Raw genomic sequence first — 144,179 nt, 5'->3', positions numbered from 1 at the left:
CCTAAAGTTTTCATCATTACTGCAGTAGCTGATAGTTGACATTAAATACATATCGCCACCACTCACTGTACAGGAGTGTGGTGTACTTAGCAATACTGTCATTCCTGTCTTAAACAAATTAATAAAGTAAAATATGTTCTTGTTATTAACCCAGATTCTCTAAGATAAACAGTGCCACAATATTATTTCTTTCCATTCCTTGTCCACCATCCTTCCATCCTTTCTAATTTGAATCCTTTGAAACACCTGTATTTTCAGCATTGTTGTGGAGTGTGTATCAAAAAGACCACTTTACATTCTGTGTAGGACTTACATTGCTTGTTTTGGAAATACATCTGAAAAAATGGGCTCATTTTATATTGAGGGTCTAGACTTTTACATGTCAATACATCAGCAACAGTAGGTGTCGCCAGATACCCATGACAGTGCTTGCTTCTTTTTTTTTTTTGCCAGGAAATAAATGCTATATAAACACAGGACCAGCACAACTGGGAGGTTTTGGTGGAGTGTTTAAGCTCTCATGGTGCAATAAACAACAGACATCAAACACCTCTCAAGCAGCCATGAAATAAGTGTAGCAGAATGCAATGTTAGAAGATAATAAACACAAACATTTTAACCATGAGAAAAGATTACTCTAGCCCTAAAAGCAGCCCACTTTCAAGACACTGACAAGAAAATGTGTCATTATCAGTTTGAAAAAAATATGGCGCTGCCCATTAAATGTGCTTTTATGACCATTATTTTCAAATGAAAACATTTTCTTTATATCAAATGTTTGGTCTTCAGAAAATCTTTTTCCCAAAATTTGTCTTGAACACAGGGGTCATCTTATATTTGGAACAGTACGGTAATATTTTCTTATACTGTGTGGTGTGATGACTCTAATCTCACTGTCTTTAGTTGACCAGGGAGTATTTCACCAAGGAGCTAAAGAGACACTATCAGGGCTACAACAACACTGATGTCTTCACCTCCACATGGAATGCCATTATGACCACAGTATGTCCAAGCCGAAGAACTCGCATCAATTATCAACTTATTAGTTTGCAACCTGGTGTCATTAACCTGCACTTTATAGACAAAACTGCAGCTTTTTAGTTTAGTATTCCTGCATGTACAGAATAAACCACAGGCTGATGAACAAGTTGGCACTCAAGAATAAGGACCTTGTCTCCCTCCTCTCTTCAGTTTGACTGCTGTGGGGTGAACAGCCCAGAGGATTTTAAGGACAGTCTGTTCAGGGTGCTCAACCAAAAACACATGGTGCCAGAAGCCTGCTGCCAGCGTGCCAGTCAAACCGGTGACATGGCCTATCTGAGTCAAGAACAGTGCTTATCAGGCAATATGATGTTCCGCAATAACAAGGTAACTAGTGACACGTGCCTGGCACCCTCCCACTCTCTCTTCCTGCCTGTCCCTCTGTCTCCAAACCACCTGCAGGCCTAATTAGAGCAGAAGACAGTTGAAGGGTGACATCTAGGGACTAGCCGAGTCCTCCACGGCTGATTAGTGCTTTTCCATGTTTGGGGTGCTGTGACATTCCATCATACTGCACGGTGTAGTGTGGAGACAGCAGGGAGGTGAAAGTGCATAGATGGCACAGAATTTGCCTGCTATGCACACACACGATACATAATAGAGGATTATGAGTATTTGAATATGTGAATATTGTGAGTGCTTCACAGCGATGCGCTCACATCTGTTTGTGTAAAGAATGCCTTCAAGTGAAATGTAATTACATCGAGGCTGCCAGAACAATGTGAGGTGTCCACGCGTCTGCATCTCTTTATTCACACAAAGAACCCTCATTAAAAGGCAGCGAGGCTGTAGGCACTGCTTCCCATCCCATTCTGCAAGGCCCCTTTGTTCAAAGCCTCAGTCAATTAAAGCTTGATTATTCTAATTGCCTGTTTTCCTACAGGTTTATAGATTATTGATTCTCTTGGTGTTACATCTTTGTGTGCTCCACAGGGATGCTACTCTGCGGTTGTTGACTACTTTGAACTCTACATCTATGTGGCCGGAGCATTGGCTATTGTGGTGCTAACTATTGAGGTATGAAGGTTTTTGTCATTTTATTAAAATGTACTCTCAGGCTTTTTATTGTGGTGTAAAATTAGAAAGCTACTTTAAAGTGAAGATAAGTGCTTCAATGAGCTCAGCATGTGGCAGCTGTATTGCAACACCTCCATCTAGTGGCGAAGCTTGTTTTTGCACCCTCTTCAGTTTTCTGTGACGAGGTAATACTGTAGTTCCCATGTGGAGAAAGGCAGGAATGGCTAAAGCAGTCTGACATTTGACAGCACTGACCTTGACTTGCACCCAAACAATTGACATCTGACTGAATTTTCCAGGTTAAGTTCTGGAATACACCCAAGTGTTTGCCACATTGAGTCTACGTTTGGTTGTAAATCACATTCCTTGACCTTGACCTTTGCCAAAATAAATTATTTAACGGCATTTTTGGAGTCAACCTTCATTTATATACCAAGATTGAGTGAAATCAGCAAAATAACCTGGGACGAGTAGGCCAAAAAACAGACAGGCAAACATGACCTCGCTTGGCAATCTGGAACAGATCTTCATATGTTTACTCCAAATCAAATAGAAAATGTAACCTTTCATCTTTGACCCCAATGATTGCCCTTCCAGAACCCACCTACATATTTTTGCCCAGTTTCATGAGCATCGGAGTGACCCCAGTGGCCTTGTGCTTTGTTGAAGCAAACCATTTCAGGACAATTCTGGGCTGAACCATCATTCCAGTATTAGATTTGGTAGAAATCAGCAGAAGAACCTGGAAGGAGTATGACAACAGACAGACAGACATCATCTTGATGGGCAATTGTAGAATCAAGTTTGGTGAAGATCATGACCCCAGTTATTTGACCTTTGCCACAACTATTTCAGGACATTTCTGGGGTTGACTGTCCCCCACATATCAGTTATGTTGGAAAACAGCCAAAGGACCTATACTGGAGTAGAGGAACAAAAAGACACATGCTGCTAAAATTATAGTGTGATCATTTGAATTTTGTTAATGGAATAACCTGTGCTTTTTATGTGTGCTCACTATTTCTTTTCTACTTTTTTCTGCTTCTCCGTAGCTCTTCGCCATGGTGTTTGCAATGTGTCTGTTCAGGGGGATCCAGTAGACCTGATCCATGTGTGAACTTTTTTATTCTTAAAAAGAAAAAAAAGGGAATCTGGAAGAAAACAACAAAAAGGACACTTGTTGATCTTGGTTTTTAAAATATATATATTATTGGATAATTTGTGCAAATTCAAACAAGCTCACGTACTTCGCAGCTGGACTTTTGAGGTACTGGGTATCAAAACAATACAAACCAAGCATAAAGAAGGTGGGCAAATCAGGAAAAAAACAAAGGTGATGTAAATACATTTGTGTGTAAAGTGGAGATTTGTGGACCAGGTCTGTCACGGACTGGCTAACAAGAGAAGCCTGAGCAGAAGGCACTGCACTGACTTTTGGATGAAGAATATTTATATTAAGTGAAGATGGCGTTTAAAAAATAAAATAAAATAAAAAGCGGGGTGGGTGTGGGGAAGGAGATGGTGTAAAAAATGTGTTTTCTGTACACTTTGGCTATTTCTGTTTCCTACTGTAAACTGTAGCACACCTCATTCATCCACCTGCCTTTTTTAGGACCACTTTTCTTTAATGCTGTATTATATAAGCTGTGTGTGTGTGTGTGTGTGTGTGTGTGTGTGTGTGTGTGTGTGTGTGTGTGTGTGTGTGTGTGTGTGTGTGTGTGTGTGTGTGTGTGTGTGTGTGTGTGTGTGTGTGTGTGTGTGTGTGTGTGTGTCTGTGTGGAATTATGTGTGTGCGTGTGTGTGACATTCTTCACGATTCCCTCCCCGAGCCCGAAGGCCAGCCTTGTTTTTCTGTTTTTTGTGTGGTGACGTTTCTTGCAGTAGTGGTTATACTGTATGTGGTTTTAGGCAGTGAAATGTGTGTGTATGCATTTGTATTAGTTTCTTGATGACTTGATAACATAAATGGCATTCTTTAAATAACGTGTCCTTGTGTTTTCCTTAAAACTGATACCATTGATCATATTTCTGTGGTGATTCTGAGCAAGGCCCCATTAAAAAAAAAATCATCCTTGACATCAGAAAAAGTGATGGGAGCAGGCAGATTATTTATTTATTTTAATTAGGAAGAGAGAACAAACAATACAGTAAAATTTTGAGGCAGGTGCTGGCTTCATCCTTAAATAGGGGACACCTGATTCACACCTGTTTGTTCCACAAAATTGACAAACTCACTGACTGAATGCCACACTACTACTATTATTGTGAACACCCCCTTTTCTACTTTTTTAACTAATAGCCCAATTTCATAGTCTTAAGTGTGTGCATATCATGAATGCTTGGTCTTGTTGGATTTGTGAGAATCTACTGAATCTACTGGTACCTTGTTTCCCATGAAACAATAAGAAATATACTCAAAACCTGGATTAATGAAAATGTTTTCACTATTTGTTTTTTTTGTTTTTTTGAGCAACTGACATCATTATTCAAGCATTCAAAAGGCTATTCCTACCTCCACACAACTCCAACCACACATGAAAATGTTTCTTGACAGTTCTTGTTGTTGAATGAAACCGCGTCTCCCTAAATGGACAGAGTTGTGACGTCATCACGCATAGCTCAAGTATTTCTGTGTAGGCTCTCAGTTGTCCAGGTGGTTTCCATAGTAGAGAAGTTTGAATCTTCGACTGGACTGGGTTGTTTGACACGAGGACGTTTCGCTTCAAATCACAGAAGCTTCCTCAGCTAAAATTCTTGCTCTGGTGCTCTGACTTCTGTCTTGACTCTTGTAGAGAAGAATAATCAAGAAGTCACCAAAGCTGGAGTTTTAAACCTAACCAGACCCCTCCTACCGAGAGGCGGACTGCTATAGGCTAGTGACTAAACAATAGCACCTAATTAGCACCTATTGTGCTAATTAGGTGCTAGGTGCTAATTAGAGCTATTGTTTAGTCACTAGCCTATAGCAGTCCGCCTCTCGGTAGGAGGGGTCTGGTTAGGTTTAAAACTCCAGCTTTGGTGACTTCTTGATTATTCTTCTCTACAAGAGTCAAGACAGAAGTCAGAGCACCAGAGCAAGAATTTTAGCTGAGGAAGCTTCTGTGATTTGAAGCGAAACGTCCTCGTGTCAAACAACCCAGTCCAGTCGAAGATTCAAACTTCTCTACTATAGCTCAAGTACTGTCGACACCCATTGGATTCTATGACATGTGACATATGTTACCCCATAACATTATAACTAAGCATGACACATGGTGCAAACATTTAACCTAACCAATAATTTGCATCACTTTTTTTTACCAAAATTAGACCAACTTAGCTATTTGTGTTAACAAGCTATTGAACCAGTGTACCTAATAAAGTGGCTGGTGAGTGTATGCATTAATGTTCTTTGGCCTCGGCAGAGGTATGTGCTGTGTGAGAGCCCTTATTCAGGTATTTGGTTTGAATTTAACTTGTAAAAGTTGTAATAATACCAATACAATACATGCATAAGAAAGCTAAGATTTTCCTGCACTTTTACTCTAGCATACGAAGAAATGTTGGATTCTCACATCCCACAGTGGCCTGGTTGTTTCTTTTTTCAGCAAATTTAAGCATATTTCATTTTTGCACAAATCCTGCACAAAGCAATCTAAGCAATAAATAAGGTGTGCAATGTATTACAGGAACATCTTCAAAGAGCACAACATAAAAAATTAAATAAATGATGGTTAATAAACTCACATGTTCACTGTGTCAACACACAGTGTACCACATGAGGGCAGTAGCATGCTTATAATGCATCTACTGCATGTAAATGTGGATGTACTTATTTTATTTTTAGTATTTTAAAAGCCCTCCATATGCAGTCTTTATCAAGTCAGTATTGAAGTTACTTATTTTTATCAATTGCTGTGTTGTAGGTCTTTTACAATGAAGATGATCAGATTAATCTTTTCATTTTTTTAAATTAACAAAACACTGCTTGTTGTTTGTACACTGTAAAACCTTTATTATGGTGCATGCAGATGTGACTTGGTGCCCTTTCATTGACTTTCTTGAAGTTACTCTCAACATAGCCCCACTGTATCTTACAATCTCTAAGGTCCTATCTTGAGAATCTATGCCCAAGTGCATTTGGGATGTGTCCAACTCCACTTTCACACCATTCTGAATTAGTCATGGTTGTGTTATGGGCCGAGCTTGAATGACACCCATCAGAGTCATCTGTCATTCTCTTTAAAGTGTACTGAAATTTTCTGACAGGTTTTCGGATGAGGAAACAGATCTACAAATTTACCCCTCACGGATCACCTGTGGCTAACCCCACCTTGGTGCACTCCACCTGCCAAGCCAGGGAAGAAGAAAACCAGCATAAAAATATAGTACAAGCCAAGATTTTAAAAGTTTTAAAAATGTTGGTTTTATATTGGCTTTTAATTTTTGTTTTTATATATTATTATGAGATACTGCATCAAACGTTAAATTTTCGAAGTAATAATTATGACAGAGTTTACAAAAAAAGTAATATGCATATGTCACAGACATGAACATCAGCATCTCATCATGTCATTTAGGTCCTTCAGGCTTTATTTTGAGTAAATGCTTCAGGGGAGCATTAGCATGTCAAAAACCTTTCAGCTTCTGGGAGGGCGGGGGGCTCTGCCCCCATAACCCCCCTCCACCACCTTTTTAAGCATTGTTCTTTTTTTTGCCTTTCAGCTGACCCCCCTCATTACAGCCCTCTTAACCCCCTGCCACTTTAAGCATTTTTTTAATGTAGATGTAAATTAATATTCAAGGTTCTCAGCTAGTTGACACTAGGGCTGTACAATATGGCCAAATGATCATATCTCAATATTATCATATAAATTGTCATATAAATGTCACTTATATACATGATGTCCAATTTCTTAAGCCGCTTGGGTGGGTAGGGAAAGTTCCTATGGGATAAAAAAAAGCTTTTCAACCTACCATCCCTGGTTCTCAAGACCAGGCACCGAAGTCGCTCGATACTCTTTTTTTGTTGTTGTTGTTTTTTTAATAAAGATATTTAGATGTACCTTAGTAGACACTAGTAGAGCTCCACCTTAGATTTGGAATGTATAATAGAAGATATACCTTACTGAATTTTCATACCAATATGATAAACAATATGATTATGATTTGACACAAAGTGCAGCAACAGTGAAAATTAAACATTCTTAAAACAGTAATAATACCACACTCATTTTGCACTCATCATAAGGTTAGGATACTGTGCCCTCCAAAAGCATTGGAACACTTGGAATTTCACACATTTTAATTTGTTTATGTCATTTTAAATACAAGAAATACAAAAAACAAAAACAAAGAATTAAAATTTAGTAAATTATCTTACTCAAACTGAAAGCAAATCTCTAAAACTTGATAAAACCTATAAATAATAATCAGTTTTATTGCCAGTTTTCTTTAGACAAGTCAGGGGATGGAAACATGAACATTTCCAAGTCACTGAATATGTCTTGGACTTCATTTACATCAATTATGAAGAAATACAAAAGTTTCTTTCACCAAAACATCAAATGTAGTCTTTCATCTCAAATGTACTTTCTGTCAAATTGTAGCTGAACTTTCAGGTCGTCTTTTAAGAAAATCCTCCTCGACACCACTTCATCAGGAAGCTGGATATTATATTTTTAATTCATTTATATCAAGTTGTAGAGGTTTGCTTTCAGTTTGAGTTAAGGAAGATAATTTAAAAAATGTATTTGAAATGGAATAAACAAATTAAAATGTGTGAAATACCAAGTGTTCCAATACTTTTGAGGGCAATTGAGAAACATTGAGGAGCAGCATCTTACGTCTCATATATAGTGCAGCAGATAAGAGAATATTTAGAGTGGAATCCAGCAAATTGTGATACAAACATCAAATTTGGCACAAATAATCCATAGACATGAACTCTTTTGAAAAAAACTGATTGGCCACTTGAATTTTCAAGAGGCAGCCAGGTAAGGGTCAATTGAAGAATTCCACAGGGGTCAAAATTAAAAGATGCTCCAATCATATAGAAAACTACACCATTATTTGCCTGATCATAAAGATTCCAAAAAGGTATCATTTGGACAATCTGTGACTGAATGTTATGGAGTTATGAGGTAAAAGCAGCAAGAATGGTGACAAAGGTCAGTTTCAGTTTGTACAGGGTCAAAAGTTAAAGTTGCTCCATTAATTTTGCTCCAGCTGTATTTGTGCTGAATTTGATGCTTGTATCACCATTTGAAGGACTGTTTCAGTTATCTGCTGCACTAATAAGCCCACAGAGCATGAACCAGCTGCTGTCTGTTAGCTTAAACATGTGTAGATAAGGCAATCTGAATTAAAGGAGAAATGCTGCTTTTATCAGCCTGCACCTCATTTCTGGCGTAAAATACGGTCGTTTACTCACCAGTATAAGCTTGGTGTGATTAGAAGTCCATAGTTCAAACGACTTGTTCAGTTCAAATCTGAAGCAAACATTTTTCTTCTTCTACTAAGGTGGATTAGAACTTTTTGTGGTACACAGCACAATCTACTGGACAGGAGGAACCTAGCAGTCAATGTGACTCACTAATTTCAAAATGCAGATCTTTCAACCAGACGTGTGGTGCCATGGCATGTCAATCATCTGCATCCAATCAGATTTCAGGTGAGTCCAGTGAAACCCCGGCCTCCGCTCTAGCTCCACCCATGTCAGGAAGTATTCAACATTTGACATTTTCTGTTTCACTGTGACTGAAAATTTGACACTTCCTGTTTGAGTGTGAGCTTGCCACTGAGTTCCTGCAAGATTCCATGGGATCTCGTCTGTCAATCCAGGAAGTGTTTGACATTTGAACATTTCCTGTATATGTACTTTCTCAATAAAAAAAGAAAAAAATTCCTGTTTTACTGTGGATTTGAAATTTGGCACTTACTGTTTAGCACGCCCTGTACCATGAGTGAGCTTCGCGATGCTTTGCTCGTATAAATGTAAGTACTTATTTTGGATTTTCACATTCCATAATTGTCAACTTTTTGAATGCGGAAGAAACAGACCTCCATTATTTAAAGCCTCCCATGTAGTATTTCCAAAATAAGAGCAATCGGAGATTTATGACGTCTGCCAATCCGGATCTGGATCACCTCCAAAATACAGTGGAGTCTTCCATGCCCTAATATGTATGTGTGGTGCAAATTTGGTGAGAATTTGCGAAGTAGTTTTGACATAATCCTTCAAACCCTATATAAAGTGAAACTTGATCCAGAATCTGGAGCCACATCACCTCCAAAAGAATAAATCATGCTGGAGAAGCATCACACTCACACACACACACACACACACACACACACGCACGCCTAAAGACAGAATGAAGAAACATGTCCAATAGCGAATTCCCCTGGCTTTTTTTTTTTTTGGTGCCTTGTTCCATGACCTCCTACAGGAAGAACAACATGACCCCATTGGCAAATGAAAGCTGACATTAGCAATATTTGGGTTTTCCCATAGCCGATTACTATGTATCTGTGGTGAAAATTTTGTCAAAATCTGTGCAGTAGTTTTAACATAATCCTGCTAACAGACTGACAGACAGACAGACAAAAAAATAAACGCTGATGATTTTACTACGTCCTTGGCGGATGTAATAATAATAATAGTAATAGTAATAATAATAACAGTAATAGTAATAACCCATTATCAAGTATGCAACAGAGCCTATTGCTTCCAGTTTTTCAGCAAGTAAAAGAGGAAGACATTTACTGTATTACATGAATCTGGACTGTAGAATTTGCCTTTTTCACAATGATTTATATGTTAGAAAACCTCATTGACCAACTGAAGGTTTTGAATGTAAATTATGTATAATGCTGATTACTGTGTCTGACCATGAGATAAAGGTGTACAGTTAGCTATATAGCCTTTGTCATCCTCTCACATTTATGATTGAGAAACTTTTTGCTCATTTTGTTTTTGTGTGTGTGTGTGTGTGTGTGTGTGTGTGTGTGTGTGTGTGTGTGTGTGTGTGTGTGTGTGTGTGTGTGTGTGTGTGTGTGTGTGTGTGTGTGTGTGTGTGTGTGTGTGCAAAATTAATTTTGTTATGCATGCAACATATTAGAGATAAATTGTGACATTTTGCTATCTCAGACTGAAATTTGCTCAGCGATTAAGAAAAATGGTAAAGTGCTGGAATGGAAAGATAGTTCCTGCCGTTTGGACAACTTCTCTATGAGTAAAGAGGTTAAAATAGATTCAGCCCTCAGTGCAACAACTGCGCCTTACATGTTTGATAGCAGTTCATGCAAATGAATTATTTGTGATTGAGTGTTTTGATAATATAAGGTTCTGTGTGGCTTTGTTCTTTCATCATCTCTCTCCAAAATTGCATCACATTGTTCTTGGTTAATACACAGCCCTTTCAAAAATTTTAATCCGTATTAGCTCCAAACTGTTTGAGTTATAGTTATGAGGTTGAGTGTGACCTTTTGAGGTCGCCCAAGGCCAAAGAGTATTTGACTGAAAAAAAGTCAATGCATGACTTCATGTTAATGTTTAATAGCAACTGTAAATTTATCTTTAACCAATTCTGTGCTGTAGCCATTCTAAATAAAACCTATGGACCTGGACCTCAGTTCTGACATTGACCTGTGAGTTTAAAACCAGTTTATTTAAAGATCCAATCACTGACCCTCAGTTTCCCAAATCAGATCAAAACTATTTGGGTTATTTTGTTCACATATAGACAGACACACACACTTGATAGAAAACAATACCGCTGCATGCGCCACCACTGCACACAGGTCCAATAAAGTCTCCAACCGTCCACTACATGCAGACTGATGATGCAGACTGGGGTGTAACCAGAAGGGGGCAGCTTGGTGCTCACACAGGCAAAGCTCCAAGTGTAAAGATTTTTTTATATATTTTTTTTCTTTAACATTCTGAAATAACTGTATCATACAAAAATAATACATATGTAGTACTGTTCACATGTTCAAGTTATATTTAAAATGAGTTCAATATTTAAAATAATGAACAGCTGCTGAATATCTGATATTTATAAATAAAGTATTAAGATGTATACATTTTTCCATTTGAATAAAGTTAATTCCATTTGGGTTTTGGCAATGTATGCAAGGGCGCAATTTAGGACTAGAAATTGAGGGGGACAAAGTGTGAGGCCCGCAGGGCAGAAGCCTGTAGGCTGGGGGTCTGGGGGCCGCTTTAGGCCCCCAGAAGCCAATGGTTTCTAGATAATCTAAGATGCATTCTGAGCATCCAGAACAGTAATTTTAATGTTTTGAGAAGACCATAAAGTGGACACCATTTGACTTATGCAGTTTGAAAGTGTGGATATAAGTACTTTATTCTGAGAATAGCCAGCATTGATTTTATTAACATCCTGGTGTAAATAAGGTATCACCACATGTGTAGAACTCAAAAAGAATGACAGGTTGAGTTTTCATTAAAAAAAACAAATGCAATGTGGTAAAATGTATTCATAACTATGAAAGAACAGGCTCTTAATAATTATTAACTATCGCATACTGTATTTTTTTTTTCTCAAGATTTGTTTTTGCATAAGTTTGAATAAACAACAGATCATAAGTTTAGGATAAATTACTTATCATGAATTTAATTTTTGAAGTGGCACTAATGACAACACTCATACTGAACATAATTTTGCTTGCATAGACTGATTTTGGAGATCAAACAATAATTGCAGATGGGCTTTCTGAGGTCCCAGATAGCTTTTCTGATCTCCTTTTCTAACTTTCAGAATTTAGTAAATAGTAAAAGTAAAAAGCATATGGTCCATTGATGCTTATGTGTAGACATTAGTCCCTAGAGGCAACTATTTTTGGTTTCAAATCTGGGCAAATGCAGTCCCAGAAAATTCCGAATGTGACAAACAAGAAACTTGTAAACAAGTCAATGCTGCTAAAAATACAAACTTGCAGAAACATGTTTGCACATAAGACTGACATGGTTTTGCACATAAGACTGGCATAGCATGTTTCAAGTACACACATACGTATATGTCAGAAGGTGGGGGGGACATACCATATTCTGTGCCCCCAAGGTGGGGGGGACATGTTCCCCCATCCCCCACCAAATTGCACCCATGAGTGTATGCTGTCACATCAAGGTGCAGTTTTTTTTTTTTTTTAATAGCTTTCTAAAAAATCTGGGCTGGGAAAATTTGGCAAATTTCACAAAAATGATGTTCTGTATACAAGCAAAGAGATTGTGTGTTATAAATGGCTTTAATGTGTCATGTCAAATAAGCAATTCCTGGGCTGCTTTTTTTCCATATCTTCCTATGGATAATACCCCTGGCAAAAATTATGGAATCACCGGCCTCGGAGGATGTTCATTCAGTTGTTTAATTTTGTAGAAAAAAGAAGATCACAGACATGACACAAAACTAAAATTTCAAATGGCAACTTTCTGGCTTTAAGAAACACTATAAGAAATCAGGAAAAATAATTGTGGCAGTCAGTAACGGTTACTTTTTTAGACCAAGCAGAGGGAAAAAAAAATATGGAATCACTCAATTCTGAGGAAAAAATTATGGAATCATGAAAAACAAAAGAATGCTCCAACACATCACTAGTATTTTGTTGCACCACCTCTGGCTTTTATAACAGCTTGCAGTCTCTGAGGCATGGACTTAATGAGTGACAGACAGTACTCTTCATCAATCTGGCTCCAACTTTCTCTGATTGCTGTTGCCAGATCAGCTTTGCAGGTTGGAGCCTTGTCATGGACCATTTTCTTCAACTTCCACCAAAGATTTTCAATTGGATTAAGATCCGGACTATTTGCAGGCCATGACATTGACCCTATGTGTCTTTTTGCAAGGAATGTTTTCACAGTTTTTGCTCTATGGCAAGATGCATTATCATCTTGAAAAATGATTTCATCATCCCCAAACATCCTTTCAATTGATGGGATAAGAAAAGTGTCCAAAATATCAACGTAAACTTGTGCATTTATTGATGATGTAATGACACGCAGCCCCATATCATCAATGACTGTGGAAATTTACATGTTCTCTTCAGGCAGTCATCTTTATAAATCTCATTGGAACGGCACCAAACAAAAGTTCCAGCATCATCACCTTGCCCAATGCAGATTCGAGATTCATCACTGAATATGACTTTCATCCAGTCATCCACAGTCCACGATTGCTTTTCCTTAGCCCATTGTAACCTTGTTTTTTTCTGTTTAGGTGTTAATGATGGCTTTCGTTTAGCTTTTCTGTATGTAAATCCCATTTCCTTTAGGCGGTTTCTTACAGTTCGGTCACAGACGTTGACTCCAGTTTCCTCACATTCGTTCATTTGTTTTGTTGTGCATTTTCGATTTTTGAGACATATTGCTTTAAGTTTTCTGTATTGACACTTTGATGTCTTCCTTGGTCTACCAGTATGTTTGCCTTTAACAACCTTCCCATGTTGTTTGTATTTGGTCCAGAGTTTAGACACAGCTGACTGTGAACAACCAACATCTTTTGCAACATTGGGTGATGATTTACCCTCTTTTAAGAGTTTGATAATCCTCTCCTTTGTTTCAATTGACATCTCTCGTGTTGGAGCCATGATTCATGTCAGTCCACTTGGTGCAACAGCTCTCCAAGGTGTGATCACTCCTTTTTAGATGCAGACTAATGAGCAGATCTGATTTGATGTAGGTGTTAGTTTTGGGGATGAAAATTTACAGGGTGATTCCATAATTTATTCCTCAGAATTGAGTGATTCCATATTTTTTTCCCTCTGCTTGGTCTAAAAAAGTAACCGTTACTGACTGCCACAATTATTTTTCCTGATTTCTTATAGTGTTTCTTAAAGCCAGAAAGTTGCCATTTGAAATTACTTTAGTTTTGTGTCATGTCTGTGATCTGCTTTTTTTCTACAAAATTAAACAACTGAATGAACATCCTCCAAGGCCGGTGATTCCATAATTTTTGCCAGGGGTTACTGCTTGGGCATTTTAACAAATACAAGGATTTGCAAAGTTTTACAAAGCTGAAGAAACAGAAAATAGAAAAACAAACAACATAATAATGTAAAGAAGATGAAAAGTCCACACAGGCATCAGCACCACAGGCAGGGGTCACTCACACCATCAGAGGACCTGTCCCCATGACAGTGTCACTTTCAAATGCAGACTGCAGCATCCATCTGTAGTTCATACCTTGGACAGAGAGAAAAAGAGTCAGCCAAAAAAACAACTACACGTAAGGTCTAATTCATCAGCAGTAAATCAACAGGAAAACAGTGAAATTACTAAGGTGATCGCCGGCCTCTAGCCCTAAGCTTCACACACGTTTGGAGGAAACCAGCCACCATCCCTCCAGTGAAGCATGGTGGTGGCAGCATCATGCTGTGGGGATGTTTTTCAGCGGCAGGAACTGGGAGACTAGTAAGGATGGGGGAAAGATGAATGCAGCAAAGTACAGAGAGATCCTGGATGAAAACCTGCTCCAGAGCGCTCTTGACCTCAGACGGGAGTGAATCTTTCAGCAGGACAGTGACCCTAAACACACAGCCAAGATATCAAAGGAGTGGCTTCAGGACAACTCTGTGAATGACCTTGAGTGGCCCAGCCAGAGGCCGCACCTGAATCCAATTGAACATCTCTGGAGAGATCTGAAAATGGCGAAAATGGTTGTGCACAGACGCTCCCCATCCAACCTCATGGAGCTTGAGAGGTGCTGCAAAGAGGAAAGGGCAAAACTGCCCAAAGATAGGTGCACCAAGCTTGTGACATCATATTCAAGAAGACTTGTGGTTGTAATTGCTGCCAAAGGTGCATTTTTAATAGATTTCCAAAAACTTCCCAAAAAATATTATTATGGGGTGTTATGAGTAAAAAAAAAAAAAAAAAAACATTGAGGGAAAAAAAAATTCATCCATTTTGTAATAAGGCTGTAACATAACAAAATGTAGAAAAAGTGAAGCGCTGTGAATACTTTCCAGATTCACTGTAAACATCTTGAAGTCTTAGTATAGTATGTGGCTAGTAAGCTAGTAAGCTAGTATGTGGCACTTAAGCAATAATGTCCAGTCATCAAAAACTAGCATCTAACACCCAAAAGCTACTATTCGACATTCACTGACTGTTACCTGAACATAACAGATAGCATACAGTGCTCAGCAAGTGGTATTTGGTATTCAACAGATAATGTCTTGTAGAAACCAGATACCTTCTAAAGATAAATAAATTTTTCTAATGTCACCCCCGTGACCCGACCCCGGATAAGCTGTTGAAAATGAGTGAGTGCAATCGTCACTGTACAGACATTGTGTATAATATGACAGCATGGATATCAATGTATTTTAAAACTTCTTTCAAGACATTCGTATTTACACCATAATCGTTTTCTTGTTTTGCCTCCACATTAGAGATATTACTAGGACTGCTTTCTTCCACCTGCGAAATATAGCGAAGATTCAGCCCATCTTGTCTATGGCTGATGCTGAGACCCTGATTCATGTGTTTGTCTTTTCTAGATTGGTCTACTACAATGTTCTTTTTTCTGGTTTACCGCAGTCCAGCATTAGGGGTCTCCAATTGGTTCAAAATGCTGCTGCCAGAGTTTTGACACAAAGCAGAAAGTTTGACCACATTACACCCATTTTGGCATCTCTTCACTGGCTTCCTGTCCCAGTGAGATCAGATTTTAAGGTTCTGCTACTAGCCTATAAAATTGTTCATGGACTGGCACCTCTCTACCTAGCTGACCTAATTAAACCTTACATACCGGCCCGGGCTTTGCGTTCTCAAGGTGCAGGACTACTTTGTGTTCCTAGAGTGAATAAGAAGTCTGCGGGTCACTGAGCTTTCTCTTATCGTGTCCCTGTTCTGTGGAACGATCTCCCTGCGTCAATAAAACAGTCAGATTCTGTAGAGACTTAAGGCACACTTATTTTCCCTTTTGTATGCTAGCATACTGGCATAGTATCTTACTATGCTTTTTACTCTTTTAATTCATTTTATCAGGAAATTGAGCAGGTTGTGGCCTTAACTTTAACTCTGTTTTTCTTTTTGCTTAATGCTGACAAATGACACTGTATTTGATGTCTTTCTGCTGCTTAATTCTGCTTTTTTCTTTTCTCTCTGTTTGAGGTGCGGCTCCATCCTGAGATGGGTGTGTTATTTGTTCCGGAAACCGTCCTGTGCACCGGCAACATTTCCTGTATGTTCATTTTGTGAATTGTTTTGTAATTTGTGTCTGTAGCATGGCCCAAGGATAGGGTCACCCCTTTGAGTCTGGTCTGCTTGAGGTTTCTTCCTCAGAGGGAGTTGTTCCTTACCACTGTTGCTCTGGGGGTTGGTACGGTTAGACTTTACTTATGTGAAGTGCCTTGAGGCAACTCTGTTGTGATTTGGCGCTAAATAAATGAAAATAAATTGAAATAAATTGAAATTGTTGCCAGTGGATTTTAGTGGATGCTGACAGCCGTAACAAATGCTGACGTAAGCATACACGTTTAATATTTGACCTTCTGTATTCATTTTAATTGACTCTATGTAGTGTTTTGGCTGGAAAAGCTGTTTTTAATGTGCTATATAAATAACTAGCCTTAACACTGAATATGACTGTTTCAAGCATAGGCTGTGGTATTTTTAGTGTTCCTAAAGCAGTTTGAGGAGTTTGTGTAAAAAGCCTTTAAAATAATGTTTGATTTTTTTTTTCTTTTCTTTTCTTTTCTTTTTTTGCATTGGGTCATTGAAATAGATTGATGCTGTAGCATTTACCCCTTTGTTCTAGTATAATCTTGCACACACCAGCATGTCTCTTCTTTCCTCATAAAAATTCCTAGCAGGAAAAAGAGGAGAAAAGAGCACGCAATTGGGGGTGGGGCCGAGGGTCTCCTTGTTCAGATTGTTTTAGCCCTGTTTTGGAGAGGAAACTTTCATTGCTTGATGATTTATGAGTGGTTAGACTCCCTGGGGAATTAACGAGTCCATTTTCCTGCATGTAATCACCCAACCTCTAACATAAAACGTGCGTTTCTCTTTTGTGTTGTGTTTATCCAGCGTGAAAGGTGTTAGGCCCGCTGGACACTTGAAGGGCTCGGAGAAGCTGTTGAGGATCGCTGAACAGAAACCAAACCACGGCGGACGATTCATATCTGCTGCTATGAGACAGCAAGACCCATTTTGAGAATGTGCGATTCTGAAAATATGCACAACAACAGAGTTCGATATACAGGGTACGCAGCGGTGTTGTAGTACTTGAGATCTGTCTTGTTCTTGAGACTGCACTTCATAAAACATACGGTTTCATCTCTGAAATCAACCATGTTTTTACTCTTGTTGGTTTTACCATTGGCTTTTATTTCAAGACCGGTGTCACAGACCAAATGGTCCCCTAAAAATCGCTCCCCCCCATGACGCAGTTCATGGATTATCACCTCGTTTCTGCTTCAAACTGCACTCCAGTCATCATCTATCTCAGCGACAGATATCTGAAGGTTTTGTACAACAATCATTTCCACATAAATTCAGCATTATTTCATCATAAAAGGTGGTGGAAGCGATCGGAGCGCCACGGCTAAACGAGCTACTAGGTGATGCATTCACTGCGCATCGGACATTTCAAAGTGTCACGGAATTTCACCTCGTTTCTGCTTAAAACGGCCTCGCTTCTAGTTAAAACTGACTTTGGAATGATTTAAGAGGTTTTACCTTCATCATCTGATGGTTAATAATCCCATTAATCCATCTGATCACTTTGGGTGAAGCAACTCCGTCAGATGTAAAAGGCGGACCAATTGTTAGGGGCGGACCGTTTGATCTACTACACCAGTCAACACCACAACAGCAGGAATATAACTAAATTACCTGCAGTTACACCACTGACTTCTTTTAGATTCTGTATTTTATATTGCTTTGGAAACAGTTTAGTTTGTCGGACCACTTAAGAAGCTGACACAGTAATTCAAAATTCAAAACATTAAATCTGTAAAGTTGTCTGTAGTTCACATTCTGGGTGATTGTTCCAATAGTTTACATGTGATTACTATATGTTGCTTCTTATATTGTTTTATACTTGCAGAAATAGTCCACACACTCCAATATATCTTGGGTATTTACAGTTTGTTCTATTTTTTAGTTAGCTACATAGGTACATGGCAAATTGCATACATTTATACTTGGGTTGTTGTTGGTGTAAAAACAACAAATAACTTACTGTACTGTTTAAGACAGTCAAATCAAATAATTACACTTTGGGTTACCCTAACCCTAACCCTTGGTGGTTTCTAGGGGAATAGAAGAGTCACCTATCATATGTGATGCTTGCACAAAACTTATTGTGTTTGGTCTAGGTAAAGCATAGAAAAGCAGGGGTGCAGAGTTGAATAAAGATGGTTTAGTTGGTTTCAGCTGTTAGTGTTTGTTTATATGTAGGCGTTTTTATAGGAATGTGAAACTTTCAGTACTGTCTGTGGTTCACATTTTATTGCAAATGTTTCGTGCAGTGTGGGACACTGGTACAGTCCTCATCTTAAGTCTGTCTGGTCCTGCCTCTGTCTTGTCTTAAGTTAGTCTTAACTCCCCACCCTGCGGTCACATTAGCTACAAATGAGAAAGAAAAGCACTTGGCGTTTGTTGGTTGATGGGAGTTCCCAGGGCGTGGCCAGCTCTTGATTACTTAGCATTAATGTACACAATGTTTAATGATAGATTATATGGATGGAAAAGCCTGACCACTGTCACTATGATGTTTCCCTCCATGCTTGACTGCTTAACGGAACCAAAGTTTGCTTGATTTGATTCAGTCCAACGTCTTTCAGAGTGACATTTTTATATTGCGAGTTAGCATGCTAACATCTCTGTATGATGTCTTGTAAATTACTTCAGCGGTATCATGTGGTTACAAAAACAGCATTTTTAGATTTAGAACTGTTTATTTTTCGCTAACCTTGACAAACTAAAGGAAAAAATGGAAAAGAAATACAGCTGTTTCAGAGCATATTCTGCCATCTTGATTTGCTTTGTTTGAGCAAGCAACTAGCTGACGTCACCCTGCCTTCTTTCACTGTGAGTGACGAGTCACCATGACTCATCACAACATGTGCAGTATATAGACGTCTCGTGTATTTTGGCCCCGCTTAGCTGGCAGTATAGTGACTACTGTCTCTTGTTGTTACAAAACGCCCATTATGATGGAAAATGAATGGGAGGTCATCGTTGTAGGTCTGTCACCTGTCGCAAATGTGACCATAGGGCCAAGGACTTGGTGTTATCTTGGTTTCTATACACTGTGATCTTGGTCATGACTTGGTCTTGGTTTAAGTGGTCTTTACTATGATGGTAAAATGCAGTGAACCAAATAATGATGCAGAATGTTGTGGCAGCACGGTGGCTTAGTGGTTAGCACTGTTGTCTCACAGCAAGAAGGTAATGGGTTTGATTCCCACCTGTGGCCTTTCTGTGTGGAGTTTGCATGTTCTCCCCGTGTTTGCGTGGGTTTCCTCCCGGTGCTCCGGTTTCCTCCCACATTTAAAGACATGCAGGTTAGATGAATTGGAAACTTTATAAATGCCCAGGTCTCCGTTGCAAAAGAGGTTTCAATCTCAATGGGACTAACCTGGTTAAATAAAATAAATGAATAAATCAGCCTGCATGCAACCTTTGCTTTTATGGTGTCTTATAACTTAACTGTTTCACAGTTAGCACCACAGAACCAGTGTCTTTGGATTCAGTGGTACAGTCTCTGTGATACACATGTGGTACCCATGAAACATGAAGTGAGCTGAACAGGCCAGGAAATTAGACTGCTGGGATGGGTCATTTCTCAGGCCTAACGTCACCATAGTCCTGACAGATCTCTTGGACTCTGACTCACTTCTGAACTGTGTTTTCCGGTCCACAAGTATCAGTGACTACGAGAGCACGTCATTTTTCTTCATTAGTTATCTCTCTGTTCAGTTTCGCTTTCTCTCCTTGAGGGTTTCCTTACAGCTTCAGACTAATGCAGTCTTTAGCTCCTCATTACGCACCAGATTTTCTCACCCTGTAGCCTCCCCTCTTGACTCATCATCTCTGCTTCAGTGAGGTCGAGAGTGACCGGGTGCACGAGCCTGCAAGAGGTCAGCTGTTGTGTATTTCTGACCTTTGAGCCTTGCAACAGGAGGGCGTCTTGTGCAAATGCACCAAACAGGGCGCGGACATGAGTGCACCATAAATCAGAAAGATGCCTTGTGGCTTCCTTATTGAGAAGGTGCTTAATTGGAATCATATTGCTGCAAGGAGAGAGAGAGCAAAGGCTGCTTTTGACAGTTAGGGAGCGGGGAGGTTGATGGGGTTAAAAACACAGCTTGATAACAAATTTTAAAGAGTGTTGGAAAGGAATCAGTGGGTCGGGCTCTTTCATTTTTAAGAGCTGCACATGGAGAATTGTAAAAGGTTGAAAATATCAGTGGGATAGAACAGTTCATTGCTGCAGTGCCTGTTGATAGTTGAAACATGTTTTAGTAGTCATACTATTTACATTGCACCACGGGTAGCGATAATTACAAATGTTGCTTTTATAACCTTGTTCAATCTCTTCTTATGTGTGCTGCTTTACGTTTGTTACTCGTGCTGTTTCTATAAAACAATGCATGTAAACATTAATGGCTAATTTAACTCGTGTGGTTAAATTTGGGCCGTTCCCTTCTTTGAGCATGCCCTGACTGATAACCATGTGTCAGAACCACTTTACATCCTTTCCCTCTCTGTTTATGTTGGCATGTAAAAAAGCCACACGAGACATTTGCACACTCTAATAAACTGGGGTTTTATTAGTGGGGCTTAGTGAGTGATGTGAGCAGTCGTGAGGCTGTCTCCATGGTTACATACCACAGAGATGCCTGTCAAGCAGCTGGTTCGCCGTCGACTGTTTGATGCTTAGTGTCAGCTGATGTGAAACTAGACTAGAAAACAACCACAAATTACGAAAACACGTTAATATCCTCTGACGTTAGAAGGCTCTCACTCAAGTTGACTCACTTACAGCTTGAGATTTGATGGTGTGCAGGCACCAGTATTTTTGGTTATATTTCAATCTAACCATGCTTAACACACCCAAGTATTGAGGAGAGTTAGCCACTTTTGATCATTATCTCCATGAAGTTGCTGATGGTTTCACTGCCGCCTAAAAAAGAAAGAAACCTCCAGAATGTCAATGGTACTTGGTGAAGAGGTACACCTTGGGTCAAGGAAGAGCTCATTATATTTTGGTGCAGATCCAGATCAAGGGGCAGCTCTTGCCTTCAATCATTGATCAAAGGTCAGTTCTTGTGTGGGACCATGCCATTAGCAGGCCAGCCACCCAGGCAGACCACCGGTCCCTCCATACCTCCCGCAAGTAACCACCTATCTGCCAGAGTGATTTATGGGGACTCTCTTGGCCTTTTGTAAGTTGCTAGGGTCCACAGTACTGAGGCACCTCTCATGTGCCCGTAGTGTCATAGCTAATGTCACTCACACTGCAAGTAGTACACCTCATCTAAGTCTCCTCAAGTAACTATTTGTTTGACACAGAGTCCAGCAGATCCAGGCTTTGACTGGCCTCTTGGACTCGGCCATCAGAAGTGTATGTATGTGGTGAAAGTGTCAAACTTTAAGAGATATTCACTTATCTCTGCAGTGACATTCCTATCTCATTCATCTCTTGATCTCAGGCTGATTAAGAGATACCTGGGAAAAAAAACTTGAGGCATCATGACGTTGCTGTATAGAGGTGTTTAGCTGGAGAAGAATGAAGGTTCAAGTCTTTACAGTCCTGGTGTTTCCTGTCTTACTGTAGGGTTGTGTGACTGGGACACTAACCGGTGACCTAAGGCAATGACTAGATGACTATGGTGCTCAGTCTCTTTGGAGTATCCCTCTTGGGTACAGCTGAAAGAACTTTGTGTCAAACAAACTGTGACTAAGGAAGACTAAAATAAGGAGTATCACTTGCATTGCAAATGAACAGCAGCTAAGACATTTTGGCCATTTGTTGTGTTTTTCTGGGCATGATCCAAGTGCCTTAATGTTGAGGGCCCCAGCAGCTGGAGAAGGCCAGCTGGCTACAGTAGATAGATGGTTACGTTCGAGAAGTAGAGACAGACCATTTATCTGCCTGGGTGGCTGTGATCCAGTACGGTGGGAGTTTCTGTGGTGTGGTGGATGCAACAAAATGAGGTACCAGAACATGCTTCCAGATCTGATCTGACCAAAACAGGGCACAGTCACCATATAAGAGCTAGAAACACCAATAATGTAAGTCAATTTGCATACACACAGGGCCACAGCACATGATGCCTTCAATTTAATATAGACTCCAGAGCAATATTACAAAACACACGTATTGCAAAGATTTCAAAATGTTCCAGAACATTGTTTCAAGTTTGCTATGACAAATTTGCATTGAGCTTTAACTTTGTGAATAAGGTGGTGGCCTCCCAATCTGTTGATCTGGATTTGAATCCTGCTCATTCTACCTGTTTGCGTCCTTGGCCAAGGCACTAAATCTGCACTGTCTCAGTCCCCCCACTGTAAATTGGTAACTACCTTGCTTTTAGCCTCTCAGCTTATAAAGGACTGACTTTTTAATCACTAATTTGCAGTACTGACAAAAAGGTTTTAGTATCATACTCAGCTACAGGTACACTGGTTTTACTTCACTGTTATGTTGTATACATTGTTCTTTATTATTCTCCCACATATTGGACATTAAGTATCTCACTGCAGTTGCTACATTAACTCGTTAGCTATCGCTCACGTGAAGACAGGTGCTTCCGCACACCATCCAGTGTGGACACTTCTTTGGGATATTACATAGGCAAAACAAAGTTGGAATTTGATAGATCTGGTGCCTCATAGTTAACCACCATCTAATTAGTTTGTCATTATTATGTGCTCTTCTAATCTGGTGAGTTACAAGATGGCAATATTCATGGTTTTGAAGTTGTTGCTTCGACAAAGCTGGCTAAAATGGAAATTTTTGCGGTACAAGCCCTGCATCAGTTATGACAGTATAGTTTTAGTTTTATTATGCTGCAGAAGTGTGTCACATTATCTACACCAAAAGACAAGAACATAATCTCACTGATACACCAGGGCTGTAGATAAGATGATGTAGAAAACTGGCCACAAGCCAGAGATCCCATTAAGAAGAACTCTGATATTTCTCTCCTGAGGCCTCCTCTTCTTGCTTCCTATCACAGACATTGTGACCTGTCCGATCTTCTATATCAACACCATGGCAATATACGAATAGATGTTTTAGAGTGCGGACAATGAATGAAAATCATTAGTCCATTAGTCTGGTACACTTAGTCGTTGACGCTTCAAAAATCACTTAATTAGTAGGCCACCATTTATCTTGAACATAAATGAATCAGGACAATTTTAAGCAGAGAAACTCGAAAGTGACTTTAATTGAAAAATACTTGTAGAACTGCAAGTTGAAAACACAGCATTGTGAACTACATAGAAACAGTGTTTGGGGTACTACTAGATGTGAAAAATTTATTGAAAATTCTTCTGTGAAGGGAGTATGGCCTGCTGGTGGATGTTGGCCTGTGTTGGTTCCTGCTTGAAATAATTCTCCAGAGATACTCTGTCTCTGTAGTTGATAGCTGTGCAGAAACGTTTATCCACTGTATCTTGATAGAGACATGCCCAGTACTTGGAAGGAGTCTTACCACCACCAGAAAATAGTCTCTCTTTAAAAATGAATATTCGAGCAACACGTGTGACTTAAACAGTTATTTTAAACAGATTATTTTTTTGGTCATGATTTAACTTTAGACCCCTTTTCAGATTGGGGTTGGTAATCTGACTCAAGTTGTATTCAATCTGGATTGCTTTCTAGTGAGATAGTATTCGGACTTGTTTTCCGTTTCTGACTCATCCTACCTACGCTTCCAAACTCAGTCTGCCTCAGACCAAACTATAACGCTTCTTGCATTGTGACCCTTCACCTTTTTGTACTTGGCCTTGAGGTTCTTTATCTTGCTACAGCATTGGCTTGTGGTACTCGTGCAGCAGTCAAATACGTTGTGACTCCAGTACACCCTGCCCAATTTGCTTTGCATTACCTGGTCTTCATCACCAGCTACTACCAGAAATAAACAAGACGCTATACAAAATTTGGGCAAAGTTAACTTCAGAATTTGGCGGGAGTTTGGACACGGCTTTTATACAAAACCCAAATGCTGACCCCACAAACATGGAAGTATGTCTTCATGGTCCCCAAGCTAACTGAATTCAAGCCACATTTACATTCAGACATAAATCCAAATAGTGCTGTTGAGATTCAGAAAAAAAACTATCTGGCTTAAGCTGGATTTGGGTAGAATCCAACTCCTGTTAGATTGTCAACCTCATTCTAAGGGGGGTCTAAAATTATAGGAAAATATTGCTATCTGAATTACTCTGCTAGTCAACAAGAAGAAAATTAGTCGACTAGTCAGGTGTTAACTAGTCATATGCAAATATTCCATCTATCCATCCCATCCCTAATTACGCTTGTCCTAAGTCCTGTCTCATCCTATCAAATATTACTTAAAATCATTGTCTCATGTACTTTGTTCATTCTGTTTGCTTCTTCACTTATAAATCTTGCTTAGAACACACATCATTACTTTGTTCTCAATTTGTGGTGTTTCGAATTTGAGTTTTCGTCTGCATGTCTGAAGGCACAGCTAAATATGAGCTTCTTAGTGGCATTCTTAGTTTGTAATTCGGGATGTTTTACAGGACAACATGATGTATGTCGTGTTTCTTCCTCTCCAGCCTCCCACTCTCCACGTAGCCTTGCTGAAGGGCCGTGGCACTGACTTACGACTGCAGCAGGAGACTGCTGCTGTGCCTTGCACCTCCCTCATGACAGCATCAATACATCAAATGTCTGCTGGCTCTTTAGATTTATGACATTGAAGTTTTTTGAACCAGGAAGTTTTTCATTCCATAGAAGTAAACGTAGCCTTGAGAATTTACAGTTCTGAGTTTCTCAGAAGAGGGGTGGGGGGGGGTTTGTTTGTTTTTTAACCAGTTGGTGTACATGACATTTTCTTTTGGCTGTATTCCTTTATATATTATAGAGAGTGAAAATTCCTTCAAACTTAAACATAAGTAGCAAGGGCACATTTTAGAACTAGAAATTGGGGGGAGGGACAAAGTGCGAGGCCCGCAGGGCCGAAGCCCATAGGTTGCGGGTCTGGGGGTCGCTTTAGGCCCCCAGAAGCCAACAGTTTCTAGATAAGCTCAGATGCATTCTGAGCATCCAGAACAGTAATTTTAATGTTTTGAGAAGACCATAAAGTGGACACCATTTGACTTATACAATTTGAAACTGTGGATATAAGTACTTTATTCTGAGAATAGCCAGCATTGATTTTATTAACATCCTGGTGTAAATAAGGTATCACCACATGTGTAGAACTCAGAAAGAATGACAGGTTGAGTTTTCATTTAAAAAAAAAACTGCAATGTGGTAAAATGTATTCATAAATATGAAAGAACGGGCTCTTAATAATTATTAGCTATCGCATACTGTATTTTTTCTCAAGATTTGTTTTTGCATAAGTTTGAAAAAACAACAGATCATAAGTTTAGGATAAATTACTTATGAATTTAATTTTCGAAGTGGCACTAATGACAACACTCATACTGAACATAATTTCGCTTGCATAGACTGATTTTGGAGATCAAGCAATAATTGCAGATGGGCTTTCTGAGGTCCCAGATAGCTTTTCTGATTTCCTTTTCTAACTTTCAGAATTTAATAAATTAGCATATGGTCCATTGATACTTATGTGTAGACACTAGTCCCTAGAGGCAACTATTTTTGGTTTCAAATCTGGGCAAATGCAGTCCCAGAAAATTCAGAATGTGACAAACAAGAAACAGGTGTTGTAAACAAGTCAATGCTGCTAAAAATACAAACTTGCAGAAACAAAGATACTATTCTGACATGGTTTTGCACATAAGACTGGCATAGCATGTTTCAAGTACACACATATATGTCAGAATGTGGGGGGACATACCGTATTCTGTCCCCCCTGGTTGAAAAGGTGGGGGAGCGCATGTCCCCCCTATCCCCACCAAATTGCGCCCATGATGAGTAGTGTAATTGGCTTTACTGTGCCCTATTTTTAAACCAAATCAGTTATTTTACAGCGCAAACTGACGTTTGAGCTCTAAGTAACTGTATAAGCTATAACACATTTTTTTCTGAAAGCTGATATAAGCAGTGTTTTTGAGCCTTGGTCTGGCTAATGATGGACTTTAATGAGCAGCTCAAACACCCACTTGTTTATTGAGCAGGTTGACTGACAGGCCAACTGATGGGAAAATAAAGTTGTGAATGAGGAATTGGATCTGTCTCCTCTCTGCTGTATCAGCAGGGCCCTGTAGTGGGGTGAACTTTGAAGTGCCCTAATGGTCTTCATGGTCCCTTAACCGTGCAGGATTCTATTAAGGATGTCAGTGGAGCCTGGCTGGAGCAGTGTGACCCATTAGGTTTAATGAATGCTGTTTAGAGCACAGTGGACTGCTCTTCTTCTACTCTGATAGTGTTTATTTATCTCATCCCCGGGTTTGAGGCAAGGAGGATGTGGTTTTAACTGGCATATTCTTTACTCATTGATATCTGAGATTGTTACAGGTCACTCAGTCCTGTGGGAAACTGTTTAAATTGGCTTTCTATTTATCATAAGTGTTCTCTATGCCCCTGATGCCCTTCCAGACAGCCCAGTTCTGCTCTTTCTCTCCACTCAGCCCCTTTTCCTTAAATTCTCACTATCCATAACTCCACTTTGGTCTTTTACCAACATATTCATCGTCTCTCCTTATCACATATCTGTCCAGTTTTTACTTTTATTCTTTAATTTCTTATTCTGTTTAGCTTTGTGTTATCTACTCTTCTCCTTCATGCCAGATCAATTTCTTCTCCTCCACTCCCTTCACTGCCCGTGTCTCAGTGCCATGCATCTTTACTGGTCCTTTCTCTATCTTACAGTATATACCTGACCTTTAACGGTTGTTTTAATTCTTCATTGTCACAACACTCCTGATAACCTCTTCCATTTGTTCCTTCCACACTGACTGCACTCTGAGTTATTTGTTTTTAGTTATTGCATTTGCTGAATTATTTGCACATGTTCTGTCTTCAGCTCTCACAGATCCTCATTATTTAAAGTTATTGTACAACCCCACAAATAAAAGTTTGGGGAGTACATACAAATCACCCTGTCTGTGCATCCCCTGTCCATGAGCCTTGTAACTGCAAATTTTCCAAACAGGTTGGTGGATTTCAGTGAAACATCACACCGTTGGGGACAAGAGGAGATCATTTAATTTTTTAAAACATGTACATTATATTTGTCAGTTGCAGCCAGTCTGTTCTGTGTAAGCCTGATCCTGTCAGATCTCAGAATCTAAGCAGAGTGGGTTCTGGTTAGTACTTGGATGGGAAGCCTCTTTGGAAGACCAGGAGGTTGTGTGTTTGTTTCTTCCAGTAAAACTGGAGTTGTGTCAGGAAGGGCATCCAGCCAAATCCCAATGCGTATATGTGCTGGATCTGCTGTGGCAACTCTGAACAACACGAGAGCAGCCACAAGGCCATCACCAAACTTATGTTTGTTAGTTACATTTAGAAACAGAGCTGTTGGGCTCTACAATACAAATATTGTACCGGTTTATTAATTCAGGTTTTTCATCATAAAATATTTACTTCCATCGATACAGGCAATACATGCAAGCAGTTACTATGGCATAGCAAAGGGTATCATTTTCTGACCTTGCTCACAGATTTCCAGTTCACTGTTTTCAATATCTGTACTTTTTAACCTGTATAATATTGTGGAAAAGACTGGCAATGATCTAAGCACCCTCCTTCAGCCAACACAGCACAGAGACAGCTGATGAAAACTGTGCAAGTGAGTGGCAACATCAGTGCCCCAAGAACCAACCCACGGAACCAACCCCAATAGATAGATAGATAGATAGATAGATAGATAGATAGATAGATAGATAGATAGATAGATAGATAGATAGATAGATAGATAGATAGATAGATAGATAGATAGATAGATAGATAGATAGATAGATAGATAGATAGATAGATAGATAGATAGATAGATAGATAGATAGATAGATAGATAGATAGATAGATAGATAGATAGATAGATAGATAGATAGATACATTTGCAAGATAATTTCTGAATCTTGATTTCAATTTCAATTTATTTTCCTTTATATAGTGCCAAATCACGACAGAGTTGCCTCAAGGGGCTTCACACAGGTAAGATCTAACCTTACCAACCCCCAGAGCAACAATGGTAAGGAAAAACTCCCTCTGAGGAAGAGACCTCAAGCAGACCAGACTCAAGGGGGTGACCCTCTGCTTGGGCCATGCTACAAACATAAATTACAGAAACAATTCACAGAACAATTCACGCATGAATATACAAGAATTGCTGTTGGTGCACAGGACAGGAGGGTCACCAACACAAATACAACTCCCATCTCTGGATGGAGCTGCACCTTAAACAGAGAAAAAACAGAATCAGGCATCAGAATGACAAAAAATACTGTATCATTTGCCAGCATTAATAAACAAGAAAAACAGAAGAAGTACTAAGGTGATCTTTTTCAAACCTCAATTGTTCTACGTATTCTTATTAATCTTCAATCATCTGTCTTTCAAAACCTTTCTCAGCTATTTTGTTTTGCTGCAAAACACAATGTCATTGCCAAAATCATGCAACGGTGGGACTTGTTTTTAATCCCAAACATCAATGCATCTGTTGCTATATGAAAAGATAATAGGTATAAGAAGATTTCTGGTGCTGACAAACACTACCTGGACATTGTCTGTTAAGTCAGTGCTGCTGAGTCTATCTAAAGCTCCTGCACAGTCTTTATACCCCCGTCCTTTTCGTGACAATATCACGAACCAGTAGATTAATGTTTCGTGCTGCTGAATGACAACATGCCGTGAGACTGGGTTACCCCCGTCACACTAGATTACTAGGCCAAATGAGCCCGAATCCCCTCGAATGAAAACTCGTCCCTCATTCTGGAAGTGTCAAGGTGCATTCAGAAGTGTTGGACAGCATTCTCAGAGCAGTCTAAACAGTAGGGCAGGGTCATGCAGCCACTCTGATTGTTTTGTCCGTGTTCAAAACATTCGTAGCTCAGTCGCAGTGGAAAAATATCAAACAGCAGTCGATGTGCAGTCTGACCCCAATCTGACTATGTTCTGAATGTTCTGATGGTGTCAAGCCAGCATTCGAAACAGTCTGATCGCGTTCGAGGGAAATTTGCTGTGGTCAGGCACGTCAAATCCTGCCAGCATGTGCTGAATGTGGTACGGAGCTGCCGGTCAGCACCACCAGTGCAGTCCGATTGGGGTGCATGGACTTGCCCAGACTGAGACAGGCTGACCCACACTGCCTTTGGTTGTGTGTACTGTATATTACGTACTGTACATATGTCATGGTGCTGCTAGTGGCATCCTGGTCATGCGGACTCCCACCAGACTGGCACATGAGAAGCAGATCGCACTCGCCTCTCTAGCCGAACAGCAGGACCACACCACAGCCCCGTGGAGCTGTGAGATCCGATCGTGTGCAGCCCTGTGCTTTTGTGGAGTTTGATTGCATGCAGCCCTGTGGAGCTGTGAGGTCCAATCGCAGTGCTGCCCTGTGGGGGATCTCCTAAACTCCGATCACACAGAGGGTGCGTTATGTGTGGGAAGACAATGTTCATTCTGAGTGGTCACAGTGTCCTCTTGGCAGACAGTGTGAGTGAGTGAGAGAAAGAGAGAGTGAACGAGTTTGGGAGAGGGTGCGAGAGAATGACAGATAACACATATGACACAAGACACATTTGTGGGCTCTTGGACAACAGCAACTGTATACATGTGGGGTGTCGACACATTCCGCATCACGGCTACATCACGGACTGCTTGTTATAACAGGTGTATGCAGTCGTTATAACGGCTGTGCACGTCAGTGATCTGATGGCCGTAATAATCTGCTCACACGTGAATACATGCACTATACCAATGCAATAGTCAGTGGACCTTGGGTTACATTTCATCAATCCGTACGTTGGATGCATTTCAAAATCCAGTATCGGCAGACAGCGCTGGCTCACACCGTGCTCTCTTAGACATCAGGTGGCAATCAACCACATCCGTCCAGCACTGGGAGTGCATTATTTCTATTGTTAATGCATTGCAGCAGCATTATATGTATTTGGATTGTTGTCCAAGTACGTCTGGACTGTTATCATGTACATATGCTCAGGTGTGCATGAATCAGTCGAGGCAGGATTCGCCCACATTCTAAGTGGTCGTATGTACATGGCCGTCCAAATGTCTGTCCCTCCTGACCGCGCCTCTAAGTTTGGCTTTTTTTTCCCCATTCGGCCTGATTTAGCTTCATTCATGCTGATTCTTGCTAAGTGTGACGGGGCCCTTACACTCCCCTCTGGTAGTCCTGTCTCTCATACACCTCCAGACCTCTTGATGCAACAGCCTTTATGTTTTTTCTATGTTCCTCAGTAAACAGTCTTAACGCTGTTTTTTTCTTTGCTACCATTGCACATCTGCTTCCCTTCTGATAAATGCAAAGAAAAGAATCGTGGGTAATCAGTTTCATGCTTTTTCATGCATTGTTGTGCACCCCCACAAAATTGCCGCAAAAATATTGATCCATGATATAGTTCAGGGTTTACATCATACAGCAAGAAACAGATCAATTTCAAGATGCAGAATATCCAGATAATAAGGCAGGCTGATGGTGGAGGTGATGGTCTAGTGGTTAAGTGTTGGGCTTGAGACCAGAGGATCCTCAGTTCAAATCCCAGCCTGACCGGAAAATCACTAAGGGCCCTTGGGCAAGGTCTTTAATCCCCTAGTTGCTCCCGGTGTGTTGTGGGCGCCTTGCATGACAGCAGCCTCACATCGGTGTGAATGTGAGGCATTGGTATGTAAAGCACTTTGAGCATCTGATGCAGTTGGAAAAGCGCTATATAAATGCAGTCCATTTGCTGATAACTTTTACCTTCTTTTTCTCGGTTTGTTCAAGGCAGCTCTTTCTGTTACTATATGTGGTACTGCCCCCAGTGACTAAATATAAAGTGAACATACATGGACAGTCTGTCATCACGGTGCCATCGTGCAGCAGTGCTAAAGTAGAATGCAGTGTTTTACTGTGATTGTTGCTCTACCTGGCATAAATCCAAAGTGCTTCTCCCCTGTGGTGGTCTTCTCCTGATGCCTGTTCTCCACTGTCATTTGGCAGATCTTCATGGTTTGTGACACTTTGATGCCTTTATAATTTTCACAATCTTGGACATCTCCCCTCTTCTTATGGATGGTACAGTTTTTCCATTCCTCATGACATCTGACATTCCATCCTCCTTATAGATCTTCTGGATCAGATCTCAACATATCCACTCTCATGACTTGTAAACTCTTCCACATTTCCAATGGTATTTCATCCATCTCCAGACTGCATCCTGTTCAATGTCCTATTGGCTTCCCAATGTTTCTACTGTGTTTCTAATATTAACAATGTAAAACTGAAGGACTCTGAATGCTATTTTCCAATGTAATTCAATTTGATATGTTCAAACAGTAAATCTTCGGCCTCATCAATTAATTATTGTTAATGACCTTGCCTAATCAATTAGAGCTGGAGAATTTAGTGGAGGACAGAAGGCATCTGACGTCTCTCACGCTCATGTGATCAGTGCTTCAGTTAAACTGTTGCACAACTGTGGACAAAACAGCAATTACTGTGCAGAGCGAACAGAAATGGAAGAGTTCCAGCATTATTTGCATTTTTTGCTTTTCTATTTATTTATGTGTTTGTTTGTTTTCTGGGAAACATTTACTGTGACATGCAAGAGTTGTTCGGTGTGGTTGATTCATTGCGCCCATTTATGTTTTTTTCTGTATGAGAGACATTTTGAGGCGTATGCAAAAAGGTATTTCTGGAGACTGTATGGTTACACCATAGAGCTTGTTTTGAAGAAACCAAGAACATATGTGCAAAAAATGTTTCATGCTGTCATTGCATGAAAGCTTTCTTGTGCCCTGACCATAGCTAGATGATGAGCCAAGACCACCTGCAGGCATTTGAGGTACATTCAAACCACTAGACTTAACTTTTGGCCAAATAGCTTGGACACAGCTGCTGTTGTGGAAAAAGGAACTGGATCGCATATCTTTCAACTTTGCACAACACATAGTCACATACAAATATTCACATATTAACCTTGAGTTGGTGAAATAAGAAATATATTATTAGGTTGTGAAATAACCGTGAATGCAGACATATAGTAGTTGGCAGCAGAGCTGATCTTTACCTTGTATTGCAAACAGTATTTACTTCAATCTGGGATACAAGTATCATTTCTATGGACTGGAAGAAAAGATATATTGTCCAGTTCCAGAACAAAAAGAGTGCTTACTTAGATTAAAACTACAGCAGTATTATACCACTCTCTGTGCTGGAAAAGGTGCTTGCAGGGATTTTTCTGAACAAGATTCAGATCCAGGTACTTTTGAGCGGAGCCATCTGGCTTCACATCCAAGAAGTCAACCATCAACTACACCCTAGTTCTGTGAGTACTCACTGAATACAAACAAGACTTTTGGCACTCCTTCTTTGCAGCCTATGTTGATTTTATTGAATTGTTTGATTCTCTTGACTGAGCTGCTTTGTGGGGCATCCTAAGAATTCCCAGCATCCCCAGCAAGTTGCTGGATATCATAGTCAGCCTGTACTGTAAAATGAGTCCTGTGCAGAGCCGAAGCAGAAGTTTGGGCCTTGTTCAGATTTCCAGTAAAAATCAGATTTATGTGCATATCTAATTTGAATCTGATTTCATGCTGCAAGTCTGAACAGTCAAATGATTTCAAACAGTCAGCATGAAATCATTCCTTTCCAAATCCATTTTAAACCTCATTTGTAGGTAGTTTGAAATGCAATTCACATTGCATTTTTTAAATACATTTTGTCTGAACACTCTTAACACACTTACATCTGGGACTTTTCATGCCACATAAAGCTGAGAGGCTACACAGTGAGATCTGTGATAACATATACAAGCCCAAAATAACTTATCACCTCCAAAAATTAATGTTTCGATGTCATGTGTATCACACACATGCTTTTTTTTCTAATGGCCCATTTGGCTGATCAAACTGCCACCCCACAGCACACCATATGTAATTTTATAATATAGAAATTTAAAAATATGTATATAAATATAGATAAAATATAATCCACAAGGGCACAATTTCGAACTAGATATTTTGGGGGGGGGACAAAGTGCGAGGCCCGCAGGCCAGGCCGCTTTAGGTCCCCAGAAGCCAACGGTTTCTAGATAAGCTCAGATGCATTCTGAGTATCCAGAACAGTAATTTTAATGTTTTGAGAAGACCATAAAGTGGACACCATTTGACTTATGCAATTTGAAACTGTGGATGTAAGTACTTTATTCTGAGAATAGCCAGCATTTATTTTATTAACATCCTGGTGTAAATAAGGTATCGCCAATCCATATTCCTTGAGTCTGTGCTCTGTAGCTAGTGTTTGGACAAAGCAGTCATGTGACTGTTTACATGTTTGTGACTTTCATTACTTCAGCAACTAATGTGGATTAGCCAGCAGATGAAGATGTCAATATGGACACTGAATGGGATGAACAAGATTCAGTCTTGTGAGACCATTTTTGCTTGTTAGCATGATATCTCAAGAGCCAGCTGACCAGTTTCATTCATATTTAGCATAAAGGTGTACTTGGATGATTCCCCCAACACTAGTCGATTATGGTGACCTTGGAGTCAATTTCAATGTCACAGCGAAATATTCAAGATATTGTCATTGCCACCCTTGTTATCTCAAGAACCAGTCGAACAATTCATATTCATTCATATTTAGCATAAGAATATATGTGGATGATTCCCGACACTTTGTATTACTGATTTGTGGGGACTGGAGGGATATGTCATCACCTGATGACTGTTAGGTTCTTTTATCACGGTGAGTGATCTCCAAAAGAACTGGACAGGAAATGGACTTCAAAGTTTAGATGTTGTATTGTAAAAGTTCTTACACTGATACAGAGAGTCATCTCAGCGCTGGGATCTTGACCAGGTCACATGCAAACACCTGGAACAAAGAACCTCAACTTCCTTTGTCCTGCAACTTTTATTCCTGTGCCTAAGCCACTCCCATGTGGGTGGTCTTTAGCCTGTCTTGAATCGGTGTCTATGTGAGATGGCTGCAAAGTGAGGTGAAGTAGGCAGGCGTCTGTTCACATTGCAGTCAACGTTGTTATGTAAAAATCTGTGTGTGTATGTCTGCAATATAGTGTAGCGTCACGCAAGAAAACAGTGTTCTATCATGCTGATTCTTTTCGAAATAGACATGAATACTTTGGTTTTATCAATTAAACATCTATAAAAAAGATCAGATAGTTTTACCAAATACAAGGACATTTTGTGCATCAGCCATTTTGAAAAGCAGTTAGATTAAGATCAGATAGTTACAAGGACATTTTGGATGTGCATCAGCCATTTTTTTGTTATGCATCATGGAACACTCTTACATGACTCTTGTTATATTTAATGTAACAATCAACCACTGAGATCATTTTAAACCTGGTGTGCCCAACCAGTCAATCACAATCGACTGTTGTGTGGGCCGCCTGAAGAGGAGGTACTGCTGGCCCACCACCAGAGGGCGCCCTACCTGAAGTGCGGGCTTCAGACACGAGAGGGCGCCGCCGCCACGGACACAGCCGGGGGTGACAGCTGTCACTCATTATCTCTTGACAGCTGTCACCCATCTACTCTACATCATCTCACTCCATAAAGACCGGACATCATCTCCACCTCGTTGCCGAGATATCATCTACCTGTGAAGGTAATATCCTCAGCCAGAAACTAACTGTGTCCTAGTCTGAATTCATTTTGCAGCTGCTTTCCTGTGGAGTGCCTTATCAGTGAGGTTGGCGTAATCCGCGACGGCTTCGCTTCACACCCCAATCAGATAAGTGTTTGACAGGAGCTGCACGAGTGTGTGTGTTAGAGGTGGAGGTGACCTTCCACCTTCTGACTGTTTTTGTTACTGGGTGTGCACACACCCACGTCTCATTGTTTGTGCTCCTCGCCAGCAGTACCAGATCCGACAGTCGGGGATGGTGATCACCTGGGAATTCGGGACTTGGCGGCTCCAGTATTCACCGGGTTCTGTGGCGGTGGAAATCGTGTGGTTCCGGCTCTTCTCAGGACAGATGTCTTCTATCCTCGAGCCTGCCCACACGTCACTTTTGTGGATTGACTGCTATTAGATTCTGTGATTGTCTGTATATTCGTTGTGCACATTCACAACATTAAATTGTTACCTTTTGGCTCATCTATTGACCGTTCATTTGCGCCCCCTGTTGTGGGTCCGTGTCACTACACTTTCCCCAACAGGATATCTCGGCCAACGTCATGGATCCCGAGGGGCGTCAACCATCTGTTGGACAGCCAATGTAAGAGCAGGGTGCACAGGCGTCGGCTGGAGGCGTGATTGGTGAGTTGCAGCACATCCTCACCGCCTTTACCGCTCGGATGGACCTGATGACCGAGCAACACATCATCCTTAATCGCAGGATGGAGGCTCTCACCGCACAGGTGGAAGCGCGCGCTCAGGGCGCTGCTGCAGCTCCTCCTCCTGCCGACCCGGTGCCGAATACAGACATTCCACTGGTCATTCAACGACCCCCCCCCACCATCCCCTGAAGCATACATAAGCCCCCCAGAGCCATACGGAGGTTGTGTGGAGACATGCGCGGACTTTCTTATGCAGTGTTTGCTCGTCTTTGTACAACGTCCCGTGATGTACGCATCTGACGCCAGCAAGGTGGCTTACATGATTAATTTGCTTCGAGGTGAGGCACACGCTTGGGTTACAGCGCTTTGGGAACAAAGATCAAGGCTCCTTGCCTCTTATACTGGGTTTGTGAGGGAGCTCAGAACTGTTTTTGATCACCCTAACAGAGGCGAAACCGCGTCTACCGTGCTGCTGTCAATGAGACAGGGGCGCTGGAGCGCAGCCGCATATGCACTCGACTTCCGCATCACGGCTGCGAGATCCGGCTGGAATATGACTGCGCTCCGCGCCGCCTTCATAAACGGACTGTCGTCGGTCCCGAAGGAGCACCTAGTGGCTAAGGAGGAACCGCGGGATTTGGCGGAGCTTATTGATTTGGTTATACGGTTGGACAATCGGTTAGAAGAACGCCGACGGGAGCGAGGTGAAAGGCGCGGTCAGGCACAAGCCGTCCCTCTTCCTCCCGGGTCCGAAAGGGAGCCATCTTCCCCACGCTCCACAGCCACAGCGCTCCGTGTGGCTACAGCTCTCCCTGCTGATGATGCTAGGGACACAAGCAGGGCACATTCAGACAAAGGAGGCTGGTCTGCGGGGAGTGCTTTGTCTGCGGCTCGAGTGAGCATCAGCAGAGAGACTGCCCCAAACGGTCAAAACACGAACGCCCACCCTTAGAGACTGGGCTGAGGGAGGGGTCAAAACATTCACGTGGGTCATACTCATCTTTCAACACAACTCCCAGTTACAATCCTGAGCGGGGATTTAACCCTTCAAGCCCCAGCACTGGTGGACACGGGGTCAGAAGGGAATCTGCTGGATAGCAGATGGGCAAGGGAGGTAGGGCTCCCGCTAGTGGCGCTTTCTTCCCCAGTGAGGGTGCGAGCACTAGATGGCACTCTTCTCCCTTTTATCACACATAAGACACTACCTGTAACCCTGGTAGTGTCTGGGAATCACCGGGAGGAGATTGAGTTTTTTGTAACTCCTTCTACCTCCTGCGTGATTTTGGGCTTCCCATGGATGATTAAACACAATCCCCGGATTGATTGGCCGTCTGGGGTTGTGGCTCAGTGGAGCGAAACCTGCCACCGGAATTGTTTAGGATCCTCGGTTCCTCCCGGTGTAAACGCTAAGGAGGACGTTAAAGTCCCTCCCAATCTGACGGCGGTGCTGGTTGAATACCACAATCTTGCTGACGTCTTCAGCAAAGATCTGGCGCTCACCCTTCCCCCGCACCTTCCGTACGATTGTGCCATTGATTTGGTCCCGGGCGTTGAGTTCCCGTCCAGCAGGCTGTACAATCTCTCACGTCCCGAGCGCGAATCAATGGAGACCTACATCCGGGACTCATTAACTGCCGGGTTGATCTGGAATTCCACCTCCCCAATGGGTGCAGGTTTCTTTTTTGTGGGCAAGAAAGATGGCGGACTCCGTCCATGCATTGATTACAGGGGGCTGAACGACATAACGGTTCGTAATCGATACCCTTTACCCCTGTTGGATTCAGTGTTCACACCCCTGCATGGAGCCCAAATTTTTACCAAACTGGACCTTAGGAATGCGTACCACCTGGTTCGGATCCGGAAGGGAGACGAATGCAAGACGGCATTCAACACCCCATTAGGTCATTTTGAGTACCTGGTCATGCCGTTCGGCCTCACTAACGCCCCCGCGACGTTCCAAGCATTAGTAAACGATGTCTTGCGGGACTTCCTGCACCGATTCGTCTTCGTATATCTGGATGACATACTCATCTTTTCCCCGGACCCTGAGACTCATGTCCAGCATGTACGTCAGGTCCTGCAGCGGTTGTTGGAGAACCGGCTGTTTGTGAAGGGCGAGAAGTGTGAGTTCCACCGCACCTCTTTGTCCTTCCTGGGGTTCATCATCTCCTCCAACTCCGTCGCCCCTGATCCGGCCAAGGTTGCGGCGGTAAGAGATTGGCCCCAACCAACAAGCCGTAGAAAGCTGCAACAGTTCCTCGGCTTTGCGAATTTCTACAACAGGAGGTTCATTAAGGGCTACAGTCAGGTAGTTAGCCCCCTGACATTCCTGACCTCTCCAAAAGTCCCCTTCACCTGGTCGGATCGGTGCGAAGCCGCGTTCAAGGAGTTGAAATGCCGGTTCTCGTCTGCACCAGTTCTGGTGCAGCCCGACCCTAGCCGCCAGTTTGTGATTGAAGTGGACGCCTCAGGGATAGGAGCCGTGCTATCCCAGAGTGGAGAGACCGATAAGGTTCTTCACCCGTGTGCCTACGTTTCCCGCAGGTTGACCCCAGCTGAACGGAACTATGACATCGGCAATCGAGAACTCCTTGCAGTGAAAGAGGCTCTTGAGGAGTGGAGACACCTGTTGGAGGGAGCGTCTGTGCCGTTCACGGTTTTCACTGACCATCGGAACCTGGAGTATATCAGGACCGCCAAGCGGCTGAACCCCAGGCAAGCCCGCTGGTCACTGTTCTTCAGGCGTTTTGACTTCCGAATCACCTACCGCCCCGGGACCAAGAACCAGAGATCGGATGCCTTGTCCCGGGTGCATGAAGATGAGGTCAAGACTGAGCTGTCGGATCCACCGGAGCCCATCATTCCGGAGTCCACTGTCGTGGCCACCCTCACCTGGGACGTGGAGAAGCCCGGACCCCGGAACTGGGCCGAAGCACAAACTCTACATCCCACCAGAGGCCAGGGCTGCTGTCTTGGATTTCTGTCACGGTTCTAAGCTCTCCTGTCATCCGGGGGTGCGAAGGACCGTGGCAGTGGTCCGGCAGCGCTTCTGGTGGGCATCCCTGGAGGCCGATGTCCGGGAATATATCCAGGCCTGCACCACCTGTGCCAGGGGCAAGGCAGACCACCAGAAGGCACAGGGACTTCTTCAGCCACTTCCCGTGCCTCATCGCCCCTGGTCCCACATCGGTCTGGATTTTGTCACGGGCCTCCCGCCGTCCCAGGGCAACACCACCATCCTCACGATAGTGGACCGATTCTCCAAGGTGGCCCACTTCGTGGCCCTCCCGAAGCTCCCAAGGTCCACCATGTCGTCCGTCTGCATGGGATACCCACCGACATCGTCTCTGATCGTGGTCCCCAGTTTTCCTCACATGTCTGGAGGAGCTTCTGCCGGGAACTGGGGGCCACCGTGAGCTTGTCCGGGTATCACCCACAGACCAATGGACAGGCGGAACGGCCTAATCAGGAACTGGAGCAAGCTCTGCGCTGTGTGACGTCCGCACACCCGACGGCCTGGAGTGAACATCTGGCCTGGATTGAGTATGCGCATAACAGCCAGGTGTCCTCTGCCACCGGCCTCTCCCCATTTGAGGTGTGTTTGGGGTATCAGCCCCCATTGTTCCCCATGGTGGAGGGAGAGGTCGGTGTGCCCTCGGTCCAGGCCCACCTGCGGAGGTGCCGTCGGGTGTGGCGCTTCGCCCGTTCTGCCTTGTTGAAGGCCCGGATGAGGGTGAAGACCCATGCAGACCGACGGCGGTCTCCGGCCCCTGCTTACCGGCCCGGGCAGGAGGTGTGGCTATCCACAAAGGACATCCCCCTCCAGGTGGACTCCCCGAAGCTCAAGGACAGGTACATCGGACCTTACAAAATCCTCAAAATCCTCAGTCCTGCCGCAGTGAAGCTCCGACTCCCAGCTTCACTGCGGATCCACCCGGTTTTTCACGTGTCATGAATCAAACCTCACCACACCTCACCCCTCTGTGCTCCCGGACCGGCGCCGCCTCCTGCCCGGATCATCGACGGGGAGCCGGCTTGGACGGTGCGCCGGCTCCTGGACGTCCGTCGGATGGGCCGGGGGTTCCAGTATTTGGTGGACTGGGAGGGGTATGGCCCCGAGGAACGCTCCTGGGTGAAGAGGAGCTTCATCCTGGATCCGGCCCTCCTGGTCGATTTCTACCGCCGCCACCCGGACAAGCCTGGAGGCGCCCGTTGGGGGGGGGGGGGGGGGCGGGGAGTCCTGTTGTGTGGGCCACCTGAAGAGGAGGTATTGCTGGCCCACCACCAGAGGGCGCCCTATCTGAAGTGCGGGCTTCAGGCACGAGAGGGCGCCGCCGCCACGGACACAGCCGGGGGTGACAGCTGTCAAGAGATAATGAGTGACAGCTTCCACCTTCTGACTGTTTTTGTTACTGGGTGTGCACACACCCACGTCTCATTGTTTGTGCTCCTCGCCAGCAGTACCAGATCCGACAGTCGGGGACGGTGATCACCTGGGAATTCGGGACTTGGCGGCTCCAGTATTCACCGGGTTCTGTGGCGGTGGAAATCGTGTGGTTCCGGCTCTTCTCAGGACAGACGTCTTCTATCCTCGAGCCTGCCCACACGTCACTTTTGTGGATTGACTGCTATTAGATTCTGTGATTGTCTGTATATTCGTTATGCACATTCACAACATTAAATTGTTACCTTTTGGCTCATCTATTGACCGTTCATTTGCGCCCCCTGTTGTGGGTCCGTGTCACTACACTTTCCCCAACATCGACGTGTCGATCGCGGGCTGAGTCGATCGAATAAAAAAAAAAAAATCTGGACTGATTGAGAGAATTTATTGCTGCTATAACAGACTGATGCAGCAGGTGGCAGCAATGCACCAATAAGGATGCTGGATGCCGTTTAACGCCAAAGAAGAAGAAGAAGAAACACCATAGCAGAATAAGAAGAGTGACTTTTTTGCTAAATTTAGCAATTATTCAGACCCTTCCAGTGACTTTTGTTTTTCTTGAAAAAGTGAGAAATCTAGCGACTTTTCCTGGTGTTATTGGAGACTTTTGAAGACTGATGTGAAAGCATATTTCTCCTCAATCAGCCTGATTCAGACCAGCCGCCTCCTCCACTCGCACAGAAAAGGAGGCACACAGCCAGCAGTGGATTAACAAAAGTTAAAACGAAAAAACAGAAGCAAAACACAAAACAAAAAACAACAAAAAACAAGTAACTCCGCTAGAGTGTCTCTTTTTGGTCATTTTTGTCAGTTCAAAGTCCAAGAATCAACAGAAGAAAGTTCATTTTTAGGGTGGTTTTTACTCATTTTGTCCCTCCCACAATGTTATATCTCTCTCCTACAGCGTCAATAACAATTGCATGGACATACAGAGTCTTTATTGTCATTCTAACCAGTACAACGAAAGTCAAGGTACAAGTCTTGCAGTGCAAATTTAAAGAAATGTAAACCTGAGTAAACCACGTGCTGACTTGAAAGGTCTGGAGAAGAAAAGAAAAAATAACATAAAATTTAACCGAATGAAAGACGTATGTCCAGAGGCCAAATTAAGGAAAATAAAAGCCAATTATGCAAATTAGGTGATTACATTATTTGTTACCAGTCCTAGGCCTACTTGTGCTTATTCTTTGCACCATGCACACTTTCTTTGTACCATGCACATTTACTTCAATAATGTATTATTGTTATCTTTCTGCCAAAAATTGTGTTATTATATTGGTACAAAATATATTGTGGCGACGCTATGGCTTTCGATATAGTTGGTAGATCTCGATACACTTTCAACTTTAAAAGTAGATCTTGGTTCAAAAAAGGTTGTGTTGTGAAAGTGTAGGAACACGGACCCACAACAGGGGGCGCAAATGAACGGACAATGGAGAAAGTCAAATAACAAAGCTTTACTGTTGTGAATACGCACAACAAACACAACAGATTACAATTGTGGTTATAACCAATTCTAATGGTGTCGTGTGGGCAGGCTCGACGATAGGAGACGTCTGTCCGAGTCGAACCGGAACCACCCGATTTCCTCCGCCACCGGACCCCTGGAATACTGGAGCCGCCAAGTCCCGAACTCCCAGGTGGCCACTGCCTCCGCTCGTCGGATCCGGTACTGCTGGCGAGGAACAGAAACAGTCAGATGTGGGTGCGGCTGCACCCAGCAACACGTAGGGTGGAAACACCACCTCCACCTCTAATCAACAACAACACTGTAGTGCAGGAATGCGAGTACTTATCCCAAAATACAGTCTCCTGCTGTTCTTCTCTCTTTCTGTGCAAAGCAACAAAGTATTACTGTCAAGAAAACAACACAATAGGCTGAGTACGTTACCTCCTTGGTAGAGCGATATCTCTGCAATGAGGTGGAGATGCCGTCCAGCTGATATACCCTTCAGCTGATGGATGTCAGCTGTTTTGGTTGATGGGTGACAGCTGTCACCTTGGCTGCTCCTGTGAGGCGGCAGCACCCTCTGGTGCCTGGAGCCCGCACTCCAGGCAGGGCGCCCTCTGGTGGTGGTGGGCCAGCAGTACCTCCTCTTCAGCGGCCCACACAACAGGACCCCCCCCTCAACGGGCGCCTCCTGGCGCCCGACCAGGCTTGTCCGGGTGGCGGCGGTAGAAATCGGCCAGGAGGGCCGGGTCCAGGATGAAGCTCCTCTTCACCCAGGAGCGTTCTTCAGGGCCGTACCCCTCCCAGTCCACCAGGTATTGAAAACCCCGGCCCATCCGTCGAACATCCAGAAGCCGGCGCACAGTCCAGGCCGGCTCGCCATCGATGATCCGGGCAGGAGGTGGTGCCGGACCCGGAGTACAGAGGGGTGAGGTGTGATGTGGTTTGATCCTTGAGACATGGAACACGGGATGGATCCGCAGTGAGGCCGGAAGCTGAAGCCTCACTGCGGCGGGATTGATGACTTTGAGGATTCTGTATGGTCCTATGTATCGGTCCTTTAGCTTCGGGGAGGTTACTTGCAGTGGGATGTCCTTGGTGGACAACTACACTTCCTGCCCGGGACGATACGTAGGAGCCGGGGTCCGCTGCCGGTCTGCATGGGTCTTCGCCCTCATCCGGGCCTTCAACAAAGCAGAACGGGCGGCACGCCACACCCGACGGCACTTCCGCAGGTGGGCCTGGACCGAGGGCACACCGACCTCTCCCTCAACCACCGGAAACAATGGGGGCTGATACCCCAAACACACCTCAAAAGGGGAGAGGCCGGTGGCTGATGACACTTGACTGTTGTGGGCGTACTCGATCCAGGCCAGATGAGTACTCCAGGCCGCCGGGTGCGCGGCTGTCACACAACGTAGGATCTGTTCCATCTCCTGATTGGCCCGTTCTTCTTGCCCGTTGGTTTGGGGGTGATACCCGGACGAGAGACTGACCGTGGCCCCCAGTTCCCGGCAGAAGCTCCTCCAGACGTGCGAGGAGAACTGGGGACCGCGATCGGAGACGATGTCTGATGGTATCCCATGCAGTCGGATGACGTGGTGGACCAGGAGGTCCGCTGTCTCCTGGGCCGTTGGGAGCTTCGGGAGGGCCACGAAGTGGGCCGCCTTGGAGAATCGGTCCACTATCGTGAGGATGACGGTGTTTCCCTGGGACGGCGGGAGGCCCGTGACGAAATCCAGGCCGATGTGAGACCAGGGGCGATGAGGTACGGGCAGGGGCTGTAGCAATCCCGATGTTTTGCGGTGGTCGGCTTTGCCCCTGGCGCAGGTGGTACTGGCCTGGATATAATCCCGGACATCGGTCTCCAGGGACGCCCACCAGAAGCGCTGCCGGATGACTGCCACGGTTCTTTTCACCCCAGGATGACAGGAGAATTTAGAACCGTGACAGAAGTCCAGGACCGCAGCCCTTGCCTCTGGTGGGACATAGAGTTTATTCTTCGGCCCGGTTCCGGGGTCCGGGTCTCGTGCCAGGGCCTCCCGGACGGTCTTCTCCACGTCCCAGGTGAGGGTGGCCACGATAGTGGACTCCGGGATGATGGGATCCGGGGGATCCGACGGCTCCGTTCTGACTTCGTCTTCATGCACCCGGGACAAAGCGTCCGATCTCTGGTTTTTGTTCCCGGGACGGTAGGTGATCCGGAAGTCAAAACGGCCGAAGAACAGTGACCAGCGGGCTTGCCTGGGATTCAGCCGCTTGGCGGTCCTGATATACTCCAGGTTCCGGTGGTCAGTGAAAACCGTGAATGGCACGGACGTTCCCTCCAACAGATGTCTCCACTCCTCAAGAGCCTCTTTCACCGCAAGGAGTTCTCGATTGCCGACGTCATAGTTTCGTTCGGCCGGGGTCAACCTGCGGGAAAAATAGGCACACGGGTGAAGGACCTTATCGGTCTTTCCGCTCTGGGACAGCACGGCTCCTATCCCTGAGTCCGAGGCGTCCACTTCAACCACTAACTGGCGACTAGGATCGGGCTGCACCAGAACGGGTGCAGACGAGAAGCGCCGTTTCAACTCCTTGAACGCGGCATCACAACGATCCGACCAGGTGAAGGGAACTTTTGGCGAGGTCAGGGCTGTCAGGGGGCTAACTACCTGACTGTAGCCCTTAATGAACCTCCTGTAGAAATTAGCAAAGCCGAGGAACTGTTGCAGCTTCCTACGGCTTGTGGGTTGGGGCCAGTCTCTCACCGCCGCAACCTTGGCCGGATCGGGAGCGACGGAGTTGGAGGAGGTGATGAACCCCAGGAAGGACAAAGAAGTGCGGTGGAACTCACACTTCTCGCCCTTCACAAACAGCCGGTTCTCCAACAACCGCTGTAGGACCTGACGTACATGTCGAACATGGGTCTCAGGATCCGGAGAAAAGATGAGTATATCGTCTAGATATACGAAGACGAATCGGTGCAGGAAGTCCCGCAAGACGTCATTAACTAATGCTTGGAACGTCGCGGGAGCGTTTGTAAGACCGAACGGCATGACCAGGTACTCAAAATGACCTAACGGGGTGTTAAATGCCGTCTTCCACTCGTCTCCCTTCCGGATCCGAACCAGGTGATATGCATTCCTAAGATCAAGCTTGGTGAATATCTTGGCTCCATGCAGGGGCGTGAACACCGAATCCAACAAGGGTAAGGGGTATCGGTTACGAACCGTGATTTCGTTCAGCCCCCTGTAATCGATGCATGGACGTAATCCGCCATCCTTTTTCCCCACAAAAAAGAAACCCGCCCCCATCGGGGAGGTGGAATTCCGGATCAACCCGGCAGCCAAAGAGTCCCGGATGTAGGTCTCCAATGATTCGCGCTCAGGTCGTGAAAGGTTGTACAGCCTACTGGACGGGAACTCAACGCCTGGAACCAAATCAATGGCACAATCATACGGGCGGTGCGGGGGAAGGGTGAGCGCTAGATCCTTGCTGAACACCTCTGCAAGGTCATGGTACTGCACCGGCACCGTCCCTAGATTGGGCGGGGCTCTGACCTCCTCCCTGGCTTGAGAACCGGGAGGAACCGAGGAACCTAAACATACCCGATGGCAGGTTTCGCTCCACTGAACCACTACCCCGGACGGCCAATCGATCCGGGGATTGTGTTTCAACATCCAGGGGAACCCTAAAATCACACGGGAGGTGGTCGGACTCACAAAAAACTCGATCTCCTCCCGGTGATTTCCTGACACCACCAGGGTTACTGGTGGTGTCTTGTGAGTGATTGGAGGGAGTGGGGAGCCATCTAGTGCCCGTACCTGCACAGGCGAGGTAAGCGCCACCAGAGGGAGCCCCACCTCCCTGGCCCATTTGCTGTCTAGCAAATTCCCTTCTGAGCCCGTGTCCACCAGTGCTGGGGCCTTCAGGATTAAATCCTCATACAGGATTGCCACTGGGAGACGTGTGGCGATGTGGGTGTGTCCCACGTGAATGTCTTGGCCCACCCCTAGCCCAGTTTCTAGGGGCGGGCGTTGTGTGTTTAACCGCTCGGGGCAGTCTCTTGATTGATGCTCTATCGAGCCACAAACAAAACACGCTCCGTGGGCCAGTCTCCTTTGTGTAACTGGTGCCCTAAATGTTGCCCTACTCGTGTCCATAGCTTCGTCAGCAGGGGGGGCTGTAACCGCACGGAGCGCAGGGGCCGTGGAGCGTGGGGAGGGCGGAACGCGGTCGGAACCGGAAGGGAGAGGGACGACGCGTGCCCGGCCATGCCCTTGGTCTCGTTCCCGACAGCGCTCTTCTAACCGATTGTCTAATCGTATGACAAGATCGATGAGCCCATCTAGATCCCGCGGTTCGTCCTTAGCCACCAGGTGCTCCTTGAGGACCATCGACAGTCCGTTTACAAAGGCGGCGCGGAGGGCAGTGCTATTCCAGCCGGACCTCGCAGCCGCGATGCGGAAGTCGACTGCATAGGCAGCTGCGCTCCGGCGCCCCTGTCTCATTGACAGCAGCACGGCTGAAGCGGTCTCTCCTCTGTTAGGGTGATCGAACACTGTTCTGAACTCCCTCACAAACCCATCATATGTCTGAAGGAGCTGTGAATTCTGCTCCCAGAGCACTGTAGCCCAAGCGCGTGCCTCACCACGATGCAGATTTATCACATAAGCTACTTTGCTAGCGTCGGTCGCGTACATGACGGGACGCTGTGCGAAGACGAGCGAACACTGCATAAGGAAATCCGCGCACGTCTCCACACAGCCTCCGTACGGCTCTGGGGGGCTTATGTATGCTTCAGGGGAAGGAGGGAGGGGTCGTTGAACGACCAGCGGAACGTCACTATTACGCACAGGGTCGACGGGAGGGAGAGCCGCAGCGGCGCCCGGAGGGCGCGCTTCCACCTGCGCGGCGAGAGCCTCCACCCTGCGGTTCAGGAGGACGTTCTGCTCGGTCATCAAATCCAACCGAGTCGTGAAAGCGGTGAGGATCCGCTGCAACTCACCGATCACCCCTCCTGCGGACGCCTGTGCGCCCTGTTCTTCCATTGGCCGTTCAACAGCTGGTTGACGCCCCTCGGGATCCATGACGCTGGCCGAGATATCCTGTTGTGAAAGTGTAGGAACACGGACCCACAACAGGGGGCGCAAATGAACGGACAATGGAGAAAGTCAAATAACAAAGCTTTACTGTTGTGAATACGCACAACAAACACAACAGATTACAATTGTGGTTATAACCAATTCTAATGGTGTCGTGTGGGCAGGCTCGACGATAGGAGACGTCTGTCCGAGTCGAACCGGAACCACCCGATTTCCTCCGCCACCGGACCCCTGGAATACTGGAGCCGCCAAGTCCCGAACTCCCAGGTGGCCACTGCCTCCGCTCGTCGGATCCGGTACTGCTGGCGAGGAACAGAAACAGTCAGATGTGGGTGCGGCTGCACCCAGCAACACGTAGGGTGGAAACACCACCTCCACCTCTAATCAACAACAACACTGTAGTGCAGGAATGCGAGTACTTATCCCAAAATACAGTCTCCTGCTGTTCTTCTCTCTTTCTGTGCAAAGCAACAAAGTATTACTGTCAAGAAAACAACACAATAGGCTGAGTACGTTACCTCCTTGGTAGAGCGATATCTCGGCAATGAGGTGGAGATGCCGTCCAGCTGATATACCCTTCAGCTGATGGATGTCAGCTGTTTTGGTTGATGGGTGATAGCTGTCACCTTGGCTGCTCCTGTGAGGCGGCAGCGCCCTCTGGTGCCTGGAGCCCGCACTCCAGGCAGGGCGCCCTCTGGTGGTGGTGGGCCAGCAGTACCTCCTCTTCAGCGGCCCACACAACAGGTTGGGCACCCCTGGTTTAAACTGTTAGTCTGAACAAAGCCTTCAGGTTTTGCTCAGTGAATCCTGGCATTTGTTAGGGATGTATTTTTGTTCCTACATTATTCAGTGCTTGCATTGACTGGGTGTTGTATTGGGTTGTGGAAACCAGGAAAAAAAAAGGTTACTGACCTTGCCTTTGCAGATGATACTATGACTAGCACAAAATCAATGAATATCTTGATTGCAGCCCTTGACAAGCTGAGGGATGAGTGTCTGGGTTTGTGATTATCCTGGATCGAGAGCCTGTCAATGCCTTCTTGGACTCAGCCACCAGAAGTACATCTGTGGTGAAGCTGTTGAACTTGTAGAGACATTCACTTATCTTGGGATTGAGATTCATGTCTCTCTGCCCTTTGCCTTTGAGATCAAAGATGCCTGGGAAGAGGTTATGAAATAATGAGATTGCTGGACAGAGGTGTTTGATGTCTTTGCAGCTTAATGAAGATCCACATTTTGGGGTTCTAGTGCTTTCTGCTTTACTGTGAGACTTCGACACTAACAAGTGACCTAAGGCGACGACTGGATGGGTTTGTAATTGGTCTCTTTGAAGTATCCTTGGGTACCAGGGGAATGAATTTGTGTCAAATGAATGCTTATTTGGAAGACTAAGATAAGGATTCCCACTTGCATTGTGAGGGAATGTGAGCTACAACATTTTGGCAATGTTCCACATTTCTCTGGGTGTGATTCAGCACAGAAGTGTCCCAGTGTGGAAGACCCCAGTTGCTGGGGAAGGCCAAGAAGATGCTCCCATTTAACCTGGCTGCAGCAGATGGATGGCTACATTTGACAGGTAGGAATGGACCAGTTGTCTATCTGAGTGGCTGTCATCCAGGACCCGAGGTAGTTGCATAATGTGGTGGTTGCGCAACACTCAGCACTATTTTATGCTCCCAGACCTAACCTGTAGATGTAGGGAGTTCTTTATTATCATTATGTTCCATCGGCACATTACACAGTCAATATTTAGTTTGTAGTTTATATTCATAGACTGTAAGTTTAGTTTGTCACTGTTGTTGCCAAGAATAAAGTTATTTGAGATATGATATGATATGATATGACCTGGTCTGCTTAAGGTTTCTTCCTCAGAGGGAGTTTTTTTTCCTTACCACTTTCGCCTGTGTGCTTGTTCTGGGGGTTGGTAAGGTTAGACCTTACTTGTGTGAAGCACCTTGGGACAAGTTTGTTGTGATTTGGCACTATATAAATCAAAATAAATTGAATTGAAATTAATATGATATGAACTCATTCAACCTTTGGAGATTAATTTATTGCAGAATCAATTAAAAATCACAACTGGAAGAAATGGTGTGTTAGAGCTGTACAAAGATGTGTAGCACCTTGAGCAAATCATAGTGATCGTGATTTTGGTGCCAAGTAAGGATGGATACAGGGTTCAGTTCTGTTGGAATACAAAACCACGAGTCTTCAGCTCAGGCAAAGAGGCCACTGTCCCAGTGAAAGGAAAAAATAAATGTTCTCCAACACTGTAAGTGCAATAACTTACTGCAATGGCGCATTCATATAAAGTCACAAAAATAAAAAATATGTGATTAAAATACAAACAGCTGCTTTAAGCAATGTGAAAATTAGAAAGCAATTACAACTTTGATAAGTCCATAGAAACTCATAACACACAAAAAAAAATATTTTACATTTCTTGGCAATATTATTGAAATACTTCATTGGTTTTTCTCTGGAGGTCCATTATTTGACAAATAAGCCAAAAAATATATATAAAATTGTACAAGCAGTGTAACAATATGCCATTTATATTGTTCACATTCAAACGAAATTCTATTATGGATTTTAATTGCTTTCGTTTCAGTAGTATCAATATAGCCATAGCTGCAAAGGTGTAGAGCGCTGAGGGAGAAATGGCACAAAAACAAACAAACAGTCAACTCATAAAGTTACACAGACATAATGCATAGAACCAAATCCTGTTTTTCTTTTAAATTTTGATTGCAACATCTTGAGTTTCTTATTTATTCTTCCATTAAACCATATTTGGTCACAGTAAGGCTCTTTAATTGTGTTACACTTTTTGCATTAATTCCATTTTATAACAATTTTTTTTAAAACTGTCAATACACCCAATGGATACAATTTATTATTAATTCCATTTCATAAAACATTTGTAAAACTGTCAATACACCCAATGGGTACAATTTATTATTAATTCCATTTCATAAAACTTTTGTAAAACTGTCAATACACCCAATGGATACAATTTATTATTAATTCCATTTCATAAAACCTTTGTAAAACTGTCAATACACCCAATGGGTACAATTTATTATTAATTCCATTTCATAAAATTTTTGTAAAACTGTCAATACAGCCAGTGGGTACAATTTATTATTATATATAATTATTAACACTTTTAGTCAAAATAACCATCATGTTTTCACCTAATATCCTTTTATACCAAGAATATATTTCTTATGAATGGACCCTTTATCTGTTTTGTCACTTGAGTGAATTTGTATGGTATTTAAAAAAAAAATGAAAATTATTTTCCATAAAAAAAGAAACATTCTCTCAATAGAGGTGTCATTAAAGATACAAAACAAAGAGTAGAGCTGTAATGAGCACACTTATAAACCAGCTGGAGTAGAACCAGACTGTCCTGCCTTCATCCACACAGGGGAAAGAAAATGAGTCCGTAGCCCAGCGGGCGTCGGAGAGGGATCAACCCAAAGACATTTAATGAAGCCTGTCTGCAGCCCCAGCCTGCAGCCCAGCTCTGGTGACAGGCCTGTTCCGGAGGGGTAACACGCAGAGACACCCCTGCAATCACAGGCTGCACTCACCACATTCCTGCAGTCTGGCTATAATGTCATCACATTACCTAAACTACACAGAATGCACCTCAGGACAATTAGGACCACTGATTTGGCCTGCAGTCTCTGGCACGTGACAAATCCTGTGAGCAAGCTGCGGATTCAGGAGTCATTTAGTCTGAGCCCGTGTCCAACACTAAATTGATTATTACAGCTTGCAGACCTGTCTGCACAATGTCCTCACCGCGCAGGCCGCGATGCGTTTTGATGTTCGTGATCACAGGATGGGCCCGCTCACTTTGATTCTAATTAAATGTGTCGACTGCTGTTGGCCGCTGAATGAGGCTGGCGTGGTTAGTCGGTGTTGAAGGCTGCTGCTGTGCAATGCTGTACCACGTCGGCCAGTGGAGACAGTGTTTCCTGTAACCTGAGGCTTTACCTCACAGGGGGGAACCTGTGCAAGCAGCCCTAGGAGAGGCAATGACACGTAGATTTAAGATCGCTGCCAATCCAACGCCTGCTGTCTTCCCAGACTAAATTGGCATGAAACATGTCCGCTCTCTCAATTACACTCTGTTATCATTTCAGTCAACCTCTGTCATTTGCAGGCCTTAAGGTAGGAGTATAACTGTGCACCGTAGAAGAAAAGGTTTTTTTTTTTTTGTGACGTTACTGGTTGTATTAATGTGCAGTTTGAAAGGTGGCAGAAGGCAAACTGTCAGCTATCACAGTATACTGAGCAAAATCTCCAATGCAGCACAGTGACCCTTATGGGCATAATATGATGATTATATTATTATTATTGTTATATTTCTTTTTTTACTTTCACTTTTGATACTTACTTTTGTGTGCTTCTTACCCTGTGTGCTGCTATACAATGCTGCTGGAACCTCAATTTCTTTGAGGGAGTCTTACCAAGGGATCAATAAAATTCTGTCTAATCTAATCTACAAATTTAGCATAATGTGGTACCATTTATTGTAGATTTAATTCTGAAAAGAAGCACTACTGTTGCATGTAGGAATGTCCTGATCTGATCTGAAAGATCAGTATTGGGTTTGATCAAGGCTTATATTGAGTGACTGTAATCATTTTTAATAATAAAAAAAAAACACGAGTCTCACCCTATGGTGTATGTGGTCTGTTTTAGAAGTGATGTATTGACAGATACATTTCAGAAAGGTTTCTAAAACATATCTACTGAGTCTATTTTTGATGACTGCTGCTTCAAACTATGCAGTGCCCATATTTTTTTGTTGGTTTATCTAGTCATCTTTGTCTACTACCATCTCTTCTTCTTCTTCTTTGTTAGATTTTATTGGCACTTGGCAACCTGTTAGAACATTACTGGGTCCACTTATCTGAGTCTGAGCTTGTCAAGGGTTTTGAACACAACATTGATGCACACCACAACCCGTGCTTTTCACAGTTGTGTATGATGTAATCACGTAACATGCTGTGCACACCCAGAACCCATAAAGATTGTGTTGAAAGCTCTGTTTTGTGAAAAATATTGATTTTACATGAGTGTCTGTGAGAGATGGGTGGAGCAATTTTCAACCTGACTGAAATCGCCTCAGAATGGGCGGGACCTGACTAGACAACAACATTCAGAAGCAGATCACACTGATAACCATTGTAACAGGGCTAGATTCAGTCAAAAAAAAAAAAAACTCCCACCTTTTCCCCTTTGGCAGTGCATTGCCCAAATTGCCATTATGAGCAAGATGTCCCTTGGTTTGTCTTGAATTCAGGCACCAGATTCCCCCCACACACACCCTCCACCATTTCCAGCTGTGTAAGTGTGGGCTCACGTACACTAACAGCCTCCAATTTGGCCTACTATCACTCCAACAAATATGCTGAAATAAAAAGTATATTATTGGCTCAAAAAATTACAATTGTAAGAAATACAGTTTCGTAAAAGGAATAACGTGAAAAGTGCTTGTTTCTCTAAAAAAAAAATTACATTTGTACTTATGGGCGTAAATTTGTAAGTAACATGCTCCTACCCACCCCTGAATACAAGTGTTAGATCGGAAATTGGTATTGGAAGATATTCAATATTAAATGGCTCATTTTTGGATTAGGGCAAAAACCGTGATGCACAGATTTCATATTCAGAAACTTTGTATCATTCTGCCTCAACAAAATGAATCAGTTTTACAAACTAGCTTCCTGCAGACTAATTGAGGTGCTGAAACGTCTTTTGTTTTGTGTGGCAGTCACAGCAGCAGAATAGAAGTGATGTTACTGGTGCTAGAGGTGGGTAAGATGATATTATTGAGGTATCATACTTTCTAGACTAAACGTAAGTCACATTTTTCTTACTTGTTTGGCTGGTCCTGCAATGTACAACCCCCAATCATAAAGGTTCAGGAGGATGTGGAAAATTCAAATGAACATCATCATTATCATAATAATATAACCTGCAATGAGTCTTTCATTTACTTTGACTTCAGTTTCATAGCATATAGTATGAACCCAAGATACAGTATTTCATACAAAATAATCTTGAATGTCTTTATCAAGTACACAATCTTGAAAAAGTGCACATATTGACATGGAGTGCTGTTGAAACCACCAACAAGGATGACAAATGTCCCTTTATCTTTCATTTGGATGTAACCATGTCATCACTCTACTTCGCAACAAGATGTTGCAAAAAAATATTTAATAAGCAACCTCCCCTCAATATTATCAGTTATCAAGTTGTTCACCAATGAATATGGCTTTAAACACCCTGAAGAAAACAGTGTATGGTTTTCTGAAGGGTGTATAAAGCCGTATTCATTGGTGAACAACTTGATAACGATTTTATCATATACCTATAAATGCTAAATGTTGTATGGTTTCCTGAAGGGTGTATAAAGCCGTATTCATTGGTGAACAACTTGATAACGATTTTATCATATACAGTGGTTCCTTGTTTATCGCGGGAGTTGCATCCTAAAAATAACCCGCGACAGGCGAAATCTGTGAAGTAGTCAGCGTTATTTTTTACAATTATTATAGATGTTTTAAGGCTGTAAAACCCCTCACTACACACTTTATACACTTTTCTCAAACAGGCATTAACATTTTCTCACTTTTCTCTCCTGTGTAAACACTCAAAGTTCAAACCTTAGTAGAAAAAAATAGAATGTTTTCCTATAAATAATTATGATGGCTTTTAGAACTAACTAATTTAATTTTAATGATCAACCTACGAGGTTGGACACGCAAGAAATTATTAATAGTGACTCACCAGTATTTCACAGTTCCTCTGACCGCGCCTCTTCATCGTGGCGCCGCTCTGCTCTCCGGATTGGCTGATTACTCGGGGTGGTATGAAAAATATTACCCGTCCGCGAAAAGGGTGTATTGCTGTTTATTCTTTGGTGTTTTATCCAATCATATTGGCGTATCATTTATAGGTATATGATATATCAGTTATCAAGTTGTTCACCAATGAATATGGCTTTATACACCCTGAAGAAAACCATACACCCTGAGGCCGAAGTGTTTTATCCAATCATATTGGCGTATCATTTATAGGTATATGATAATAATGAATATTAGCACCTCCCTACTTAGCTGACCTAATTAAACCCTACTACTACTACTTTGTGTCCCTAGGGTGAATAAAAAGTCTGCAGGTCACAGAGCACTTATTTTCCCTTTTGTATGGCTAGCATACTGGCATAGTATGTTACTATGCTTTTTACCCTTTTAAATTCATTAGGAAACGAAGCGGGCCGCAGCCTCAACTTTATATAAAGTCTGGGTCTTTTAGTGAAGCTTAGGGCTAGTGCCGGTGATCACCTTAGTATTTCTTCTGTTGTCTTTGTTGCTTAATGCTGACAAATTATACTATATTTGTTGTCTTTCCAATGCCTGATTCTGTTTTTCTCTCTATTTGAGGAGCGGCTCCATCCAGAGATGGGAGTGGTGTCTACTTCTGCAACCCTCCTGTCCTGTACACTGGCAAAATTTCCTGTATGTTCGTTTTGTAAATTGTTTTGTAATTTGTTTTGTAATTTGTGTCAGTAGCATGGCCCAAGCAGAGGGTCCCCCCTTTGAGTCTGGTCTGCTTGAGGTTTCTTCCTGAAATCATCAGAGGGAGTTTTTCCTTACCACTGTTGCCTGTGTGTTTGCACGGGGGGTTGGTAAGGTTAGATCTTACTTGTGTGGAGCGCCTTGAGGCAACTTTGTTGTGATTTGGTGCTATACAAATGAAATAAATTAAAATAATTAAATTAAATTAATCAAAAGCTGAAAGAATGGGCCAAAAAGCAATATACATATGTGAGTAGATTGCGCCACCCCCGGTAAAATCTACTCACAGTAATATTTTGTTGGCACAACAGAAAAGCTTTTGAGAGTTCTCTAAACAGAGCAACTGGATAACTGGCAAAAACAAATATATCTACCTCTCAATACATCGGCATATATGAATTACTGCATTGGATGTTTTTGCTCAGTATAGAAGCTTGATCTGATATTGACTGATATAAGTTGGTTTTTAAATCATTTTCATACAAATACCGCATGTTCACAAATGTACATATTAACTAGTTTATCAAAGAAATAAGTCTAAAATTAGTAGGACAGGATGGGCTCAATTAAAAATACTGTAAAGTTGGAGAAAAGATGTGAATCAAGTATTGTTTGGTAAAATAAATTATACTATGGTGGGATTAGGCAGTGAAGTCCTGTATTCTTTTAAAGTAATTTGCAAACCATATTTTTAGCATTGTGTAGTTCATTGAACTATATTATTATAACCAATACCCACTTTCTCAGGAATTATATGGGCAGAAATATGTCTCATTACAAACAGAATTTGAATCATTAATATTTCTCAGCTTGATTAACTGTGTTGGGAAAAAAAACTGCATCTGAATACCATAACTGGAATTCAGTACATTGGTTTAGAACTGAATTACAAAAAAAAAAAAAAAAAAAAAAAAAAATGAAAATGAATGTAACATTAAGAAAGTTACTTTCTCTGTATAAATCTACATTCAGTCCTAATATTTCAACATCACCTCTCAAAATTCAGATTTGTTAGTTAAGAGCAATCAAGTGCAAATTCATAGAACTCCTTCATATATTATAAGATACATATATAATATTTTTATTTTAGTAAATCAAGTAGTTCAGTGGGTGCAAACTCCAACCCCTGGAGTGCTGAAAAGTGATTTAGTCGATTTTTAGTGTTTTTATATATATATATATATATATATATATATATATATATATATATATATATATATATATATATATATATATATATATTCATTTTAATTGTTATTTTTATATTTCTAGCAAATTATATTTGTAGTAGGTTAGACCAGTGGTTCTCAACCTCGTCCTCAAGTGCCACCTATCCTACACATTTTCCATGTCTCCCTTCTCTGCCACAATCTGATTAGCTCATTCAGCTGTTACTTGATTGGCTGCATACCTGAATGAGGTAATTCACTTGTAGCAGAGCAGGGAGACATCGAAAATGTGTAGGTTAGGTGGTACTTGAGGACCAGTTTGAAAACCACTGGACTAGACAATGTGACAAATTTTGGATACATATGTTATTTAATTTAATTTGATTAATTTATTTATTATATGTTGTAATACCATATATAGAGATGTTCAATTTCATATTACGTGCAGTTTCAGATTTATTGGAAGACTTTTAAAATGAATAAATTCATTTTCAAATCATGTTATTAAATTTTTCCAATGCAGTTATTCAAGTTGAGCAATTAAAATTTATATATATATATATATATATATATATATATATATATATATATATATATATATATATATATATATATATATATGTATGTATGTATGTATGTATGTATGTATGTATGTATGTATGTATGTATGTATGTGTGTGTCAAATTCAGTTTCTAGTGATATATTTCTGCCTGTACTGTAGCTTACACCCCATATTTCTGTGAGAATACAGATCAAGGACTCGAGACTGAACACTAAGTGACATCTTCGTCTAAGGCACACCTCTGTATTTCTCTCCTTCTCAGCATCTGCTGATTGTCATAGTCACAGTTGTTATCTTGGTTGCATTGGCCGCTGTAAGGACCTTTGTTCTCTCAACAGTATCTCCCTGTTCATCTGACCGCTGTTATCATTAGTGCTTTCAAGAACGCTCCCTCCTCTCCCTTACCGCGGCTGCTCTAGAGAAGGGGCTGTAAGGGGAATATGGCTGAACCTCAGCTGGGACATCATGTCGCCCAAGAAATGGCTGCACTGTGTTCCTTGGCCTTCATGCGCAGTGCAGCTATGCTGGAGGACTTGCGATCTGGATCAACATTAAGATCATACCCATTGATTCCCCCAGCCATTCCAGGAGCCCCAAAAAGGCTGCCCATATGTGTCTGTCCCATGTGACTGCTTCCTGGGCTGGGTACACCCAGAAAATCAGAGACACCTCCAGGACCATGAGGATGAGGGGGCATGCAGGAAGGGACTGAGTCACAAGGCACCACACAGCCTGGCACTGGGGACGCCGCGCTGCTGCTCCCGATCCAAGAAGGGTTCTGAATCTGTAGGATTTGAACAGTAATGACAAAAAGGAAAAAGGAAATAAGAAATCAGAGATAATTCCCACCCTTCACAATATGTATGATCTCAAATCACGATACCTGTGCATAGTTGTCAGGCCGAGTGAGTAGAGGCAGTTCGTAGGCAGTAGAGAAGTGTGTCCGGACCTGTTGCATCTGACCAAAACGCTCACGTTTCCTCCATTTGGCTCTGCGATTCTGAAACCACACCTGCAAAGAAAACAGAATAGAAGGAAAATAACTTTACAATTTAGACTACAGAGCCCGTGCTGGACAAAAACCACTTTCATATCAATGAAACACCCAATAACATTTTGCAGGAAAGGTCATTCACTGCCCAGTTCAACAAAATAAGAAACCGAAGCACACTAGATGAAGATCGTGACGCAAATAAATTGTGCAGCACATGAAAGTCCAGGCACAGGTTTTAAGACTTGACGTGTCTTTAAAGTGCCGTCCACTCAGAGCTATTGATGTGAAAATGGTGAGGCTCCCCTGGCGCTGCACGTTTCTGCTCCTCCCTTTGATACATGGGCGTCTGCCTCCCTTCAGGCTGCCAGCGTCGACAGATCCACATCTGTTCCTGTAGCCTTTCATAAATCACTCTGAGAAAGGTGTGCTCTCCCCCACATGTCAACACAGTGGGATACAGTGGGAGAATCTCTCTCTATAGTCTAGGAAAGTAAAGTTTGGGCTAGATTTGATAGTCTTTTAGCATAATAACCATTGTATGCAGTACTATAGAGAAGGTTTTAAACGGAATTCAGAAAGTGTATGTTCTTGGTATCTGCTGACAGACCAAGCGCAGACCACTTAGCTCACTTCTCCTTAAAGCATGAGAGAAAGTACAGCTGCAGGAGAAGGAGAAGTGTGGTAAGGAAAAAGTATAGTTGGCAGTAAGGATGTAAAGAAATCATCCTGTGAGATCAGAACAGAAAATCAATCACTTATTTCTTTGAAAGTCTTAAACAAGCTATACACTACGCAATAATATGGTACAAATCTGTGTTACATCGATCAGAAATGCACCTCTGTACTGCAGCGTATATGTAATAACTGCAATGGGATTGAGTGTATTGCTTAGATGAGACCATATCGCAGCATTTTGAAGATGTTCAAAAGTTCTGTGATGTCACTGGTGCTGTTTTTCCATTATTACATCATAATGTGTATTGGATGGTGTTACATACCTGTTACTACAGGCAGAGTCACACAGGCAAACAAACCACATGACATATTTGCACTTAACAAGGCAGAATTAATATGTTCATCCCTCACCAAGCAGTGTTGAAGGTCTGCATGGTATGCAGACCTTCAGAAGGGATGATGTCCATAGAGGATTTGTGTGAGGTGGAAATGGATGTTCAAGAAATAGCTGAATAACAGCAGTGGAAGGGAAAAATGAAAAAAACAAGGGGAAGGTAGCTGAGAGGACACATCAATGGAGTGACCATCGAGTCTATGTGTATATACACAAGGACAAAATTAGCCCCCACCTGCTATGAAATTTAATGTTTTCTTCAAGATTTTCTTCAGAACTGCTTTTTTTTTTGACACAGTAAGGACGTCATGATCTGGCCCGTTTGGGACAGCTGTTCTGATTCTGGACTTTGTTTTTTCCTCTTTCATGATCTGAGCCTTTTGTCTTTTAGTCATGTATAGTCCTGCTTAGGTTATGTCTGGTCTTGTTTCATGTTCATGTCAGGTTGTCATGCTTATGTTATCTTTGGTTTTGTTTCTATTTCATCCTCTTTGTATTTGTTCACAGTCACTTCAGACTTAGTTTATTCTGCCTATCACATTTATTGTATTATGTGTTAGTCACAGGTTTTTGTTATTATTTACCTTCAGTTATCTTGTTTTCTTTACTGCACTATTCTATAGTCACCAGTTGTGTTATTCTCTGTTTCATTTTGCATTGCCACTTTGTTTCTTTGTTACTTTCATACTTTGCCATTGTTCAGCTCTGTTCTAGTTTTGTTCAGCCAGTTTGTGTTTTTGATCATTAGTTTTTCACTTGTTTATTTTGCTCATTTCATTTGTGAGTTTAGTTATACTATAATGTTGGGTTTTGTTTTCAGTTCTCATGTTCATGCTCTGTCCTGGTTATAGTTGCATTGTATTCTGTCCATGGTTTCTGTTATTGCCTCATCTTGTTGGGAAAGTGTAGGAACACGGACCCACAACAGGGGGCGCAAATGAACGGACAATGGAGTAAGTCGAATAACAACGCTTTACTGTTGTGAATGTGCACAACGAATACAACCAATCACAGAAATGGACAACAGTCAATTTACAAAAGTGTCGTGTGGGCAGGCTCGAAGATAGGAGACGCCTCTCCAAGGTAAGACCGGTACCACACGGCTTCCTCCGCCACAGGACACCGGGTATACTGGAGCCGCCAAGTCCCGAACTCCCAGGTGGCCACTGCCTCCGCGTGTCGGACCTGGTACTGCTGGCGAGGAACAAAAACACAATTAAAGGTGGGCGCGTTTGCACCCAGTAATCCACACGGCAGGAAAGCTACCTCCACCTCTCGTTGGAAAAAAAGGTCTGTTATCACTCACAAAAGTCACAAAAGGTTACTGTCAAGCAGTCAGCTGAGAATATTACCTTCCAGGTAGAACGATATCTCGGCAATGAGGTGGAGATGCCGTCCTGCTGATATACCCCACTGATGATTGCCGTCAGCTGTCTCAGGTGATGGGTGACAGCTGTCACCGAGGCTGCTCCCGTGAGGCGGCGGCGCCCTCTGGTGCCTGGAGCCCGCACTCCAGGCAGGGCGCCCTCTGGTGGTGGTGGGCCAGCAGTACCTCCTCTTCAGCGGCCCACACAACACATCTTCTTTGATTGCCCCTGCACCAGCACTTGTGTCTTCCCCTCTCACTGCCTATTTCTGCTCTGTGTTTCCATCCACTTCCACTCTTGCACCTGCTCATGTGTCTTTGTCTCTTTCATCACTCCACTCTGTTTTCTTGCCTTCACTCTTGCACCATGCATAATCTTTGTTCACTTGTCACACCCCCTTCCAGAACTTTCACTGACACCTGTGTTTTGTTCACTAATTACCCACTAGTTATTTAAGCCCTCACAGTCTCACAGCTCACTGCCTGATTGTTGAATGTATTTCACTTTCCAGCCATTTCTCATCTTGTTTAGCCTTTGTATCAGCCTACCAGTGTTTGACCTTGTTTTGCCCTTGACTTTGTACTTGTCTTTGCCTCTGAGTACCACCATGCCATGTTTTTTGACCTCAGCCTGTTTTTTGGACCAAGCCTCAGCCACACATCTATCTGTACCTTTGTCTTCGCTGCTGCACCACCTGTGTACCAAATCCCTGCCTGTTATACGATTAAATCTAATTCTAACAGCACCTGCAGTGAGAGTTTGCATTTGTGTCCACCCAGTTTGTGCCATGCCCTGATAAAGGAATGTTCAACACGGCATTTCTAAATATCCTAGTTTTATTTTGGATGCTTACATTTTTACTTTCATACAGAAACAAAATTATTTCACAAAAACTCACACTCACTCATCTTCAGCCGCTTAGTCCAATTAATTAAGCCTATCCCAGGAGTCACAGAGCGTGAGTACGGGTACACCCTGGATAGGACACCAGTCTGTCGCAGGGCTACATATAGACAAACACATTCACACCCCCACGCACACCTACAGACAACTTTTAAAGTTTCCAATCCACCTAACCTGTGTAACTGTGGATATGGGAGGAAGCCAGAGCACCCGGAGAGAACCCACCCAAACATGGGGAGAACACACAAACTCCACACAGAAAGGCCACAGGTGGGAATCAAACTCATGACCTTCTTACTGTGAGGCAACAGTACTAACCACAATCCACCGTGCTGCCCTTCACAAAAACTACCACAGTCAAATTTATTAGCCCCGTTGATGCTGATAGTCAACTGTGTGTCGTTTCTGCTGGATAACAGCCTGCAGTCATGTGTTGTAGTTTTCAGTAAGTCCCAGATGTGTCTCCTGAGGAATCCCAGCCCATTGTTCTTTGGCAAATCTCTCAAGTTCCTCCAGACTTGATCTTCTGGCATGGACCTTGGTCTTCAGTTCGCCCACAGATTTTCAATTGGATTCAAGTCAGAGCTTTGTGCAGGCCAGTCAGTAACATTCACTTTGGTCTTCTGGAGGTAGTTCTTCACTAGGAGTGACATGTGTTTTGAGTCGTTGTCGTGGTGAAAGACCAAATGAGGACCCATACCTAGTATTGCTGCTGACTGCTTGAGGTTTTCTTTCAAAATCTTCACATATCCTTCTTTCTTCTTGATTCCTTCCACCTTGATGAGATTCCCAGTTCCAGATAAACTGAAGCACCCCTACAGCATAATACTCCCCTAGCTGTGTTTCAATGTGGGGATGGAGTTCTTTGGGTCATACGCCTCTCCCTTCTTTCTCCAAACAAAAGCAATGTCTCTGCGGCCAAGAGCTCTAGTTTCATCTCATCTGACCAAAGGATGCGCTTCTAGTCAGCATAATCTTTCTCCAGGTTGTCCTTATCATACTTCAGACTGGCTTGAAGGTGTCTCTTCTGCAGAAGTGGAGTTTTTCTTTGTCTGCAACCTCTCATTCCTGTGCAGGGCTCTAGAGACTGTCTTCTTTGAGACTACAGTTTCTGACTTGGCTAAGTTAATCACTAGTATCTTGGCAGTTGTTCTGGGGTCTTTAGACCCATCTCTCACGAGGTTTCTTTCCAGAGTCTTTGGAATCTTGCACTTCCTACCTCTGCCAGGCTTGTTCTGTTGTCTGTGGCTCTCTTTGAATTTCTTGATGATTCTTGGCCAAGTCTTGGTTTCAGTGCAGAAGGTTTCTGGTTTAAAACCCACCCCTACCACATTTCTCCATGTAATGTGGAGGTATGTCAGTGTAAAGTGGCTGCACTCTGCATTGTGTTGTTATGATTCCAACCATTTGCTCCCCTTGGGACACGAACTCATGATCCTTGGCATGGGAGTTGGACTCTCTAACCAGAAGGCCAAAACCCAGGGCTCTGGCCTTGTGGACAGAGAATCTTTTTTTGAGCTGTTGGGAGTGAAATTTACTAACTACATCTGCACAGCGACACCTGCTGGCCTCCGTTATATCAGGAAGGTCATCCGACATAAAATCTGTGCCAATTCAATATGCAGATCCCACTCAGATCTGCTGTGGTGACCTAAAGTACAGACAAGGGAGCAACCAAAGGGACTTACTTTTACTTCTCACTCCAGTTCTTGACACTTGGAAATGCTGTAATACTTTGTGGGTGATTCTTTAACTACGGGCACTATTGGCCTTGTAAATATAATTTCCACCACACCATTGCCTTACAATATAAAGCGCCTTGGGGCAACTGTTTGTTGTGATTTGGCGCCATATACATGTGCTCTGATGTCACTGTTTATCTCCATAGAAACTACCCAAACAATCTTTCATACAAACTGTTTAAAGGGACATTACAGTGTTGTGGTGGAAATTACGGCAATAGTGTGGGACAACTACATTTTGTTTAAAAAAATCACAACAGTTGTATGACATTGAATACCCCAATTATGTTTTGATTATTTTACTGATATTTTATTCAGAGATATTTTAAAACATTAGAAAAAACATTTCTTTACCATTCATTTTTATCATTGAAGATCAAAAGTCTGGGTGTGGGACAAGCACAAAACGGCAATATTTGCATATAATGATGCTGAAAAAAGGTGAAAAAGTCATCATAGACTACTAGAACAAAGTTCTTAACACACTTTCATTGTAAAGATAACTATAAAAGTGTGAAATTTCCCCTTTTTTCTGTTTTTCATACAATATGATCAAAGGACATAGTGCCCGTAGTCTAAGAATCACCCTTGTATGTCCTTCTCCTGCTTTGTGAGCATCAACAGTTGTTTTTCTCAAGTTTAAACAGATTTCTTTTGATGCTTTCTCAAGTGACAGCTGAAACCCTTACTGAAGTTTTTATACTGTGCGTACATCGGAAGGTTAGCTTTGAACATTACAAACTTAAAGCGCAACACTGCACAACAGTGGTTTGTGCTATGGTTCAACAAAAAGGTCAATTCTTAAGGGGGCTTAAGAGAGCTAATGGCCAATGCATTTGTCCGTAGAAGCTGAGTATCTCTTCACTTTAAGTGGGACTGCATGGAACAGTTTTTTTCATTGCCTCAGAACTCAAAGGTCATTGGATCAATGCCAGAAATTTGTCCTGCCCCCGGACCCTCTGCGTCTCTAGGGGTGAGTGGAGCTGTGGGCTGGCCTGGACCCTGAGCTTCCGCATGATGATTGGAGGATCAGTAGAAAGGCTGAATCCTGTTCTGATTGACATCTATTTTGAGTTATACACCGTCACTTAATCATTGGAGCTCAGTCATATTGTGGATTCTGCAAGTGAAGTCGAAAGACAAACTACAACCCATTTCTTTGTATTGCTTGGTGAAATTCCTTTGCCATTTCCATTGTTCATTTCTTACACTGTAAATAAAACACACTCCAGTATTTCCTTGTTTCAGTTTAACATAATTTTGTCAAATTTGCAACATGCACAACACTCTTGCAACATTGTATCTAATTTTAAGAGAACACTGGACAAACTGCTGGACATTATGGACAATGCCAGTCACCCTCTACACACCATCATCAGCAACCAGAGGAGCAACCAGAGGAGCCACAGACTGCTCCTACCCAAGTGCAGGACCAACAGACTGAAAAAACTCCTTTGTCCCTCAGGACATCAGACTGAACAACTCCTCACTTGGGGAGAGGAGGAGTAACAGGAAGACAGAGGACAGGAAGGAGAGGAGCAATAGTAGCCAGTAAGCCTTTCGCGAGCAGTAATTCTGGTTTTTATATTTTGCAAATTATTTCTTATTTTACTTTGGCTACTCTGTCTATTCTTATCCTATGTGTTGCTATACAATGTTGCTAGAACCTCAGTTTCCCTGAGTGAGTTTTCCCAAGGGATTAATAAAGTTCCATCTAATGTAATCTAATTGTAACCCTTTTAAATATAGGTTAGGCATTTTTTTAAGGTAACTGTAAAAAAGTGTGGTTTTATCTTTTTTATGTTTTTTTAACCTTGTATTGGAGGGGACATTTGATTAAAAAAAAGTACTTTAGTTGAATAAAATACCTCTACCAGCATTAAATAAATGGATGAGATAGTATTGGTAGATGCCAAAGAAGGGTTTTTGTTTTTATATGAAACAGAGTCTGGCCTCTTCTAATTTAATAACAATGCAAATTGAGATTTACACTTACTTTTTCCACACACAAATTTTCAAACAAAACAAGCACATTTGCAGCCATAACTATTTAATTAATCATGGTGGAGCTCAAAGAAATGTCATAATTATTCACCATGTGGGCCTGATGTACAAGAAATCAATAGTTTTACATCCTCATTGAAGACAACTTTGGATGCTGTAGCTCCTCTAAAAAAGAGAGCTTTAAATCAGAAGTGCCTGACTCTGTGGTATAACTCACAAACTCGTAGCTTAAAGCAGATAACCCGTAAGTTGGAGAGGAAATGGCGTCTCACTAATTTAGAAGATCTTCACTTAGCCTGGAAAAGGAGTCTGTTGCTCTATAAAAAAGCCCTCCGTAAAGCTAGGACATCTTTCTACTCATCACTAATTGAAGAAAATAAGAACAACCCCAGGTTTCTTTTCAGCACTGTAGCCAGGCTGACAAAGAGTCAGAGCTCTATTGAGCTGAGTATTCCATTAACTTTAACTAGTAATGACTTCATGACTTTCTTTGCTAACAAAATTTTAACTATTAGAGAAAAAATTACTCATAACCATCCCAAAGACGTATCGTTATCTTTGGCTGCTTTCAGTGATGCCGGTATTTGGTTAGACTCTTTCTCTCCGATTGTTCTGTCTGAGTTATTTTCATTAGTTACTTCATCCAAACCATCAACATGTTTATTAGACCCCATTCCTACCAGGCTGCTCAAGGAAGCCCTACCATTATTTAATGCTTCGATCTTAAATATGATCAATCTATCTTTGTTAGTTGGCTATGTACCACAGGCTTTTAAGGTGGCAGTAATTAAACCATTACTTAAAAAGCCATCACTTGACCCAGCTATCTTAGCTAATTATAGGCCAATCTCCAACCTTCCTTTTCTCTCAAAATTCTTGAAAGGGTAGTTGTAAAACAGCTAACTGATCATCTGCAGAGGAATGGTCTATTTGAAGAGTTTCAGTCAGGTTTTAGAATTCATCATAGTACAGAAACAGCATTAGTGAAGGTTACAAATGATCTTCTTATGGCCTCGGACAGTGGACTCATCTCTGTGCTTGTTCTGTTAGACCTCAGTGCTGCTTTTGATACTGTTGACCATAAAATTTTATTACAGAGATTAGAGCATGCCATAGGTATTAAAGGCACTGCGCTGCGGTGGTTTGAATCATATTTGTCTAATAGATTACAATTTGTTCATGTAAATGGGGAATCCTCTTCACAGACTAAAGTTAATTATGGAGTTCCACAAGGTTCTGTGCTAGGACCAATTTTATTCACTTTATACATGCTTCCCTTAGGCAGTATTATTAGACGGTATTGCTTAAATTTTCATTGTTACGCAGATGATACCCAGCTTTATCTATCCATGAAGCCAGAGGACACACACCAATTAGCTAAACTGCAGGATTGTCTTACAGACATAAAGACATGGATGACCTCTAATTTCCTGCTTTTAAACTCAGATAAAACTGAAGTTATTGTACTTGGCCCCACAAATCTTAGAAACATGGTGTCTAACCAGATCCTTACTCTGGATGGCATTACCCTGACCTCTAGTAATACTGTGAGAAATCTTGGAGTCATTTTTGATCAGGATATGTCATTCAAAGCGCATATTAAACAAATATGTAGGACTGCTTTTTTGCATTTACGCAATATCTCTAAAATCAGAAAGGTCTTGTCTCAGAGTGATGCTGAAAAACTAATTCATGCATTTATTTCCTCTAGGCTGGACTATTGTAATTCATTATTATCAGGTTGTCCTAAAAGTTCCCTAAAAAGCCTTCAGTTAATTCAAAATGCTGCAGCTAGAGTACTGACGGGGACTAGAAGGAGAGAGCATATCTCACCCATATTGGCCTCTCTTCATTGGCTTCCTGTTAATTCTAGAATAGAATTTAAAATTCTTCTTCTTACTTATAAGGTTTTGAATAATCAGGTCCCATCTTATCTTAGGTACCTCGTAGTACCATATCACCCCAATAGAGCGCTTCGCTCTCAGACTGCAGGCTTACTTGTAATTCCTAGGGTTTGTAAGAGTAGAATGGGAGGCAGAGCCTTCAGCTTTCAGGCTCCTCTCCTGTGGAACCAGCTCCCAATTCAGATCAGGGAGACAGACACCCTCTCTACTTTTAAGATTAGGCTTAAAACTTTCTTTTTTGCTAAAGCTTATAGTTAGGGCTGGATCAGGTGACCCTGAACCATCCCTTAGTTATGCTGCTATAGACATAGACTGCTGGGGGGTTCCCATGATGCACTGTTTCTTTCTCTTTTTGCTCTGTATGCACCACTCTGCATTTAATCATTAGTGATCGATCTCTGCTCCCCTCCACAGCATGTCTTTTTCCTGGTTCTCTCCCTCAGCCCCAACCAGTCCCAGCAGAAGACTGCCCCTCCCTGAGCCTGGTTCTGCTGGAGGTTTCTTCCTGTTAAAAGGGAGTTTTTCCTTCCCACTGTAGCCAAGTGCTTGCTCACAGGGGGTCGTTTTGACCGTTGGGGTTTTACATAATTATTGTATGGCCTTGCCTTACAATATAAAGCGCCTTGGGGCAACTGTTTGTTGTGATTTGGCGCTATATAAAAAAATTGATTGATTGATTGATTGAATTTTATACTATGTATCCTTTAATTTAAAAGTGCCCACATTAAAAAAAAATCAATAAGAATGGGTATACAGACTCAATAATGGTATCGATATCAATAAAAACGTATCAATTCTGATCCAGCGTCATATGCTGTTTGTAACATAATCTGGGTAAAAGGCTTGGTTTTGTGTCAGTGAATTTTCTTGATGTTTGGTCTCTGTGTTTTTGAATGAGCTAAACTTGTTTATCTTCTTGCAGTTGATTTAGAATGACCCTGGTTCAAACAATAATGTCACAGGCAACTAGAAGAGCACCTCCCCCCTCCACCATTTTCCTTTATGTACAGTGACATCCTGCCTGGGAATGAATGTAAATGAAGTTCTAAATGGAACGTTTACATTGCACCAGAATATAACTTGACTGCACATGCAACAAAACAAATGCAATGCAGGAGAAACTTGCAATGTGCATAAGAAATCTGCATTTATTTGTCATGCTTGTGTGTGCATGCTCCTTAGCCAGTGGAAAAATGCTCTATGAACCAACACCATTTGCTATTCTTGCAGGGAGTAAATGGCACAAAAGGGAGAAAAGTTTAAAAAGTGTCAAAGTAATAAATTCCCATCATTGTCTCCATTATGTCCACTAAGGATGTAATAAAATCTTCGCCCTTTATTTATTTGTCTGTCTGTCTGTCTGTCTGTTAGCAGGATTACATCAAAACTACTGCACAGATTTTGATTAAATTTTCACCACAGATACGTAGGAGGCACCATCCCTACAGTGAAGCATGGTGGTGGCAGCATCATGCATTAGGGATGTTTTTCAGTGGCAAGAACTGGGAGACTAGTCAGGATTGAGTGAAATATGAATGCAGCAATGTACAGAGACATCCTGGATGAAAACCTGCTCCAGAGCGCTCTTGACCTCAGACTGGAGTGATGGTTCATCTTTCAGCAGGACAGTGATCCTAAGCACACAGTCAAGACATCAAAGGAGAGGCTTCAGGACAACTCTGTGAATGTCCTTGAGTGGCCCAGCCAGAGCCCAGACCTGAATCCGATTGAACATCTCTGGAGAGATCTGAAAATGGCTGTGCACCGACGCTCCCCATCCAACCTGATGGAGCTTGAGAGGTGCTGCAAAGAGGAATGGGCAACACTGCCTAAAGATAGGTGGGTCAAGCTTGTGGCATCATATTCAAGAAGACTTAAGGCTGTAATTGCTACCAAAGGTGCTTCAACAAAGTATTGAGCAAAGGATGTGAATACTTATGTACATGTGATTTCTTTGTTTTTTTATATATTAAAAAAAATTAAATTAAATTAAAATTAAATTAAATTAAAAAAAATCCAAAAAAAAACTTTTTTCATGTTGTCATTATGGGGTGTTGTGAGTAGAATTTTGAGGGGAAAAAAATTTACTCCATTTTGGAATAAGGCTGTAACATAACAAAAAGTGAAGCACTGTGGATACTATTCGAATGCACTGTATGCATAAGTCCCTCACAATATGGCTGCCAACTTTCCATCCATTACCCAGTGCAGTGAATGGCAAGTGTCAAGGGCTTGGTTGTTACTATTTGGCTGTGTGTGCTATGAGGAGTGATTGAGAAGTTTTGAGTCTGACCCAGAAAAAGTAGGGTGTGGGTCTCACCCAGTGAGTCAAAACTTCACACATTCTGGAGAAATTATTTGTTAGATTGCAAAAGATGGAGAACTACACCCTTCCTTTTCTGAGTCAAGCTCAAAACTTCTCAGTCGCACCTCGTACTTGTAAAAAATAGAAAACTCCCCAAAAAGTACTTAATTTGGCAACACCCAAATAAAGTAACTTTGTTTAAATTAAATGAACAAATTGATATAAATATTACATGATTTGGCTCAACTTCATTTGTGTGCTGCCAACTGAAGTACTTTTTTACGTTGATCCAGCAATGCTCATTTTTTTCAGTTTACATCTGTAGATATCCTGATACCACAGGACATAAATTCACAACAAAATTTTACAGCACTTAAACTTTAGCTGAAGTCACTAATACACTTTGATTCGTCACTTTTTCCACAGACAGACGGATGAGATGATCACATAGTCGCTGCTCTCCTCTGTCAGAGGGTGGAGGTAATAAAAATGATCAACTATAAACCAGCTGCAGAATACTGATTGTAAATATGTCATATAGAATCATTTTACATGAGTGATTTCTTTTGCCCCAGTTTACTGTGTTACATTGCCGAACAATTTATGAAAAACTGAGCTCTAAACAGTGTAATCTGTCAAACATGTCAACAAGTTCATTCAGTGGAGCAAGGCACTTGTTAAAGTGTATTCCTTGACAAAGGCCCACAATGCCTTGTTTCACAGTGTTGTTGGTTTTTTTAAAATATAGATCTGTGCTAAAATCTAATGTAACCTTATCCAAAAAGTTGTGTGCAATCCTACAAATATTACAACTGTTAGACATAAAAAAAATCTGTCATTTGAGGACTGTTTGTGTGTTTGTTCTACTGCTCCTCTTTGTCTTTACGGCTGACCATCACTTGATGAGAATTATGACAAAATCCTTGAATTTATATGTGAGAATGCTGTAGTTAACCGGCCTTTTTTAATTACCTGTCCCAAATGATGCAGGGGAACCTATACACCCCTCCAGAGCAGGGATGGGGATTGTGCTGCCTTGGTGTTTGCTCTGCTCTGCTTCCCCTCCCTTTCTGTTTTCTCCAGGTGCTGCATCACGGAGCTGATCACCGCACATGCCAGCAAGCAACTCTCCTTATAAGCCTTCGTTCAGTCACTCCACCTTTGCCAGAAACTCAGTGTTCACTCGGTGGTAACCTGGCCTCCCTATCCGTTATGATAGTGTTTGCATGTTGCTTTTGTGTCCACATTATTCAGTTCCTGACCCGCTTCTGTTTCTGTGTTCCTCAGTATCCCAGCCTCCAGTCAGCTCTGTGTGCAACCACCTGGTTCCGGTTCCCTGCCACTCTTTCCATTCTGATCCATTCTGTGTCTCCTGCCTCTGATGCCTCAACCTACAGTCCAAAATCTTTTGTCTTTGTTATACAATCAACTGTTACCTTGCTTTTCACCACAGCTCCCAGTATTTTGGGTCCTTTTTGGTTCAGTCACTCGACCGTAACAGGATGGACACATGAACATTTCCAAGTCGCTGATTATGTCTTAGACTTCATTTACTTCAGTCAGTAAGAAATACAAATAGTGTAAAACTGTATGTTAAATCTTTAGTAGAGAAGCTTGAATCTTCGACTGGACTGGATTGCTTGACGTGAGGACGTTTCGCTTCAAATCGCAGAAGCTTCCTCAGCTAAAATTCTTGCTCTGGTGGTCTGACTTCTGTCTTGCCTCTTGTAGAGAAGAATAATCAAGAAGTCACAAAAGCTGGAGTTTTAAACCTAACCAGACCCCTCCTACCGAGAGGCAGACTGCTATAGGCTGGTGACTAAACAATAGCTCTAATTAGCACCTATTGTGCTCTAGTTAGCACCCTCCTAATGACAGGGCAGCTGTCCCTCTCCTGATGGCTCCCTTGACGACTCTGCTGATGACGTGAATGACTCATTACCATGAACAAAAGACTGAAACTGCTTTGACCTGAGTACCCCATTGTAAACAGGGGATAAAGCGTGTCTCAGACCCCCTCCCCGGTTAAGGCTGGGTTTCAAACGTATCACAAAGAATGCCTCCTTGACCCCTCTCTCAAACAATTTCTTCTCTCTGGCTAATATTTTAACTTCCTTGTCCTCAAACGTGTGGTTAATGTCTTTAAGGTGGAGATGAACTGCAGACTGAGGTCCACTCTGCGGTGCTGGTATACCAGCACCGCAGAGAGGGCGCCAGTCACGTCAAGCAACCCAGTCCAGTCGAAGATTCAAGCTTCTCTACTATGGAAACCACCTGGACAACTGAGAGCCTACACAGAAACATGTATGTTAAATCTGTTCCGGTGACTACTGAGGGAAGCCACCAAAACACTCTGACAACTCTGAAGGTTGTGGTTGGAGAAACTGTGCATAGTGCAGCTTTTATCTGTTGCATCACATTCTACAGATTCATGAAGAAGTGATACAGATGAGGACTTCCTTCAAAAGAACGTGAAATTTCAGATGCAGTTTGCCAGAACTCACATGGGAAACCTGAACCTAGATCTGATCTGTTTTCTTGTTTTGTAATCCTTCGGTACTCCACTTTAACATCAGGATGTGAAACATGAAATATCTTGGGTTCATACTGACTGTAATGAAATACAACTCAAGCTAAATATAAGGATCACTGCATTTTCTATATTGTCCCACCTTTTTCTGATTTGGGGTTGTAGAAATAAAGGAGACATTCCAACAAACTTAAGGGCCCCTTCACACATAGTACGAATAAGTAGAAATCAGGCTGAATCATGGCGGAACAGCTCGTATGAGTGAACCACGAAAAAAAATCGAGCTGACGGGCAGGCATGAACTGTGACGCTGTGACGGTTTCATGCATGCAATGGTGTCGTGCACGAGCATGCACAAAACCGTAGCAGCGGGAAAACAGTGTGAGCAGCTGGAGCATGTGTAACCACATCGCACAGATGCTGTGAAAAAAAGAAAAATACATGCCACCCATGGGATTCGAACCTGCAATTTACAAAAGCTCCAATTGCCAGCCAGAAACTTTACCACCGCACTACCATCAATGGCCTGTGAATAGTGCAGAAAAATTGCCTGAAATCAACAAGGACATGGACAAGGTGCGCTGTGTGTGGCTGCTGCAGCCCGGCGCAAAGGCGAAAGATGTTTTATGTATTTCCACATAAGGACAGCAGGCAGAGACAGGTACCTCACGGAGGAATGTTGTAAGTTCATGTCCTTCAAAACATGGTATGTGTTCTCCAGCTGAGACATCCAGGAGCACAGATCTTTACTGAAGCAGCTCTGGGCGGACACGCCCCCCTGTCCATCCAATGGCCAGACCTACGTGTCTCTGTGTTATGTGGTCATGCATTTTTGTTATTTATGTAATTGTATATGTAGGTATTGTTGTAATTATTTATATAACTGTCCTGGCAGTGGTTTCTGTGTTTTTAATGTGTGCACTGAGCCATCATCCAGCAGTCAGTGTGCTGCAACCAGCTGACAGGCCCCTCCCCGTGCTGTGTGCGCTCAGACCTGACTGTCCGGCCCCCATGTGATCATATCTGTACATACTTGTACATATAAGCATTTTATCATTTTATGCAAGTGTGCTTCCCCCCCGGCATGCCACATGTATTGGGGGGGAGCGCGACACACGTGCACATACGTGTGAGCAACATGCACCACATGTGTGTTGCTTTTTGCAACTCCACAGTCGTGGGGCACTTAGACAAATTTCACGTCCAGCTCGAAAGTGATTGTCTGCTGACTGTTTTCTAATAGCGCAAATGGCCACACATTTTCTAAGTGCCAAGCGAGCGGTGTTAGATGTGCATGTGTGTGACCTGGAATTTGGCCGACACCTGCCACAAGAGGGTTCGATGGTCTCTCACAGAATGTCTTTCAGCCACTGGTGTGTGCAAATAGTTGTAGCAACAGGTGTACGAGGCATTGGAGGCAGCTTTGGTTTTACACGTATTGCATACGATTCCTGCTTCATGCACAGTTCATGCGTAATTCGACCACGTTCGTATGTGTGAAGGGGCCATAAAGGACGTATTGGTTGACAAAATGCAATATCTACAGCTCAGGTCTGGGATCATCCACTGGTGTCACATTGCCGCATCTACCACATCATGGAAACGCTCTGAGTTCTGGATAGTAACCACACGGGCAAAAACAGGTCCAGCCCCTCTTTTTTTAAAATAACCATCTATGTGTCCCAGCAAGATGAAACCTGGACATTCCTATGGCCTTCTCCAGCTGCTGAGGTCATCAACACTGAGACACCTGTGCGCTGCACAGAGAAATGCACCATGCTGTTGTTCCCCCACACAATGCAAGTGACAGTCCTCATCTAAGTCTCCCTAAGTAACCATTCATTTGAAACAAAGTCATTCCAGTGGTAACCAAAGATCCTCTGAAGAGACAGAGTACCAAAGTCATCTCATCATTGCCTTAGGCCGCTAGTTCTTGTCCAAGTCCCACAGCCACACAATAAGACAGGAAACACCAGGGCCCTAAAGACTTGAACGCTAATTCTCTTGCAAAGATTTCAACATGACGAAACATCAGTGCTGATACAAATATGTGCCAACAGAAAAAAATTATTTTAAATTTTTTAGCCACAGTTAATTTAAAGTTATACCAACAATTGTAGATATGATTCAGGGGGGATCTGAAGATCACAGTGGGATTCACCACATGCTGCCTCAATCCAAAATGTCTCAATCAAAATGTCTTGTGCTGTGATCTACACCATAGTCTCTGTGTGAGTGTGTACTGGGTAGATGCAGAAAAACATTCAGTCCTTCCTGTCCTCCTCCGTCAGTTGGCAGTGGCTTTCGATTTCTTCCATCTGTCCTGTGTCACAGTGTAATCACTTGTAATTCATGCTGATGCAGTTTCGTTAGAATTCTTTCACATGCTCATGCTAGAGAATGGAAGAGTACATGAAGTACTGGAGTCTCCACATGTTCGTCTGCATCTATTTGTTGGTTGTCTGAATTTTTTCCTCCCATGAGGAAAGAGGAAGCATCTTCAAAGAGAGAGGGATCCCACTTCAACACAGGGGTTTGAACTTGGATTGTGGGATGGTTCTCAGCACAATCAGCTTGTGGTTTTCAGAGTCACTGTCATGCAATTTCTTCAGTCAACTTCTTGAATTCTCCTCATCTTTCCTCTGTCTCACAAACACAATTCCCATTGGTGACAGACATGCATATTAAAAAAAAAGACAAGAACATACAGTGAAGTCCAATCATAAGCTCTGCTGTGGTGGAGAATGAATTTTTACTAAATGACATAAAGTTGAGTTGCAAAAAACACAAAAGCTTGTTCTTTTTTCTTATGTTTCAAATATATAAGCTGGCTGACATAAACAATGGCGTGTTACTCCAACATTCCACAGGTCAGCTGGTGAGATTAGAGGACATCGCACCCTAGTAAACCGATCTCTTGATTGTGCCTGAACCCCAACGCCAAGGTGACGAGTGATGCCCTTTGAATGATGTCATATGTATGGAGGGGAATTTAGACTCTGTTGGTTCTTCTCAGTTATCTGAGCTCATAACATCCAAATATAACCCTCAAAACAAAAGCCTCTGTTTACATTAATAAGGCACGCTTCTCATCAGCCGTATTTTCTATAGATTTGTGAAAATGAGGCATAAGTTAGAAGGAGTTCTACTATTCTTTCATGTTGTTTTTAACATTCATCTTGATTGTGACAATTCAAGCTTAATTTCTCTGTTGACGTCCCACCTCCTGATCAAACGCCAACAACTTCTTCTCTCCAACTCTCTCCATTCCCTCCTCCCTTTTAAGTCATCGAGGGGAAGTGGGGATATTGGAAAGTGAGATGGGAGAATGTTCAAACTGGAGCTTGTTTTCATTTCATGTTTAATTTCCTGACGCCTAAGCCCTTGGCTTTCCGCGGCTAACCCCTATGACCTTTCAGAGGCGTGCAAACGAGAGCAGTGGGCCAGACGTACACGCATACACACATATAAACATAGCATGCTATATACAGATTTCAAAGGCGATGACTAAAAAATGTGCTTCTTTTTTTTTAACTAGACACTCTTGCACTTACTGGAACCTTTCATAAACAAGCGAGCAAGGTTTGCACATGTATATAAGCGCCTTCTCTGTACTGAATGTGTCATGTTTCAAAGAGGGGTGGTGTGGCCTTTGAGAAAGCAGAAGGACTGAGACCCCGCCAAATAGTTTGGCAGAGAGATCATTCAGGGAATATTGTTAAATAAGATGTATCCTTTGCACCATGTCTCTTATTCTGGAATTTATAAATCTCTAAGTTAAAAAAAAAAAAGGGAAGTGACAATGTCTTTTCATAAAACAGAATTTTATATATATGCACACACACCCTGGACAGACCACTGGTATATGACAGGGCCAACAAATACAGAATGACAATCACATTTACACCTACAGCCAATTTAGAGTCACCAATTCACTAAACCTGCATGTCTTTGGCAGTGGGAGGACGCCAGAGCCCCTGGACAGAACCTTCCTACTCCTTTCCAGGCATTTTTCTTGGTTGACATATTTTTCTTGTGGATTTTTTTTCTTCTTTGTGTTTACTTTGTTCAAAAAAATTCATTCATTCATTCAGAATGCATGGACAGAACAACATGCAAATTCTCAGTGTGAGGCAAGAGCACTAACCACTGAGGCCTTGTCCACACAGAAATGGACACAATGTTTTTCTTTGTCCTTTTCAAAATGTGTTCAATTAACACGGCACGATTTAAAAAAAAATTTGTGCATACATGAAACCCCTGAAACTGGCTGAAATCACTGTAATATATACAACCCAATTCCAACGAAGTTGGGACGTTGTGTAAAATGTAAATAAAAACAGAATGCAATGATTTGCAAATCCTCTTCAACCTATATTGAATTAAATACACCACAAAGATATTTAATGTTCAAACTGACAGATTTATTGTTTTTGTGCAAATATTTGCTCATTTTGAAATGGATGCCTGCAACACGTTTCAAAAAACCTGGGACAGTGGTATGTTTACCGCTGTGTTACATCACCTTTCCTTCTAACAACACTCAATAAGCATTTGGGAACTGAGGACACTAATTGTTGAAGCTTTGTAGGTGGAATTCTTTCCCATTCTTGCTTGATATACGACTTCAGTTGTTCAACAGTCCGGGGTCTCCGTTGCCGTATTTTGCGCTTCATAATGTGCCACACATTTTCAGTGGGCGACAGGTCTGGACTGTAGGCAGGCCAGTCTAGTACCCACACTCTTTTACTATAAAGCCATGTTGTTGTAACACGTGCAGAATGTGGCTTGGCATTGTCTTGCTGAAATAAGCAGGGGCGTCCCTGAAAAAGGCGTTGCTTGGATGGCAGCATGTGTTGCTCCAAAACCTGGATGTACCTTTCAGCATTGATGGTGCCATCACAGATGTGTAAGTTGCCCATGCCATGGGCACTAACACACCCCCATACCATCACAGATGCTGGCTTTTGAACGTTGCCCTGGTAACAATCTGGATGGTCTTTTCCCTCTTTTGTCCAGAGGACACAACGTCCATGATTTCCAAAAACAATTTGAAATGTAGACTCATCAGACCACAGCATACTTTTCCACTTTGTGTCTGTCCATTTCAGATGAGGTCGGGCCCAGATTAGGTGGCAGTGTTTCTGGATGTTGTTGATGTATGGCTTTCACTTTGCATGGAAGAGTTTTAACTTGTAGATGTAGCGATGAACTGTGTTAACTGACAATGGTTTTCTGAAGTTTTCCTGAGCCCATACGGTAAGATTCTGTACACAATGATGTTGGTTTTTAATGCAGTGCCGCCTGAGGGATCAAAGGTCACGGGCTTTCAATGTTGGTTTTCGGCCTTGCTGCTTACGTGTCATTAAAAATAGATGGAATGGACATACAAAGGGTAAAAGAAATGAAATTTCTAGGAGTCATGATTGATGAAGATCTTACATGGAAGTCACACATAAATTACATAAAAGGAAAAATAGCGAAAGCCATTGCTGTTTTGCATAAAGTAAAATTTTCATTAAATAGTTATGGTTTATTAACATTGTACAATTCATTGATTGTCCCATATTTAACTTATTGTGTAGAAATCTGGGGATCAACATGTACAACTTATACACAACCATTATTTATTATGCAGAAAAGAGCTTTAAAAATGATTAGTAATAGTCGTTTTAGAGATCCATCTAATCCATTGTTCATTAAGTATAGGGTACTTAAAGTTCATAATTTAGTTGATTTGAAAATATTACAAACAATGTATCAAGCTAACAAAAATACCTTACCAATAAACATTCAAAATATGTTTGAAAAAAGAGTAAGTAGTTATAATTTGAAAGGAATAGAAGTCTTTAAAAAAACCAAGATTCAGAACCAAAGTAAAGGAACGGAGTATTGCAGTGAATGCTGTAAAATTATGGAACAACCTCAACAAAGAAAGCAAAGAATCAAGGTCGTTCAAATTATTTAAAAAACGTATTAAATTAGATGTATTAAGTAAGTATGAAACTATGAAATAAGTCAGTGGGCTATGACAAAGCCTAGGGTGTGATCTGTTAGAGATGTCTAGAATGTTTTAAGTTTAAAATGTAACCTGTTAGGGATGTAATCTTTTAAATAATGGTTAAAATTATGAAATAAGTCAGTGGTATGTGACAAGTCAAAAATGTAATCTGTTTAATAATGTTGAATAATGATACTTAAAATTGAAAGATTGTATTGTAAAAAGGGGCAGAAAATATAACACTTGTTCTTCTCTCTGCTTTTCATTCAAAGTCTTGTAAATTTCATTTCTGTTTTTCTGTCTTTTTCTTTTAAATGAATGAAATAAATAAAGAAAAAAAAAGTTCTCCAGATTCTCTGAATTTTCTGATTATATTATGGACTGTAGATTATGGAATCCCTAAATTCCTTGTAATTGAACATGTAAAAATTGTAAATGTAAGTGAACATATAAAAGAAACATTCTTCTTAAACTGTTGGACTATTTTTTCAAGCAGTTGTTCACAAAGTGGGGATCCTCGCCCCATCTTTGCTTGTGAATGGCTGAGACTTTTGGAGATGCTCCTTTTATACCCAATCATGAGTGTCCTCAGTTCCCAAACACTTACTGAGTGTTGTTAGAAGGAAAGGTGATGTAACACAGTGGTAAACATACCACTATCCCAACTTTTTTGAAACGTGTTGCAGACGGTCATTTCAAAATGAGCAAATATTTGCACAAAAACAATAAAGTTTATCAGTTTGAACATTAAATATCTTGTCTTTGTGGTGTATTCAATTCAATATAGGTTGAAGAGGATTTGTAAATCATTGTATTCTGTTTTTATTTACATTTTACACAACGTCCCAACTTCATTGGATTTGGGGTTGTATGCCAGGCCTGTATGTGGTGCAGTAGTGCTCCCACAAAAAAAAAAATGGAGAAGATGACATGGAGCATGGGCATAAAGCTTACACGCTGTATACAAACCATTACAGTGTAGCAGCAGAAACGAGAACTTGAAGTGGCACACTGAGTAAATAACGAAGTCATTTAATCAGACCCGTTGCGTCTTTTCAGTCAGATTCATTATCACAGCCTGACAAAAACTGCTATACACATAAGATGGCCTTGTTTTGGAAGAGAACTTTTGGAAATGCTTCAATTCCTTATCATGGTAAATGGTAAATGGACTGCATTTATATAGCGCTTTTCCATCTGCATCAGACGCTCAAAGTGCTTTACAATTATGCCTCTCATTCACCCCGATGTCAGGGTGCTGCCGTACAAGGCGCTCACTACACACTGGGAGCAATAGGGGATTAAAGGCCTTGCCCAAGGGCCATTTTCCAAGGGTGATTTTGCCCAAGGGTGATTTTCCAGTCAGGTGGGGATTTGAACCCATGATCTTCTGGACTCAAGCCCAACACCTTAACCACTAGACCATCACCTCCCCTCATCATCAAAAATGTTTGTAAATAAACGTAGGGTGGAGGTGATTTTAAAGAAGTTCCTCAGTATTTATTTTTCTTCTTTATTTTTGCTGCCGATGCTCATGGATGAGCTGGGAGTGTTCCACAACCAGGCCACAATTGGAGCCCAACAGATGAGCAGTCTGCTTCGGGTGCATTTTTAAGCCTGAGCTGGAGGATGCTGCCGCTTGTCCAGCCACCAAAAAGAATAAGTGACGGAAGTGACAGAGACCAGAGGATCCTCAGTTCAAAACCCAGCTAGCCCGGAAAATCACTAAGAGCCCTTCGGCAAGGTCCTTAATCCCCTAGTTGTGTAGTGAGCACTTTGCATGGCAGCATCCTGACATCGTTGTGTCAGTGTGTCTGTGTGAATGGGTGAATGTGAGGCATAATTGTAAAGCGCTTTGAGCTTCTGATGCAGATGGAAAAGCGCTATATAAATGCAGTTCATTTACAAGAAAAAATAACTTATTTTAAAAGCTGAAAGTCTTTTCTACAATTATGTTATTAGTGTCACAAATGTCCCCTTATTCATGCCAGCATTCACCACAACCATTCTTCATTTCTTCAACATTCTGCTCGCGATGAAAACAAATCCCAGTACTGATCCACCAAGACAAAAAAAGTATATTAAATTATCCTGTTAACAGCAACAATATATCATCCATTATGAGCGATCGACGCCAGTGCGCTCAATGTGAAAATTGATTAAAACAGTTTTTCTTGTCATTGCATAACATCTTGTAGCCGGCTAAGGTTAGAAAGATGGGGCAATGAAATCGTTGGTTCCCAAAGTTGTGTATTGTTTGTACACATGAAAAGTCAAAGCCAGCATTTTAGATTTATCCACTTTGATACCTGTTTTCAAAAATTTGCATTTTTTGGGCTCTGAAAATGACAGGTCTGTGTGGACAAAACACTGATATGATACAAAACTTTTGCAGATACAATTAAACCGATCTCTGTGTGGACATGCCCTAACACCCCTGTTACACCTTGATGATCTAGCCAGCATATGCCGACCGTATTAAAAACGCTGGTATATGCAGGTGTATGTGTAATAAGTTATGGGCAAGTTTTGTTTAAGTTAGGAGCACATTGAAGCATGATGATATACTGTATAATATAATACGGCAAGTACGTCAAAAAATTGGGGGGGGCAGCATACGCGTGCTCGATGACGTACTTGTCAATATTTACTTGCACAGCCAGCCAAACAAAAGGGTTCTGCCACTAGTGGAAATGCAAATCAAGCCAAACTTAACTGTTCCAACCAAAACTACTTGATTGAAACGGGCTGTCAGCAAACACTGGCTAAATCATCATGGTGTGACAGCTGCATAACTTATTCAATGTATCCAGCGAATTTGACGCATTTTTCACACATTGGCATACGCTGGCTAAATTGTCAAGGTGTGACAGGGCTCTAAGCCACCATGGTGCCAAAACACACAAAGGCCAGTGTGCATACCCAGCCCAATGTCACACTTGTTTGTTCGTGCTTCTGTCACAAAATGAGTCACATTTTTGTGATGCATTTTTTTTTATTTTACTATTTCTAGCCCTACCCATTCCCTTAACCTAATACTCTCTCTTCTCCTAACCCTAACCTCCACATACCCCCCGCACCCGCGTCACCCCACATTTCGTGATACCATCATGAAATGAATTTGTGCTCCCGTCACAAAAATGTGGTGCTTTTTGTGACGGCATCATGAACTAATATATTAATTTACTTTTTGTGATAACATCACGAAATGACATGAGATTTATACTCCTGTCCTTAACTATAGTCATGAACTTTGGGTCATGGCCAAAAGAACAAGGTCACAAGTGACAGAATTTTGATGCCTTCATCAGGTATCTGGTATTATATTCAGGGACAGCCTGATGGACACTCCCCCCGCCCCCCCCCCCCCCCCCCGTTTTCGTATGGGTGCCTTCTTAGTGTCTTGTGTTTGGGTGTGTGTACTGCCCTTGTGCCCCCATTTTGTGTGGGTGTTCCTCCCTCGTCCATCCTGTGTGTATCCCCAGTCAGTGTGTGTGTGAGAGAGAGAGCAAGAGAAAGTTCATTCATCAAGTGACTCATCCTTCATGATACCCTGCAGGATATTATTTACCAATTTTGCCGCAAACATCTGCAAGGAAGGTGGCTCATAGCTCTTGGAGCTCAAAGTGCTTGGCGGTGATACAGTAATTGCTAAAGACGTTGACAGCAAAAGGCAGCATACAGAGCCATTAAAGAGCTTTATTTATGCTCCAGAGCCAGCAGGCAGAAAGAGGAAGAAGGAGAGAAGGAGAGAAGGAGGGAGGGCAGAGTGCAGAACTCCAACAGCAGCTTTGAAGTCCAGCCGTCTCACCTCATCGCTGTCATCCAGGACCACGGCGATTGATAGACTGCCTCAGCAGTCACTCACACACAGCCTCCTCCCCCCATTAAAAAGTTAGCAATATAGTGAAGTTCAAGACTGAGGTTGAGAGATAATTGTGCTAAATGAACTAGGGGCAGCAGAAATCACAGATATGATGATAGACAACTGCAGCCGACATTATGAAGGCATTGATCATCAAACTGAAGAATAAGGTAGGACTGTGATGCTGGTATGCTGACCAAAAATGTCTGTACTTTGAATTTAAGTGGTTGTTTCTGAGATGAAAAGGATTCTGCATCACTTGACAGGCTTGGAGTGCCCCTTGGTGTTCAACAACTGGATATCTCTGGACTTTGTCTTGCTGGACCTTCAGTTAAAACTGTGGATTTAGTCTTGATTGCGTGAGTATTGAGGATCTGATTTTATAACCATGTGGTCAAGCCTCACCATGACTCAACAGAGAATGTTGTGTGCTTGTCAAATGAAGAAATTAATTGTGTTCATCTGGGGCGTATGGGTCTGTGTGAGAGTAACGTCAGTGTACTTATTTTGTTGTACCGTCACAAGGACCAGGCCAGAGTTTCTGTCCCTGACTATGTCTTGGGGTGCATGCGGAAATTGAAACTGGCATCCCAAAGTGATCTTTATAGTCCCGCCAAATGGCTTGATGACTTTCTTTTTTTTTTCAGTGTGTTTCTTCCCCCCCCATGCCTCCAAAGTTGTGTGGAGAAGTATTTTGAGTATGGTAGTGCTGGGGAGAAACCCTTGGCCTTTGACCCTTTTGCAGAATCTGCAGCATGCAAGCGTTAAGGCTGTTCCCTTAGTCCCACCCACCCCACTGCAAGTTAAACCTGGCAGGCAGAAAAAGAGATGGAGAACAATAGGCCCTGCTGTCTGCTGCTCTGAACAGTCTTTGTCAACATGTCGGTTCTAAATGTCCAAGTCCACTCTGTCAGTTTCCTGCCTGATTATTAACATGCAAAGACAGATCAAAACTATTGACCAGGGGTATTCAATTAAAATTCAAAGAGGTACTGTTTGAGAAAATATCATCATAATGCCTAACATGCATTATGATTCAGGGCCATATTTTGAAGTAGCCTCATAGTTGTATCAACATCTGTATGTAGTCAATAACTGATTGTCAAATAAAATAAAGCACAATTCAAGAGTATTTCAACAATTTTTTTTTATTATTATTAATTTTCACATTGAACTGCAGGGTACAGTAATAATAAAATAATAATGAAATACATGTTCTCTCCTCATTTTAAGTTAAGTTTGCATTTAAAAATTAAACAAATAGGTTTTGAAAATGGCATCTTAAAATAAAGTGTGTTAATTTTAGAAAAAGTAAATAAAATGGTGTAGTTTGAATTTCTTGTGTCATGATTGTGGTAGATTGTGTATTTTCTGTGCCCTATTTGGATTTAAGTGGGTATGATTGTGGAAAAGATTTGTGCTTTGTCTCGTAGTGATGCTTCACGTGGCCACTTTTACTTATAGCCAAAGTCTTGGCGTGTATGAGGTAAACTGGTGTTGAACTCCCTGTGGGAGGGATGAATGTATACAAGTCTGTCCATTCTGAATTAAAAGCTCTGTCTTTTGTTTTTCTCATTTTCTGTCTCTTTCCTCTTAGGACTTCTGTGTTTGTTTTCTCGCAGCCTGTGTACTACTCGCTGTGAAATGTTGTTCTGAATTAATTATTTGATTGGTTGAGTAGCGTCACGTGGAATGAGTTACCATGTGCGTGACTGATCTGTGCATTTCTTGTGAGAATCCATAGAGAAAAGCTGTGCAGATAAAATACAATTACTGTAAATGAAGGAACGTTGAGCAAATTAAAATAGAATTGCTCTGTGAAAATTTAATGATAGGTCTGGGTTCATATAGAATGGCATTCAGGTCCGAACTTGGACCGCAGTCCACCCATTATTGATGGCAGACTGTATGCATACTGGGCAAACCATCCGTGTCATCACCCATAGGATTTCTGAAAAGTGAGTTTGAAGCTCAAAATGTCACCTTCTTGGCAATGCCTGGTTCTGCCTCTCTCCTGGCCAACCCAAAAATGGAGCATAGGCAAGACTGGCATGACCTGAGCAGGACGAATGAAGCTGAGACACAGTCCCCATCTAGGAATTTTGCCACTACCAAACAAGCCACAGACGACTCAATCCAACTAATGGCGGGTTGAGTGTATTTTTTTTTTTTTTTTACACATTGGGCAGTGGTTTTCATAACACATGGCTTTGATGTGGTATTTAAAATTATGATCGGTATTATTATATTACCTCAGTAAATGTAGAGTAAGAGTGGAGATAACCTCAACATGCTCTTGATACCTGCAAATTAGTGCAAATCGTGCTAATAGATTAGATTGTTTACGAGTTTTTTTGTTTTTGTTTTACAAGCTTTTTTGTGAAGTATGTGTGTGTGTGTGTGTGTGTGTGTGTGTGTGCGTGTATGTGTGTGTGTGTGTGTGTGTGTGTGTGTGTGTGTGTGTGTGCTGAAAAAATTCATTCATTTATTCAAATTAGAATAGATTAGATTAGACAGAACTTTATTGATCACTTGGGAAGACTCCCTCAGGGAAATTGAGGTTCCCACAGCATTGTATGGCAGCACACAGGATAAGAAGCACACAGAGTATCAAAAGTGAAAGTAAAATAGAAAAACAGTTATATAGTGTTATATACCTATATACCCTATAATATAGGGTTGCCTGAACATCCAGACACCTTGGTCGTGGTGCTCACTGATTTAGTGAATCCGGTATAATTAATCACACACTTGTCAATCAAATAAATGCCTTTATCAGGCCGATTCTGATCGAGACATCTCTAGATTTAATCATAATATCAGACCACTCGAAGTGCAATTTAGCGCTTCTCCAGACGGACAGTGGATACAAAGCATTAATGTGCCACCAGAGAGTTTCCAGCTGTGTCGGACAAGTAGGCAACAATGAATAATAAGACACTAGTCAACATTTAAAATACATAGCTCACCCTTGCCCTTGCAAACCAAAAACAGACACCAGAATACAAACATTCTGTCAGGGCAGACGGGAGCCCGGCACCCGGGGAGGGTGGACCCACAATACAAACTCCCAGACCAGGCTTTGGAGTACAAGTAGTTGTGTTTATTTCAGGCTGAGGTTCGGTACACAGGTTGTCATGCAGCGGAGCAAAGGTCCAGACAGGGTAAGGCAGAAACGCAGTCATATCCAGGCAGGGGTCAGAGGCACAAGCAAACACTGACATCAGGGCTGAGGCAAAAGGCGTGGTCGAGAAACACGGAGCAAGGCACTGGTACATGGTAGACAAATCAGGACTGAATACAGGAAGGCTGGAATGTGTGCTAAGAGCAACGATAAACTGGCAAATGTGGGTTGGCCGGAAGGAGATTAAATAGGCAGGTGTTAACAAGGTGCACGTGAGGAGAAGGATCTAGAAAGGGGGCATGGCTAGTGGACAAAGAGTAGGGATGGAGCAAGATAGTGAGGAAGGGAGTGCACAAAGTGGAGTGATGTAATAGACAAAGACACGTGAGCTGGTGCAAAAGCGGTAGTAAATGAAAACACAAAGCAGACTGGGTCAAAGTGTGAGAGGGGGGCACAGAGCTGGTGAAGTGATGTGACAATACAAACAGAGATGCGAGAGGGATGAAGACATAACAGCCGGTGCAGGGCATGGAGTGAAACAGGGAACCATGAACCAAACTAAACAGAAGACAGAAGAAAATATAACACTGAACTGGAACATGACAAACTGATCAGGGAAAAATAAGGACGTAAACACAAAGACAAAACTAAACTGGAACTGACAAATGACTGAAGAATACAAAAAGAAAACTGGATGACAAAATCAACAAGCAAAGACTACATAATAAACCGAAAGTAAAATCTGATATTAAAGAACAACAGAAATGAGAACAGCAAAAATTAACAGATCAATCAATCAATCAATCAATTCTTTTATATAGCGCCAAATCACAACAAACAGTTGCCCCAAGGCGCTTCATATTGTAAGGCAAGGCCATACAATAATTATGTAAAACCCCAACGGTCAAAACGACCCCCTGTGAGCAAGCACTTGGCTACAGTGGGAAGGAAAAACTCCCTTTTAACAGGAAGAAACCTCCAGCAGAACCAGGCCCAGGGAGGGGCAGTCCTCTGCTGGGACTGGTTGGGGCTGAGGGAGAGAACCAGGAAAAAGACATGCTGTGGAGGGGAGCAGAGATCGATCACTAATGATTAAATGCAGAGTGGTGCATACAGAGCAAAAAGAGAAAGAAACAGTGCATCATGGGAACCCCCCAGCAGTCTACGTCTATAGCAGCATAACTAAGGGATGGTTCAGGGTCACCTGATCCAGCCCTAACTATAAGCTTTAGCAAAAAGGAAAGTTTTAAGCCTAATCTTAAAAGTAGAGAGGGTGTCTGTCTCCCTGATCTGAATTGGGAGCTGGTTCCACAGGAGAGGAGCCTGAAAGCTGAAGGCTCTGCCTCCCATTCTACTCTTACAAACCCTAGGAACTACAAGTAAGCCTGCAGTCTGAGAGCGAAGCGCTCTATTGGGGTGATATGGTACTACGAGGTCCCTAAGATAAGATGGGACCTGATTATTCAAAACCTTATAAGTAAGAAGAAGAATTTTAAATTCTATTCTAGAATTAACAGGAAGCCAATGAAGAGAGGCCAATATGGGTGAGATATGCTCTCTCCTTCTAGTCCCCGTCAGTACTCTAGCTGCAGAATTTTGAATTAACTGAAGGCTTTTTAGGGAACTTTTAGGACAACCTGATAATAATGAATTACAATAGTCCAGCCTAGAGGAAATAAATGCATGAATTAGTTTTTCAGCATCACTCTGAGACAAGACCTTTCTGATTTTAGAGATATTGCGTAAATGCAAAAAAGCAGTCCTACATATTTGTTTAATATGCGCTTTGAATGACATATCCTGATCAAAAATGACTCCAAGATTTCTCACAGTATTACTAGAGGTCAGGGTAATGCCATCCAGAGTAAGGATCTGGTTAGACACCATGTTTCTAAGATTTGTGGGGCCAAGTACAATAACTTCAGTTTTATCTGAGTTTAAAAGCAGGAAATTAGAGGTCATCCATGTCTTTATGTCTGTAAGACAATCCTGCAGTTTAGCTAATTGGTGTGTGTCCTCTGGCTTCATGGATAGATAAAGCTGGGTATCATCTGCGTAACAATGAAAATTTAAGCAATACCGTCTAATAATACTGCCTAAGGGAAGCATGTATAAAGTGAATAAAATTGGTCCTAGCACAGAACCTTGTGGAACTCCATAATTAACTTTAGTCTGTGAAGAAGATTCCCCATTTACATGAACAAATTGTAATCTATTAGACAAATATGATTCAAACCACCGCAGCGCAGTGCCTTTAATACCTATGGCATGCTCTAATCTCTGTAATAAAATTTTATGGTCAACAGTATCAAAAGCAGCACTGAGGTCCAACAGAACAAGCACAGAGACGAGTCCACTGTCCGAGGCCATAAGAAGATCATTTGTAACCTTCACTAATGCTGTTTCTGTACTATGATGAATTCTAAAACCTGACTGAAACTCTTCAAATAGACCATTCCTCTGCAGATGATCAGTTAGCTGTTTTACAACTACCCTTTCAAGAATTTTTGAGAGAAAAGGAAGGTTGGAGATTGGCCTATAATTAGCTAAGATAGCTGGGTCAAGTGATGGCTTTTTAAGTAATGGTTTAATTACTGCCACCTTAAAAGCCTGTGGTACATAGTCAACTAACAAAGATAGATTGATCATATTTAAGATCGAAGCATTAAATAATGGTAGGGCTTCCTTGAGCAGCCTGGTAGGAATGGGGTCTAATAAACATGTTGATGGTTTGGATGAAGTAACTAATGAAAATAACTCAGACAGAACAATCGGAGAGAAAGAGTCTAACCAAATACCGGCATCACTGAAAGCAGCCAAAGATAACGATACGTCTTTGGGATGGTTATGAGTAATTTTTTCTCTAATAGTTAAAATTTTGTTAGCAAAGAAAGTCATGAAGTCATTACTAGTTAAAGTTAATGGAATACTCAGCTCAATAGAGCTCTGACTCTTTGTCAGCCTGGCTACAGTGCTGAAAAGAAACCTGGGGTTGTTCTTATTTTCTTCAATTAGTGATGAGTAGAAAGATGTCCTAGCTTTACGGAGGGCTTTTTTATAGAGCAACAGACTCTTTTTCCAGGCTAAGTGAAGATCTTCTAAATTAGTGAGACGCCATTTCCTCTCCAACTTATGGGTTATCTGCTTTAAGCTGCGAGTTTGTGAGTTATACCACGGAGTCAGGCACTTCTGATTTAAAGCTCTCTTTTTCAGAGGAGCTACAGCATCCAAAGTTGTCTTCAATGAGGATGTAAAACTATTGACAAGATACTCTATCTCCCTTACAGAGTTTAGGTAGCTACTCTGCACTGTGTTGGTATATGGCATTAGAGAACATAAAGAAGGAATCATATCCTTAAACCTAGTTACAGCGCTTTCTGAAAGACTTCTAGTGTAATGAAACTTATTCCCCACTGCTGGGTAGTCCATCAGAGTAAATGTAAATGTTATTAAGAAATGATCAGACAGAAGGGAGTTTTCAGGGAATACTGTTAAGTCTTCTATTTCCATACCATAAGTCAGAACAAGATCTAAGATATGATTAAAGTGGTGGGTGGACTCATTTACTTTTTGAGCAAAGCCAATAGAGTCTAATAATAGATTAAATGCAGTGTTGAGGCTGTCATTCTCAGCATCTGTGTGGATGTTAAAATCGCCCACTATAATTATCTTATCTGAGCTAAGCACTAAGTCAGACAAAAGGTCTGAAAATTCACAGAGAAACTCACAGTAACGACCAGGTGGACGATAGATAATAACAAATAAAACTGGTTTTTGGGACTTCCAATTTGGATGGACAAGACTAAGAGACAAGCTTTCAAATGAATTAAAGCTCTGTCTGGGTTTTTGATTAATTAATAAGCTGGAATGGAAGATTGCTGCTAATCCTCCTCCTCGGCCCGTGCTACGAGCATTCTGACAGTTAGTGTGACTCGGGGGTGTTGACTCATTTAAACTAACATATTCATCCTGCTGTAACCAGGTTTCTGTTAGGCAGAATAAATCAATATGTTGATCAATTATTATATCATTTACCAACAGGGACTTAGAAGAGAGAGACCTAATGTTTAATAGACCACATTTAACTGTTTTAGTCTGTGGTGCAGTTGAAGGTGCTATATTATTTTTTCTTTTTGAATTTTTATGCTTAAATAGATTTTTGCTGGTTGTTGGTGGTCTGGGAGCAGGCACCGTCTCTACGGGGATGGGGTAATGAGGGGATGGCAGGGGGAGAGAAGCTGCAGAGAGGTGTGTAAGACTACAACTCTGCTTCCTGGTCCCAACCCTGGATAGTCACGGTTTGGAGGATTTCAGAAAATTGGCCAGATTTCTAGAAATGAGAGCTGCTCCATCCAAAGTGGGATGGATGCCGTCTCTCCTAACAAGACCAAGTTTTCCCCAGAAGCTTTGCCAATTATCTATGAAGCCCACCTCATTTTTTGGACACCACTCAGACAGCCAGCAATTCAAGGAGAACAGGCGGCTAAACATGTCACTCCCGGTCCGATTGGGGAGGGGCCCAGAGAAAACTACAGAGTCCGACATTGTTTTTGCAAAGTTACACACCGATTTAATGTTAATTTTAGTGACCTCCGATTGGCGTAACCGGGTGTCATTACTGCCGACGTGAATTACAATCTTACCAAATTTACGCTTAGCCTTAGCCAGCAGTTTCAAATTTCCTTCAATGTCGCCTGCTCTGGCCCCCGGAAGACAATTGACTATGGTTGCTGGTGTCGCTAACTTCACATTTCTCAAAATAGAGTCGCCAATAACCAGAGTTTGATCCTCGGCGGGTGTGTCGTCGAGTGGGGAAAAATGGTTAGAAATGTGAACGGGTTGGCGGTGTACACGGGGCTTCTGTTTAGAACTACGCTTCCTCCTCACAGTCACCCAGTCAGCCTGCTTGGGATCTGCCAGGGGGGAACTAACGGTGGCTAAGCTACCTTGGTCCGCACCGACTACAGGGGCCTGGCTAGCTGTAGAATTTTCCACGGTGCGGAGCCGAGTCTCCAATTCGCCCAGCCTGGCCTCCAAAGCTACGAATAAGCTACACTTATTACAAGTACCATTACTGCTAAAGGAGGCCGAGGAATAACTAAACATTTCACACCCAGAGCAGAAAAGTGTGGGAGAGACAGGAGAAGCCGCCATGCTAAATCGGCTAAGAGCTAGTAGCTACGCTAACCTAGCAGATTCCTAAAAACACGCAAAGTGAATAATTTAGAGGTGATTCAGCAGAAGGAGTGCTTTAGTTAAGGCACGTAAAGATTACACTGGGAAACAAATCGTAATCTAGATAACTAGATCAATCTAACTGCGCAGATTAAACAGCTAACAGATACAGAAAAACACCGCTGTGCTCCGGAACAGGAAGTGATACAATACCGCAGTGAGAGCCAACCACCAGATGACAACTGAATGATAAACAATGAAAACACAATCTGGCAGAACTAGAAAGGAACTGGACAATGGCTAAAGAATGAAAAGTAACAAAGAAACAAAGTGACAAAACAAAATAGAACAGAGAATAAACACATGATAAATACCTCATAAAACAGAACTGGGGCAGAAGGTGGGTCAAAGAAAGGGGAAAAAATTAAACCATAACCCCTATCAGGGCCGAGCATGACACATTCATGTTTGCGTACCACTACATCCACAACATTAACCCAGTGACTACATAAATATTGTGGCCAGCACTCACCTCCTTGCCACTGCAGTAGAGCCCTGTAAATTTTTAACATGAAGATTGTATGTCCACTTTCAGTGTACAAAGTGTTTCCACAATGAATCCATTTGTTGCCAACATTTTCAGTATGACATGCATGTGTCGCACAAGAAATTGTGGGTATGTCACATCAGTGTAGGCCAAATAATACAAATTAAATAAAACTAAAATTCATTTGAACAGAAATACCACAGCACCAACTTTTTGGATGGTCCAGTGGTATAACTAACCACATAGTAAGCCAATATTACATCAGATATCTATAAGAAAATTCTCATAAAGAACAAACACAACCAATTCCACAGCAGCTGTCTGCCATGTGCTACCAGAGGCTGCTGCTCGCAGCCTCCACCACACTAACTGTCACTCAAAGCGACTGCCCCTAATGATTCATAACTTTATGAGTTATGAATCAAGGGGGAAACTAGCTATATACATGTATTCAAACTGTCTTTTTCTTTTTAACCAGGCTGTAAATACGTTTATTTCTGCTGTGAAGTTGAAGATTTTAACAAGGGTTTCTTTTCTGGATTGACTTGCTCTTTAAACCAGCCTCAAGTGGCCATTCAAGGAACTGTCAGATTTGCCACTTCCACACACTTCATTCTTCAGCACCAAAAGCTGTTGCTTACCCATACAGTTACCTGGCTGCGGTGCTATCTCACTAACAGTCCTATCTTACTAACAGTCCTATCTTACTAACAGTCCTATCTCACTAACAGACAACATTTCATCAGCATCAATAACTGCACCTCCTCCATGGCCCCTTTGTCCCAAGAGGTTCCCCAGGGCTCGGTGTTGGGTCCTCTCGTTTTTATCCTTTACATCCTTCCCCTCGGTAAAATCATACGTCAGCATGGTCTTCATTTTCACTGTTACGCTGACAATGTCCAGCTCTACAAAATTGATTGATTGATTGATTTCCACCAAATCCATCATCACTTCAACTCACTCCACTCTCATTAACTGCCTCACTGAGCTCAAGTCTTGGATGCAAATTAACTTTCTCAGTTCTCTCACCCACACCATCCACACTTTCTGCCTTAACACTGATAACTCCACCCTGTCTCCCTCCCCTCACATCCCCAACCTTGGAGTCATCTTTGATACAACCTGTCTTTTGAACATCACATCAATCACACCAGAGCTGCTTTTTTTCATCTCAAGAACATTGCATGTCTCCATCGTCACTCTCCTTTCCTGCTGCAGAAACCCTGATCCACGCCTTTATTGCATCCAGGTTAGACTACTGTAACAGCATCTTCTATGGTACATCTTCAAAACTCCTCAATAAACTCCAGTACATTCAAAACTCAGCTGCTCGTCTGCTCACCTACACCTGTTCCTGTGAACACATCACCCCTATTCTTAAGACCATTCAGTGACTTCCTGTCCCACAGTGGATGCATTTCAAAATCCTTCTCACATACAAAGCCCTCCATAATCAGGCTCCTTCCTATCTTACTAGCATCTTTCACTACCAATCGCCTTCCCGTTGCCTTCGCTCCTCTGATGCCAACCTCCTGTCAGTGCCACTCAGGACCAAGCACCGAACTTGGGGGGACAGAGCCTTTTCCATTGCTGCTCCCTTCCTCTGGAACTCTCTCCCCCAACAGATTTGTGACTGTACCAATCTGTCCACCTTCAAAACTCAAGTTAAAACCCATCTTTTTAGATCTGCTTTTAATCTGTGACTTTTATTTATTTTGCTTTGTTCTTAAACCTGTAAAGTGTCTTTGAGCATTGTTACAAGCGCTATACAAATGAAATGTATTATTATTATTATTATTATTGATCAAAATTCTGCTTCAACAAAGCTCAGTACTCATGACTTCACCAGATGATTTATTTATTTTACCATGTGTCTGTCCGCTGTCCTCACCTGTACACGAGCCTCTGTCAGGTCCGTCCTCAGCGCCAGTTGCTCACGGGCATAAACATCTGGATAGTGTGTCTTCTGGAAAACCTTCTCCAGTTCCTCCAACTGGTAGCTGGTGAAGGTTGTGCGATTGCGTCTTTTCTTGCCTTTGTTGCTCTCTGCCTCACTTTTGTCCAGAGGGCTGGAAAGGTCAGAGCCTGGACGATCGGTTGGACCCTTTACTCCGGGATCCTTTAGGTTCAGGTATGTGCCTTCCATCCCAGGAGGGTCGACATTCTGGGACATCTCAGTCTCTGTCAGGCCACTGCTGTCTTTTACTGTATGTTGAAAAACAGCGAAATAGCAAAGGTTTAAAAAATTATGTATATTATTGGTCCTTTTTAATATTGTCTTTCAACATGTTTATTTTTAATCTGGCAGTAAGTGATTGTGGTTTATCAGTCTGATTGTCCAAAAGCATCAATTCAGTTGGACTTGAGTGATTAACCTTCTCGGTAAACACAGTGATGCTATGAAAGCACAATTTTGTCCAACCCCAGGACCACCTGAAATGTGAAATGGACTGTGATGTTGTATTAAGCAGCTTCATTAGTGTGTCATATCATACAGTGTATCAAAGTGAACGCAACTTTGTAAAAATGTGCTCATTAAATTAGAAAAGAACTGACATAGTTAGACAGAGGAAATGAAACATCTTAGCTAGATTTCCCTGGACAGCACATTAGAAGCAGTGCCACTATCAAACTATTTCCCAGAAGGCTTGGGAACAACTCGGGATCCCCCACAAAGATGTACAGGACTTAGCCGGGGATAGAGAAGTGTGGGTATGTTGCCACTGTGACCTGGACCTGGATAAGCAGTGAATGAATGAATAAATGAATTTTTATCTTGTCTGCAGACACTTTTTTATGTTCTGAACTGGAATCTGAAGTCTGGTGCATCTGCTGTAGTGATGGCAAAGCAAACAGCACTGCACAGTACTGATTGTGTTGCCATCATCAAACTAGATGGTCAGTGCACATTGATGCACACTGTATTAGATGCACAGATGAAGCGTATAAACTGTAATGTGAGCTTACAACTGTGTGCAGAATTGAGGTTAATATGCAACTAAGCTACTAGTAATGAGCATTTCGATAGAAAGAAGTAGCAGCTCAACTCTGAGTCCCTCCCGGATATCTAATTTGGAGGAATCTCATTCCCAAAAGGTCATGACCATTGGTGAGGACATGGAGCATAAATTAACGGGTAAATAGAGAGTCTGGCATTAGGTGCAACTCATTTTTCAGCACAGTGGTCTGCCACAGTTTCTGTAGACCATCAAATGCAGCCCCAATCAGTCTATCAATACAACTTATCCCCAGTTGTGAACAAGATCCCAAGATGCTTGAACTCAACCACTTGGGTCAACAACTCTCACGTGACCCAGAGGAGACAATCCAACCTTTTCCAACAGAAGACCATGATCTCAGATGTGGAGGTGCTGATAATTTGAAGGCACTAATGAGCAGTCACTTCACACTCAACTTCAAACCTGCCCAGTGCACACTGGAGGCCACAGTTGGATGAAGCCAACAAAACCACATCATCTGCAAAAAGCAGAGATGTAATTCTGACATCACCAAACTGGACACCCTCCAGTCCCTGACTATGCCTTGAAATGCTTGCTGTCTGTTAAACAGAGGAAATGATGACACATTAATGACACCCACCGGGAACATGTCTGATGTAATGCCGACAATGCAGGCATTCTTTATTCAATTTCGGAAATATGTGATGTCTATTTGTGATGCTGTGTTGTGATGAGTGTAGGAGGATAGCGCTGAAGGCCAGGGTGTAAAATGCACAGCCCACCACTGATATAGATACATTATTATACTCACCGTGATAGAGTATAATGAGGTATTGCTTTTGGTCCTGTGTGTCTGTTTCTTAGTGAACAACGTAACTCAGGGTTTTCATCCCATTTGGTCCAAGCTTGTTGGAATGACTGGAGGTCAGCCAATGTCAAAGTGATGTAATTTTGAGGAAAAACTGGATAAAAGTTGAGGCCATAAGCCAATGTCAAATTTTGGTCCAATGCTCATACATATACACTGCGCAGATATTTAGAACAGTATTCTGGGAAATTAAAGTTGGTCCTGTAGTTGCTGTTAAACACAAATATGAAGTCATTTATCTCCTTTATATTGGTGACATGACCTCTGACTGTGGGAGATCTTAATACGAGTATGTGTAATAATAATAATAATAATTAATACGAGTATGTATGACACACTCAAGATTATAACTAACAATTTGTTTATATAATATAAACTAAATGTGTTGGAAGGGTTGTGTGTTAGTCACACAGAATCGATCAAATGCCCAAGGCAAAACAGCACCACATATAATGACTGCATTGAATCACAAAGAAATATTTTTCTATGACTGTCTCAAACATTTAAGGCGCATGTGTTGCACTCTCTGACTGTCCCTTTTTCCTGAAATTAGTTGACTTCACTTGAAAATTGAGTGCCTTGAACTGGTTAAGCTTCTCAAAAAGTGGAATTTAACAGATTAAGTTGCATTAATCATTGGCATCCGTTGGTCACGAGTGGATCTACGCACTGAGAGTCACGATTGGTTGGCACTGGAGCAGCGCCCATTGTGGCTATGCAAGCGATTGCAGGAATGACAGTCCCTGCTGCAGTGGCTGTACTTAAATGTGGTGTCTGTGGTTGAATCTCATTGGCTGCTTTTGCAGTTTGCTCTTTGTTCCTCTGCCACAGGGTGTAGTTTCTTTTCCCACCATGTGTAGACTGTGATTCCTTCCCATTGTCGCCAAGTGCTTGCTCACAGGGGGTCGTTTTGACCGTTGGGGTTTTTACGTAATTATTGTATGGCCTTGCCTTACAATATAAAGCGCCTTGGGGCAACTGTTTGTTGTGATTTGGCGCTATATAAATAAAATTGATTGATTGATTGATTGATTCAGCGCCTGTCTCCTGCAGGAGCAATCTTGGGCAAGGTCTTCCCATCCATTGATGTCCATGCCGAGGGTCTTTAGGTCTCTTTTGCAGACATCCTTGAACTGAAGTTGAGGATGGTCCGGGCTCTCTTGCCTGCTGCAAGCTCACCATACAGCAGGTCCTTGGGAATCCTGCCATCTTGCATCCTGGGGACATGTCCTAGCCATCAAAGGTCATGTTGACATAACATAGTGAAAATGCTGGGTGTGGCAGCACACTTGAGTACTTCATTTTGTTAGAAGATTCATCCATTTGATGCCCAGAATTTGCATCAGGTTGTGCATGTGAAAGGTATTGAGCCTCCTCAAGTACAGAGTCCATGACTCACTGCCATATAAGAGGACACTGAGGACGCAGGCTTTGAAGACAGTCGTTTTGAGCTTTAAGGTCAGTTTGGTATTGTTTCAGACCCACTTTAAGAGTTGTATTAACATCTGGAAAGTATTGAAAGCGCTTCACTTTTTCCACATTTTATGTTACAGCTGTATTTAAAAATGTATGAAATTAAATTTTTTTTCCCTCAAAATTCTACACACAATACCCCATAATGACAATGTGGAAGGTTTCTTATATTTTTGCAAATTTATTTTGAAAAAACAAAAAAAAAAAAAACAAACAAACAAAAAACTAAAAAAACAAAATCACATGTACAATACTCAAAATTGAGCTCAGGTGTATCCTGTTTCCAATGATCATCCTTGAAATGTTTGTACAGCTTAATTGAAGTCCACCTGAGGTAAATTCAGTTGACTGGTCATGATTTGGAAAGGCACTCACCTGTCTACATGTAAGGTCCCACAGTTGACAGTGCATGTCAGAGCACAAACCAAGCATGAAGTCAAAGGAATTGTCTGTAGACCTCCAAGACAGGATTGTCTCGAGGCAGAAATCTTGGAAAGGGAACAGAAAGATTTCTGCTGCATTGAAGGTCCTATTGAGCACAGTGGCCTCCATCATCAGTAAATGGAAGAAGTTCAGATCCACGAGGACTCTTCCTAAAGCTGGCCGTGTTGTGAGCCTTAGTTAGGGAGGTGATCAAGAACCCAGCGGTCACTCTGTCAGAGCTCCAGCATTCCTCTGTGGAGAGAGGAGAACCTTCCAGAAGAACAACCATCTCTGTAGCAATCCAACAATCAGGCCTGTATGGTAGAGTGGCCAGACGGAAGTCACTCCTTAGTAATGCACATGGCAGCACACCAGGAGTTTGTCAAAAGACACCTGAAGGACTCTTAGACCATGAGAAACAAAATTCTCTGGTCTGATGAGACAAAGACTGAACTCTTTGGTGTGAATGCCAGTCGTTATGTTTGGAGGAATCCAGGCAGCATCCCTACAGTGAAGCATGGTGGTGGCAGCATCATGCTGTGGGGATGTTTTTCTAGTGGCAGGAACTGGGAGACTAGTCAGGATTGAGGGAAAGATGAATGCAGCAATGTACAGCGACATCCTGGATGAAAACCCCTTGACCTCAGACTGGAGTGACGGTTCATCATTCAGGAAGACAGTGACCCTAAGTACACAGCCAAGATATCAAAGGAGTGGCTTCAGGACAATAGAACAGAATAGAATAGAAACTTTATTGTCATTGCACATATATACATACATACAATGAAACTTGTCTTCTGCATTTAACCCATCCCAATTACAGTTAGACACAATCCAACCACTAGAAGCAGTGGGCAGCCACCGTCCAGCGCCCGGGGACCAACTCCAGATGTAGACTTTGCCTTGGTCAGGGGCAGCGAAAGGAGCAGACCCTAAATAAGCATGTTGTTGATTGTGGGAGGAAACTGGAGTGCCCAGAGGAAACCCACACAGACACAGGGAGAACATGCACACAGAAAGGCCGGGAATTGATCCCACGACCTTCTTGCTGTGAGGTACCAGTGCTAACCACTAAACCACCGTGTTGCAACTCTGTTAATATCCTTGAGTGGCCCAGCCAGTGCCCAGACCTGTAAAGAGGAATAGGGGAAACTGCCTAGGTGCACCAAGCTTGTGGCATCATAGTCAAGAAGACTTGAGGCTGTAATTGCTGCCAAAAGTGCATCAACAAAGTAAAGCTCCTTGAGGTAACTTTGTTGTGATTTGGCGCTATATAAATGAAAATGAAATAAATAAAATAAACAAATAAAAGGTATTGAGCAAAGGGTGTGAATACTTATTTATGTGTGATTTATTTATTTTTTTTTTGTTTTTAATTTTTGATCAAATTGAAAAAAAATTCTACAAAACTTTTTCATGTTGTCATTATGGGGTGTTGTGAGTAGAATTTTGAGGGGAAACATGAATTTACTCTATTTTGTAATAAGGCATAACAAAATATAGAAAAAGCGAAGCACTCTGAATACTTTATGAATGCAATGTAATAACCTGACCGGTTTAGTTTCATCAAGTGTAACATCTTAAGTAGCCTAAGGCTATGGGATTTAACAGATTTTTAATGACGTCGACTTTTTTCCTTGTTTTTTTCACTTGCTCATTGAACCCCCAAAAAATATCAAATTTCACAAAAATTAAAAGTGATGATGATGTTTAAGGTCACAGGAGTATTTCTACCATGTGGTTTTGCTTCCATAATTAATAGCCTAAATGCATCTCACTAACTATGCATTTCCTATATTTTTCTCAAACAAGGAATTATGTCAACTGTGAACAATTCACACCTAAATTATAAGGACCCTAATTCTGGCTATTACTCTAAAAACTGCAAATTGTGAACAGGCGAAAGACAAACAACTCTAAAATTCTAAACCTTTGTGGACCAGCACTTCCTCCAAGCTGCGTGTTACTGTTGGTGAAAGTGAGCGTTAAAACCACGGCACCTCACATTCATGTCACCGCGAGTGTGTCTGCTCACCATCACATTACCACGTCCACACTAACTGACATTTTAAGCTGCAAAAAAAGGCCTTCCCTGTGCGCAGCAAGTCGAAACGCCATGGAGCTGAAATGTCCTTTTCAGTTTGAAAGCTATGTCATTCCACATCGGTGCAACCTGGGACACGACCCTCGTAGCGACACGACCCTCGTAGCGACACGACCCTCGTAGCGACACGACCCTCGTAGCGACACGACCTTCGTAGCGACACGACCCTCGTAGCGCCGTGCCGTGAGCCGTGTACAGCTCACGCAGCCCTGTTCGATCGCACCACCTGAAATCCAATCCCCACAGGAACTCCTCCATCTCGAGCTGCGTCGGGTGGGCCTCGTGCATTGGGGTCGACCTATGTGACCCCGCAGCCTCTCCTCGCAGATGTAAACAACATTGTGTTTGTCACCTTCAATTTTGAGAGGCTCCACTTTGTAACAAACCTCCCTCTGTTCCTGTCACTGCACACAAGCTTTTTTCTTTTTTGTTTCCTTTTAGAAGATGAAGAAAGCTGTCTCTTCTCTTTCAATAAAGAAACAGCTGCATGAATAAATAAGCTGAGGAGCTCTGGTTGTAGGCCAGGGAGAAGAACGGTGCACTCTGTCAGCTCCTCTGTTTGCCTTTCCCGTGCACAAGCATGAGGCGCACGCCTGCGTCTAACTGTATTGGTTTGAAACCAGCATATAATGGTCTGCACATAAAACTCTTGAGTCTTGTGCAAGACTACAAGGTTTAGTCCAGCAAGAGAGAGAGAGAGAAAGAACTTCCCCGTGAGTTATGTGTTTATGTGTGTATTTTCCTTTGTCAGTTTGCATTTTTCTTATGAGTAATGGCCTCCTGTCACCTTCTGAGTCCTTGCACATCTGGGGAACCACAGTTGACACCTTGTGGCACCGATGACTCTGTGAGCCACCTTTTTTAGTGGGTAGTGAGTTAACTAAATAGTTTTGGAGTGATGCAGCTAGGCGGTGGCCGTCTCAAACATGCATCGTTGTTTTTATGGATTAGTACGCCTTTGGCTACAGCCGTGTCCCACAGTGAGATGTCAATAGTCAACCCTATATGCACCGGCAGGCCTCCCCTGCTCTTTGACTCCAACTTCTTCCTGCTCCTAATGGCTGAGGCGGCTGAGTTCATGACCTGGTATCACGCCGGCCCACCTGACTCTCTCTGCGTTCACAGACATACTCTGACATCACCAGGCTCAGCTCTGGACTCCTATTTAAAAGTTTAATATTTTCATTCCTCCCTGAGGCAGGAGCATGTTTGCCATGTTAAGAAGGGAGGTCAGCTCCAGGTTCTTGCTTGGCATTTGCATTTGAGAGAGAAAATTCAGTTTGCCCTTGAGCAAGTATTTCCTGATTATACATACAAATGGTACAGCTGGGCTATAAATATGTATTATAAAGTAAAGCACCAGTGGCATATACAATACATCTGGAAATTATTCATAGCGCTTCACTTTGTCTGTATTTTAAGTTACAGCCTTATTCCAAAATGGAGTAAATTAATTTTTTTCCTCTCAAAATTCTACTCACAACACCCCATAATGACAACATGAAAAAAGTTTTTTTGAAATCTTTGCAGATTTAATGGTCTGCACATAAAGAAAACCAGACATCCTCAGCTTATTTATTCATGCAGCTGTTTGCTTATTGAAAGAGAAGGGACAGCTTTCTTCATCTCTAAATGTGTACATAAGTATTCACACCATTTGTTCAATACTTTGTTGATGCACCTTTGGCAGCAATTACAGTATCAGGCCTTCTTGAATATGATGCCACAAGCTTGGTGCACCTATGTTTGGGTAGTTTTGCCCATTCCTCTTTGCAGCACCTCTCAAGCTCCATCAGGTTGGATGGGGATCATCGGTGCACAGCCATTTTCAGATCTCTCCAGAGATGTTCAATCAGATTCAGGTCAGGGCTCTAGATGGGCCACTCGAGGACATTCACAGAGTTCAATTTATTATTATTATTAATTTATATAGCGCCAACTCATGACAAAGTCGCCCCAAGGTGCTTCACATAATTCACAACAACACAAATTAATCTAAAATCAAAATTAAAAGCAATAAAAGCACAGTAAAAAGATAAAACACAGTAGAATAAAAAGAAATTACAAAGCAAACACAAACAGATTAAAACATTAATGATAAGACAGTCTAAAAAAGTGGGTCTTCAGTCTTGATTTAAAAGTGTCCACCGTGTCAGACTGCCGAATAACAGCAGGTAGATCATTCCAAAGAGCTGGACCACGGTAGGAGAAGGCTCTATACCCCACAGACTTTTTGTTCATCCTCAGAACACACAGAAGCCCTGCGCCCTGCGAACGCAAGGGCCTCGCAGGTACGTAGGGCTTAACCAAGTCCACCAGGTAGGAAGGTGCCAGTCCATGAACAATTTTATAAACCAACAATAAAACTTTAAAATCTGATCTGGCAGAAACCGGTAGCCAATGAAGGGATGCCAGAATGGGAGTAATGTGGTCAAACCTTCTACTTTGTGTCAAAAGTCTGGCAGCAGCATTCTGTACCAACTGAAGTCCTCGAATGCTAGACTGCGGCAGGCCAGAAAATAAAGCATTACAATAATCCAGTCTAGAAGAGATAAACGCATGAATCGGAGTCTCAGCATCAGCCATAGACAGGATGGGGCGAATCTTCGCTATATTTCTCAGGTGAAAGAAAGCAGTCCTCGCAATTTCCCTAATGTGGAGGTCAAAGGACAACGTAGGATCAAAAATTACCTGGTGGCTTCAGGACAGAGTTGTCCTGAAGCCAGTCCTTTAATATCTTGGCTGTGTGTTTAGAATCACTGTCCTGCTGAAAGATGAATGGGCACCCCAGTCTGAGGTCAAGAGCGCTCTGGAGCAGGTTTTCATCCAGGATGTCTCTGTACATTGCTGCATTCATCTTTCCCTCAATCCTGACTAGTCTCCCAGTTCCTGCAGCTGAAAAACATCCCCACAGCATAATTGCATTCATCTTTCCCTCAATCCTGACTAGTCTCCCAGTTCCTGCAGCTGAAAAACATCCCCACAGCATAATTGCATTCATCTTTCCCTCAATCCTGACTAGTCTCCCAGTTCCTGCAGCTGAAAAACATCCCCACAGCATAATGCTGCCACCACCATGCCTCATGAGACCAGAGAAATTTGTTTCTCATGGTCTGAGAGTCCTTCAGGTGCCTTTTGGCAATCTCCAGGTGGGATACCATGTGCCTTTTACTAAAAAAGTGTCTGTCTGCCCATTCTACCGTACAGGCCTGATTGACAGATTGCTGCAGAGATGGTTGTCCTTGTCAAAGGTTTTCCTCTCTCCACAGAGGAATGCTGGAGCTCTGACAGAGTGACCATTAGGTTCTTCATGGTTAGGATGATGGAGGCCACTGTGCTTATTAGGACTTTCAAAGCAGCAGAAATTTTTCTGTACCCTTCCCCAGATTTGTGCCTCAAGACAATCCTGTCATGGAGGTCTACAGACAATTCCTTTGACTTCATGCTTGGTTTGTGATCTGACATGCACCGTCAACTGTGGGACCTTAAAGTATGTTGTTAATTTACACATATGTACAATAGACAACAGAATTAATGAACAAAACAATTGTCTACAAAAGATCATAACAATGACCCTTTTGACGATACACAAAAGCAAATCTGAGAAAAATTAACAGACAGAAAAATGCGAAACCACAAAACTAAAAACAAATGACATATTCAAGAGAGAGGCTGCTCTCCAGTAGATCTGTTCTACTTCATTGTTACTGAATGTTGTTGTTGTTGTTGGTAATGACAATAATTTTTTTTGACACCTTGATCAAATGTCTGTGGGAACACCACTCCCACATTTCACAGTATCAAACATGTAGAGAAAATGTTATATGAGCTTTAAAATGGCCAGGGTGACTAATAATACAAAATATGAACTTGTTTCCATAAAATGATGCTTTTTCCACTATTTTAGCATGAGACTGGAAATGTCACCTTTTTCATTGACTGATCCTAAACACAGGCATTTTCATCCACAGGCCTAATCTGTCAGATATGATTAAACTTGGATTAGATATTTTGTTTGCATACACAGTGATCACTAGACCATACACCTCCAGCTGTGTTGCTGAGAAATACTTCATGTATTATGTGAGTTTCTGTAAAAGTGCTATACAAATTATTAAATCATTTTTCAAGATGATAATGCATCTTTCCATAGAGCAAAAACTGTGAAAACATTCCTTGCAAAAAGACACATAGGGTCAATGTCATGGCATAGGGTCAATGTCAACGAGCAGATGTGATTTGATGCAGGTGTTAGTTTTGGGGATGAAAATTTACAGGGTGATTCCATAATTTATTCCTCAGAATTGAGTGATTCCATATTTTTTTCCTTTGCTTGGTCTAAAAAAGTAACCGTTACTGACTGTCACAATCTTTTTTTTCTTGATTTCTTATAGTGTTTCTTAAAGCCAGAAAGTTGCCATTTGAAATGACTTTAGTTTTGTGTCATGTCTGTGATCTGCTTTTTTTCTACAAAATTAAACAACTGAATGAACATCATCCGAGGCCAGTGATTCCATAATTTTTGCCAGGGGTTGTAGACATGTATCCTGTATGGACTCTGAGGCCCACTGATGCCAGCGCTTGTCCCCGGATTCTGCCGCCTGAACTGGATTCAAGTCTAGAACTTCCCATGGACAGGACACCTGTCCAACACAGGTTACTTCCTGAGGCGGGAGCCATTTACACCTGGGTGGACTGAGACACTGCATATTAAGTGTCTCATCCAAGAACACAGACAGGTAGCGTGAGTGGGGTTCAAACTCAGATCTACATATTGGTAGGCCAGCTCCTTATCCACTAAGCTACTTGCTCTACATGTATGTGGTGTGGTATATTAAATAAGCAAAGCAATCTTTCTTTTTTGATTGATCTGGTATGTCAACCTTATTTTAAATGGTTTATTGTCATTTTATACCATGTTAATTTGTAGACTTACAAGATAATGTATAATCCTGTACAGTATTGTGTGTGTGTGTGTGTGTGTGTGTGTGTGTGTGTGTGTGTGTGTGTGTGTGTGTGTGTGTGTGTGTGTGTGTGTGTGTGTGTGAGAAACACATTGCATGACCTGGAGGGAAGAAAGGAAGCCAGCATGGTGACTTAGTGGTTAGCACTGTTGCCTCACAGCAAGAAGGTCATGGGTTCGATTCCCACCTGTGGCCTTTTTGTGTGGAATTTGCATGTTCTCCCCATGTTTGCATGGGTTTTTTCCGGGTGCTGCGGTTTACTCCCACATTTAAAGACATGCAGGATAGGTGAATTGGAAACTTTATAATTGTCCAGGTCTCCCTTGCAAAAAAAATCTCAATCTCAATGGGACTAACCTGATTAAATAAAACTTAAATTTCAAAACACTAACAAGCTCCGATAACAGGCTAACCTTGGTTCTAGTGTTTGTTACATCCTATTTTTCTGGGCTGAGCGATGGTCCTCATCACCAATTTCCTTTGGTAATAAAAAATTATGACCCACGTAGTTCTTCAGTAGCTAATCGTGGTTTACATCATGAAGTAACTGATTGTTGCTACAAAGTCTAATGTCATTATCGTCTTACTGACAAGCTCAGCTAAGCTCAGCTAATGGCAGTTTGGTTGTTTATTATACATCTTATGTTTTGGGGGTGAGTGTCAGTTCTCATAACGATTTTTCTTTGGTAGGCATTAAAAATTATGACCCTTTTTTTTTTGCTTTAGTAATCATGGCTTACTGACCTAACGCCATGAAGAGACTGATAGCTACTAAAAATACTAACATAGTTAGCATCAAAAATTACATCACACTATAATTTCACTTGACGCAAATATTGGCACACACACTCGTCTTTCGTTCAGAGTATTAACCTCACAACAAGCCATATTATTACAATATTTGTAATGAAATGTTCACACAACAAAACTGATGAGCCTCTGACCGAGTGCAGCAGCAGCACACGAGCTGTCACTCAAAGCGGCCATACTCCTGATTGTGTTAAGATAGCTGGTCATTTATGGACGTGATCATGAACATGATGATGATGATGTCTGAAAGACAATAAATACATTTTAAAATTACACCACTGGCTTTAATCTTGCATGTATTTTGATTTCAATTCAATCCAATTTAATCAGCTTATAAAGCACCAAATCACAACAAAAGCCGTCTCAAGGTGCCTCACACAGAACAGTTCAACATAAAAATTTAAATAAATAAATAAAAATTTTAAAATTCAAATACATAATTAAAAACAGAAGTAAAAGAATAAAACAGATTAAAAAAAATAAAAACTATTCATAAGAAAGAGAATAACAATGGGTTTTAAGTCTTGACTTAAAAATGTCCACAGACTCCGACTGCCTCACGGTCGTAGGAAGACCGTTCCATAGAACGGGTGCATGATAACAAAAAGCTCTTTGACCCGCTGACTTCTTCTTCACTCTGAACACAAAGCAGTCCCGCATCCTGCGACGCAAAGCCCGGGCCGGCACGTAGGGCTTCACCAGATCGGCCAGATAAGACGGTGTCAGTCCATGAACAACTTTATAAGTCAATAACAAAACCTTAAAATCTGATCTCACAGAGACAGGGAGCCAGTGTAAAGATGCCAAAATGGGTGTGATATGTTCAAATCTTCTGCTTTGTGTCAAAAGTCTGGCAGTAGTGTTCTGAATCAGCTGAAGACCCCTAATGCTGGACTGCGGTAACCCTGAAAATAGGACATTATAATAAGCTAGTCTAGAAGAGACAAAAGCATGAATCAGGGTCTCAGCATCAACCATAGACAGGATGGGGCAGATCCTCGCAATATTTCACAGATGGAAAAAAGCAGTCCTAGTAACATCCCTGATGTGGAGGTCAAAGGACAACGTGGGATCAAAAATTACCGCAAGGTTCTTCACTTTGTCCACATGATGTATGACACATGAACCCAGGCTGAGCGCCAGCTGGTCAAATTGGACCAAGAACCATCATTTCAGTCTTATCAGAGTTTAAAAGTAGGAAGTTACTAGACATCCAGCTTCTCAATGATAGAATTTATGGGACTGAGATTTCCCACAGTTATCGGCATGTACAACTGAGTATCATCAGCATAACAATGAAAGGCAATCCCAAAATGCCGCAATGTACCCCCAAGGGGTGCTACATACAGCGAGAAAAGCAATGGGCCTAAAACGGATCCCTGTGGAACCACAAATCTCACCTCACTATGGTTAGAGGTAGTGTAGGTTTAAGTTACGCATTGTTGATTTAAGCTGTTTTAATTTATTCAGCTTACTTAAAGCAACTGAACACTCACAGATAATGACAATAGACAACTGACCTGTAATGTGGACTGTTTTAGCTGCACATGCGCACATACGTAGCTCAGCCCACCCCCGTCACCATCGGAAAAAAAAAAAAAAACAAAACGCTAAAATAGCTACGTTGTATGCGTTTTGTTTGTGTACGATAATTTCTCCCAAAATACGATAATTTTGAGGTTTTGGTACGATAGTTGCATATTTCCAATCTGACAACACTGCTTATCATCCTAACCAGCAGGAATTTCTGTTAGTGTTAACAAATTGCAGAAGATTGACTCGTTTATCTGTTCACCCACTCACTGTATTTTACAGGGTACATGCCGCGGCGTTTGAAAAAAACCTGGTAAAAACTAGTTTTACTTAGTGTGTGTTTATAAAATGGGTAGTGGACATTTTTTTAAGGGTGGCAATAAATTATACAAAGTTTCTATGATGATTTTAACTGAAAGTGCAGGAAGTTAAAATGAGAAAGTTTTGTCAGTAATTGTATTTATTTTTCATTTATTATTTAGTTGATGTTATGTTTTACAACTGGCAAGGTTGAGATATTTTTCGTTTGGAGCTGGTCTGGTTATCAGGGACTGATTAATGGTGATATCAACATCCATTGTTCACTGTTTTTTTTACCTAATATCCCAAATTTCTCCAAAAATATTAGTTCTATCAACTTTCCATTTTCGCAGTATTCATCCTTGACCCAAAATACATAAACATACCAAACGGCAAATGTCAGCTCTCCCCAGTTTCTCCGTGACTGAAGTTACAAATATGCACACACACACACACACACACACACACACACACACACACACACACACACACACACACACACACAGAGGCCATGTGGCTTTTAATATATAGATATGATCTTATGTGCAACAATTAATAGTGTTTTATCTTCATAAATTCTCAGTGTAATGCTCCAGACTCATCTTTCTTTTCTCTCAAACACTAATGTTAACCACTCAGAATCCTTTGCCACAAACATCTCCCAGTATTCCCGCATGCTGAGCTCTCTTTTCTCCATGCTATTCTTCAGAACACAGCCATCGCACGCCGCTTTGGTTTGGCAGCCAAGATTCCACTGCTTTGGCTCCAGCTTTTTTGGCGTTATGAGGAATGTGTTTTTGACTGTTGCTCCCCTTCAGCGTGCATCATTGTACATAAAAATTACCACTTAGTAACAAGCGGCAGACGTCTTCAGTTAGCCGGAGTCACGTGTTTACAAGTGTCTGCAATTTATTCGCTGCTGAAAACAGAGCGAAAACATCAAAGTGTAATTTACCTGGTTGTAAAGCAACAGGGCACCCTCTCGGTTTTTATGGAACGGTACAGGGAGGGTCAAGTGAAGGCAAATAAAAGAAACACTATAAATTAGTAACCTGGGGAAGGGTTAATGACCAAACAGTAAATAGGCAAGGGAATGCTTTTAAACAGAGTGCTCTGAAATGCTTTCAAATCACTCAAAGCTGAAAGACGTCTGCCACCATGATTTTCCATTTATCACACCTTATAGGAAGCAAATAAACAAGTAAGTATAGGCTTTCAATGCTGTGGTGACTTTGCATTCACACGTTGGACTGAAATGTTTTTTAGTAAAGGGAGGATCCCAGATGTTCCTCAGGAAAGATCTATGCCAGCGACTCGCACAGGAATGCACATTCCCCGGGAGACCGAGAATCTTTGTGTTGAACGTAGCTGCTGACAAACTGACATGATCGTGACCTCACCCCTGTCATAGCACCTGACGCAGTTACTGCCTGAGTCGTATTAAAGTGCACAAAATATATTTATGGGGTGGTGGAGGGGGGTGGTGGGTTAGTTTGTTTGGCATGTAGTTTTTAATAATGGAGGTACGCAGGTTTTCTTTTGAATCTTTGTAAAGTTTCCAGGTTACATGCTATGTCTATAAAAACCTACACTTTAAGATGAGCTTCTCCAAGTGCACTGAAACAGCGTAGGGCTCAGACGACAAAAATGGAGATAAGTCAGTGAGTTTGTCCATTCAGCAAGCTTTTTTATACCATACCTCAAAATTAATGTTTGATGATGTTCTTGAAAAATAATAAGTTATTCTGAATTTGTATACTGTAGCATTATCTATCTACAAAGCAAGAAACGTCTGTGTGTGGGTATGCAGCTTGCATATCTCTCTGACTGTCAGATCGGCCTCTGCTTTCGGATATGGCTTGCATATGGCATGATGATGTGCATCCTTTATTATGAAAAATTTGGGGATTAATTTTCAAAACCTTTATTTTGAAACCTTTATTTTGAATAACATTGTAACATTTGTACTTCCAAGATGGCATGGCTCGCTGATGTTACTGGTTAGCAAAGTTGCAACCAAAATTCCTATGAAGTTGGGACGTTGTGTAAAATGTAAATAAAAACAGAATACAATGATTTGCAAATCCTCTTCAACCTATATTCAATTGAATACACCACAAAGACAAGATATTCAAAAAAGCTGGGACAGTGGTATGTTTACCACTGTGTTACATCACCTTTCCTTCTAACATCACGCAATAAGCATTTGGGAACTGAGGACACTTATTATTGAAGCTTTGTAAGTGGAATTCTTTCCCATTCTTGATTGATGTAGGCCCAGAGAAGGCGGCAGCGTTTAGGGATGTTCTTGATGTATGGCTTTTGCTTTGCATGGTAGAGTTTTAACTTGCACTTGTAGATGTAGCGACAAACTGTGTTAACTAACAATGGTTTTCTGAAGTGTTCCTGAGCCCACGCGGTAAGATCCTTTACACAATGATCCCTCAGGTGGCACTGCATTAAAAACCGATTTTAATGCAGTGCCGCCTGAGGGATCGAAGGTCACGGGCATTCAATATTGGTTTTCAGCTTTGCTGCTTAGGTGTAGAAAGTTCTCAGATTCTCTGAATCTTCTGAATATATTATGGACTGTAGATGATGGATGTTGACAAACATTGTTCTTAAACTGTTGGACTATTTTCTCACACAGTTGTTCATACAGTGGTGATTCTTTCCCCATCTTTGCTTGTGAACAGCTGCGTCTTTTGGGGATGCTCCTTGTATACCCAACTTCACTGGAATTGGGGTTTTAAACATCATATAGTTCATGTTGCTTAAACCGTTTCACAATAAAACATTTAATGCCAGCATCCCAGCAAAGACTTTTACTGTGAAAAGCATGCTTTCAGTGTTCCTTGCTACTGAGTTTAACTTGACAACACTAAGGAGATGTTAGCTAAAATCTGCTTTTTGCTAACACCAACAAATTTCCCACTATCCGGTTGTTAAGCGCTCATGTAACGCATCACGTGATAAATCTGTTTCCAGGTCCAAAGACATTCAAGTTTATAATTAAAGTTACGTCTGTTTGAAAGTTTAGTTTGTGTTTACATTGTGCGCAAACCTGCGTCCCTCCCTTTTCCGCCTCCACCTCAGTTAACACATTCGTCTGGTTCTATTGTCAGAACACTTTTCTTTTACTTTACATATTTTATTATGTACAGGTAAAATATACATGTCTGTTTGTTAATAAAAAATTATTTATTACAATAAACAGGACGTTAAAGTGCAAACTTCACTTTCTCCACGAACGACATGAACAGGAAGCGATCGCAGCTCGCAGCAACAACCATTGAAAATAACGGAGAAACAACCTGAGCGTCTGACATTTTTACATAAAACAAACGCAGTAACAACGTCTATAAACCCAGTTAGTATATCCAGGAGAGTTTTAGGCACAATATACAAAGAGTTTTATGTTGCGATGTTAATGCTGTTGTCCATTTGCAACGGTTTAAGCGCAGCCTGATCAGATCGTCTCAGTGCAGTTCTCAGTGTTAATGAGAGAATGAAGTGAAAATGAAAATCACATGATGCGTTACGTCACACTTAACAACCGGATAGAGGGTTTTCATGTGACATATCAGTCACGTCATTTTGTGTCCCGTGGCCATTCTGGATTATGACGCGGTGGCTGCTGTGATACGCTACGTGCATTTGGCGAACACTTGCAGAAGCTTCAACGTCTGTGTGAACAAGCCTCACGGCACCGTGGCGCTGAGAGAGATCCGCCGCTACCAGAAATCCACTGCTTCTAGAATTTTATTTTATTTTATTCGGCAATAAAATTATATAAGAATACATAAAAATACTGTGGAGGATAACACAAGAACGCTTCCAATACAGATGCTTATTTGCATTGTGGTCCTCGCGCACCAAGCTGCTGATCCGCAAGCTGCCCTTCCAGCGCCTGGTGAGAGAAATCACTCAGGACCTCAAGACGACCTCCACTTTCAGAGCTCCGCTGTGATGCTCTGCAGGAGGCCGGTGAGGCTGACCTGGTCGGCAGCTTCCTAGTTCACAATATCACAGTGTGACACTGTCGGCCAGTTTGCTACATCACCACTAAATTATCTGGTACAAGATACGGATCCACTGAACCAACTGCTACACATCTATCACGCTAATTAGCTTTACCTCGAGGATTTAAAGCATCGTAATAACCATACATTCTCTCCATTTTTCTATCACGCGCCAGCCTCCTTGTAATCCAGAATGGAGACAGCACCTGTCCTGCAGCAAATCGGTCACGTGATTGAAAACCCTCTATATGTACAACACTTCAGTAATAACATAAGCTGAATAAAATATTATATTTGCTTTCAGTTCAAGTTTAAATAAACTGTGTTCAAGAGGTGGCATATTGATTTGCTGTTTCAAATATTCAAAATGTTCTGTTTAATTTTGTCTGACTCTCTTCCAATAACCTGTTTAATAGGAATCTTTTATTTTCATATAATTGATAATAAAACAGATTTTTAAAGCAATATGAAATACTTTATTCAAATAATAACAATATGTACGAGGTCTCTTAGATAATAAACCGACCCTTTTATTTTTTTTTTTAACTATATGGATTTGAATGACATGCGATTACACCAATCATGCTTGAACCCTCGTGCGCATGCGTGAGTTTTTTCACGCGTGTCGGTGACGTCATTTCCCTGTGGGCAGGCCTTGAGTGAGATGTGGTCCCGCCCTCTCGGCTGAATTCCTTTGTTTCACACGTTGCTCGAGACGGCGCGCGTTGCTTTATCAATATTTTTTCTGGACCTGTGAGGAATATCCGAGTGGACACTATTCGAGAAATTAAGATGGTTTTCTGTGAAAAGTTTAACGGCTGATGAGAGATTATGGGGTGTTTCTGTCGGTGTAAGGACTTCCCACAGAGCGGGACGTCCTGCAGCGCTTCCAGGCGCTGTCGTCGGCCTGTTTCGAGCTTAAAACATCCTAATTTAAGGCTTAATTCACCCAGGACATCGTGAGAGAACAGAGAAGATTCAGAAGAGGCCGGCATGAGGAATTTATGCGGACATTCCACTGTTTAAGGACATTTTTTTAATGAAAGACGTACGCGCAAATTCGCCGAGTCGTTTCCGTGACGACTCGGCAAATCTGTGTGCGCCGCGACAGGAAAAACACCTCCGTGTTGAAAACCATTTGTAGAATTCAGGCGGCTTTTAATGGCTTTCAACAAGTGAGTAACTGAGAAATTGTTTAACAGCTTGGGCATGTTCCAACTTGCCCGTTAAGATTTCCAACGGAGGTGTTTTTCCTGCCGCGACCCCCCGCGGTCGGGTCCAGCCCGACATGCGACTCTGCCCGCACGTTCTTTCATTACAAAATGACCGTTAACAATGGAATGTCCGAATAAACTCCTCATGCCGACTTCTTCTGAAAGTTCTCTGTTCTCTGACGACTTACTGCGTCAACAGAGCCTGAAACGGCGAGACGCTGCCGCCTCGAAGCGCAGATCGCCGTCAGGCGCCGTGGACCGTCCTTAAAGCGACGCTACCAGACCAAAATCTTTCATCAGCCGTTAAAATTTTTACCGAAAACCAGCTGAATTTATTGAATGGTGTCCACTCAGTTGTGCCTTACAGTTTTGAAAAATTTTTTATCAAACAAAGCAACAGTCTCTGAGCCATTCCTAAACAATGAAAAAAATCGACGAGCGGGTGGACGACTCCTCACTCAAAGACTGCCCACAGGCGAATGACGTAACCGACAGGCGTGAAAAAACTCTCGCATGCCCACGAGGGTTCAAGCATGTCTGATGTAATCACACGTGATTCAAATCCATATGGTTTTTGAAAAAATAATAAGGTCGGATACTTTTCTAATAGACCTCATATATGTTGCGGACATGACGAGCGAAGCGGTTTGTGGCTTTTTACGACAATGTTATCCGGTTTTTCTCCACTGGGGCTGAATTTTTGTGCCATTTCCGGACTGTTTTGTGCCATTTCTGGTTTGTGCCTTCATCTACCATAAGAGCGAGCTTTGCGCCACTGCGTGGCGCTTCGCTCATATTATATACAACATAAGTACACCTCTTTCTACATCCCACCTTCAAACACAGCCTCATATGACCATCCATGAGAAATCGACTTAAGATCCCCATTTCCTATAGGAATACAAACTTCCTCCGGGCACTGCACTAGTAGCCTATATCAGTGACATTAGCTGCAACATTTGCTCACCCTTTTCCCAGCATCTATTGATTTATTGATGCAAATAACATATGTGCATGACTATGCACTGTGTCTGTGCTCTGTCAGAGAAGGGGTTCCAATGAAATATAGTAAATTCTGTGCCATTTAAATATTGTGTGTAGCCTTTTTGACTGTGTTCTTCTCAGCTTAGTGAGACACCCCTCTATAGCACCCCAACCCAAATCCTCTTCCCACGACCATGGATGGAATGTGTGCTCCAGGATAGTATCTCAATTTACTGCAGATTCGAAACACTGCTACAAAATGTTTTGAAACCTTTGAAAAACCTTTTTAGTTTTGAAAGTTGTTCTGGACTCCACATGAAAAGGAAGACATCACATGCATGCTACCATGTGCTGAATAGTATCACCTACTGGACAGTTCAAGAACATGCATTCATATCAATTAATTGATTTCATGTTCAAAGGCTACAGTCAGCACAGGGTGTGTACTTGTACTAGCACATGTTTAAAATATCTCAAAATTAAAAGTACATTGAGATTATCAATGTTTGTGTGAGTCATGAATAAGCCCAAAATCTCTTTGTCCTTTGATCTGCAAATTACAGAAATTACCAGGAAATCCTCTCGTGTTTGTGTAATATTAGAAAGACAAAGCCTGTTTGGTTCATGTCTGTGTTTCTCCCAGAACTGATTATTGTAATGTTCTTTTTTTCTGGACACATACACACAAACACTCAAAGTCTTCAAATTACTCACAAAGCAGCTGGTAGGCTTTTAACTAATACAAGTAAATTGGACAATATTTGTCTCATTTCATTAGCTGTCTGTCCATTTGAGATCAGATTTCACGGTTTTGTTGTCAACATAGGAAATATTGAATGTCCTTCTATCTTACTGAGCTTGTAAAGCTTTATGTACTGTCCCATGTTTTATGGTCTCAAGTTGTAGGATTACAGTAGACCGTTTCAGAGTATTTGAAAAAATCAAATTCAAGAGTTTTTTTAATGTTACACATCAAACTTATTTTTAATGGCGCTTCACTCGCGTTTTCTTTTGAGTGATAAATTATTTTCTAGGCATTAATGGGTTTGTGGCACGTAGTGCTTACCATTATTCATACCACACATTACATTAACAACGCAAGTTTGATTACTGGTAGGCCATATTAAAGAAAATGCTAACTATGGTTAGCATATGCATGTGAAGGCACAGAAACGCATCTGACACTAACCATTAACTTCAACCATGGTTCATGGCCACATATGTGGTCATGTTAAATGCATTAGACAATAACATAAATGTTAACTGCAATTACAGTGCATCTGGAAAGTATTCACATTTTCCACTTTTTGTTATGTTACAGCCTTATTCCAAAATGGATGAAATTATTATTTTTTCCTCAAAATTATACACACAATACCCCATAATGACAATGTGAAAATAGGTTTTTTAGGTTTTTGCACATTTATTTAAAAAAAATAAAAACAACAGCGACCAAGGAATCACATGTACATAAGAATTCACAGCCTTTGCCATGAAACTCAAAATTGAACTGATCATCCTTGAGATGTTTCTATAACTTAAATGGAGTGCATCTGAGGTCAATTCAGTTTATTGGGCATGATTTGGAAAGGCACACACCTGTCTACATATAAGGTCCCACAGTTGACAGTGCATGTCAGAGCACAAACCAAGCATGAAGTCAAAGGAATTGTCTGTAGACCTTCAAGACAGGATTGTCTTGAGGCACAAATCAGGGGAAGGGTACAGAAACATGTCTGCTGCTTTGAAGGTTCCAGTGAGCACAATGGCCTCCATCATCCATAAATGGAAGAAGTTCGGATCCACCAGGACTCTTCCTGGCTGCACGTCTAAACTGAGCGATCAGGAGAGAAGAGCCTTAGTCAGGGAGGTGACCAAGAACCCAATGGTCACTCCGGAGATCCAGAATTCCTCTGTGGAGAGAGGAGAACCCACCAGAAAGACAACCATCTCTGCAGCAAACCACCAATCAGGCCTGTATGGTAGAGTGGCCAGACAGAAGCCACTCCTTAGTAAAAGGCACATGACAGCCGGCCTGGAGTTTGACAAAAGACACCTGAAGGACTCTCAGACCATGAAAAACAAAATTCTCTGATCTGATGAGACAAAGATTGAACTCTTTAGTGTGAATGTCAGGTGTCATGTTAGGAGGAAACCAGGCACCATCCCTACAGTGAAGCATGGTGGTGACAACATCATGCTGTGGGGATGTTTTTCAGCAGCAGGAACTGGCAGACTAGCCAGGATCGAATCAATCGAAAGATGAATGCAGCAATGGACAGAGACATCCTGGATGAAAACCTGATCCAGAGCATGCTTGACCTCAGACTGGGGCGACGGTTCATCTTCAAGCAGGACAATGACACTAACCACACAGCCAAGATATCAAAGGAGTGGTTTTAGGACAACTCTGAATGTCCTTGAGTGGCCCAGCAGAGACCAGACCTGAATCTGATTGAAAATCTCTGGAGAGATCTGAAAATGTCTGTGCACCGACACTCCTCATCCAACCTGATGGAGCTTAGAGGTGCTGCAAAGAGGAATGGGTAACACTGCTCAAAGATAGGTACATCAAGCTCGTGACATCATATTCAAGACTTGAGGCTCTAATTTCTGCCAAAGGTGCATCAACATAGTATTGAGCAAAGGCTGTGAATACTTATGTACACATGATTTCTTAGTTGTTTTTTCATTTGTTTGTTTGTTTTGAATATTTTTTAAGAAATTTGCAAAAAAAAAAAATTTAAAAGTTTTTTCATGTTGTCATTATGGGGTGTTGTGAGTAGAATCTTGAGGGGAAAAAAAATTCATTTCCCACTTTTTGGAATAAGTCATCAATCATCATCATCAATTTTATTTATATAGCGCCAAATCACAACAAACAGTTGCCCCAAGGCGCTTTATATTGTAAGGCAAGGCCATACAATAATTACGTAAAAACCCCAACAGTCAAAACGACCCCCTGTGAGCAAGCACTTGGCGACAGTGGGAAGGAAAAACTCCCTTTTAACAGGAAGAAACCTCCAGCAGAACCAGGCTCAGGGAGGGGCAGTCTTCTGCTGGGACTGGTTGGGGCTGAGGGAGAGAACCAAGAAAAAGGCATGCTGTGGAGGGGAGCAGAGATCAATCACTAATGATTAAATGCAGAGTGGTGCATACAGAGCAAAAAGAGAAAGAAACAGTGCATCATGGGAACCCCCCAGCAGTCTAAGTCTATAGCAGCATAACTAAGGGATGGTTCAGGGTCACCTGATCCAGCCCTAACTATAAGCTTTAGGAAAAAGGAAAGTTTTAAGCCTAATCTTAAAAGTAGAGAGGGTGTCTGTCTCCCTGATCTGAATTGGGAGCTGGTTCCACAGGAGAGGAGCCTGAAAGCTGAAGGCTCTGCCTCCCATTCTACTCTTACAAACCCTAGGAACTACAAGTAAGCCTGCAGTCTGAGAGCGAAGCGCCCTATTGGGGTGATATGGTACTATGAGGTCCCTAAGATAAGATGGGACCTGATTATTCAAAACCTTATAAGTAAGAAGAAGAATTTTAAATTCTATTCTAGAATTAACAGGAAGCCAATGAAGAGAGGCCAATATGGGTGAGATATGCTCTCTCCTTCTAGTCCCCGTTAGTACTCTAGCTGCAGCATTTTGAATTAACTGAAGGATTTTCAGGGAACTTTTAGGACAACCTGATAATAATGAATTACAATAGTCCAGCCTAGAGGAAATAAATGCATGAATTAGTTTTTCAGCATCACTCTGAGACAAGACCTTTCTAATTTTAGAGATATTGCGTAAATGCAAAAAAGCAGTCCTACATATTTGTTTAATATGCGCTTTGAATGACATATCCTGATCAAAAATGACTCCAAGATTTCTCACAGTATTACTAGAGGTCAGGGTAATGCCATCCAGAGTAAGGATCTGGTTAGACACCATGTTTCTAAGATTTGTGGGGCCAAGTACAATAACTTCAGTTTTATTTGAGTTTAAAAGCAGGAAATTAGAGGTCATCCATGTCTTTATGTCTGTAAGACAATCCTGCAGTTTAGCTAATTGGTGTGTGTCCTCTGGCTTCATGGATAGATAAAGCTGGGTATCATCTGCGTAACAATGAAAATTTAAGCAATGCCGTCTAATAATACTGCCTAAGGGAAGCATGTATAAAGTGAATAAAATTGGTCCTAGCACAGAACCTTGTGGAACTCCATAATTAACCTTAGTCTGTGAAGACGATTCCCCATTTACATGAACAAATTGTAATCTATTAGATAAATATGATTCAAACCACCGCAGCGCAGTGCCTTTAATACCTATGGCATGCTCTAATCTCTGTAATAAAATTTTATGGTCAACAGTATCAAAAGCAGCACTGAGGTCCAACAGAACAAGCACAGAGATGAGTCCACTGTCTGAGGCCATAAGAAGATCATTTGTAACCTTCACTAATGCTGTTTCTGTACTATGATGAATTCTAAAACCTGACTGAAACTCTTCAAATAGACCATTCCTCTGCAGATGATCAGTTAGCTGTTTTACAACTACCCTTTCAAGAATTTTTGAGAGAAAAGGAAGGTTGGAGATTGGCCTATAATTAGCTAAGATAGCTGGGTCAAGTGATGGCTTTTTAAGTAATGGTTTAATTACTGCCACCTTAAAAGCCTGTGGTACATAGCCAACTAATAAAGATAAATTGATCATATTTAAGATTGAAGCATTAAATAATGGTAGGGCTTCCTTGAGCAGCCTGGTAGGAATGGGGTCTAATAGACATGTTGATGGTTTGGATGAAGTAACTAATGAAAATAACTCAGACAGAACAATCTGATAGAAAGAGTCTACCAAATACCGGCATCACTGAAAGCAGCCAAAGATAACGATACATCTTTGGGATGGTTATGAGTAATTTTTTCTCTAATAGTTAAAATTTTATTAGCAAAGAAAGTCATGAAGTCATTACTAGTTAAAGTTAAAGGAATACTCGGCTCAATACAGCTCTGACTCTTTGTCAGCCTGGCTACAGTGCTGAAAAGAAACCTGGGGTTGTTCTTATTTTCTTCAATTAGTGATGAGTAGTAAGATGTCCTAGCTTTACGGAGGGCTTTTTTATAGAGCAACAGACTCTTTTTCCAGGCTAAGTGAAGATCTTCTAAATTAGTGAGACGCCATTTCCTCTCCAACTTACGGGTTATCTGCTTTAAGATGCAAGTTTGTGAGTTATACCACGGAGTCAGGCACTTCTGATTTAAAGCTCTCTTTTTCAGAGGAGCTACAGCATCCAAAGTTGTCTTCAATGAAGATGTAAAACTATTGACAAGATACTCTATCTCACTTACAGAGTTTAGGTAGCTACTCTGCACTGTGTTGGTATATGGTATTAGAGAACATAAAGAAGGAATCATATCCTTAAACCTAGTTACAGCGCTTTCTGAAAGACTTCTAGTGTAATGAAACTTATTCCCCACTGCTGGGTAGTCCATCAGAGTAAATGTAAATGTTATTAAGAAATGATCAGACAGAAGGGAGTTTTCAGGGAATACTGTTAAGTCTTCAATTTCCATACCATAAGTCAGAACAAGATCTAAGATATGATTAAAGTGGTGGGTGGACTCATTTACATTTTGAGCAAAGCCAATTGAGTCTAATAATAGATTAAATGCAGTGCTGAGGCTGTCATTCTCAGCATCTGTGTGGATGTTAAAATCACCCACTATAATTATCTTATCTGAGCTAAGCACTAAGTCAGACAAAAGGTCTGAAAATTCACAGAGAAACTCACAGTAACGACCAGGAGGACGATAGATAACAACAAATAAAACTGGTTTTTGCGACTTCCAATTTGGATGGACAAGACTAAGAGTCAAGCTTTCAAATGAATTAAAGCTCTGTCTGGGTTTTTGATTAATTAATAAGCTGGAATGGAAGATTCCTGCTAATCCTCCGCCTCGGCCCGTGCTACGAGTGTTCTGGCAGTTAGTGTGTGTGACTCGGGGGTGTTGACTCATTTAAACTAACATATTCATCCTGCTGTAACCAGGTTTCTGTAAGGCAGAATAAATCAATATGTTGATCAATTATTATATCATTTACTAACAGGGACTTAGAAGAGAGAGACCTAATGTTTAATAGACCACATTTAACTGTTTTAGTCTGTGGTGCAGTTGAAGGTGCTATATTATTTTTTCTTTTTGAGTTTTTATGCTTAAATAGATTTTTGCTGGTTATTGGTGGTCTGGGAGCAGGCACCGTCTCTACGGGGATGGGGTAATGAGGGGATAGCAGGGGGAGAGAAGCTGCAGAGAGGTGTGTAAGACTACAGCTCTGCTTCCTGGTCCCAACCCTGGATAGTCACGGTTTGGAGGATTTAAGAAAATTGGCCAGATTTCTAGAAATGAGAGCTGCTCCATCCAAAGTGGGATGGATGCCGTCTCTCCTAACAAGACCAGGTTTTCCCCAGAAGCTTTGCCAATTATCTATGAAGCCCACCTCATTTTTTGGACACCACTCAGACAGCCTGTAACATAACAAAATGTGGAAAGCGTGAAGCGTGGTGAATACTTTCCAGATGCACCGTAGCATGACTGCATATGCTAGCCATATATGGTTGGTGTCAACCAGAGCTTTTTGTTGCTGTTGTCTGTTTTTTGCTTGTTTGTTTTTTTCTTAACTTTAGTTTTCTTAAGTCTGGTATTTAGTGCAGTGATTTACATTTTGGCAAAGAAAAAAATCTGCCTGGAAGCGTGACACAGACGGGAGATTTATTTCTTATTTTGCTGTTCTGTTTTTATTTTGCATGTCAGTGAAAAAACACAGTACTTGGACTAAAAATGATTTATGAATAAAATTTTATGCGGCAAAAAATAAACATGCACAGTTGCAAAGATGGAGGCAGGAACCAGCCTGTCTTGCGTCTATATGAGCCAATCAAAACTGCTCACTCAGGAGTTCTCAGCCAATGAACTGGAGTAACTCACTGCAAGTTGTCTGCCTCCTTATCCGTGCGAGCGGAGACAGCGAGCGGTCTCCCATTGGGATGAGGGAGGGACCCAGTCTCATGACAACACCTGCTGCTCACATCAGAGTCTCCAAAAGTCTCCAGTAACACCAGGAAAAGTCGCTAGATTTCTCGCTAGTCACTTTTTTGAAAAAAAAAAAGTTGCTAGAGGGGTCTAAATAGTCGCTAAATTTAGCGACAAAGTCGTTAAGTTGGCAACACTGAGGGGCAGATCCAGGATTTTGTAAAGGCGAGGTGGATTTGTGAATGAACAAGGTGTGACTGGATGGGGGGGATCCTGGGGTGATGCTCCACCAGAAATGTTTAATTTTTAGTTCACAATTCCTGCATTTTGGCGCATATTTTACCACGAATTACACCACAGAGAAATAAACTTTGTGACCTGTTTTTTATTCATTTGAACTTGTACAATCTTGAATGTGCAGCTGATCTGCTCTGTGTCCGCCTGATCCCGTCAGATCTCAGAAGATAAGCAGTGTGTGTCCTAGTTAGTACTTGGATGGGAGACCTCTTTGGAACACCAGGGTCTGTGTGTTTCCCTTGGTTGCACTGGAGTTGCATCAGGAAGGGCATCCGGCGTAAAACTTGTGGTAGAACATTTGAAATGTCTGTCTAAAAAGTGAACACCTTTGCTACACCTTGCTGAATCATGGTCTGGCATCAGTATATCTAGCTGAGTCACTTGATGTTGAATAGATGGTTCAGGATCAGCATTTGGTGAGGGTTTTTTTTGTGTTTTTTGTTTTTGTCCATCAGACAGGAGGGGAGTGGATCTGCCCCTGGGTGTGACTGCAGCTTGTACTGAATATTTTTTATGATGTTGATCCTGTGTGTGTGTACACACAGGATCAACAAGTGTACACACAGGATCAACAACAGTTGTTGATCATACACAATTGTTGTTCATTATTGTTGAATTTTGTTTTGTTTCTATGCAAGGGTGCAATTTAGAAGTAGAAATTGGGGGGCAATGTGCGAGGCCCGCAGGGCCGAAGCCCATGGGCCAACAGCCAACAGATTCTAGATAAGCTCAGATACATTGTGAGCATCCAGAACAGTAATTTTAATGTTTTGAGAAGACCATAAAGTGGACACCATTTGACTTATACAATTTGAAACTGTGGATATAAGTACTTTATTCTGAGAATAGCCAGCATTGTTTTTATTAACATCCTGGTGTAAATAATGTATCACCACATGTGTAGAACTCAAAAAGAATGATAGGTTGAGTTCTCATTAAAAAACAACTGGATGTGGTAAAATGTATTCAGAAATATGAAAGAACAGGCTATTAATAATTATTAACTATCGCATACTGTATTTTTTTTCTCAAGATTTGTTTTTGCAGAAGTTTGAAAAAACATAAGTTTAGGATGAATTACTTATCATGAATTTAATTTTCAAAGTGGCACTAATGACAACACTCATACTGAACATAATTTTGCTTGCATAGACAGATTTTGGAGATTAAGCAATAATTGCAGATGAGCTTTCTGAGGTCCCAGATAGCTTTTCTGATTTCCTTTTCTAACTTTCAGAATTTAGTAAATTAGCATATGGTCCATTGATACTTATGTGTAGACACTAGTCCCTAGAGGCAACTATTTTTGGTTTCAAATCTGGGCAAATGCAGTCCCAGAAAATTCTGAATGTGACAAACAAGAAACAGGTGTTGCAAACAAGTCACTGCTGCTAAAAATACAAACTTGCATAAACAAAGATACTATTCTGACATGGTTTTGCACATAAGACTGGCATAGCATGTTTCAAGTACACACATATGTCAGAAGGTGGAGGGACATACCGTATTCTGTGCCCCCTGGTTGAAAAGGTGCGGGGGCATGTCCCCCCTATCCCCCACCAAATTGCGCCCATGTTTCTATGTGGTTTTATTCATGTGTATGTAAATGTATTGTTGCTGTGAAGAATTTTGTAGTAACTGCTTGAACATACTACACAAAGTTATTATTATTATTATTATTATTATTATTATTATTATTATTATTATTATTATTATGTATTCAGTTTCATGACCTGAAATTGTGCTTGAGAAAAGCTTCTCAAATCACTTAAGGTCAAGATGAAAGAGAACCATGTGACTTTCTGTGATTCATTAGTTTTTAATGATATAATTGTCTTCTTTATTACTCCCTGTCACGGGTTCGTCTGCATTCATGATAAAATGTAAACTGAAAGTGAAAACCGGAGCATTTCTTTTCAAATAACAACAAAGTGGATGGTTTGTAAATTGTACAATGAATAACGAGAACTGACTAACCTCTCTCTGTTCCTTAAATTAATTCCATGACTGCATACTGTGTCTAAATCATAATGCAGTCACATGGTCAACAAGTGTTTTGTCTCAGTCACTGAGATGCACAAAGCAACAGGGAAAATCTGAAAAGAAAATCACTGAATGGTAGCGGTGTTGATTTGGGTGGATTCACCTTTGGCTTTTTGTTTTGAAAGGGAATCTGAGCTACAGCTTTCTGATGAGAACAAGTTGAGTAAGAGGAAAATAACTTGTTTACTCCTCTGCCTTAAATGTCAACATGATGTCTAATAGTTTCCATTGTTGCTCTGCTGTAACCTCTTTTATATGGCTTTCTTATATAGTTTTAGTGTGTCTATAAGAGTACTTACAGTGATCAGACTGACCTTGGAGTCCAAGAATCAGTTTAAATGATGTCTCTGTGCCAGTCTGAGCACCAAAGACACACATCAACATGTGAGGCACGGTGCCAAATGTCCTAACCAAACAGGGTTGAAATGAAATTGGCCAGACACATAAAAGTGTGTAAATACGTACAAGACCAGGCATTTCAATCAAACGTTAGTGAATCTACAGAAATGCCACTCAAGATCTCTGTTTTATGTTGCTTTACAGCAAACATTTTAGGTGGGATGTCACATTTTCACATTTCTAGTTTTACATTCACATTGCAAATTTAAATCAGTCGCAAGTCTGAGACACCTACCAGATAGCTCGCAGGTGTCATTCTGAAATTTGTCCATTGTCAGGATCAACACAGTGTGTTAATAATTAGTGCAGTGACATCACCTCCCTGAGCTGTTTAACGTGTTTTCTATTTTGACAGGACATTTTAAAATTATGCCAAGCCTTTCCGTGGCCTTGTTTTGGGTTTCGCAGAGAACAAAACAGCTTTGCATGTTAGAGGATGTCAATTCAGTTGAGCTTATTAGAGCTGTGTGAATGCTTCAAGCTCTTGGTTAACCCTCTGGGGTCTGAGGGCATTTTTTGGACAATTCACTCGCCTGGAATAAATGTTTTATTTTCACTGTTAACAACTCTCCCTGCATCCCACAATCACGTTTTATGTCTTTATGTCTTTTTTCAGGACAACCTGTACATTCAAATATATATGCTATAGTTGTGTTTTATAATTGTAATAAAGGTTTACAATCAAGAAATAAGAAAGGAAAAAGTAAAGCGGAATATAATTTTCCACACACATTTATTCAAAACACACAGCAAACTATAATAAACAACTGTTTTGACACTTTATAAAGGTAATTTGGGCTCTTGTGTGAAAGACTGTACAACAAAAAGGTTCAAACAATAAAAACAAATGCACATTTTGAGCAATATATACAAAATGGTCTATGCATTTTATTTGTCTTCATCTCAAAACAATTTCTGTCCGCTATTACACAAAGGTCACATCACAAACTTCTCCTTCTATGAAGTTGACTGTGTGTGTGTTCTCTCCTGCTCTGAAAGCAACAGTCACACTTCGAGGCTCATTCAGTTTGAGGAGCGGAACACTTGTTGGACAACTTGTAGAAAATATAGTCTTCTGGGGATTTAGTCTCAGTTGCTTCTGACTCTTCATCTAATCTCAAAGTCACTTGACTTTGAGATTTCAGATGCCTCCCTGTACATACTGCTTGATGACCTGCCTGCACTTCTCAGCAATGAGGAAAACATAAATTATGGTCAAATCCTCAACTTCACTTGCAGGAAAACAACTTAAAACCTGCAAAGAACCGCCACCATCTTTCACAGTGGCCTACAAACACTCATTCTTCAGCCGCTTTCCAGTCCTCAACAAACATCCTCGTGTTACAGCAAAATATTTCACATTTTGACTCATTTCAATTTCAATTTATTTAATTTATATAGCGCCAAATCACAACAAAGTTGCCTCAAGGCACTTCACACAAGTAAGGTCTAACCTTACCAACCCCTAGAGCAAGCACACAGGTGACAGTGGTAAGGAAAAACTACCTCTGATGATTTGAGGAAGAAACCTCAAGCAGACCAGACTCAAAGAGGTGACCCTCTGCTACCTCTGATGATTTGAGGAAGAAACCTCAAGCAGACCAGACTCAAAGAGGTGACCCTCTGCTTGGGCCATGTTACTGACACAATTTACAAAATAATTTACAAAATGAATATACAGGAAATTTTGCCGGTGCACCGGACGGGAGGGTTGCAGAAACAGACACCACACCCATCTCTGGATGGAACTGCACCTCAAACAGAGAGAAAAAACAGAATCAGGCATCGGAAAGACAACAAATACAGTATAATTTGTCGGCATTAAGCAACAAGAAAAACTGAAGAAATACTAAGGTGATCACCGGCCACTAGCCCTAAACTTCACTAAAAGACCCAGAATTTAGATAAAGTTGAGGCCACGGCTCGCTCCGTTTCCTAATAAAATGAATTTAAAAGAGTAAGAAGCATAGTAACATACTATGCCAGTATGCTAGCCATACGAGAGGTAAAATAAGTGTCTTAACTCTGGACTTGAAAGTCTCTGCAGAATCTGACTGTTTTATTGATGCAGGGAGATCATTCCACATAACAGGGGCACGATAGGAGAAAGCTCTGTGACCTGCAGACTTTTTATTCATCCTAGGGACACAAAGTAGTCCTGCACCCAGAGAATGCAGAGCCCGGGCTGGTACGTAAGGTTTAATTAGGTCAGCTAAGTAGGGAGGTGCCAGTCCATGAACAATTTTATAGGTTAGTAGCGGAACCTTAAAATCTGATCTCACAGGGACAGGAAGCCAGTGAAGAGATGCCAAAATGGGTGTAATGTGGTCAAACTTCCTGCTATGTGTCAAACATTTGGCAGCAGCATTTTTGAACCAATTGGAGACCCCTAATGCTGGACTGCGGTAAACAAGAAACAAAAACATTGCAGTAGTCCAATCTAGAAACAAATGCATGGATCAGGGTGTCAGCATCAGCCATAGACAGGATGGGATGAATCTTCGCTATATTTCACAGGTGGAAGAAAGCAGTCCTCGTAATATCTCTAATATGGAGGTCAAAGGACAATGTAGGATCAAAAATTGCGCCAAGGTTTCTCACTTTATCAGTGTGATGTATGACACACGAGCCTACACTTAGCGTTAGCTGGTCAAATTGATGCTGAACCATCAGTCTTATCAGAGTTTAAAAGTAGGAAATTGCTAGACATCCAGCTTTTCTCTGATGCAAGGCAATCTTCTAAGGTTTTTATGTGGATGAGATTACCAGCAGTTACTGGCATGTATAACTGAGTATCATCAGCATAGCAATGAAAGGTAATCCCAAAACACCACAACATGTGCCCAAGGGGTGCCATATAAAGGGAGAAAAGCACGGGACCTAAGACAGACCCCTGTGGAACCCCAAATTTTATGTCACTAAGGTTAGAGGTAGTGTTATTGTACAAAACACAGTGACAATGACTGGTCAGGTATGACATCAAACATGCAAGGGCATTCCCAGTAAACCCAAAATGATTCTCCAGCTTATCAAATAGAATATGATGATGCACAGTATCAAACGCAGCATTAAGATCTAACAGCACCAGAACCGTAGTGGTGTCTGAATCCATTGCAAGCAGAAGATCATTCACCACTTTAGTGAGAGCTGTTTCTGTGGAATGATATTTTCTAAAAGCAGACTGCAGTGGCTCAGAGAGATTATTCTCAGTAAGGTGGTCCACGAGCTGCCATGAAACCACCTTTTCCAGAAATTCAGAGCAAAATGATAGATTTGATATCGGCCTATAATTTTTCATTTCACTAGGGTCAAGATTAGATTTCTAAAGTATTGGTTTAATCACTGCAGATCTGAAACGTTTAGGAACAGATCCAGAGGAGAATGAGAGATTAATAATTTCCAGCACAGTCGGCCCAAGAGTGGGCCACAGGTCCTTAAACAGTTTTTTTTTGTATGGGATCAAATAAGCAGGTTCTGCTTTTTGTAGACGTTACGAGTTTCGTCAGCATGCCTAGTGAGATACTATCAAATTCTAAAAATCTAGATAATACCTCAATAATGGCACCCATCCCAATAAATGGCGCTTTTCCATCTGCATCAGATGCTCAAAGCGCTTTATAAATTATGCCTCACATTCACCCCAGTGTGAGGGTGCTGCCATACAAGGTGCTGACTGCACACTGGGAGCAACTAGGAGATTAAGGACCTTGCCCAAGGGCCTTTAGTGATTTTCCAGTCAGGCTGGGATTTGAACCGAGGATCCTCTGGTCTCAAGCAAAATGCCTTAACCAATAGACCATCACCTCCCCTATAGCAGACTCATCAGTCCGCAGCACCTGTTGGCGTTTTTGTGCTCCTCAGTTATTTGTGTCTTTGTGCATCAGTGACTGAGGGGCATAGCTTGAGAGTCTAAGTCACAAAATCTAAAATGCAAGGTGCAAATCTGGGGTGTGGTCAAGCACATATTGCTACCTTCAGTGCACATATATATTCCTGAGCAGTGTGTGCAAAGTGGCTGGATTACTGCATCACATTATGTAAGGGTGAGCTGTGGGCCTTCTGTTGGCATTTCATGATATCAACCAGTCAGAGGTCACAAGCGCTGTAGTGTTGAACGGATGTGAGGGAAAGATGTGGAGAGGATTTAGGTTTAGGAAATTGATATGCGTAGAAAAAGCAAGTGTGCACATACACTCACACTTGAAATCAGCTTGAAAAAGACATATAATAATGTTGCCATGACAGTAACTGGGATCAACATGTATGAGAATATTGCTTCAACATCTGTTACTCTGCTTGCTATGTGACGTGTCCATGGATCACATGCAATGTGCATGCACATGAGCTGAGGATGTATCAGATATGACATGCACCCCACACATGCCGATGGGAATGTTGCATGCAAACGTTTTCAAGGTAAGTTAGCGCTGTTTGTCTGTCCTTAAAACGCTGTGAACTCTATGTGCACTGCATTCAAAAATTTAAACACACACACACTCATCTTCAACCGCTTAGTCCAATTAAGGGTTGGGGTGGCTGGAGCCTATCCCAGCAGTCATAGAGCGTGAGGCGGGGTACACCCTGGACAGGACGCCAGTCTGTCTCAGGGCCACTTATAGACAAATAAACACATTCACACCCATGCACACACCTACGGACAATTTAAAGTTTCCAATCCACCTAACCTGCATGTCTTTGGATGTGGGAGGAAGCCGTGGCAACCGGAGAGAACCCACGCAAACACGGGGAGAACACGCAAACTCCACACAAAAAGGCCACAGGTGGGAATCAAACCCACGGACTTCTTGCTGTGAGGCAACAGTGCTAACCACCAGTCCACCGTGCTGCCAAAATTTAAACACTTTAATTCAGTTTATTTTGTCACCAGATTCCATAAAAATGTTTGGTTAGTTAAAAGCAAAAATGTTAGTTTCATCTAACTAAATGAACTTGTATTATAACAAAAATGACTGACTTGTCAAATTCATGCACTTTAAGTAAGCTAAAAACAAAAAGTTAATAAAAATGCATAACCCACCTCTCTCACTTTTTTAAGCACATGTGATCTTTCTTTGTCTGTTATAAGGTTGGAATGTTTGATTAGTGTTTGGAATGAGTTTCGAGTGTTGCAGCACAGATTGTTACACATCTAAATTATATATTACCACTGGATACATTCTGAAAACTAAACTCCTTCATTGTTCATTGCCACACAGTCCCAACTGCAACTGTGCGGCGGCACAGGAAAAACACCTCCGTGTTGATAACCATTTGTAAAATCCAGGCGGCTTTTGATGGCTTTCAGTGGAGTGAGTATATGAGAAATTAACAGCAGGACATGTTCCAACTTGTCCTTAAGGCTTCCAGCAGAGTTGTTTTTCCTGTGGCGGAGCGTCGCGGCGGCTGCGAGCCGACGCGCGGACCCGTCCGCACGTCTTTCATTAAAAAAATCTCCTTTAACAGTGGAATATCCGGATTAAATGCTGAAACCGACTTCTTCTGAAACTTCTCTGTTCTCTCACGACGTCCTGGATCAATAGAGCCTGAAATGTGGAGGTTTTCAGCTTGAACAGGCTGATGACGCCGCCTGAGAGCGCTGAGCGACGTCTCGCACCGTGGGAAGTCCTTAAAGCGACAGAATCACCTCAAAATCTCTCATCAGCTGTTAAAATTTTCACTGAAAACCAGCTTAATTTTTCGAACTGTGTCCACTTCGATGTGTCTCACAGGTTTAGAAAAAATTTTGATCAAACAACGCGCCAGTCTCTCAGCAACTTCTCAGACAAAGGAATTCCGACGAGGGGCTGGACGACTCCTCCCATAAGGAGTGCTCCCAGGCCAATGACGTCACCGACAGGCGTGGAAAAACTCACGCATGCGCACGAGGGTTCAAGCATGTCTGACGTAAAAACATATGAATGAAATTCATATAGTTTTTGAAGAAAATAAAAAGGACCGTAACTTTATTGACAGCCCTCGTACACATCTACTGGCCTGGTGTGTCCAGCCAGCCCCGCGCATGTGTCTGGCCCAAAACACGTGTCCTGTAGATGGCGCACCACAGGACAGACACTGCATCATGTGGAACAGAGCTCACGTGGGTGACGTGACATTCAGAATGCTCGCTGCATGTTATGATCTGACAATCTGTTTCACCTGGGACAGCCTGTCAATGTGCGCACCGTGCGCACGATCACGGGAGCCCATCCCAACAGCAATATATGTTTTTATGTATGTCCACGTGAGGACTGCAAGCAGACACACGTACGTCACAGTGGACAGTTGTAAGTTCATGTCTGTCCAAACACAGTACGTGTTCCCCAGCTGTGATGTCCAGAACCAGAGATCTCAACAGCTGCGGCTGTCGGCAGCTACATTCCCTGTCAGTTCAGCACACACACCAACGTGTCACTCCGTCTGTGTTATGTGATCATTTCTTTTTTGTTATTTTTAATGGTATTTAGTTATCCCCCCCACCATCTGCACCACATCTGCCACATGTATTGCAGATGGGGGAGGCAACACGCGCAATTCACATGCACGGCACGTCTTGCAGGGGGAAGTCGACACTCTGGCACGCCACATGTGTGTTGCTGTTTTGCAACACCACACTGGTGTGGGCACTTAGACAGATTTCATAGCCAGCTTGAAAGTGATCATCTGCTCACTATTTTCGTGCTAAAAGTGCGAATGGCCACACATTTTCTAAAGGTCAAGCAAGTAGTGTTAGATGTTTGTGTGTGTCTCCTGGAATTTGTCTGACACCTACCGCGAGAGGGACCGAATGAGCTCTCACAGGGCACTCTGTCTTTCAGCCACTGGTGTGCGCAAATAGCTGTAGCAACAGGGCACTCTGTCTTTCAGCCACTGGTGTGCGCAAATAGCTGTAGCAACAGGTGTATGAGGTGTTGGAGGCAGCTCCGATTTTTCACGTATTGCATACAATTCCTGCTTCGTGCGGAATTCGGCCACATTCGTACTATGTGTGAAAGGGCCCTAAGGTATATCCGAATGCTGCAATCTTACAATACCACAAAGTCACTGTGCTAGACTTTACACCTGCTTTTATGTGATCTAATGAGGAAATACTTGCTTCTGACGGATGCCAGCTTTTACATTTGATCACACCTTACGTTTACAAAAAAATACTATACAATATGAAAATTTTATTGTTCAGAGTGGAAATTCATCTTTGGTTTCACCATTGACATATCTCAAAGACAATAAAAACATACAGGACATGATAAACTGTTACACAGTAAAAATATAACAAATATAGTAGAAATATATATATATATATATATATATATATATATATATATATATATATATATATATATATATATATATATATGAAGAAAATTCTTATAATAAAAAAATTAAAAATTATAGAAAATTATATATTATCAGAAAATTATGACTGCATTACAAGTGCAGTAGCCATCCCGCACCACGCATTCAAAAACATACCAATAAAAGTACACCACGCAATTCTCAAAACACCACAAACACAACTATGACACATGGATGATCGCAAGTACATTTGCACTTGAAGGAAAATGGATGTGAAAATAACTTCTTTGGGTAGAAAATAGCAAAGAACGCCTGACCTACATAGTCCACTGCTTTTGCACATATAGTTGAAAATGGGTTTGTTTCCGTCATGAAGGTATGACTTTCTTTTTTTTTTTTTTTTTTTTTTTTTGCCTCAAATCTTCCATGAATACTTTAAGCTTTGGACCAGACATCTCCTAAATGTAGATGTGTGCACCAGCATACCACTGGTTTGTACCCAGTTTGATCTGATGGCACACTTGCACATCTTCCAACTGGAAATAGGTGTTTTGCATCTTTCACCAAGTTTCTTGACTGGCTACTACATCTGCACTTCTCGGCATTGTCTGTTTCTATATGCTTCTGCAGAAGACTTTGGGCAGCTCATCTGCAAACACCTGTCTGTTTTGATCTTTCTGCCTGTGAGACACTCGCTAGTGCAGTATGAGCATTATTGCCGTGGTGTAAGATTTGTATATTTTAAACTGTCTTTAGCGACCTCACCTTGTCAGTCAAACATGGCTGCTCCTCATCCAGTTTTATTCGCCACAGCTGTTTCTGTTTTGTATTTCAAACTGTATATTATATTGTGGCTCATTAGCACCTTTTTATTGGAATTGTTTGATCATGCACTGAACTATGCACCAACAAAATCTTTGACCCAAATACAACAACTGTGTAGGTAAAAGTCACTAAAAGGAAGACTGTACATTGGAGCAATTTGTTTTAAACAACATTTTGTGTGTTTTTCATTGACAAATAAAAATTATTTGGGGTACTGTTTGTTCAATCATACACACTTTCCACCATTTTTTCCACACTCTAAGAAATAAAATGTTGAGTTTAACTGATAAAGTTAAGGTAACTTTTTCCACATAACTTTGTCAATTAAGTTCAACACAATATTGGGATTTAAGTAATAATGTTTCATTTGATTTAATTAATGTCAATGACAGTGTTGTTTTGCACTTAATTAACAATGTTATGTGGAAAAAGTTACCTTAACTTTATCAATTAAATTCAACATTTTAGGCCTAAGAGTGTGTTTCATTTCTAAGAGTGCACAAGTGTTAAAACATTTTTGCACATATTACATATTGCACATATTACTTTATTTCCTATTGTGTAAAAATGTCTATTAATGCAGCGATTTCAGAAAACTATCTGGTCCAAATATTTCACTCACATCTACAGTTGCATACACACACACACACATACATATATATATATATATATATATATATATATATATATATATATATATATGAGTATATGAAATGCATCTGAAAGCCACAGAATTCCAAAATGTGCATGCATGTAAACACTCCCACTTGTATGCACTTTTCCCACAAAGCCTGTCATTTCTCCAGAGTCTTTCAAATCATTACTCACTACTCCCCATGTCCATTTCTGACTTGTTGCTTATTTGTACAAGCTATTGTTGAGACAAGGTTAGGTAAACCAGTCCCATTTTGTCATCTCGGGGACGCCCCATAGCTTTAGAAATGTAATGGTTGGGAAGTGTGAATAATAGGAACCAGTAATGCACATCTGTGTCAGATTAATGTGGACCTCTCCTGCAGCGCTGACCTGCATTCCTCTGTACTTGATCGGTCTCAGGGGTTTTATTTCATTCATTGCTGTGTGAGCAGGTAGATGTTTTTACCCCTGCCCTCACTGTGGCAGTCTCGCAACCAAACCTGCAACCAGAGTCACTGAGCATTGGCTCACTTTTCCATTTTATGTCAGAATCGCAAGAAAGTTGCACTCGGTATGACCACATGAAGTCTTCTAAACTTCACAACTCACCGTACCTTTTTGAATTCAAAAACATATTTCAGCTGGTAACCCTCCTAATTTTCTATCAGGATAAAATTATTTTGTTAAATGTGTTGAGGACTTCTTAGTGAAACAGCTACTGTAGTGGAATAACTAGGACACAATTTAAGGTTATTTTATTCTATTATTACAAAACAGCATAGAGTTTGTACAGCAAAAATTTGAGTGAGTGAGTGGGTGAGTTATGTAAGCTTATGAAAGCAGTAACTCAAAAACAATAAATGCTAGAATCTTGCAATTTATCAAATTAAAGGAGCACATATCAGTCAACAAAGCAACTTTGTTTTGCCTACGTAATATCCCATAGATCTGTCTGCCACATGCTGGATGCTTCATGTGAGCATCAGAGAGTCAGTTATGCTCGCAGTCATAGAGAGATGCATGCTGTCAAGGGCATGGGCAAATACAGGATGAGCTATCCAAAAGAATGGGAAAATAAAACTGACATTAAAGAATCCATAGAACGTGTGGCTGGGGATGATACCAAATGCTGTTCCAGAATGCGTTGAAATCATTGCAACATACCCATCTCTGAGCAGTTTTCATTAGAGACCGTTTTGAAATGCTAGTTAGCATGGGGTCTGTGTGTGCACGAGCATGTATGCTACTTGTATCATCTTCATAGAAGGAAAAAAAATTCCAAATATTTCTCTGCAAAGCAGTTGTAGGTTATTATTCATGATAACGATGGAGATAAGACATCAAGATTATATATATATATATATATATATATATATATATATATATATATATATATATATATATATATATATATATATATATATATATATATATATATATATATATATTTCCCATTGAGGATCACACATAATTGCAAAAGTCTGTTGATGCCTGAGGCTTTGGCAGAAGCTCAGTGTCCTCCTCACAGCCACAGTACTTTCATCTGGCTTCAACATTTTCAGTACTACCACTGCAAAGCTCTGTTCATGGTTGGAATGTTGCATTTAAAATGGTTATGTCAGTGCACTTGCCAGATCAATTCATTCCATTGCAGGGGTGCACTGATCGGTTCAACGCATCACTCTAAAATTCACAAAAGCAGGTCAAAGTGTAGATTTCAGGTCATTGACGCACACACAAAGGATTGCTTTGCAGTTTATGGATAGATTTGGGCAGTGTGGTAAGACAAAACAAGGTTAAAGTTTAGGTCTGCTTGTAATTGGCTCCACCAAGATGGATTATTTTATTACACTTAATGCTTGGATTTACTTCCACAGGATCAAGCATTGACGTGTAGATTTCAAATGTGCTCTCCCTGAACTGCTTTTGCAACACGTGCACACGTGTGTGTGTGTGTGTGTGTGTGTGTGTGTGTGTGTGTGTGTGTGTGTGTGTGTGTGTGTGTGTGTGTGTGTGTGTGTGTGTGTGTGTGTGTGTGTGTGTGTGTGTGTATTCAATATATATTAAATTTGCATCCATAAAATTGTGCTGAAATGTGGATGTCTAAACAGCTGGCTCTTAAGTAAACAAACAACAAAACCAAAAATAAAAAGGCTTTTCAGTTAGGTCTTGAAGTGAATAACACATAAAATATATTATCTATTTAATGCTGTAAAGCTAACTCACTTTTTTTAAACCTATCAGCATCTTTAATGGCAGCACGGTGGTTTAGTGGTTAGCACTGTTGCCTCACAGCAAAAAGGTCACGGGTTCGCTGGATGGATGGAGCGCGTTTAATGTGGCCATCTTGTCATTGTGGGTTGGATAAGTCCATTTAATTTTCTTCATTAGTCAAAATTTCTTTTTATTTAACTCTGAAAAGAGCAGCAAATTACTGTGGTTAAAATCTCCCAACATGCATCAGTGCATGAAATAGTCATAATACTGAAACTGTTTTTTTAATGGAAAAACTGACTTTTTCAACAGGGTGTAAATATTATTGCCTACAATTTAGGAACTGTGAACCTTTAACTGCTACAAACAAATTATTTGAGCTTTATTATCACATTTTATTCCATTTTTATCATGCTCCTGTGAACTAACATTATATCACATTACTTTCATTTAGTTATTTGATTAAACAGATTATCTGTACGGATTTTTTTTTTTAAATTATAATAGAAATAAAGGCTTAAAATTAGGCTTTTGGATCATAGATTTTTTTTCCCTCCGTCTGATTTTTTTTTTTTTTTTTTTTTTCGTGCGTGCGCAAAGGCTTATTTCCGAATATGGTTTTCGAGTCTTACCTCCTTGAAAAAATATCTATTTTAATATGAAAACACAACAGACAGCTACTAGAAGATGAGATGAAATGTAGTTATAATTTAATTTATAAGTGTCTATCAATTATAATAGATTAACTGTATAATCACAATACATATCACAGTTATCCCGTGTCACGGAGTAAAATCTAAAGTAACTGAATGTTTTTAGAAACTCAAACAGTATTCGGGGATTTTGTTTTGCATGAAATATTACCGAAATGATGAATAACTTATTTTTTCGCCTATGGGTGGAATAATCAATTAATTTGCTAATTATTAAATATGCAATGAGTGGTATAAAATGTTAATATATAGAAAAGTTACATTAAAATGAATCACCTCATTGTTTCTAAAACAAGTGTCTGTAAAATGCCTGTGTGCTGATGCACTATTAAATTCCAAATTTAATCTTACTTTTAAAAAGATTTAAGGCTCGTATTGGTCGTGATTTAGGTTTTAGATTTACATTTGGTGCAAAAGGTGAGGTCTAATTTGTGAAACCTTTTGCGCACTTCACTTTATGACACATTTCTGCAGCTCCTTATGAGCGCGCACCGATTTGGATCATTCCACTACATTTCCCCTGCACACATATAATCACATCCACTTCCATAAAATGTTTTAGACCGGTGCATTTCCTCATGCTGGTGTGTGTGCACGTTATTGCGCACGCCGCGCTTCTTACCATAGCAGGGAATGAGCGTGCCGTTGTGCGTACCGTCCGGGTGCACTTTGTTTCCTTCTGGAGGAGTTTTGCAGCTCGGCCTCTGCACGAACAGCTGATATTTGTTGAAGGTGCCCTCCTCCGCTCCATCCAGTGACTGGCACTCCTGTTGGAAGGGACTCCGGGACTTCTCCCCGTAAGCCTGCCCTTTCCCCGGAACGAACGCAGGGCTGTATTTGGTTTCACTGGTCGGGAAAGTCCTGAACGGGTTCGCCTGCTGATCCCTGCCCTGTGCTGCGCTATAATACGAATCCATCGATGTCATATCGCAGTATGAGACGCACGTATCCGCGTTCATACCTAAAAAGTTATATTAAAAAAAAGATCCACGCGGTTCTTCTTTCCCTCCCCTTCAGCGGATATTCACATGCGCTGACAGACTCGCACTGACGCACGCACACTCGCACATCTGGCACTGGTTAGAAAAATGAATCAGATGTTTTCCAGAGAAGGCGCGCTGAACAAATGCTAAAAGCCCCCTGAAGGTTTGTCTTGGTAAAGAGAAATGCCTTGCTCAAAATGCCTCAGTAGCGCACAGTGACCTGTGTGTGAAGGCCTGCAGCGCGTATGGGAGGTGAAGCCCACGGAGGAGGGAAGCCCACAGTGGACTCAGGGACACACAACACATGACATTAATGTCATTACACAGGATGAAGAGGACGCCTATGATTGGTGCGCTTTCATCAGGACCACAAACTCTGATTTACTTCATTTTCGCGTGCAAGGGGGGTTTTTTTTTGCACGCGAAAGGGTTTTTTTTATTTTTTATTTTTTTTTGGAAAGGGTTTTTTTTTTTTTTTGCACACTGGTCTTTTTTTTATAATTTATTTTAAACATATTTTTAAGAGATCACTTTGTGGATAAAGTGTAAATGAAGGCGTCAGTTTAAGCCAGTAACAGATTGTGCGTAAAATTGATTACAATTCAATAATATTTTCTTTGCTGTTTTAATGTGTTAAAACAACAAAACACGTGCAGACGGACCATGTCAGATTTCACCTCACTGACACAACTAACAGACCTGTTAAAAAAAGAAAAGAAAAATCGATTATGTGACCATAAATCATCAATTGAAACACTCGGTGTGCTGCTCCAGAGTCTGCAGTTTACTTGTTCTTTAGGAATATAAATCTGAACTAAATTTGTTTTCGCATTGAAGGAAATTGTTATTTTTCAGTTTGAACAACGTGTAACAAACGCTTATTTTTTATATCAATTTGGTGATTTTTTTTTCCATATCAGTCATTATCCAAATTTAGATTAAAATATCCGAATATAACATCGGTTCGTAAAAAATAAAATAAAATCTGTAAAGAAAGTTAAACCGCTTTATGTATGAGATGACACTTAAGATTCATAATCACATCAGAATTTGGTGATTATTCTTAATAAAAATAATAATAACATGTTGTTGGTGTTGTTTTGTTGTGAGTGTTTAATTTCTGCACATTTTTGAGCTGAACACTGCATCTGATTGTGGTTCTCATTACTTATCATTCCAGGCATAACTTTTGTTTGCAGTTATAAAGGTCACAGACAACCAGTTTAGCCAGAAAAATATTACTGTTTGTAATTAGTACTCTGAAAAAATTTCCCTGATTATTTTTGTTGTTGTTTGTTTGTTTCTTTGATTTCTTTCTTTCTTGACTTTTGTTTTTATGATGATTTGAATATCCCTCCTCCCCCACAGTAATTGTGTTTTCTTTAATTGTTCTTATTTGACCTCATTAGAAATTTTAACAATAGAACAGCTGAGTGCACGAAAACAGCCTGTTTGTGCATTTATTGTGTATTTATTTAATTAATTATTTATTATTGCTTAGGTATATTTGTTGGTGATAGCTGTGATGATATTTAATACCTCTGTTAAAAAGGGATTTCCAATGGCTTTTAATACATTTGACCTACAAGTATATCCATTTCTTTGGCCTTTTGATGTTTATAATTGTGATCTCAAATATGTGAAAACTTGAACCTATGCAAATTTTATTTTGGTGATTTTTAAATGTTTGTTGAAGTATAGACAGCAGACCAACCGAAAACAAAACTGTACTGTGTTTTTACATCACAATGGAACCTGATGCTGCATCAACAGTTTAAACATTTTAAATATTTCATAGTGTTGTGAGATTTTTTCACATACTGCATGCTAAGTATGAAAGTCAAAATATATTACAAACACTTTTTTGAATAGAATTTATATGTTTGTATGCATTTTATAAAAGTCAATGCACAGTTCACACATTTTAAAAGAATGTAGTCACAATAAAATATTTTGTTCCTTACATGTTACTGGGCATTAAAGTATGAAAGTCATGTAGTGCCGATATATCCAGTAGGCTTTAGAAATTAAAAAAACCAAACAAACTGCCAATTAGGTTATCTGGGTCCATAAATCATTGGACAGGAACACATTTTGTCATTTTGCCTTTTCACGCTGCCACAATGAGAGGAAATGAAACAATCAAGATGTGCTTGCAGTGTGGAGTCTTAGCTTTTACTCAAGGGGTGTCACAAAAATATCCCATTAACCCTTTAGGAAGTGGTGCTATTTTTACATAAAGACCCCCCATTTTCAGATGTTGTTGGAAAAATTAACTATAAGGATCATTTTTAACACGCATCACTTTTATAAGCAGTTTTCCTCCAACAAATCGGGGAATGATACATGAACATTTTTAAATCACTGAATATGTCTCAGAATCCATTTTAAATCAATCATGAAGAAAAAGCAGTACTAGAGGAAAAAAGTCTGATGGACTTGCATGATTTAAACATGTGCATCAGTTGCACATGATCAGAATATATCCAAATAGAGAAAAACTAGAGCACCGCGCTCGCACACACTAGTTTACAATTCCACAAATTTTTGCCTTGGAAAAAATTTTTCAAGATCAAAGTCTTGTTAGAAATGGCTTTTCATAAGCTAAAATATAGTACAAAATACAGATCAAACAGGATTTTCAATGTTAATATCAAATATCCACAAAATCCGCAATACGGGTCAGATGCGGATCAAACATAGTCTGTCCATTGAGCGTGCCAGTTTGCACCTCATTGTCACAAATGAGTGTGATTGAGGCACCTTTGATTGAGATATAATACAAAATGTACATCAAATGGGCTTTTCAATATTAAATTCAAATGTCCACAAAATCCACAATCCAAATCAGATCCAGATCAAACTTTGTCAGGTGACAGTGAGTGTCAGTCTGCACCTCACATCCAAATATGAGAGTGACTGGGGCACATTTGATTAAGATATAATGTAAAATATACATTAAAGGGTATTTTTGATGTTAAAATTAAATGGCAACAAAATCTGTAATCTGGATCAGATTATGAATTTTTGAACATTCATTAAACATTAAACATTAAAGATAGGGATTTTTTTTCCAATTTTCCAAGATTTTTCCTGACTTTGACCTTTGACCTTGAAAACGGAATGATTTCTTGTCTGCTGAAGATATGAATCTTCAGTTTAAAGATAAATCATAACAATAGATGAAAAAATTGCGGGCTCCAGGATGTTCACAAACAAACAGGCAAACAAACAAAAAAAAAAAACCATAACCTGCTCCAACTTTGTTGGCAGAGGTAATGATGTTATTTGGACACATTCTGATCATGTGGGAATGTAAGTCATGCGTCCTTTTTTCAGTGAGGAGAGTCGTGATGGAAGCCACCAAAACATCTTTGAAGCAGTTATATGTTTCAGCAGATGTGATTGAAGAAACATACCGTCACAGCTTCATGGTGGAATCGAACAAAGACAGATTTAAGAAAGCAGCTCCAATATAGACTTGAGTCTTCCATGTACATTTCAGGTTAACTTTAGCTGAAATGTCTTCTTTGGAATAAAATCCTTCTTTGTTCCACTCCACCATCAATCTCTATAACTGGTGATCTAACAGACAAAAGCTGCACTAATTATTTAAAAGTATTTCCTGCTCCACCTGCTAAAAATGGCACATTTTAAGATCACTGTGTCACAGTGAAGGTACTAAAGTAAAAATGTACTCATATGGTGAGTGCACTGTTCAGTATGAGCAAGTCTGCGTTAATGCAAACCACCGCACGGCTGTAGGCTCAAATCTCAGCTGTCACTGATACACATCACTGTGCATTCACTCTAAAAGGTTTTCAGTAAACGGCAGCTTGTCTGTTTAGTTTCCAGCGGGAAGCATGTGCAGGTATTCCCTGTTGACGGGACTGGTTCTGCCCCGATGGTGCAGCTCAGCGCCTCAGGCGTTTATGTTGGCATGGGCTTTCTGTGTACGTGCAGCAGAACTCCCCCTGTCAGGCCACTGTACGGGGGCTGTGGTGCACTGGGGAAAGTGCTTTAGGTTAAACTTCATGTCTAAGCATTGCCATATTCACTTATAGGCTGTGGGAAAAATGAGGCATAAGAAATCAAGTATTGTTATGCTTTCTGTAGAATTTTTTATTTTTTTTCTATGCACCAATATTTAAAAATATCTTTTCTGCAAAAGCATGTCAGTCTCACACAGCTATTTATGTGTGGAAATGTTCAGGAATGATGATGATCAAAGTGAAGGGCTTTTGCCTATGCTGATGCTCCAGCCCAGTCTCACGTTTTTTTTTTTTGTTTTGTTTTTTTTTGTACTCCTGTTACGAAATGAATCATTTTCGTAATGCTGTTTTTTTATGATTATTATTATTATTATTATTTGTAATAATGGAATGTAACTTAGTAATAAGTCACCCTGCATTTCGTGATACCATGAGATTGGGTCGGGTGCTCACATGGCTATCAGTTAGTTTTAATGAAGTGAGAACACTTCATTAAAACTACAGTCAGACTTGTTTCCTCTGATGGTCAGTTCACTTATAATGATTTGAAATTGAGGCAATTATAGAAAAGGGAGAAATTCACATGCTGGCAGGCAATGAAGAATTCAACACCAAAGTGCTGCTCTGCCGTTTTACTCCAACTTCTACATTAGTTGTTCTGTCTATTCGCTGCTGTTACTGCAGGACATATTCAGTTTTCAGTTTCACACAGTGTTTCAAAGTAGGGACACAACTGATTATTTTATTTGCGACAAACCTGAGTCCATGAATGAATTTGTTTCACTTCAATTTAATTCAATTTATTTTCATTTATATAGCACTAAATCACAACAAAGCCGCCTCAAGACTCTTCACACAAGTAAGGTCTAACCTTACCAACCCCTAGAGCAAGCACACAGGTTGAGGCCATTCTACCAAAAAAGATTACAATACAGAACACAACAACTGATGAGAGTCCATGCAGACGTTATAATGACTGTTATACTGACGTTGGGAGATCATTCCACAAAATAGGTGCACGATAAGAGAAAGCTCTATGGCCTTCAGACTTTTTATTCACCCTAGGGACACAAAGTATCCCTGCACCCTGAGAACGCAGAGCCAGGGCCGGTACGTAGGGCTTGACTAGGTCAGCTAAGTAGGGAGGTGCCAGTCCATGAATAATTTTATAGTTTAATAGCAGAACCTTAAAATCTGATGTCACAGAGACAGGAAGCCAGTGAAGAGATGCCAAAATGGCTGTAATGTGGTCAAACTTTCTGCTTCCTGTCAAGAGTCTGGCAGCAGCATTTATTTTCGCACAAAGAAAACACACAAACAACCAAAAATCCACAAGAAATATAAGAAATATACCAACAAAAAAAGAAACAATGCTCAAAAAGGAATAAGAGGAAGTATACATTTATTAATGCACTTATAATGTTTATACACTTATGATTAATTATGAAGTCCAGCCATTCCCAAACTTAACGAGAGCATTGCGCTCATAGAACGCAAACCTCCGCCAACACTAATTTCCAATTCCACAAATTTTTACCTTGGAAAAAAAATTCAAGGTCACAGTCCTGCTAGAAGGGGCTTTTCGTAAGCTAAATAAAATATTAAACAAAATATAGATCAAAAAGGCTTTTCAATGTTAAAATCAAGTATCCACTAAATCCGCAATACAGCTCAGATGCGGATCAAACTTAGTCTATTCATTGAGAGTGCCAGTTTGCATCTCATTGTCACAAATGAGAGTGATTGAGGCACTTTTGTTTGAGATATAATGCAAAATGTACACCAAATGGGCTTTTCAATATTAAATATAAATGTCCACAAAATTCACAATCCAGATCAGATCCGGATCAAACTTTGTCAGGTGACAGTGAGTGACAGTCTGCACCTCACTTTCAAATATGAGTGTAATTGGGGCACATTTGATTAAGATATAATATAAAATATACACTAATATACTTGGGGTTTTCTGTTGTGTGCTTCTTGGTTCCTGCCTGGTCCTGCCTTCTCCCTCTGTGTGTTTCCAGGTGGCATGCCACAGAGCTGATCACCCCACCCGTGGGTCTTCGTTGCACCTGTATTTAAACCCTGGTTCAACACTTCCATCTTCGCCAGAAACTCAGTTATCACGACATGGTATCTGGCTCTTCTGTTCTCAGAATAGAGTTTTTTCTGTGTGCGTTCCCACACAGCCTTTCTAGCCTGTGTGCGTATTGTGTTCCTACGCAGCCATACTGAGTGTTTAGAGCTTTTGTGCGTTCCAACACCTGCTTTTGCTCTTGGGTGTTTCCACACCACCACTCACCTGTGCCTTCTGCTCCTCCACAGTGATCCTGCACCTCCTCAGCTCCGTGGGGGGTCACCTGGCTCTGGTCTTCATCATTACGTCAACCTCGCTTCCTGGCTCTGGTTCCCACACCTTCATCCATCCTGGTTCACTCTGTTCTCCATTCGTGGTTGTGGTTCCAATCGGACTGCGGCTCCCTGTTTCAACAGCAGCCCAGTCTGGGTAGCCACACTCCAGGCCTCCTCAACATCTGTAAATTCCGTGTTGCACATTTGCTTCCTGTAAATTAATTCAGTTCAGTTTGGGTCCAGCCGTAACATTTTCAATGTTAAATGGCCACAAAATCTGTAATCTGGATCAGATCCTGATCAAACTTTGCTAGTTGATAATACCCTGTCACACTGGAGCACCAATAAGCACGGATGCTGTACGAATGGTCTTTCGAACCACTTTCGTGCAGTTCATTCTGCATTTGAACTGTACTCAAACGCCTTGTACAGCATTCCTACAGCAGTCGGCATGTTCGTGTGTTGCTCGTGCTGGAAACATTCAAATGGCAGGAGAGTTGCAGATGTACCCCATTCTTACTGCCATACGACTGGACATTCGAACATCATTCGTACAATTCGACCTGCAGTCGAACTGCATTTGAGCTGCATTTGAATTCCTCAGATTCGTGTGTCATTTAGGAAAATATGCCAAATTTGCACGGCCAGCACAAATGTAGAGAATAGGCACAGTACTGTCGTGCTGCATTCAAAATGGGGAATATTCGTACGGCGGTTGCGTTGCTGTGTGACTGCTTCCTTGAATAGCTTTTGAACTTGCAACCCACCAGCATTTGGAGCACTCTGATCATGTTGGCACGCCCCAATTGTGCCCCCAATGAGCCGGAGCCCCCACCCCGAGCATCGTGTTCGGGCTGCTCAACAGAATTGTGCACTAGATGTGAACATTGTACAATCACACCGAATACACCATGTGTCACAGTGACACACACACTGCAGCCATCTGGATGGAGTCTAACAGCCATGATCTCATGATACAACAGAGAAATCCTCTGACACATGAGGTGGACTGACAATTGATCTGTGACATCATGCTCATGCTGGATGTTACACTGTGATCTGTTGACCATAAAATTTTATTACAGAGATTAGAGCATGCCATAGGCATTAAAGGCACTGCGCTGCGGTGGTTTGAATCATATTTGTCTAATAGATTACAATTTGTTCATGTAAATGGGGAATCTTCTTCACAGACTAAAGTTAATTATGGAGTTCCACAAGGTTCTGTGCTAGGACCAATTTTATTCACTTTATACATGCTTCCCTTAGGTAGTATTATTAGACGGTATTGCTTAAATTTTCATTGTTACGCAGATGATACCCAGCTTTATCTATCCATGAAGCCAGAAGACACACACCAATTAGCTAAACTGCAGGATTGTCTTACAGACATAAAGACATGGATGACCTCTAATTTCCTGCTTTTAAACTCAGATAAAACTGAAGTTATTGTACTTGGCCCCACAAATCTTAGAAACATGGTGTCTAACCAGATCCTTACTCTGGATGGCATTACCCTGACCTCTAGTAATACTGTGAGAAATCTTGGAGTCATTTTTGATCAGGATATGTCATTCAAAGCGCATATTAAACAAATATGTAGGACTGCTTTTTTGCATTTACGCAATATCTCTAAAATCAGAAAGGTCTTGTCTCAGAGTGATGCTGAAAAACTAATTCATGCATTTATTTCCTCTAGGCTGGACTATTGTAATTCATTATTATCAGGTTGTCCTAAAAGTTCCCTAAAAAGCCTTCAGTTAATTCAAAATGCTGCAGCTAGAGTACTGACGGGGACTAGAAGGAGAGAGCATATCTCACCCATATTGGCCTCTCTTCATTGGCTTCCTGTTAATTCTAGAATAGAATTTAAAATTCTTCTTCTTACTTATAAGGTTTTGAATAATCAGGTCCCATCTTATCTTAGGGACCTCATAGTACCATATCACCCCAATAGAGCGCTTCGCTCTCAGACTGCAGGCTTACTTGTAGTTCCTAGGGTTTGTAAGAGTAGAATGGGAGGCAGAGCCTTCAGCTTTCAGGCTCCTCTCCTGTGGAACCAGCTCCCAATTCAGATCAGGGAGACAGACACCCTCTCTACTTTTAAGATTAGGCTTAAAACTTTCCTTTTTGCTAAAGCTTATAGTTAGGGCTGGATCAGGTGACCCTGAACCATCCCTTAGTTATGCTGCTATAGACGTAGACTGCTGGGGGGTTCCCATGATGCACTGTTTCTTTCTCTTTTTGCCCTGTATGCACCACTCTGCATTTAATCATTAGTGATCGATCTCTGCTCCCCTCCACAGCATGTCTTTTTCCTGGTTCTCTCCCTCAGCCCCAACCAGTCCCAGCAGAGGACTGCCCCTCCCTGAGCCTGGTTCTGCTGGAGGTTTCTTCCTGTTAAAAGGGAGTTTTTCCTTCCCACTGTAGCCAAGTGCTTGCTCACAGGGGGTCATTTTGACCGTTGGGGTTTTACATAATTATTGTATGGCCTTGCCTTACAATATAAAGTGCCTTGGGGCAACTGTTTGTTGTGATTTGGCGCTATATAAAAAAATTGATTGACTGATTGATTGATCACAGGCACTATGCGTCAGCAGATCTCCGTGATGCGCTGACGCACACTGTGGCCGTCTGGACGGGGCCTAACAGCTATGATAACATGAAAATACAAATAAATCCTCTGACACATGAGGTGGACTGACAATGGATTTATAATATCATGCTATTATGCATGTAAGTGGCGCACCACACAGAGCCTTGGACTCGCCGTGGGGCAGGGCACCTCGCAGCTGCACGAGATGTTTCAGCTAAGATGATGATCATAATACACATATATTATGTAACCCATGAGAGGGCATGACCATGTAGCTATCTGTAACAGCCCGGTCAGGTGAGCTGCGCACCGAGTCAGTGCGTCGCAGAGACAGCTGAACGGGCTGATGCTGAGCATCAATTGCTATTTTTGACTGTGACATAAAACAAGTTTAAAGACAGAAAAAATAAAAGATGACAGGTTGTATCTGCACTCCCGCTGAGGAAGAGGAGACTGTGGAAGGTAAAAAGGGCGCCATCTGGACTCCAAGCACGTGCGCTGACTCCAAACATGCACACGCCGACGCACACACACACACACACACAAAACACATTTGGATTCGAGAGCGCAAAGAGCACCGCGTTTGGTTGCTTTGCAGTGGTTTGTGGTGGTGATGCTTGCAAAGATTTTTTTTTCCTTAAAGGCCCCTTCACAAATAACATGAATGAGGCTGAGTGGCACACGAAGGAGGATTCAAATGGTACTCATGAAAACTCTGAGCCACACTCGAACACCTCGTACAGCATTCAGCACAGCCATTCGGCCACAGGACATGCACTCCACATTCGCGTCAAGCTCGTGCTGGAAATCCAATGGAACAGCAGTCAAGATGAGGTCGTACTGCTATTTGACCATGGTCACAACATTCGTACGGCATGTCGTACGCAGGTCGGATCATTCAGATCGCAGTCAAGGGGCAGCACAAAGTGATCAGCCATGTCGGACCCCAGCTGAATGTCGTGATCAAGCCAGCCTTCACACCAGCGGCCGAATGAGGGCGAAAGGCGCCCCACTGGCCATCCGACCCACAATCGGCCAAAGTCAAGGTGACACTCACAAACTTCCAACAGCAGTCGTGAGGCACTCTGAAAATGTGGGCCCATTTGCATGGCCAGCATGAATGTAGTGTCCAGAGGCCTCATGTACAAAGCTCACTTACGCACAAAAACATGGACTACGCCCGTCTCCAAGTCCATATGCAGATGTATCAAAAGTGACTTGAGCGTGGAAATGTGCAGTGCATCACGCAAAAATCCAGGCTGCGTATGCATGTTCCCACAGTTACTGTGCCACCGCTGACACATAGAGGTGACGCAGGGAACCGTCAACAGTGTGAAAACATGAAGTCATCAAAGTGATGTGCACATCAGAGACACACTGATGAACAATTACCACACCAAAGTGTTTGCAATTATATGGGTGGATATAAACGCACGCGCAAAATGATGCGTAAAATGGCACTAACAATGGCGTTGTTAGAGGACTTTGCAAATGGTGCAATCTGGAAGAATGTGAGGATTTACTTCTAAATGTGGATAACTGGCTCTGAAACCGATTTCAATTACCAATGCCACTGTGACTGGACTGCGTGCACAGAACTGCGGTCAGCCCAGAGCGCAATACGGCGAGGACCCAGGGGTTGTCTGTGTGCACACAGGT

General features: G+C 41.6%; 2 protein-coding genes across 3 annotated transcripts in view; one reads left to right on the top strand and one right to left on the bottom strand.

Moving 5' to 3' along the window:
- Positions 1-4,038, top strand: part of tspan18b (tetraspanin 18b) — a 180,567-nt gene extending 176,529 nt beyond the window's left edge. For both annotated transcript variants that reach the window (XM_034176263.1, XM_034176262.1), the window contains 4 exons: positions 904-1,002; positions 1,192-1,368; positions 1,975-2,058; positions 3,111-4,038. In XM_034176263.1, coding sequence (XP_034032154.1) covers positions 904-1,002; positions 1,192-1,368; positions 1,975-2,058; positions 3,111-3,158 — 408 coding nt within the window. In that variant the 3' untranslated portion in view covers positions 3,159-4,038. The remainder of the gene's footprint in view (positions 1-903; positions 1,003-1,191; positions 1,369-1,974; positions 2,059-3,110) is intronic.
- A 52,064-nt stretch (positions 4,039-56,102) lies between these two features.
- LOC117515620 (homeobox protein aristaless-like 4) lies at positions 56,103-133,691 on the bottom strand. The gene is made up of 4 exons (XM_034176261.1): positions 133,220-133,691; positions 91,402-91,715; positions 56,864-56,992; positions 56,103-56,764 (listed from the first exon to the last, which is right to left on the bottom strand). The coding sequence occupies exons 1-4, from the start codon at positions 133,554-133,556 to the stop codon at positions 56,444-56,446; spliced, it is 1,101 nt and encodes a 366-aa protein (XP_034032152.1). The 5' UTR covers positions 133,557-133,691; the 3' UTR covers positions 56,103-56,443.
- Between the last annotated feature and the right edge of the window lie 10,488 nt (positions 133,692-144,179).

The sequence above is a fragment of the Thalassophryne amazonica genome, chromosome 8 (genome assembly GCF_902500255.1).
Source record: "Thalassophryne amazonica chromosome 8, fThaAma1.1, whole genome shotgun sequence".
Taxonomy (NCBI): Eukaryota; Metazoa; Chordata; class Actinopteri; order Batrachoidiformes; family Batrachoididae; genus Thalassophryne; species Thalassophryne amazonica.
Note: the sequence above shows the minus strand (reverse complement) of the source record. Positions and strands in the feature narration are given on the sequence as shown.

Bases quoted from the DNA above. Each gene is read 5' to 3' on its own strand.
- LOC117515620 (XM_034176261.1), bottom strand. From the start codon at position 133,556: ATGAACGCGGATACGTGCGTCTCATACTGCGATATGACATCGATGGAT. The intron at 91,716-133,219 runs GTAAGAAGCGCG...TTCAACATACAG, and splicing joins CACGCTCATTCCCTGCTATG to TAAAAGACAGCAGTGGCCTG. The intron at 56,765-56,863 runs GTATCGTGATTT...CAAATCCTACAG, and splicing joins GGCCTGACAACTATGCACAG to ATTCAGAACCCTTCTTGGAT.